At 41.2% G+C, this 106041-nt stretch overlaps 1 protein-coding gene across 1 annotated transcript; it reads right to left on the bottom strand.

The window, feature by feature from the left end:
- Positions 1-13192: 13192 nt before the first annotated feature.
- Positions 13193-105511, bottom strand: tyw1 (tRNA-yW synthesizing protein 1 homolog (S. cerevisiae)). The gene is made up of 16 exons (XM_034700880.1): positions 105365-105511; positions 104951-105078; positions 104648-104779; positions 102994-103095; positions 98783-98977; positions 98341-98628; positions 96068-96187; positions 81259-81391; positions 72320-72372; positions 72116-72234; positions 70358-70467; positions 62034-62211; positions 57117-57252; positions 47365-47475; positions 25130-25297; positions 13193-14681 (listed from the first exon to the last, which is right to left on the bottom strand). The coding sequence occupies exons 1-16, from the start codon at positions 105426-105428 to the stop codon at positions 14460-14462; spliced, it is 2259 nt and encodes a 752-aa protein (XP_034556771.1). The 5' UTR covers positions 105429-105511; the 3' UTR covers positions 13193-14459.
- Positions 105512-106041: the final 530 nt, after the last annotated feature.

The following is a 106041-nucleotide window of genomic DNA, read 5'->3' as shown; positions in this document are numbered from 1 at the left end:
ACCCAGCAGAAAGAAAGTAACATTTTTTTACACCATTCCTACCAACAGCAGCTTTAATTTAGGAAGCTGTGTACTTTGTCCACCACTGCTCAAAACGGAGGTAGTGCATGTTACAGAGTAGTCATTGCAGTGCTGTGATTCTACATGTCATCCAGTCCTGCAGGTTTCTCTCCAGAGACATGTGTGTGATAAAACTTCTCCAGGGTTCAGATCCAACCTGCATGCTGAAAGTGATGATTTCAAGAGGGTTGGTATTTTAAAGAAACAGATCACAGTGAAAGATTTAACCTTTGAAATGATCTGTTAATTTCATTTCCGCTTTATTTGACAAGTTATGAAACAGACTTTATGCCAACTACGCCTGAGGAAAGAATCATGCAGGACACACAGCAGGCAATTAGCACATCTCCCCTAATCGCTCTGCAGCCAAACGCATTTTAACACTCATTATTGAGACAGATTTTCTATGATTCATCGCATCGCTGTGCGATTTACCACCCGTCAGTTGTCAGGCGAGAATTCATTATGCCATTAGCATGCAAATCCTCCTTCGAAAATAAAGCATCAATATGCAAGACGATGCCTTCGTTAGACGGTCATTTGGTTAATTGAGTCACTTTGTTTGAAGAGGGGGATTAGCATGTGAGCTAATCAAGGTCGCTCCCCACAGCACCTGCCTCACACTGAGGGAGAAAACGATGCCGCACACGAGCAGTTTTGGGGCAAATGTCAGAACAGACGCAAATGAATTCTTTCAGCAGACTCTCCAGCGACAGAGGGAGGGAGGAAATTAATAGATTGAATGAACAATGAAGTGCCGCTGCACAGGAGGTCAGGTGTGTTTCTCTGTTGATGGAACATTTACATTTGTGGCTTGATTCAAAGCTGAGCTCCACTGATGCTGCTAATGACGAGAGGAAATGAACATGCAGGACTTACAGGCATCAGTACACAAACACACACCCACACACACCTACACAAACACACAAACTCTGCTGCAGAGGTGATTGCTTCAGTTACATAACATTTCTTTTTTTATCAAATTATTAAGGAGGAAATAAAATAACAGGGTTTAAGAAAATGTGAATTTGGGGAGGATTATAAACGCCTCTGTCGTAGTTGTAGTTTCCTTAAAACAACAGTGGATGCAGCAAAGACTTTTATGCATGCTATGATCCTTTCCCACATGTCATACTGTATCACATGCTGGGGTCAGGCTGGGGAGACGGTCATTAAACCACTTCACTCTCTGTATAAACAAACCTTAAAAATACTGATCTAGTGGATGATTTTTATTTTCCATGGAAAAGTGCTAGCGCTAGTTAGCATAGCTCCATGTCGTAGCTGTAGCTGTAGCTGGTAGCTGTAGCTGGTAGCTGTAGCTGGTAGCTGTAGCTGGTAGCTGTAGCTGGTAGCTGTAGCTGTAGCTGTAGCTGTGTACCAAGACACACGTCGACATACTGACAAATAAAACAACAAGTAACACAGAATCTGTGACCAAACGTTCAGAAAGGTCCTGCTGCCTTTCTGGCAGAGGTCAGTTTTACTCCCCACGTCTGCAGATTTGAAGATCTAGTGGATGATTTTTACTTATCATTGAAAAGTGCTAGCGCTAGTTAGCATAGCCACATAGCTACATGTTCGTAGCTGTGTACCAAGACACACGTCGACATGCTGACAAATAAAACAACAAGAAACACTAAATCTGTGACCAATCCTTCAGAAAGGTCCTGCTGCAGGCGCCTCTCCATCAGGATCAGATTCTGGATCAGATTCAGAGGGTTGAAGTCACGTGATCTCTGAGCAGCCGTGCTGGAGAGAGCCGAGGCACATCCACTTCCTGAGGGGGCGTGGTCAGAGGGAAAACAGAGTGTTCTGAGGAGGACTGAAGAAGAGGGTTTTTCAGGCATGCCAAAATCTGATTTCAAAGTGTTTTTTTGAGCATAAACTTTAAAGACATGTTTTGGGGACCTCTTAGACCAATATATATTGATGAAAAATGCGTGATATGTCACCTTTAAATGGCTTGGCCCCGCCTCCACTGCGTCAGTTCATCAACTTTCGCTCTGTGGACTCCATTAAATCCACAAGAATATCTTCGTTTAGAAATTGCAATGTACTCTTTCGCCGTACTGCCTTTGGGCAGTCAGCTTTTTCCCTGAAAGCCACAACTCAGTGGAACACCTTACTGGAGGATATTAAGAACTGTGAATCTCTCAGCAGCTTCAAAACCAAACTGAAAAGTCTGCTAAAGGACACTCAACACTGCAACCACTGATTTGATACTTTTAACTTGATATACAGCATTGTTTGTTTGATTGTTTGTGTGTGTGCGTGCGTGCGTGCGTGTGTGCGTGCATCCGTGCGAGTGAGCGAGCAAGTGAGCGTTTTAACAATGTGATGTTTTAATTGTGACCTGCCAAGGGACTGCAGATGTACATTAGCTTTAAGCTAACTCTGGTACAATGCATCAAATGGTGACATTTATGTTAAAAATTGTTCATGATAATGAACAGCGAGTGGGTGGTTATGCAAATTAGAATCCCATCAGGGTGAGCAGGACCTTGATGCAGAGCACACCCTGCCACATAACCACCTGTTCACTACATTACCCAACTTATTACCTGACTATCAACTGAAGGCAGACACAAGTTGACACAAAATATTGGTTTAAAGATTTCTTTGGTGACTATATCTGCAGCCAAACTAACCTGCAGATATCCTGCCATGTGTTTGTAGATAAAGGAGTGTATTGTGTTATTTTTTTTTAGCTATTGATGTTTTTAGTATCTTCATCTTCTGCAGGAGGCAGCTTCCCATTTGCCTCCTACAACTCTAAAAATCTGTAGGTTTGTCAGAGCGCCAGCAAGCTCAGCCTGCACGTCTGAATGCATCATGCAGTGAGAGATAGTGGCAGAGCTGCACACGTTCACTCAGGGATCAGAAGGTACAGAAACAGACTGTATTACTCCGGGGAGCGGGCAGTTCATCAGGTTTATAGGTCACACTTTTTAGGCATTTCAGCCCAGAGAGGGAATCACACACAGGCTTCTGAACACATGTGGAGGGGATGATTCACACAAGAGCACAGCACATCAAACCGCATGGACAAACATACAACACAACACAACATGCGTCTGTTCTTTCATGCTAGTCCTGTTGAGCACAAGCTGGTGCTGACATACAGCAGAGGGGTCAAAATTAATCACAACAACACTGAGTGAACAAACACCACAGAGGACAGTCCCATGATGCTGATTATTATCTTTAAAGCTCCACAGAGAAGTTTGGAGCTGAAAGACGACCCACAGGAGCTTTAATGAGCAAGACATCATCATGATGTCCCAGATAAATCCAAAGGTCAGTATTGTATGAGGCGCCGTTTGTAAAGTTGTGCACACTGAAAATAACATAATATAATAATATAATTCTCCACATTTAGATCCAAAGCATCATAAAATATAGAGTGAATTTTTAAGTCACTTTTTTAAAATCACATTTAGAGGAATAAATGTGATCTTCTTCACATTTAATTTTGTTGTGAAAAATATATAAAGTTAAAAACACTGTTAAATCCAAATGCTAAATATAAACATAAATGTTAAATGTTTAATCTAAATGTTAAATAAAAATGTTAAACTAAATGTTATATATATGAATATAAATGTTATATATATGAATATAAATGTTAAATGTTAAATATAAATGTTAAATATAAATCTAAATGTTAAACTAAATGTTAAATATAAATCCAAATGTTAAATGTTAAATATAAATCTAAATGTCAAATCTAAATGTTAAATATAAATATAAATGTTAAATATCAATGTTAAACATAAATGTTAAATATAAATGTTAAGTATAAATATAAATGTTAAATGTTGAATATAAATGTTAAATATAAATCTAAATGTTAAAGGTTTAATCAAAATGTTAAATATAAATCTAAATGTTAAATATAAATATAAATATAAATCTTAAACTAAATGTTATATATAAATCCAAATGTTAAATGTTTAATCGAAATGTTAAATCTAAATATACATTTTAAATCCAAATGTTAAATCGAAATGTTAAATGTTAAATCTAAATGTTGATTGTTAAATCGAAATGTTAAATCGAAATGTTAAATGTTACAGCGAAATGTTGATTGTTAAATCTAAATGTTAAATGTTAAATCTAAATGTTAAATGTTAAATCTAAATGTTTATTGTTAAATCTATATTTTAAATCCAAATGTTAAATGTTAAATCTAAATGTTAAATCTAAATGTTAAATCTAAATGTTAAATCTAAATGTTAAATCTAAATGTTAAATGTTAAATCTAAATGTTGATTGTTAAATCTAAATGTTAAATCTAAATGTTAAATGTTAAATCTAAATGTTAAATCTAAATGTTAAATCTAAATGTTAAATGTTAAATCTAAATGTTGATTGTTAAATCTATATGTTAAATCTAAATGTTAAATGTTAAATCTAAATGTTGATTGTTAAATCTAAATGTTAAATGTTAAATCTAAATGTTGATTGTTAAATATATATGTTAAATGTTAAATCTATATGTTAAATCTAAATATTAAATCTAAATGTTAAATGTTAACTCTAAATGTTAAATCTAAATGTTAAATTTTTCTCTGCGATCCTAAACATTTAGCTCATATGCAAATTCACACTGCAGCCTAACGGAAATACCAAAATAAAAGCTTCATATATTGATACAGACTTAATAATAGAAACTAGCTTGTCAATACCAGACCGGGTCAGTTCTGTACCTGAGGGTTGTGAAACCCCCTTTGTGGTCTCCAAAACTGCCTATCCAGCATTTTTATAGCGGGCAGTCCGGGTATAACTGCAGGAGTCAGTACTGACAGACTATGATTGGGATATCTGTATCACTTTATGAAGGTTTTATTCTGTTTCATTTTTAATGCAGTATCAGCTTATATCACCCAGCAGTGACCCCAGGCTTGGTTTACCTCACGCAGGAGCAGATCATGGAGACGACACCTCATGCTGCAGACATCCTGAGTTTGATGGATACGGACAGGATGAGCTGAAGGATGGACATCTGCAAGATGAAACCACATGCTCTAGAGATCAGCATCCAAATACACACTCAGTCTATGCACACAGTACATACAGTACACACACACACACACACACACACACACACACACACACACAGAGACGCTGAGGGAAGATGGAGCATTGAGTAATGGTTTGAGCTGGTGGTGTTATAGAGCACTCTGTGAACACACTCCACTGAGGCTATAGGCTTTTTCTCCCCTCATCTCTCACAGATTCTCACTCTGATAACATCCTCCAACACATTAACCAGCCATCTGCAAGATACATTATCACTTTCACGACGTCTGGAGTTTTCAGCAAATTATCAGGCTCTACAGAGACCCCTCCAGAAACTCCATGAAGGAGCCTGGAACATAGAACGGCTGCTCAACGACAACATCCTATGAGTCCAAAAAATCACATCAAACCTGAGATACAAGGTCTAATGAAACCCCTGATGAAGTCTATGTTGAGGGACTGTTTTTGAGATTGCAATGTCTCTTTGTCTCTTTTCTATAAGCATTAAAATATACATGAATATATAAAAGTCTGAGTCTCAATCATCCACAAGAACTTGGATCATGAAAACAGCTGTTTTTGCAATCTGGACGTCAAGCTTAGAATCGATCATGAGAGTTTACAAGAACTTTAATGCCAATAACTCAAGTTTAAGCTTAAATTAATCTCTAATACTCTTTTATTGCTCACATAAATGACCTGAATAATGTCCTGAGAGGAATTTTACTGATTTGATCTTCAAGTTGATTTAACTTCTGTCCTTCTGTGATGTTTGAAATGGAGCTGCTGTTCTACAAGAAGGACTGCAGATACATCATGGAGTCTGAGTGCTGCACAGACGCTGACAGGCAGCGTGACACATGGACATGCACGCCGACTGTTTACAGCCTGGCCATGACAGCCTGACTCTGAGCTTGTGCACGCCACCAGCAGCTCCGTAATGGATGAGAGAGCCTCAGGGACAAAAGCTGGGGCAAAGTCACAACCTCCAGTTATATTTTTTCTCCACAGTGACTGTTTGTTTGAGCTCAGTGGACACCCTGCTGCTTTAACAACAGCCGACCAGACTGACCTGTGCTCAGCAAACATATCACCAGGAGAGAGAGAGCTAGCTTACTTTGTTGGCACAACTTTTAATGGATATCCTGTCAATATGAAAAATGAGGGGTTTTTATTTCGCTTTCATTTCACAGGTCTCTGGAGAGTAGCGTTGGACTCCAGATTTAACTGGAAAAAGACTTCAAAATAAAAGCATTCCACTTTCCTGCCAAGAAGTTTCTCCTTTGTGTCGGGTCCTCGCTTTCAAAATGCACTTTACTAACCCGGCGGAGGAACAACAGTACAAAGCATTTGGATGAACCGAGGCCTTATAAGTGTCCATCTGCTAATGTCTGGGCACAGCCAAGTGTGTGTGTGTGTGTGTGTGTGTAATTCAGTTCACATACTGAGTGCTTGATAAGAGGGTTTGCGATCCAATCCTTGAGATGATGTCATTTAAAACAAACTTTTAAAGAATTAGTCTTTCCTAATGAGTGTTTGATACGGACTTGTTCACAGAAATCACTTCTCATTGATGTGATCCTCTCTCCCTCCTCCTCTAAAGCTCTCTCTCTCTCTTTCTGCTCAGAAACAGTCGAAAGCTCCTTTTTTCTGTTTACCCCGACTCCATTATTAATCACTGTCATCTTTGGTGTTGAGGGAGGAGCGCTGGAGGACGATTAAAACAAATTCCTTATTTAAAATTATCACTTCGTGGCGTGCATCGACCTGATTAAATATTTATCTTACATTTTCTGGGGACTGTGGTCTGCAACCAAAAATATGTTTGGATGATACAGACGCATTGTGTAACTGTGCTGTGTGACAATCAGAGGGAATAAAGACAGGCCATGAAAACCTTTCTGTTTAAGATGTCTTTCTCCTCACGCTCACGGTGTCTAATGTCCTGTTGGTCTAGTTCGGTGTTCTTGAATGCTTCTGCCTTTGAGGCTGCTAAAGGTCTGGGTGTCTGCTTGTGGATGGTTTACCTCCCATGCACTTGATTCTCTTGTCTCCATACAGACTTGTTTGTTATTATGGATAATGCTCTATATGCCATTAAACTCCTGTTTTTTTATTTTTATTATTAATTAATCTTTTATATATTTAATTTTATTCTATACATGTGTTTTTATTTACACATTTCTCATTTATTTAATTCTTCTTCTTCTTCTTCATTTATTTTTTTTATCTATATTTGTCATTTTCCTGTCTTCCTGGAGTTGGGTGGTTCAGGGGATTTTGGGGATGTACATGTATGTGTTTACGGTGGCCCTGAAGGCCAATAGTAATATATATTTCAGAGCATTTCAAGAATCACACTATATGGATGTCCCATGTTGAAGTATTGTGCTATTAACTCAAGCTCCTCTTCCATCCTGGTAAACACTTGAAATTTCACGCTGGCTCTGCTTTTACGGTATCCAGTGTAAACAGGAAATGATAAATAACTGATGCGAACAGACTTGGGTTTAGCCAATCACAAACAAGTACTGTTAGAGCCATAAGTGTGTCAATATTATGTGTGGACTGTTTGTGTGTTTGATGCACTTGTGTGGACACTAGGTGGCGGGTGTGTCAAACCAGGTGTTAGAAAGCATATAGGGAAGAAGACCCAATCAGTGGCAGGTGAGCTGCCTACCGGGTAGCAAACAGTTTTTGACCGTCTCAATCGTCTCGATCGTCTTGAACGTCTCGTTCCGTCTTGTTCCATCATTGTCATCGTATTGTCTACAATAGACGTAAGCCTGTAATTCTACAAGTTCGATTAGGTGCAAGTGTGGATTGATCGGCTGTGCGTATATTGTGTGTCTAATAAACCCGTTGATGTCAATGCAAGAGCGGACTTCATTCATTCATCCTGACGAGGAGGACGCGTCAACTGAGTCCCGGTAAAGCAGCCCCTCAGTGGCTTATAGGTGTTTGTTTCGTTTGGCGAAAGCAAGCCACTACAAGTACCATGGTCTGATGCTTTACGGTTTCTTGAAATGTATTTTGTGACTCTGAAATTTATTTTTGTGATATCTGAAATGTATTTTGTGCTTTTGAAATATGTATTACTATTGGCATTCAGGGCCACCGTTAGGGATGGGTACCTTTCACAATTGAACCGATACGGTACCGATACCCGGTACCTGGGAATCGGTACCGGTACTCAACGGTACCAATTTTCGGTACTTTTGTGTTTTTATGTAGTAATAAATATTAATTAAAAAAAAAAATCTCAAATTTGTTTAATTTAACATATTTATTCAATTTAACATGAAATGAACAGAAACAGGATTATATAGGTGATTAGATATATCAGCTCAATGAACACATATGAACGCCTGCGGACGGGAAAAAGTCAGTTCTCCGTCTCTTTATAATAACAGGACACACAACTTACTTGTTGGGCATTCACGCACACAGGAACGGTTCTAAACAGGGCAGGTAGTCGGAGCGAGAGGGTCAGTCTCAACCATAGACTGTATAAAATAAACGTAATCCTCCTGCTTATGGAGAGAATATTTTGTCTTTAATATGCAATCAAAAATTATGGATTTGAGAACAAAAAACAATTTTGCAAACAAAATTATGATTTGAAAAATATGAAATAATGCTATGAATAAAGGAAATATATTTGTGATTAAAAATGTATCTTTATAAATCCACTCTTTTTTTGTTACAAACAAAATTATTATTCTCACGAACCACAGATTCGTTTGCGTTTCCAGTTTTTGCGTTTGCGTTTCTACATAACTGTCATGGGCGGGACCTCCCCTGAGAGATGCAAGAAGCCTCCTGATTGGTCAGTCTCACTCAGAGAGACGGTGTGACAACTTCCACCCCAACAAGTTGTTGCCGCGAAGGGAGACATATCAACATCGAGAAACAGGTACGTTCTGCGTAACATACCTGTCTATTTTCTGTCTTATTGGTGCTATTAAGGTTAAGGAAACGTACCTGTTTCTCGATGTTGATATGTCTCCCTTCGCGGCAACAACTTGTTGGGGCGGAAGTTGTCACACCGTCTCTCTGAGTGAGACTGACCAATCAGGAGGCTTCTGGCATCTCTCAGGGGAGGTCCCGCCCATGACAGTTATGTAGAAACGCAAATGCAAAAACTGGAAACGCAAACGAATCTGTGGTTCGTGAATTTTGTTTGTAACAAAAAAAGAGTGGATTTATAAAGATACATTTTTAATCACAAATATATTTCCTTTATTCATAGCATTATTTCATATTTTTCAAATCATAATTTTGTTTGCAAAATTGTTTTTTGTTCTCAAATCCATTATTTTTGATTGCATATTAAAGACACAATATTCTCTCCATACCTGCTCTGCCTCGCGGTGAGTGCGCGCGCCCGTCAGCTGCAGGCTCCGTTTGGCGTGCTCCCGCGCAGATGCAGAGCAGAGAGCAAAGAGCAGAGACGTCCACCCGGTCAGTCTCTGACTTTATTACAGAGTGAAAGTATGGAAAATGACCTCCTCTTCCACTCCCTCACAGTCACAAGGATGCGTTCAGGTACCGAAACATGGTACCGTTTGATTTAACGTGATTCGGTACTCGGTAGTACCGACGGAATTCGGTCGGTACCTATAAAAGTACCGAATTCGGTACCCATCCCTATCCACCGTAGTATTTGTACCTGTACTTACCTGTTCAAAAATAAGTTATAAATAAAGTTATAATCTTTTATTTATTTTTTTAAGTCTTTCTCCTTTAGATTTTTCTTTTTATGTATTTCCTGCTTTCCAAACTTGGTCTTGATTACAATCTTTTGCAAGTGTATAACATTTAACCTTTAATTAGTTTTCAAGAGTTGTATTAGAATCGCATGAAACATTATAACATTCATGCCTCAAGACATAACACATGTACAAAAACAGACCCTCTCCAAACATCAACACACACACCTCACTCAAGTCCCCCCCTTTCCTCCACCAACCATGTCCCACTTTGTTTAACACATTTAATTATACTTCATAAACAGTCTTAAAGACATCGTTGTGTATTTAATCTTGTTATTGTCTTCATACAATGCTTTTGTTTTTATTTCCAGTGTCTCATAAATGAATAGAAATACATTCTTTGATTTCATTCTAAGCTTGGTTCACTTTCTAAACACAGAATGAATTATTTATCTCTACACTGTCTGTGCAATCAGAGGGATTATGTGCATGAGGTTTATAAAACTAAGTGTAATCACTAAAATATATCATAGGACCAAACATGATTGCTATATTATCAGTCATGTAGCTAACGCTGTCAGTGCAATGGTTAAGCTGACACTGCAAAGCATCAAATGCTGCAAAAGAGTGCAGATGTCAGAGTGTTGGCTCAGTGATGATTTCTAAATCTGGCACATTTTCTGTCGTTCCACTGAGAACAGGATAACACATTTTACAATTGCATCTCCCTCATGTCATCAACACATCCCCTCCCTCATTACAGGAACACTTTAAAGACACCACTGCAGACAGAGGCTCAGGCAGCAGTTCCCAAATCAGCTGTTGCGTGATGTGAGCTCTCTCTGAACGCAGTGTCTGAGATTAAACGGTGACATGACAGATGGGAGCGTTTATCTTCATGTGATTTAATTTCTAACACTAACTAAATTCACCCCATACCCCATAGTGCTGAGGAGAAAACTCACTCTTACCTTTAGCTTAATGTTGCAAATCACAGCCCCTCTCTGTCAGCAGAAGAACCTGACCTACAGGACAACAGGAATTCAACTTTGTGCTTGTTAAAGTCAGATAGGACAGGATGTGAGGTTGTTTCTGAACACACAACACACCCTTTCTCGGGGGCTGCTACACAACAGAATCTAACACCAGATCTTGTGTACTTGAAATTGGACCTCAAGAGTTAAGAAGCAAGACAATATGTCAAGAAAAAATGAGGCACAAGATGTTCTAGCACCTTTACAACCTGTTACCCAGGGTTCCCCGGGGCAGTGCAGTCATTCTCACCTTCCCATGGCGGGTTCTCTCTCCTGAGAAATGCGCCGTTCTGCCGTCATTTATCTCACCTCACAAGCCGGGACGCACTGAAACAAACAGCTGGAGAAACATGTGTGTGTAAACCAGCAGGGCACGTTCAGTGAATCTGCTTAACCTTTATTTATTCCAGGTGGGTTTGAGTTCTCTCTTCAACTTATTCAGCATCATTAAAACAGTTCAGATCAATGCTTTTCCTTTTGCATATTTATAGTTACCTCTTCATCTGCAGTCCAGATTTGTTATCGTGTATTCATTGCTTCTTGCTCCTTAGAGAGTACAACTTTTCTTTCTGCACCACTTTCTGTTTTTAAACACACACAAGGCCGAAATGAAGAGAGGAGTGTAAGGAAATCATCATTTTGCATTTAGAGCTGAAGGTTGAAAGTTTAACCGTCTTTGGAAATAATAACAATAATAATAATTGATCATATTCGTGATTTAAGAGAGTCAGAGTTGTGGTTGTGTGAAGGGAGAGAGTTCCAGAGAGTCGGGGCAGTGATTGCAGAAAGCTCTGTCCCCCCAAGGTGTGGTGCTTGGACTTGGTGATAGGTGACAAGAGATTGGCCTCTGAGGATCTGAGGTGGCGAGATGGAGAGTTGCGTTTGAGAAGGTGGGTCAGGTCATGAGGGGGCGAGGTTATATTGAGAGCTTGAGCATGATCTTGAAGTGGATTCGATGCTGTATGGGGAGCCAGTGGAGGTGCTGAAGGATGGGGTGTGATGTGGGCTCTGGAGCGGGAGTGGGAGAGTAATCGGGCAGCTGAGTCCTGGACATGTTGGAGTTTTTGGAGGTCAGTGGGGGGAAGGCCGGAGAGGATGCTGTTGCAGTAGTCCAGCCTGAAGGTTATGAAGGCGTGGATGAGGGTTTCGGCAGCAGAGGAGGAGAGAGAGGACCTGAGGGGTGCAAAGTTGAGGAGGTGGAAGAAGGATGCTTTGGTAACGTTTCTTCCGACAGCTGAAGAGAGACAGGAAATGTGGAGAGCAGAGAGGGGGGGGAAGACATGCATGACATGGTCGCAGCTGTGAGTCGAACTGGCGACCCCTGCGATGAGGATTATAGCCTCTGTATGTGGGGCACTTAGACCGCTAGGTGGTCGTTTCTAATGTGTGATTTGAAGGAGAGAGTGGGGTCGAGGATGATGCTGAGGTTACGGACTACTGTGGAGGGTGTGACTGTGTGGTTGTTGATGCTCAGTGAGAAGTTCTGGGTGGAGGGGATAATAAATATGTGTTGATATAAATAAATAAATGCATCAAGGGCTTGCAGAAACTTTTAGTAAAATCTAATGATGGCGAGTCAAATGAACAAATAACTTTAATTACCAGGTTAAACTTCGACTTGAGAACTCTCTGCCCTCATTAACGCCATGCTGCTTTGAGGAATAACCAGAAGAGTTCTGGACTTTAGGTTTTATACTTGCTTTAGTAGCTTTGAATTACTGATCCCTCCACATTTCTGCACCCTGCTGTGTGTGTAGCATCTGTATTCATGATGTGAAGACACTGGATCTTACAGGGAGGCATACAGAAAAGAAAAGATTCAGACCCGTCATACTGTTTTTCATCGCCGCAGGCAAATTGAATAAATGATGGTGATGGTATCACCCTGTAATGTTGTTTTATTCATGTATGGTGTTATTAACTTTGAGATAATAGAAGTAAGAGTGTGTGAAATATCATTCTGAGGGGTTTGTTGTTCTGCAGGAATAAAAACAAACTTGCATTAATCACTCTGAGTCGTCGCCTCCTGCTGTTTAACATATTTAAACGATCACATCAGAAGCAGAGACGTATAAAGGAATAGTGGGAGCTACTTTGCAGTTGCATCCCCTCCGTACTTCACCTCTGCCTTCTTCCTTGTTCAACAACAGCTCGTCTGCCGGCCTGGAAGAGCAGCACAGAAAGCTTTTTCCACAATTACTGTAGTCTTAAAATGTCAGCTCCCCACTTTGCTGCTGGGAGAAAAAACAACAAAAAAACACACAATACACCGTGTGCCTGTATTACACAAGAGCCTTAATGCACCAGAGTGTGTGTGTGTGTGTGTGTGTGCATATAAAATTCACCAACACCAAAGCGGAGTATCCCAAATACATTTATTATGTTGATGCATCCATACACCTGCTGTTTCCACCGACAGGGAGGCTCTGCAACAAAGGAGACTTACAAAACAATCAAAAAGGACTTAAAGGTTTACATCTGGATTTACATTCAAATAAAAACTTAACAAAGGACTCGATTTTTTTACATCTGAATTCAATAAAGTATCAGTAACAAAGGCTTTAAGCTGGGGTGCTGGAGAAGAGGAGGCAGCAGCAAGAGTTAGACATGAAGCTACATCACTACCCAGGGTGCCGTTCTGCAGAGTCATGTGCTCTCTTATCCTGTGTGAGGACTGGAGTCAGCTCAGAGGGCATGCATTGACATTAGCAGTGTTGTTTGTGCGCAGTAGTTTGTTTATGTATGTCAGAGCTGTCAGATGTATTCACATTTTGGTTTGTCTGAGAATCTGGGGACAAAAAGTTGGTGTTAAAGATTAATCTGCAAAACAGTAACAAATCTATTTCAGTGCTTTTATTCTGATGACTTCTCTTCAGAGACCGTCATCCATCAACAAATGCTGCAAAAGCTCTCACTATCAAGTGTCTGAAATGAGCCGCCTCGTGATGTTGATGCATTTTCTACCATCCAGACTCACCGAGTGCAGCAGACACTGCAGTGAATGTGCAACAGTGAAGACTTTGAACTAAAAAAAACCCCACAAAGAGAGCAATCAGAGGTTTGATTCTCTCAGTGGAGCTGAGCCTGGATGCTCCTCTCTCAGTAAATACACCTGCTGTCCTGATAAGTGGGAGGAGGAGGAGCAAAGGTGTCTGGAGGAGATTTGTAACTCTGCAGACTCCTCACATGCTAATCATGTCCTGAGCTGTGCAGCTGGTTTATAGGGAACGTTCAAAATGAGCCTGGAGTTGGAAGTCACTCTCAGGTCTAACGTCATGCTGCCAAATAGTGCAAAAAAACCAAAGCCGATGATATTTAAAATAATAACCCCTTCAAAAAATTAAGGAGAGCAAGTGTTACAGGTTGTAAATAAAGGAACGAAGCAAAAGCAGCACTTAAATGAAATGTGAAGGGGAATGTGTGGAAAGATCTGATTTGGATAAAAGCAGAAAGAGGGAGAAAAGGTTCGGATTAGAAAGAGGGCAGCTGTGAACCGTGAATTTGAAACTCAACAGAAGGGAATAAAATCATTAAACTCTCACTCCCTTCATTTTATTTCTGCTCTAGAGATCAGCACTCACTCAATTCCTCCTACCTCCCTCTACCTCTCTCTCTCTTTCATCTATCAGCATCCTGAAATATCTTTGGTTTTGTTGCGTCGCTGGAAGCGTGTGTCTACAGGGTCGAAACCTTGCTCGTTGGCTCCGAACAGAGCCCAGCTGGGGGTCTTGGCTGTGTAGTCCAAAGCAGAGAAGCTCTGCTGTCCTTGGCTCTCCTCGTGAGTCCGGACGAGCTCCTGGAAACGCTCGTAGTCGATCCACGTCCACCACTCGCCGTCCACTTTGAACTGAAAGAACAAACATAGAGTCAAGACTTCTTCAGATATCTGGGATAGCTTGAAATACATTAAAGGGATTTTTTCCACAGTGCTTACTATAATGACTGCTTGCAAACCTGTTCCAGTGTTGGCCATGGCAGAACTCAAATGTTCCTGAATCTATCACACTCTAAGAGCCAACATCTCGGCCTCGTCCCTCTGCATTTCATCTTGGCTTGATGTAACACTGCTGGATATTTGAGTCAGCTGAAACACTGTAAACGTTGTTCTCATCAAGATCTCTTGATGATGATGTCAATGTTCAAAGCATATTCTCATAAGTAGCAAACAGATAACTGACATGTTTTGGATCAACCAAACTAGAGTTGCAGATGACCGACGGGTGGATAGTTTGAAACACATATGAATGTATCCATGGATGAAAGTGTAATCTTGAACCTGTGCACTCAGGATGAAGTCTAGAAATCCATCCATCCATCCATCCATCCATCCATCCATCCATCTATCCATCCATCCATCCATCCATCCATCCATCCATCATCCATCCATCCATCCATCCATCCATCCATCCATCCATCCATCCATCATCTATCCAGTTTCTTCCACCTATCCAGGGTCAGGTCGCGGAGGTAGCGGTCCACTGAGGCGCCAAGGCGCTCAGCCGGGGGCTTGTGAGTATCCCCACACCCGCCCGGCGCCTCTCCCCCTGAGCAACCCCAGAATAGGAGAGTCCAGCCCCTCTCCAGGAGGATGGTTCCAGAGCTGGAGCAGTGCGTGGAGGCAAGCCCAACTATATCTAACTGGTTCCTTCCCCGCCAGCGAGGTGACATTCCACGTCCCAACAGCCTCTCTATGCCGGAGAGGATCAGCATGCCCAGGTCTTACACCCGGACCGCCACCCGGCCTCCTACGCACCCAACCTCCATGCCTACCCCTGCGAGTGTCTGGCCCACAGGGTGGCGGCTCCATGTTATTCTTTCGACCCCATGGAGGAGAGCCCGGCCACCAGACGCTCACCATCCAGCTCCCCACCCCTGAGTCTGGCTCCAGGGGGTTGCCCAGGTGTCCCTCTCCCGGGCGAGGTTGCTCTTGTCTCTTGTTGCCGTGTCATGAAGGTTCCACCTTGGGGACCAATATGCTATAGGAGACCCTACCAGGGGCTCATGCCCACGACAACATAGATCCTGGGTTCCCCGGTACACACAAACCCCTCCAAGGTGGCGATTCTTGGAGGAGAAAACCAAACATCCTAATGTCACACGGTGATCTGCAACAACATGATCATGGAATAAGATCTCTAAAACTGAAGATTAAGTGATTTAAGTTTGGAGGCAGCTCGAAGGACCGGACCATCGGTGAGTCTGGAGCTTCTTGCGCCACATCTGCCGCCTCCTGTTAGAGCGCCCTCTTCTTTAATGACTGTGGATGCACCGCTCCGACTCCTCCAATCTCCTCACATCTCTCTTTTTATCAATCACTGCCTCACACACCTTTGTGCAATTCACCTTCCATCTGGAGAGAGAAAATGAGGAGGGACGGGACGTGAGGAGCCGAGAGGAGCCGAGAGGAGTGTTGTGTTTACTGGTGAGGAGAGAAGTAACCACCAGAGAGAGAGAGAGAGAGAGAGAGAGAGAGAGAGAGAGAGAGAGAGAGAGAGAGAGGGAGCAGCTTCAGAGAGACAGCCTGTTATTTCTCTAATCCTGCTTGTTTTCCCAATCCAGCACAGGGGGGGGTGAAGAGCGTGACCTTTTACTTTCCCAGCATGCAACAGTGCACTCCAGTTTATACATGTACCGCCTGTTGTCTGTAAAGAGGCAGACTGTAAAATATAACATCACTTATCAGATGAAAGTTTGTTCTGTTTACGGGCACACGCAGAAAGTTTGATATTAAAAACAGACCCCGATGACTTCGGCTCGGTCGTGGAGGTTTCTGATAAGCTTTTTACTGGACGTTAAATTGTGCTTAGTCGTCACAGGGGACTCTCAGCACTTAGTGTTTATAAGCTCTTTCACATTTGGTGCAGCTTTGACCGGACCCAGGTGTGTGCAGCTTGAGTTTGATATTTTTCCACATTCCCAGAATCAGAATAAACAGCTTTACATCTATTAGTCTCACAAACAGAGAGTGAAAGTTTTTAAAATCGCTACGTCAAAGAGCAGCAGCTCAAAACGTTCTTGTAAAGGACTAACATTTATATGCAAAGTTAAAGACTTCCCTTCTGGATGCGTCGGCCCACTGAGGGAGCAGCAGCATTAAGCGCCCTGTGCCTGCCTCAGCCATTAGAGAGGAGCTGCCCACTGCATTGCTAATGAGGCCTGAGAAAAAGGGGAAAATATGAAAGAAGCGCCTATTGGGAGTTAATGTTTCTGGTAATGAGAAGGGGAGATATTTGTTCAGCCAGCATCTCTGCAAACAGTTTCAGTCTCTAAGCAACAAAGCGGAGCTGAGCTGTCTGCTGCAAGAACAAGACAGCCTGTTGTTTTTTTTCTAACCCCCGTCTCTGCCGAGGATCACTGCGGATGCTGAGGACAGCTTCGTCACAGAGCGCCACGGGAGCCGCAGCGTGTATGAGCACAGGCCAACGAGCTGAGCAGTCAGAGAAGTAGTGAGAGACCATCATTTATTTGAGAAACCAAGCTGCAACCTTACAGAGCAGAGATCCTCTTGCTTTCTCCAGGAAAAAACAATAAGGGCTGAAAGAGAGAGTAATAGATCAGCTGCATGACGAGCACTCAGTCAGGTGATGGTAAAAAAACGGACCAATGGAGCCTCATACCTGTCATGCTTTCCTTTTTGATAAAGCTTATAGTTAGAGCTGGATCAGGCTTGGACCAGCTCTTAGTTATGCTGATATAGGCTTAGACTGCTGGGGGAACTGGTGCACTGACACACTGGGATCCTATCTCACTCCCTTTCCCCCCAACCCCCTCATCACTTAATTTAACTCTGCCTGTCCCATTAAAGTTACTAACCATAGACCTTTCTGGAGTCCCTGAGCTCCCTTGTCTCGTAGGTTCCTCTGAGCTCCCGTAGACGTCCTCCTGCTGTGGACGTTCCAGACTCCAGCTCGTCTCATCACTATCACCGCTCCCTCTCTCTCTTATTCTCCTCTATCCCTCTTTCCAGACCCAACTCGGTCTCAGCAGTTGTCTGTCTAACATGAGTCTGGTCCTGCTGGAGGTTTCTGCCTGTTACAGGAAGTTTATCCTCACCGCTGTAACTAGCTAAATACTGTGAGGTGCAATGCTCATGGTGGATTAAGGTGGGGTCAGACTGAGTCTTACCCTGTCTTGGTGTTGGGTCTCTGTTCATAATTTGACATAGAGTGGTCTAGACCTGCTCTGTTTGTAAAAGCATCTTGAGATAACGTTTGTTGTGATTTGGTGCTATACAAATAAAGATTGATTGATTGATCATGCACTCAGGAGGCCACCGTCACTTCACCCATGGGAGGGGTGAGCAGAAGGTGAGCATCTGACCTCTAGATATCACTAAACATTACAATTTCTATGCCTGTCACAGGATGTTTCATTCTGCATAGAAACACATTCAGACAAAATATTGCAAACCAAATAATATTTTAAGCCCACATTCTTGTCTTATCTGTAAGCAGGGACACATATTTGACTTGTCTAATCAGCCTCCAAACAACCTGCCTGCTGCACGGATGAGCAACCAAGTGTGAAGAACCTTGTGTCACATGAGTCACGTGAGCGATGATGAGGAGATTTGGGAGTTTGTGGCAGCTACAGAATCTCCACATGATAAAAAAAAGACAGAACAGGTATGAAAAAATGAAAAATGTAGCGTATTGTGTCATAAACATAAAGTAAAAACATATTTATTCAATCTGGCCTTTATGTAGGGATTAACAATTTTATTACTTACTTATGACTATTTCTCATTTTATTAATTTCAACTGTTTATCTAATTTTCATTTATTGTTTTATTTATCTACTCACTTTTATTGATATTTTCAGCCTTAATTTTATTTTCAACTCTTATCCTTACCCCTTTTTTAATTAATTAATTAATTAATTTTAACTATCTATAAAAGGTGCTATATAAATAAACCTTGATTGAATGATTAATTGATTGATTAAGGCTCCTCGGTTACTGTAGACATCAGTTAAACCTGGAAAAATCAATGCCAGCACAATCAAATTCAAACAACTGAGAGGGAGTGATACAGAGTATCTGATTAAACCTCTTAACAAATGAAAACAGCTGATCTCTGTGTAAATATTTTGGTTTGATGTTCAAGCAGAGATCCTGATTTTAAAGATCTTAACATAAGGTTCATAGAGGTATAGAGGTTCATCTGTTATTTCTGATGTGACATTAACACAGCAGACATAATGAGTAGTTAGCAGACCTGTTCAAGTGTATTAACATCTTTATGATAAACTTTAGAGGTTGGTTTGTACTTAATGCTGAAGAATGATGTGAGATGGATGGAAGAGGATGGAGAATGAGAGAGGAGATAAAAGAGAGAGGGCTGGAAGAGAAAGTAGAATGAGGTGGGATGAGAAAAGGAGGGAAATGGCCACGAATGGGAAGATCCTTGAGAGAGAAGGAACTAATGATGTTGATGTGTCAAAGCAGGGAGGCTCTATCTCTACTCATGACACACACATGGATACATACATGCATACATACATACACAGCTTTAATGACTACATCAAAAAGTGACTTCATGCAAGTGGAAGCAGGAGATCTGAGGACTGCAGCAAGCATGCATCCACACACACACACACACACGTTTAAACTCTGCTGTTACGTAAGTTAGCATTAAAACTTGGAGGGCTTCACATCCTGGACTCTCCTCCTGCTGAGCTTCTGCAGCGTGGAGACATTCAGGACGCAGAGGACACTTAGCAGAGAAACATCAGACTCTCCGCTCACAGGAGAGGAACCCAAAAAAAGCCTCCAGTTCCCAAACGCTGCTCGATTATTGATGACTGCACAAAAACGAAGAGTAAGAAACTGGTAGATAAAAAGAGAACGTCATGAGAATCTGTGTCAGCCATACGAGTCAGGACGAAGCAGAGCAGGTAATCTGAGGGCAGCCTTTATGTTTGTGTTTTTCTGTCTGTCATATGATGAGTTTTTATCTCCCATGTTATCATTTATTCAATTTTTGCTCCAGTTTCAACTTTCCATAATCCCTTCTTGCTTCTTTGTCACTCACACTGGAGCAACTTCTGCAGAAAGCATGTGCATTGATATAAAGAGCTTAACAACACAGTGTGCAGAAACCATGATTAGAGATGCAGAGACTTTGCTGCGTTCTCTCTGAGTGCAGAACGTTGTTCCTTCTTCGCACATCGACTCAGTCAGAGCTATTAGTTAACATGCAGATAGATCCGTCTTAGAGCATCAAACACTAACACAGCAGTCTGCCTGAGTGAAAGCAGGAAGCAGAGAGAGGTGACAGGAGTGTGTGTGCGTTAAGACGTGCACTGACAGTCGAAAGCGGAGTGCTGCAAATTAATTAAGGTGTCTAAACCTGACGCTCAAATGGTCATCACTATATTAGAGCAGGAAACAGAGTGATGGATGAAAACAGACAGAGGAAGAAGGAGCAGAGAGAGAGGAGCATGAAGAGAGGGAGGTGAAAATCAATCTGGTGAAATATTGATGCGTCCTGATGTGCAAAAAGGGAAGGAGTGAAGAAACAGTTGGCTTTTTGCACCTTTGGAGTGTCGGGCAAATGTTTCTCATCACCAGGAACGCTGCTGCAGAGATGACGACCTTCAGACCTGTCTAAGTAACATCTATATACTTGTGATTTAGGATTAAAAATGATAAGACATGGGCCCATCATTTCTTTTTACCAGACAGCTGATCCAGCAGCTCTGTGAGAATGTGTTTTATTGGCTAACATTCCTGCAATAACAGTGTAAACATGAACCATTCGACTGCATCTTGAGACATTTCATTTAAAACCATAAATAAGAACGACATGACAGCAGGATTCATCATCTGGTGACTATAAATTCATCCGTATCCATCTGGACTCTGGACCAAAATAGTGGTCCAGCTGCCAGCAGGGTGTAAAAATGTGTTTGTGGTAAACAGAACATTCAAGTCTTAATCCTGTCATTATAAAAAACGAGCCACCACCGCTCTTTGCCACAGGCGCAGCGCCATGGACGCCATATTAAACTATTTATGTTATTGTCCTACTGTTCACATTCCCAGTTTGGACAGTTTTAGATACATTTTTAATTTATAACAAACAAGTTATAAGCACCTTTAGTAAAATAAAAGTTTAGATCCAGGTGTCATGGATAACTATATGGTCTCATATTTGGTTCAGCTCTCAGGGAGGTGTTTTAAAAGGTGACATATCACGCTTTTTTCATCAATATATATATTGGTCTAAGAGGTCCCCAAAACATGTCTTTAAAGTTTATGCTCAAAAAAACACTATGAAATCAGATTTTGGTCTGCCTGAAAAACCCTCTTCTTCAGTCCTCCTCAAAACACACTGTTTTCTCTCTGACCACGCCCCCTCAGGAAGTGGATGTGCCTCGGCTCTCCAGCACGTTGATCTAATGTTTACATGTTGGCTGAATATACACGGCTGCTCAGAGATCAGGTTACTTCAACCCTCTGAATCTGATCCAGAATCTGATCCTGACGGAGAGGCGCCTGCAGCAGGACCTTTCTGAAGGATTGGTCAAAGATTTAGTGTTTCTTGTTGTTTTATTTATCAGTATGTCGACGTGTGTCTTGGTACACAGCGACGAACATGTAGCTATGTGGCTATGCTAACAAGCGCTAGCACTTATCCATGATAAATAAAAATCATCCACTAGATCTTCAAATCTGCAGACGTGGGGAGTAAAACCGACCTCTACCAGAAAGGCAGCAGGACCTTTCTGAAGGATTGGTCACAGATTTAGTGTTTCTTGTTGTTTTATTTGTCAGTATGTCGATGTGTGTCTTGGTACACAGCTATGACATGTAGCTATGTAGCTATGCTAACTAGCGCTAGCACTTATCCATGATAAATAAAAATCATCCACTAGATCTTCAAATCTGCAGACGTGGGGAGTAAAACCGACCTCTGTGTTTATTAAGACAGCCTACAACTAGCATGCCTCCCTCCTAAGCTCCTTGTTAGCACACATTTGTGCAGGGAATGAAAAACGGAGGAGGGGTTGAGTTGTATTTTATACAGTCTATGGGCTGAACAAGCTCCGAGCTCTGACTTCGTGACAGACCGGATATTGTTGTTACGTAACAAAAACACGGAAGTCTGAAACGGCTCGTTTCACACACATTTACAGAAAGGTGTAGAAATCAGAACAGGGACAGAATGGATTCTTTTCATTCTCGGGGGGTTTGTAAACAGGGACACATATTTCAGGTAGAGAACCATTAAGAAGTCCATTTTGCATGATATGTCACCTTTAAGTTTAAAGCATGTTTTCATGTGAATCAGCTGTTAAAGGTGTTGCGCACAGCAGAGTCGCTCAGCTGGGGGCTGCGGCTGAGTGACAGGTCTCCACGAGCGCTTTTTTTTCTCCGCCACCGGACTGATTATGACCTGGTTTTGCTCCTGGCGGACACATGACCGCGATCACATGCTTATTTTTCTCAATAAGAACGAGTAGACAGAAAACTGGACACTGAGTCTGAAATCTGTTTCTGTTCAGTTCCCTTGTTGAAGTCTGAGCCTTCACTTTCATGACTGTTTATCCATGGAGCCTGCTCTACATGTTGATATTCAACGTGTTTAACATTTTGAACACCTCAATACGATCCCTAGCTATTCAATACTGTCAGTTATATCAGTCCCTCCAGGATTTCACGGGATATTTTGTGATTGTTGCAGCCCCAAAAAGCCTGATTTTGCGACAGCTTTTTGAAAAAATTGCAGTGAAAGTTGCGTTTTGTTTTTTTTTGTTTTTTTTTCCCCCCAATAACATCTCAGGGGGAAGTAAATACGCTAAATTACAGTTGCTTTTATAAAACATTATTGATGTGACCACTGTGACTGTGTTTTGATTCTCTTGATTCACAGAAAAATGCCATGAACGGGCTGTATTGCACATTTACGACGGTCCCTGAATGCACCTCGTAGTGACGGGCACTTGACAGGCAGTTCACGCACTCTGAAATTAATCTGCATCTTTGACTACAAGGAGTTGATCAAAACTTACTAAATGTGTCTGATGTTTCACCAAACTAGAATAAATCAAGCTGTGGACGCGGAGCTTTTTACGGTAATGGCGGCAACAACGTCAAACCTCAAATAGTAGCACCTTAAATAGTAAACAGACGCCCTGTGGATGTGTCTGTGTCTTTGTCACTCACACACACCGGGGGTAAAATCATCAATGAAGATGAGACAGATGCATGGAGGTGAGGAGAGCTGGTTCATGAAGCACACCTGCTGCAGGTAGAGACCAAGCGAACACTGAGCCCCTCAATCTATAAATAACAACGTTGTCATGGTCACTTGTCCCGCCTGCTGTCCCCTCTCTTCACCCGTTCTCTGTGCGTGTTTTGCTGTTGAAAAGTGCCGATCAAGTGAGGACTTACGTTTAAGGAAGTGAAATTGATGACAAAACCGATGACATACAGGGGCTGAGGTTAAGGTAATTGGTCAAATTTGGGGGAAAGTTGCGGTGATTGTATAAAATTGCAGGGCCGCGAAAAAACCGCGCTGATTGGTTGAATTTGCGTTGATAGTTGTGATCGCGAAATCGCAACTTCCTGGTGGGACTGTTATATACATTGTGTCGTGAAGGACAATTTGATTCAGGGGAAAAAGAACACATGTGGCATTGTTTTTGACATGGAAAACTGTTACGTTTCTTCAATAATTGATCGTTAACATTTCCAAAGATCCATCCATCCATTATCTTGACCGCTTATCCCGTTAGGGGTCACGGGGGGCTGGAGCCTATCCCAGCTGGCTTCGGGCGGAAGGCAGGGTACACTCTGGACAGGTCGCCAACCTATCACAGGGCTAACACAGAGAGACAGACAACCATTCATGCACACACTCACACCTACGGGCAATTTAGAGTGATCAATCAACCTGAGCATGTTTTTGGACTGTGGGAGGAAGCCGGAGAACCCGGAGAGAACCCACGAATGCACGGGGAGAACATGCAAACTCCACACAGAAAGGCACCCGCCTGGCCGGGGATTCGAACCAGGAACCTTCTAGCTGTGAGGCAACCATTTCCAAAGATCGATCAAGGAAAATACTTTTAATTTACATCCCTAGTTCCTGTATGTTATAAAAATGTCAATAAACACATTGTGAAAAAAAAGTAACTATTCTGCACATTTCACATTTCACATGATAAACATGTCAACAACATGTGCATTCCTCTCCTCTCCAGTTTTCCAGGTGTGCATTAAATGCAAGGACCAGTCTACAGGAAACACATCTGCTGCATCCACGTAAACAAAGCAGCAGTAAGTAAAAATAAAGTCAGACTGGGAGTCTGGGTGCTCAAATAAACTGTGATAGCACATCCAGCGTATGGGAGTGTGTGTGTGTGTGTGTGTGTGAGTGTGAGTGTAAGAGAAATGGAGCGATGCGGCTGCCAAGCTGGCTATCTTAAAATTTTGACTCTGTCAGAGCGAGCCGAGACAGTAATTAATCATCGTTCATTAATTATTGAGGGACATTTGGCTTTGCACAACCCACCACTGACTGATACTTTCTGGGGCGGGTGAAACAGAATAAACCACTCGGATGGTTCCTGCTCCGAACAGACGGCGGCAGACAGGAGACTACGTTTGATAAATTATAAAACAAGACTAAATTATAACACCAATTTCAGGAGAGGAAACTTGTCGTGAGTTTCTGGAGCTGGGTTGAGAGCTACTTTAGAAGAATGTGGAGGATAAAGGATGTGTTTGTGTCTGAGAGGACTTGTGCAGAGTAATGGGTGCATAAAGGATCAGCAGGTGCACATTACTCAGTGTTATGTGTGAAGGGATGCTAATGCAGTATCAGCTGTCTGGGTCCAGTGATGAAGCTAATAACTTTGAGTTTTAATGTGTAGAAACAGCAGCAGAGAATAGCCCTGCATGCTGCTGTACCTCATCAACATAACAATAAGCTAATGAGTGCACAGAATATCTTTGAAACTGAAACCTTTTATTGTCTTTTATTTAACTTTTTGATTCAGTGCTGTTGCAGAGTGCATTATTTATGCTCCTCTCTGAATCAGGAGGAACAATGAACCAACTATCTAAGCTGGCATAAAACAGTAGATTGATTTTCATCATTTCAGTGTCCTACTTTTTATGCTGTTGTAAAATGCAAGGCACCAAAAAACATCATGCAAATTTAATAATCTTGTGCTTGTTGCCAAGGAGCATTTTATCACTCCAGGAGGACTCATCACTCAAACGAGGGATGTTTAAACTCTATATTTAACATGTTGAGTCAGGATTAAATCTCTCCTCTTCCTTACCTTGGTGTGTGCGATCAGCAAACAGTTGGAGTGCTCGTGTTCACAGGCGATCTCGTACTGAGGCAACATGTCCGCCAGCTGCTGCACGAAGGCGACCACTTCCTGGTGCCAGGGGACGTTAGCCATGGTCAGACTGCTGGCAGAGCTTTCTCCACAGTACGTCACTCCCTGCACACAAAATAAAGCACACCATCAGGAAGGAGACAGGAATGAAGGAGGCTCTTCAGCTGAGTTTAATCACTTCACTTGAGGAGGAGAGATTACAATCATTTGGACTTCATCTTTGGACACCTGCCCTCTCAGATACTGACTCCAGAACACCTGGGATAATACAGCCACAGCCAATTATGGAAACATTCATTTCAGGTATTTAGATAAGGGGCTTGTTTACAACACCTGGATGGTATCAGGTATGATCACTGGACACCAGCTGATCCTGAGGTGTGACTTAACCCTGTGAAGCATGAACCATCAAATAACTTTCAGGAAAATTCTAATTCTTTGAAAATGGTGTGTTTATTGGACCTTCTGACAAATAGGAAAAAAATAAATTAAATTGCAATTTTCACATGAGTTTCAATTTGGCATTAATCAGGCATTTTGGTGCAAGTTTTTTGGCTCAAAGTTTCTTCTTTTTTATTTATTTCTTATAAGTAATGGTGTATTTATTGAATTTTCCATACGGATAGACAAATACAACAAAGACAATACATAAATAATAAAGAGAAAACCAGACAAAATTAAATACAACTGGCTTCCAGTCACAGGACAGCCAAGGCAAAAGCAAATTAAAGACAATAGCAATTAAAGGGAGAAATATATAAATAAATTACATTATAAAAAAAATTAAAAAGTGCACCAGATCACAGAGTTGGGGATTTTTCAGTTTCTTCTTTTTTAAACAAATTAAAACATATAAAAACAAAATTTTTAGCCTAAATTTCCTTCAAATTTTTCCCAAAATAATTTCAAACCTAGAAATGATTTTGTTCCATATTGCACAATAACGTCATACATATTTTTTAGCAAAAAAAAACTAATTTATTGTATATTTTTTCTCTGAATTGTTAGATTTTTAGTGGAAATCAATGAGCAAAACACAGTTATCTACTAGGGAGCCATGGAAAGATTCAACCAGTCATCAATCATCATGATTCAGCAGGTTGCATATATAAAAATACAATATACAATATAAATATTTCATTTTCTACTCTAAATATACTGAATTATGTCATTTAGACATGTTCTTAAATAATAGAAAAGACTGTATGTTGCTTTATGGAATGCATAATGTATGAAATTCAATAAATTATGATTGACAGGTCTGCAAATAAGTTACCTTATATACCTGCAGTATTCATTTTTATCATTTTCAACACGAATTGACTATGAGTCATGAAATATGAATTAGTTTCACATTGCATCAATCCAGTAACTATTCCTGCTGCAGGCGCCTCTCCGTCAGGATCAGATTCTGGATCAGATTCAGAGGGTTGAAGTAACGCGGGTCTGTGAGCAGCCGTGTATATTCAGCCAACATGTAAACTTTAGATCAACGTGCTGGAGAGCCGAGGCCACACCCACTTCCTGAGGGGGCGTGGTCAGAGAGAAAACAGACTGTTCTGAGGAGGACTGAAGAAGAGGGGTTTTCAGGCAGACCAAAATCTGATTTCAAAGTGTTTTTTTTAGCAGAAACTTTAAAGACATGTTTTGGGGACTTCTTAGACCAATATATATTGATGAAAAGAGCGTGATATGTCACCTTTAAACGGACCTCACCTCAGCACTTTATCCACATCAAACATCAAGCAGTAGAAACAGTCGACAGCTTTAAATACCTTGGGGTAACATTGGCCAATCAATTCACTTTCAACTTTTCAAAATTCCCATTAATCCCATGGAAAGTTTCCAACTTTAAAGGTTCCCCAAATTTTGCAACCCTAGTCTGGAGGGTATGAGTGACAAATAAAACCTTAACAGACACCACAGACTGATTAGCAGCGGTGAAACTTTAGAGCTGACATATAATTCCCCTTCCTGCTGGTGAGAGAAATGAAGTAGGAAGTGAAAAACACCGGCCTTGGCTTCAAAAATCAATCCAAAGAGCGGGCTGAGAAGCTGAGTGTTTTCTGATCAATAGTGGCAAATCTGTGCTGCGGTTACAAGAGAATGGAGGGGCAGTGGAAGGAGAGCAGCTCCCCGTGGTGCAGACAAACTATTGATGAGTTTGGGTGAGAGCAGAGAGATGTTGTGTGGTGATGAAAGGAGGGAGTCTTTTGTTCTCATTGTGTACAAACTGAAGAAATCTGCAATAGAACTCTCTCTCTCTTTCTCTCTTTCTCCCCCCCGTTTCAGAAATCAATCAATACTTCCTTTAAGCTGCAGAGCTTTAAACAGATTCAAGAGTGTTCTGATTTCAAGGTTTCAGATCCTGGGTGATCTTATGAGACTAAACATTGCTGTGGTTCCTTGTTCAGTGAGAGGTAGGACAAGCAGCAGGGAGGTATCTGAACGATGGTCCCTGAACCTTCTACACCAAAACATCGTTTTTATGAATCAGAGTAAAACCAAGAACGTCTGGTACTCCTGTGTGTGTCCAGTGTGTGTGTGTGCATGTGTGTTGGATGCAGTGCAGGCAGAATTACAGTTATTTTCACAGTACAGTCACAAGTGCTGTGTTTTGTTTCAGATGCTTAGTTACATCATGCCTCTACATCTCTGTGGTGGAAACATGCAGCGTTTAAATCAGTCAGAGTCACTCCACCACCTGTCTGTGGGGCTCGCAGCACGGTTACAGAGCGAATGCAGCAGCTGTTACTGCAATTCTCTCACCTGTTGGCCGGGAACCCTGTCTGATCCTAACCCAGGTAACTCCTGGGTGTGTGTGTGTGCGTGTGTGTGTGTGTGTTTGTGTTAGAAAATGAGATACTGTAAAGCTCCCAAAACAGTTGCAAACAAAGACCCTGTGCTTTGACTGCAAAGAGGGCTGCAGATTGTTGAAGCAGCCATTCATAACAGTCACTCCAGTCTAGCTTTACTCTTTACTTTCACTGTGATGACAAGCTAGTGTTAGAAAAGTATGTTTGGGGCACCGATCTGGCTTATTTGGGAGAGCGGGAGCCCCATGTGAAGCAGCTACAGTCCAGATCACCCTGGTCTGAGCATTGATTCCTGACAGTCCCAATAAGATCTAGTGAATGCCATCCACCACTCTCTCCATGCATTCCCTGTCTCTCTCCCAAACTAATACTTTAACAACTCAGTCTCAGCAGATGGCTGTCTAACATGAGTCTGGTTCTGCCTGAGGTTTCTGCCTGTTAAAGGAAGTTTTTCCTCGCCACTGTAACTAGCTAAATACTGTGATGTGCAATGCTCATGGTGGATTAAGGTGGGGTCAGACTGAGTCTGATCCTGTCTTGAAGTCGGGTCTCTGTTCATAATTTGACATAGAGTGGTCTAGACCTGCTCTGTTTGTAAAAGCATCTTGAGATAACGTTTGTTGGGATTTGGCGCCATACAAATAAAGATTGATTGATAAAGGTTGAACAAATAGTGTGTTTGCTTACGATCAGTCCAGTGAAATCAAAGATAACCTGAGGATAGAAACCCCCTTTAGATGTTTTGTCACCTGCAGTTTTTATTTGGAGGAAGGGGATTAGGTGGAGTGCATCCAAAGTCATGTCAGAGTCCACACTAAAATAGGTCAGTATTGGGGTTGCTGGTTTGGCAAATGGTGTCCAAAGTTCTGAGGCTGTAGTCCTTGACCGTGATGGCATGTCATTCCCTGCTCTGTCCTCTGTCCTCCATATGAAAGCATAAAACCCCCAAATAGACTTAAAGAAGGTTGATCTTGTGATTTAGACTTCATATTAATACACTACCAGTCAAAAGTTTGGACACACCTTCTCATTCAATGGTTTTTATTTATTCTAATTATTTCCAACATTGTAGATTAATACTGAAGACATCAAAACTATGAAATAATCTGGTTTTGCCATAATCTGGATTACAACAGTAGTCAAATAGGACTATCCATTGTGTGCTAACCCTACCTCTGAAGAACACAACTGATGATCTCAAACACATTAAGAAGGCAAGTCATTCTACAAATGAACTCTTGACAAGGCTCATGTTAATTTAAAACCATTCCAGGAGACCACTTCATGAAGCGGACTGAGAGAATACCAAGAGTGTGCAAAGCTGTCATGAAGGAAAAAGGGGGCTACTTTACAGAATCTAAAATATAAAACATATTCTGCTTTGTTTAAAGGTGACATATCATGCAAAATGGACTTTTTAATGGTTCTCTACCTGAAATATGTGTCCCTGTCTACAAACCCCCCCGAGAATGAAAAGAATCCATTCTGCCCCTGTTCTGATTTCTCCACCTTTCTGTAAATGTGTGTGAAACGAGCCGTTTCAGACTTCCGTGTTTTTGTTACGTAACAACAATATCCGGTCTGTCACGGAGTCAGAGCTCGGAGCTTGTTCAGCCCATAGACTGTATAAAATACAACTCAACCCCTCCTCCGTTTTTCATTACCTGCACAAATGTGTGCTAACAAGGAGCTTAGGAGGGAGGCATGCTAGTTTTAGGCTGTCTTAATAAACACAAAGGTCGGTTTTACTCCCCACGTCTGCAGATTTGAAGATCTAGTGGATGATTTTATTTTTCATGGATAAGTGCTAGCGCTAGTTAGCATAGCCACATAGCTACATGTCGTAGCTGTAGCTGTGTACCAAGACACATGTCGACATACTGACAAATAAAACAACAAGAAACACAGAATCTGTGACCAATGGTTCAGAAAGGTCCTGCTGCAGGCGCCTCTCCATCAGGATCAGATTCTGGATCAGATTCAGAGGGTTGAAGTAACGCGGGTCTGTGAGCAGCCGTGTATATTCAGCCAACATGTAAACATTAGATCAACATGCCGGAGAGCCGAGGCACATCCACTTCCTGAGGGGGCGTGGTCAGAGAGAAAACAGAGTGTTCTGAGGAGGACTGAAGAAGAGGGGTTTTCAGGCAGACCAAAATCTGATTTCAAAGTGTTTTTTTGAGCATAAACTTTAAAGACATGTTTTGGGGACCTCTTAGACCAATATATGTTGATGAAAAAAGCGTGATATGTCACCTTTAACACTTTTTTGTTCATTAAATAATTCCATATATGTTCTTTCATAGTTTTGATGTCTTCAGTATTAATCTACAGTGTTTACAATAATTAGAATAAATACAAACCCTTGAATGAGAAGGTGTTTCCATGCCAGTTCAGACTCACTGCAGATCTACAGAGCATTTTTCCATCTTTGAAAGTGTATCACTCAGAATAAATCTGAAACTATTTTTGAAGTATGATGTGTGCAGTGTTCAGCCCCTGCAGGACTCCTTGAGAAGTACTCAGAGTGAAACCGTCTCAAGGCTCGGAGCTCTGTAGAGCTAAACACTTCTGACCGGTGACAAAGTTTCATGCAGACCGAAGATAAAATAACACTTTTTGACATTTGACAGGAGCCTGACTTCAAACTCAAACCAATCTGAGGCAAACTTCCAAAACCAGAGAGCAGAACTTTTAATCATTCAGGAGCTGGTTTGTCTGAACAAACAGAAGTCTCACTTCTCTTTTTGAACTCACATGCTGCAAACACCACAAGACACACTCTCTGTGATTCTCTCTGCTGTTTCATGTAGACCATTCACATCTATCCACCCCGTCCACTCAGCAGCCGGAGGCCATCTCTGCCCACAGTTGTGAACTGCAGCTATTTCTTCTGTAATTTAACCACATACGTCTTGTACGGCTGCTTGTGATTCAGCGCACAAAGAAAACACAAACAGAAAGCATCTTCAGGGGTTGGGTTCGGAGAGAGAGAAGGGGTGCATTTGGGGGGCAAGGCATGGCAGGAGTGCTGGACAGAATTGATGAAGGACCTTGGTGTTATCAGCCTTGCCTGGAGGCCCGCTGAATAAAGATCAACTATCCAGGACTCGGTATAAATCACCAGGAACGGGCAGGGGAGAGCAGGAACGCGATAGGAGGAGATGGGAAAGATCTCTTGGATATAAACTGAGAGAATGAACGATCTAAATCATTGAGGAAGTGATGAAAGTGCAGGAGAGCCGGAGGACGAGTGAGAGCCCTCACAAATAATCCATGTCCTCTCTTTTTATGGAAATCATAACCGCTGATTCTCAAGGCCTCCCTGACTGTGAAACCATAAAACTGTGTGTGTTTGACTTAATGTATCTCTTTATGTTCCAACCAAAGACCAAATCCTCCTCCTCTCTTTTTTGGAGATCCATTCCCTTCCTGGGCGAGTGAGGGGTCAGTGGCAGGTAAGTGGTATTGATGCAGCACTGAGAGGATAGATCAAACACCGGACAGCAAACAGACACAACATGACGGATGGTGCAGGGAGAATGTGTTGCTCCAGATAAGATGATGGAGTATTAATTAAGGAGTCAATAGCAAAGATCACAGTCACACAGGGATGCATCATTTCTACGGATACACACTTCATCTTGATGTAATGTACGCAGAACAACCATGTGTCGATATGTTGTAGCTAGCTGGAGGGAAACTCTGCAACAAATATGGTTTGACTTCAGATACCTGGAGAAGCTTTCTGAGCAGACTTTCAAGATGACGGTAGAAGAAACTACAGAAATAACACAAAGTTTTTATCGTCCTGTCAGATGATAATTTCTCTTTCTTTCTTTGTGGTCACAAACACAGAGCTTGTTTTCACCTGCAGCTAAATGAGACAGCACAGAAGTTAGACTTAAATGCTCAATTTTTTTAAAAAAAGCACATTTTCTGATTAAAGGTAACATATCACGCTCTTTTCATCAATATATATTGGTCTAAGAGGTCCCCAAAACATGTCTTTAAAGTTTATGCTCAAAAAAACACTTTGAAATCAGATTTTGGTCTGCCTAAAAAAGCCCTCTTCTTCAGTCCTCCTCAGAACACTCTGTTTTCTCTCTGACCACGCCCCCTCAGGAAGTGGATGTGGTCTCGGCTGTCCGGCACGTTGATCTAATGTTTACATGTTGGCTGAATATACACGGCTGCTCAGAGATCACGTTACTTCAACCCTCTGAATCTGATCCAGAATCTGATCCTGACGGAGAGGCGCCTGTAGCAGGACCTTTCTGAAGGATTGGTCACAGATTTAGTGTTTCTTGTTGTTCTATTTGTCAGTAAGTCGACGTGTGTCTTGGTACACTGCTACGAACATGTAGCTATGTTGCTATGCTAACTAGCGCTAGCACTTTTCCATGATAAATAAATATCATCCACTAGATCTTCAAATCTGCAGACGTAGGGAGTAAAACCGACCTCTACCAGAAAGGCAGCAGGACCTTTCTGAAGGATTGGTCACAGATTCTGTGTTTCTTGTTGTTTTATTTGTCAGTATGTCGACGTGTGTCTTGGTACACAGCTACAGCTACGTAGCTAGCTATGTAGCTATGCTAACTAGCGCTAGCACTTTTCCATGATAAATAAAAATCATCCACTAGATCTTCAAATCTGCAGACGTGGGGAGTAAAACCGACCTTTGTGTTTATTAAGACAGCCTACAACTAGCATGCCTCCCTCCTAAGCTCCTCGTTAGCACACATGTGTGCAGGGAATGAAAAACGGAGGAGGGGTTGAGTTGTATTTTATACAGTCTATGGGCTGAACAAGCTCTGAGCTCTGACTCTGTGACAGACCGGATATTGTTGTTACGTAACAAAAACACGGAAGTCTGAAACGACTCGTTTCACACACATTTACAGAAAGGTGGAGAAATCAGAACAGGGGCAGAATGGATTTTTTTCATTCTCGGGGGGTTTGTAGACAGGGACACATATTTCAGGTAGAGAACCATTAAAAAATCCATTTTGCATGATATGTCACCTTTAAGACTTCTTCACTGGGAAATTCTTTGGATAGTTAGCCGGTTGTTCTGCAAAATTAAATCTGGACAGGGTGAGACACACAGATGTGCTGGAACTCCTCTTCACGGTCTGATTTGATATATGTGACGGGTGTGATCAGGTTGTTCCTGGTGTCACTTTTGCAGCTCAGAATTATCAACTGTTGTCGAGGGGTTTTGACCAATCAGAATCAAGTATCTAACATCAGTAATAAAGCTGGGAAATGAAGTCTTCTGTGCACATTTCTTACTTGCATGATTTGTTTTGTAAATAAACTGTAAATGTACTTAACAGTTGAGGCCAAAATTATTAGCCCCCCTTGAGAAATCAGATCAAACCCTTGATTTCTCCATGGAAATGAGTGTTTGTTTCCAAAATAACAAAGACAGAATGTTCACTAAGTTTGATTAGGATATCTTGTTGATGCAATGAATTGAAACAAGAAAAGGTAAAAATGACACGTCCAAAATTATTAGCCCCCTGGCCATAATTAGTCAATAGAGTATCCTTTCTGAGCCACAACTGACAGCAAACTCTTAATTCAATAAAACCTTGCAAAAAAATGTTTTTTCATTAGTTTTTTTTGCCTTTCTTTAGATGACCCCTAAGGTTAGGGTTAGGTTTAGTTTACAATTAATTAACAAAAGCATCAGGAGCAGCGGTTAATTCATAACAGCACAGGAAACACAGCCACATGTGCATGTAGGTGGCTGCTTTTCTGCAGACTAGCTAATTAAGTATGAAGCTACATTTAATCTCTGCAATTCTTTGGCACGATTTTGGGGGTCGTGGGCCGAAAAGTTTGGGAACCCCTGTTATAGACGACATTGGTTGAATCAGTAGCCTCAAAAAAATAACAAGAATCAGCCAAATCAGGTGATTTCTTAACGCCAAGCTCTCCCTGGTCGTAGATGTGACAGCATGTCTCGTTTCCATACTCTGCGTTCGTCTGATCATCACTTCAACAGCTTTCATCTTTAATCTCCACTCTTTGTGAATCCCTCTCAGGTTTAAGAGTGTCAGGTGTTTCAAGTGTGACCTTTAGTGGAGTGGAAATCACAGTCAAATCCTCTCCAGGTTCTGATGATGAATAATTAAATCAGCTTCACACACACAGAGGTTAAAGGTCACCGTCAGGATAAAACCGTCACGGTCTCTGGTGTGTGTCGTCTTCAAAGATCTCCTCTGTCTCTCTTTTATCGCTCCGCCCCTCATCACTCCTCTTCCTCCTGCCACTGAGCTGCTGTAGAACATCCCTCACTGAATAGATGATCCCCTCCGGCTGCTCAGCTTTGGGAAACTTATCGACTCCAGCATCATGAGCTGGGTAATTAGTGAGTCCCAGGGCGGGCTGGTGACCGTATCAAATCACCTGTTCTCAAATTAGCCTTCACTGCTGACTGATTGTTGACTGCAGTCAGTGCAGTGTTTGCAGCAGGAATGTGGACTTTTACTTCTATGTTTATATCTTAATACAGTAAACTGCAGGACACTTTACAGATGCAAAAACAACATAAAAGAGACACGATCAGATGCATTACTCAATCAGAGAAGGGGCTGTGATTAAAAAGAAACTCAGGGGGGTGCCGACTTGGAACCCTCTGGTCTATAAAATGTGTTCTTCCTGGAACATTCATCTCCTGCACAACAAAACAAAGACCCCAAGAATTGAAGGGTTCATCTCTCTTTGTGCTGAAAGAGCGACACTGTGCATGATAAACATGGAAGCTGTGATTGCAGCTAGATTTGATAAGTACCTCTGATAACCCGTCCGCCCCGATGCTCCCTGCTGTCTTGTTAGCGTTGTGCTCCCTCTGATTTACTGAAATGCCACGTGTCTCTGGATCAATACACACTCCTAAGAGAAATCTTAATAGAAAAGCCAGCCAGGCCTCAGGAGAACACTCAAAATCACAAGTGTATGTTTGACAGTCATTATCAGCACATCATAAACCTGATTATGAAGCCGACACTTGCATGTCGCCGGTTGTTGATTATCTAAGCAGCAATAAAACACAACACTTGAGTCGGCAGGATTAGCTTAATGTCAGCGAACAAGAGGAGAAGAAGACGGGATCCTTTAATTGTCTCGCTCAGTGGGTTAAATCAATTTTGCACAGTTGGCTAAAAATTGCTCTGACATTTACAGAGCATGACAAATATCAGTACCAGAGCAGATTTTAACAGAATGAAGAGATTTCAAAAGGATCATAAAGAGGGGGAAATAACCGAGGGATGGTGAAGGAGGAGAGTTTATAGGGAGCGAGGGCGTCTTCAGGACAGAGTGTGCAGACATCAGAGACAGGGACCAGGTACGATGAATTAAAGAGGAGCAGTGATTAATATGCAAAGAGAAAACAATTTCTGTGGAGAAGGAGGATGAAGACAACAAAGAGCAGCTCTGTTTGTGAAGCGTCCTGAGGTGACTTCAGTTTGATTTGAGCCCGTTTTTGATTCCAACTGTTTATTTTATTTTAAAGCATTAATTATTATTATTTTATTAATATATGTACTCAGTTTTATTTATATTTTTAGCCTTAATTTTATAAATATAAATATAAATATATATTTAAACTTTCTTTTTATTTCAATTTCAGGTTTACAAAAGGGAAAAAATAAATTAAATTAAAAATAAATGATAATAAAATAAAGGGAGGTTGTTCCAGGCCATTCAATAGTACAATACAATATATCATCTACACAGATGAAGGGTTACAAACTCTGCTGTATGAGTTCCATTTTTTCCAGTATTTCACAGTCATCAGCTCGTAGTCTTAAGAAGAAGGTGAGTTTTTTAATGAAATAAATTTTATTTATAATTGCAGTCCAGTCATCCTTTGTTGGTAGGTTTGTCTGCATCCACTTGCATGTGATCCTTACCCCTTTAATTGTATTTATTTTAATTATTTATATTCTAAATATTAGAAAGAACGTACTTTATTAATCCCTAGGGGAAATTCAAAATTTTTCACTCGTGTTGTTTTTCGGTCATGCTACACCAGGGGTGTCAAACATGCGGCCCGCGGGCCAAAACCGGCCCGCCAGAAGTTCCAATCCGGCCCGCGGAACAACTTTGCAAAGTGAAAAAACTACAGAGAAGACATAAACTGCATTTTTTCAATAAAAGTAACTACTATTTCAGATTTGTTTGCTGGGGGTCGCATAAAATCATAGCGCTGATGGAGCGCACCTGAACAGCCCTCCGGGACTTTTTTTCTCAAAGCACTATAAGATGATCCAATTAGCACTAAAGTTTATATATATGTAAACTTTATATCTAAACTTATTACAGCAGGAACGGTGGATCCACAATCTTCAAAAGGAGCCACAAATTATACGCGTGCATGCCTTACAGGTGCACTCAGTCACTACTAACACTCGCACTATCCCTTCATACAACACTGTCCAGCAAGCAGACTGTTCATGTTTGAGCTGAGGGGTCCAAAATAGTCAACTTTACCTTCTTTATTATTATAGTCTCTCTGTTCTTTTGCAGTAAACATTACACACTGTGTGTCAGTTGAATGGCTAACCTGTGTGTTTGGTGTGTCCGCAGCAAGTTTCAGGGCTTCAAGAGTAAAATATTTGGCCCCACTGTGAGACTCATCATGGCAAAAAATACAACAGCTGTTTCTGTAGAAAGATAGTTCATTAAATGTGAACACTTTCAGAATGTTCTTGTACTTTTTTTGCACTAAAACAAAGTGGAAAAATTTAGAGTTGTCATTACTTATAGGTTACTATGTTATGATTTTACTGGTCCGGCCCACTTCAGGTCAACTTGGGCTGTATGTGGCCCCTGAACTGAAATGAGTTTGACACCCCTGTGCTACAGGAACAGTTTTTGGTATACACATACATACGATGCACACACATGCAGTGGACATGCACTTAGGAAGAGATGTCAGAGTGATGGATGCTGCCATCAACCAAGCAGTTGGGGGTACGGTGCCTTGCTCAAGGGCACATCTTCAGTGCCAAGGCAAGTGAACCAGCACCTCTCCAACCACCAGTCCACTTGCCAAACTTCGCCCAAAAGTGGTTGACTTGGTAAGCCGGTCTACCAGAAGTGGGGTTCAAACCCACGAGGGCTTTTGCCCATTGGATCTTAAGTCCAATTTGATGCTTTAACTTATTTAAAGGCCCTGTGAGGAGTTTGGAACTGGCTGAGAAACAGACTGAAAATGATACTGATGCCTCTTTATGACCTTCAATAGCAAACAAGTCCATCAGCAGCAACACTGACACCTTCTCTGTTGTCATTTTTAAAGCCTGAAACCACCCTGAGGGGGAGGGGTCAGACCAGATGATGGACATCTCGCTTCAGAAACAGCCTTTATTTGACTGTTTTCATGGAGAATAATCACATTGCCTGATAAAGTTGACTGTTAAAAGACAACAGGATGAGGCTTTTGTTGAAAACACTACTTTTGCATGTATAGGACAAGAGATAAGAGGTATCACTTTGTCCACAAGGGGGCGCAGGAATCGATACAAAACAAAAGTTCCTCACAGCCCCTTTAAATTACAAATATTTAATTGTTGTTGTTGGTGTGCATTAGTCCCTGTTTTAGTCTCTATTTTCAAATCCATTTTTGTTTTTTTTTAATATGTTTAATTTTCTATTTTATTTCTGCTTCTTTCTTGTTTTCAATCGCTGTAAAGCACTTTGGGTTGCATTCGGCTTGTATGAAAGGTGCTATATTAAATAAAGCTTGATTAATTTAAATTATAAAATGATTGATTAAACTCACTGAAAGATCATTTCCTCCATCCTTTAGCTGTGTGGATAATACTTTACATAATCCTCTGTGTGTTTCTGAGAAATCGTACCTACTGTAAAATTTATAGACTTTGTATTTTAGTTTCCAGACAAGAGTGCAGACTGAGAAGCGGCTCATGCAGCTCAGTGACAGAAGATGAATTAGTCTGTCAGACTGGCAAACAACAAGGTTCCTGTGGCATCAGTGAGACCTTCTTAAAAACAAAGTAAGACCTTCTCCTCGCATCAAGTCGACTTGTCGCTTTTTAAATAAGCTGACACAACTGTGACCTCAACATATAAGAGATGTTTGAACAGTTCAGAGATTGTTATGTAAGGTCGGTTAGGTAAGACATCTGAACTGCTTGGTTAGAAAGATAATGAGGTTAGCTTCAATGCGGGGTGTCTGTGCACTCAGCAGGAAGCTTTAAGAGGATGGACTTGAGTTTGGTTAGATGTAATAAAGGAACACGCTGCAGGTTCCTTTAAAATCTTTCATTAAAAGGAAAAATAAAAACATCTTTTCACAGATTTCTCCTGCTGCCATCTCCTTGCTCTTTGGCTGCCCCTTCAGAAAGTTCTGCTTTCAAAACCACAAGCTCCGTTCCTCCGACTGCAGGAACCCCTCATTACAGCACAAGCTCCCTCTTCTCATTATTTCGAGCAGGAAACTGGAAACCGCTGCAGTTTTTCTGACAGCACTGAAAATTCAGCGCCGCTTTTGTAAGAGAAAATCCTGAGAATATTCCTGAGTGCACTGTGATCCACTGAGGTTGGGGTTTGTTTGTGTGCCTGGTGACAACTTGTGTCCTGAAATCAGCTGAAAGGAAGTGTGTTTGCAGAATACACACACACACACACACACACACTAACACATGGGGATTAGCAATCATTGGAGAAAGTTGTGTGATGTATGATTCAGGTACAAAAGTGCAAAAGCAATTAGCAGGAATTTACATCAAAGCCTGAGTGATCCTCAAACCACGTTCACTACACTTCATTAAAATGCTGTACTTCTCTGTGTGTGTGTGTGTGTGTGTGTGTGTGTGTGTGTGTGTGTGTGTGTGTGTGTGTGTGTGTGTGTGTGTGTGTGTGTGTGTGTGTGTGTGTGTGTGTGTGTGTGTGAGTGTGTGTGTGTGTTCCTTTACAGTGCTGCAGTGTTGGCTAACTGAATGTTGTTTCTCTATATTTTCTAGTCTGAACAGCTGAATCAATAATCTGCTCAAGGCTACAACATTACTACCTCCACTCACTGAAGTCTATTGCACCGCACATCTCCCGTTAAGTACGTTCAGTCAGCACAAATTCTGGTGTGTGGTCTTCTCTCTAATCCATGTTTGTAAAGTTTCACTTTTGCACCTTGAGTGCAGTGATGCAACACGACAGGGGAAGTACAGAGAGGGAAACACGAATGACCAGCAACAGTCTCCTCCTAATTAAAGGCATGTACTTGGTGAAACATGTGAAGCTAGATAGCTAGATAGCTCTGGATGGCTTTCTTCAACAGTGGTTCAGCCTGAGAAATGTCTGACTTAAAGGGACGTGGTGATAATTGTGGGCCAACAGCATGGATAATGTGTTTGCATGGTAGACGTCCCGGACCTGCGACGATAGCATCTCCTGTTTTCAAGTCACCACACTTTCGGATGTAATCATTACTCTCTCTCTGGACATCAGGACCACCGGCTTCACAGAGAGCAGATGCAAGACCGCCACCATGCTGAAGCCGGGTATTAGCAGCATTCACACCCTTCCACACAGACACCTGAACGCCTGCACGCAGCATAACAGCAAACCTCGGCTGGTCTTCAGCTGTTGGCTTTCCCTGATGGGTAATGCCAAAATCCTGATCAGAATCCACGCCCTCATTGTGTTGGGAAGGGAAATTTGATTATGGGGAAAAAATGCATTTGGCATTATTTTTGACATGGGAAACATTTACTTCTTTTTTTATGATTAATCGATAATTGATCGTAAACATTTACAAAGATCGATCATGGAAAATACTTGAAATTTGCATCCCTAGCATGAACGCAATCGGGGTTGATGGCATGCAACATGTATCAGCAGCTATGAATGATCAGGTGAATATTTCCCCTCATTCTTTGTTTTCTTGTTTGATGCATTCAGTTTGAGTATTCCAGATGTGGGCTGTCCTGAGGGGGCGTTTTCTCCAGCACTAAACTTGTCATAGCTCTCCTGTAATTTAGAAACAACACTCTTCCTAAGGTCTGCACTTCAGTTTATTTTACTTTCAGTACATGTCTGATCGAGGCCTATTCTTCTGCACAGATGGTTAATCAGGAAAAATGTGAAAATGCAAATGAGCGGAGAAACAGAAATGCAAATGCTTCTATACGTGGAACGAGGGGATAGTTTGACAAGTGTGAAACGATGAAATATGGACGTTCACACTCCACTCTTTTTCTTCATCTTGACGTGTTTTTCTTTAATTTGTCTCTGGGATAAGCTAATACTTGCTGATAACGAAGGCCACGCTGATGTATCATCAGGAGCCTGCTCTCTCCCTCATTACGCTCTGTAAAGGTGTTATTCAGTCAAGCACTTAACCCCCCTGCGCGCTCCGTCCTGGTGTTGCTTGATAAAGCTCGGCTCTGGTGTGCAGCTCCCGGGTGTGGTTTTGTGTCACTGAGGGCGGCCTGCTGAGACAGAACAGCCAGCTCAGAGAAGCTAGCCTGCCAAAATGAAGGTTAAAGGAAGTAATAGCTGCAATAGCTGCAGGCGGTGGGGACGGGGAGTGCAGCAATGAGATGTGTTCTGGATTATAAATGAGAGGAGAAGGGAAGGGGTTCCCATGAGGGCAGAGGTGCTTCATGAATTCTAACTTCATCAATGAAAGAACCCTTTACCTGCTCGTTTGCCTTGAAAACAGATATTGTGGAGGTGCTGCATGTAAGGAGACTCAAAGGAGGATGGATGAGGCGTGTCTGTAGTATGTGCTCATGTATGTGTGGGAGCAGAGCCCTGACAAATGAGCAGACCACCTGATCAAACCAATTAGCTCGCTCCCCTGCAGTGAAATGAAAACAGAATACAACTGAGTCTCAACTTCAAAGGTCAGCTTCTCTCTTATCTCTGCTATCTGAGGTGGAGACAATTAACTGTGCTGGCCTAATTTAACATCAAGCCGAGGCAAAGTTTAAAGGAAAGAAGGAAGTTCAAGAACTGTTTCCACTTTGAATGCAGAGCAAGAACTAGGAATGAAAGCTCTGACTTGGTGCAGGAGTTCAAAGTTAGAATTTAATGGAAACTAGAGAACGGACGTCACACCCTGAGTGAGCACAAATAAAGCTCATATATCAACAGGCTTTGCAACCAGACAATCCATCCATAAACTTCAACTGTCCTGCAGCACCTCCACTGGCTTCCCATCAAATACCGCATCATCTTTAAGATTCTGTTTCTCACCTTCAAGGCCATCAACTACCGAGCTCCTCAGGCCCTCATTGAGCTCCTCCATTCCAAAATACCTGACCCAAGTCACCCAACTCACCCTCCCACCTGTTCACTTGACCACCATGGAGTCGAGAGCCATGGCGTAAAATTAACACCCGCCAAGCGCCAATGGTGGGTAAATAAGTTAGTTTGGTGTGTAAAACAAAAACACACACCCGCCAGTGGCCGATGGAAAATGTTGCATTGCATGTGAGGTTTTATCAGGCACTGTACTTGCGTTCTGGAGTTTTATTCATTCCCTTTGCTTGAAGAAGCACGGCGGGAAGAGCGTTTCAAGGAAGATGTACTGGCGACACATTCCCGGCGTGAAGCCACCACAAACAAAAAGGATTAAACAAAGAGGCAGGAGACGATGAAGAAGAGGAACAGACAGCTAAACGGAGTAATGTCACTGTACGACGTTTCAAAGCAACAGGAAAATCGACAAGGCTGGCCAACCTCGGTCCTGGCTGACTTACGACCCGACAAACCACATCATGAGCTGCAGCCTTTGCTGCAAACACACGAAGGACAAACAGAAGCAAAACCTATTCATTGTTGGCAGAACGAACATGAAATTTGGCCGGTAAATCTTTGGAGGTCATTAGCCAATGGCTAGATGAGGTAAAAAGTTAAAGGTGACATATCATGCAAAATGGACTTTTTAATGGTTCTTTACCTGAAATATGTGTCCCTGTCTACAAACCCCCCGAGAATGAAAAGAATCCATTCTGCCCCTGTTCTGATTTCTCCACCTTTCTGTAAATGTGTGTGAAACGAGCCGTTTCAGACTTCCGTGTTTTTGTTACGTAACAACAATATCCGGTCTGTCACGGAGTCAGAGCTCGGAGCTTGTTCAGCCCATAGACTGTATAAAATAATACTGAATCCCCCCTACGTTTTTCATTACCTGCACACATGTGTGCTAACAAGGAGCTTAGGAGGGAGGCATGCTAGTTGTAGGCTGTCTTAATAAACACAAAGGTCGGTTTCACTCCCCAGGCCTGCAGATTTGAAGATCTAGTGGATGATTTTTATTTATCATGGATAAGTGCTAGCGCTAGTTAGCATAGCCACATAGCTACATGTTCGTAGCTGTGTACCAAGACACACGTCGACATACTGACAAATAAAACAACAAGAAACACTAAATCTGTGACCAATCCTTCAGAAAGGTCCTGCTACAGGCGCCTCTCCGTCAGGATCAGATTCAGAGGGTTGAAGTAACGCGATTTCTGAGCAGCCGTGTATATTCAGCCAACATGTAAACATTAGATCAACGTGCTGGAGAGCCGAGGCACATCCACTTCCTGAGGGGGCGTGGTCAGAAGGAAAACAGCCTGTTCTGATGAGGAATGAAGAAGAGGGTTTTTCAGGCAGACCAAAATCTGATTTCAAAGTGTTTTTTTGAGCATAAACTTTAAAGACATGTTTTGGGGACCTCTTAGACCAATATATATTGATGAAAAAAGTGTGATATGTCACCTTTAATTTTACGCCCTGGTCGGGAGCCTTCAGCTGCTCGGCCCCCCGCCTCTGGAACTCTCCCCCTCTCCCACCACCTTCAAATGCCGCCTCAAAACTTGCCTTTTCCGCCAAGCCTACTCGATTAAACTTCTCTTTATGGAACTGGAATGACTTCACTTTCGTTGTTCTAGTCTTGCATTGTTATTCTGTTGTATTTATGTATTTATTCACTGTTGAGTGTTATTTACTGTTCCTATGTTGTAAGGTGACCTTGAGTGTCCAGAAAGGCGCCTATAAATACAATGTATAATTATTATTATTAACTATAAACAAAGAAACTCTGTACTGAATCTCTCAGTGCTCACAGCTCATGTGGACAAGCTCACGTCCATAAATTAATATTCCCACAGCAGCATGATGAGGGCAGTGACATCGAACAGATAGAAACAATAAATCAAGACGCAGCAGTCCCACCAGGCGGAGAGGAAACAACACATTATGTTCAGATATGAAGCCACTGGACTGTACGCTGCTTAAATTAGATTTTGGAAGTTTGGAAAGTGAAGTCTTTTTTTTTTATAAGGGTATAAAGAGAGTAAATGTTGTCTCAAATGAAAGAACTGAGGTTATTTCAGTCCTAAATTGATGTTGTTCTTTAGGAGAACCGGATCAGACCACATCCTGACTTTAATACAGAGAGACTGAAAAGATGAAGATTAGACTGCATCATTTATATGCAGGCAGAGAGAGAGAGACTCTTCTGCTGCTGCAGCTGTTACTACTGTGACTTCTTCTGCCCCCTTTTCTTCTTACAGGAATCAAACTTTAAAGTAAGAACTGAATAATGAACACTGACTCAGGCAGGTTTGTCACCATGACAACCGCAGCTCAGACTGCCATCGGGTGCCCCCTTCCTTTACTATTATTATCATGCCCGCCAAATGACCTGGATATGGTTGACGTGGTGCACAGATTGCCGTTCTAGTGAAATATTACACAGATCTGTGTGGTGACATCCATATGGACACGACATACTCTGGCTGACATAAATCTGAGGCAGCGTTCAGACGGCAGCAGTGATGATGTTTGAGACTGAATGAATGTCAGGAACATGTTATTGTGATGACTGTATTTCAATCCAAAAAAAATCAAGCCTGGACTCATTTTAAAGGTGACATATCATGCAAAATTGACTTTTTAATGGTTCTTTACCTGAAATATGTGTCCCTGGCATGTCTACAAACCCCCCAAGAATGAAAAAAATCCATTCTGCCCCTGTTTTGATTTCTACACCTTTCTGTAAATGTGTGTGAAACGAGCCGTTTCAGACTTCCGTGTTTTTGTTACGTAACAACAATATCCGGTCTGTCACGGAGTCAGAGCTCGGAGCTTGTTCAGCCCATAGACTGTATAAAATAATACTGAATCCCTCCCCCGTTTTTCATTACCTGCACACATGTGTGCTAACAAGGAGCTTAGGAGGGAGGCATGCTAGTTGTAGGCTTTCTTAATAAACGCAAAGGTCGGTTTGACTCCCCACGTCTGCAGATTTGAAGATATAGTGGATGATTTTTATTTGTCATGGATAAGTGCTAGCGCTAATTAGCATAGCCACATAGCTATATGTTCATAGCTGTAGCTGTAGCTGTAGCTGTGTACCAAGACACACGTCGACATACTGACAAATAAAACAACAAGAAACACTAAATCTGTGACCAATCCTTCATAAAAGGTCCCGCTGCCTTTCTGGCAGAGGTCGGGTTTACTCCCCACGTCTGCAGATTTGAAGATCTAGTGGATGATTTATCATGGATAAGTGCTAGCGCTAGTTAGCATAGCCACATAGCTACATGCTCGTAGCTGTGTACCAAGACACACGTCTACATACTGATAAATAAAACAACAAGAAACACTAAATCTATGACCAATCCTTCAGAAAGGTCCTGCTACAGGCGCCTCTCCGTCAGGATCAGATTCAGAGGGTTGAAGTAACGCGATCTCTGAGCAGCCGTGTATATTCAGCCAACATGTAAACATTAGATCAACGTGCTGGAGAGCCGAGGCACATCCACTTCCGGAGGGGGCGTGGTCAGAGGGAAAACAGAGTGTTCTGATGAGGAATGAAGAAAAGGACTTTTCAGGCATGCCAAAATCTGATTTCAAAGTGTTTTTTTTGAGCATAAACTTTAAATACATGTTTTTGGGACCTCTTAGACCAATATATATTGATGAAAAAAGCATGATATGTCCCCTTTAAGAGTAAACGCAACCCACTTTGTGTAGATCCACGACCCAATTTTTCAAGATATGGCAGTCATGTTTTGATCTTATAAAGACACTTCAGATTCAAGAGATACCTCAGTGCAGCTGGTTGCAGATTTTGAGTTTTATCTTTTCCATTAGAGATTATTTTCTCCCCATCTTGGTTCTTTGAGGATTTAACATTCAAGGAAGACCATGTTCTGTTGTTGTCTATTACATGTGGTGTTTTTTTTTTCTGTACTTGTTTTTTTTTATTTTTCATATTTATTTATTTCTAATTTAAGTTACATTTTTGGGGCTTTTACACCTTTAATTATAGGGGAGAGGACAGTAGATAGTGTAGGAAAGAGGGAGAGAGTGGGGGAATGACATGCAGGAATGAGGCCGCAGGCTGGATTTGAACCAACTTAACCATTAGGTCAAATCCATGCCCTATTTATTTATTTATCTTTTTATTTATTAATTAATTTATTATTTTATTTTTTTATTCATTTATTTTACCTTATTTATTTTATGTTCATCATCATTATTATTTTATTATCATATCTATTTATATATTTCCTATTTTTCATCAATTAATTTATTCACTTATCTATCTATCTATCCATCCATCCATCCATCCATCTATCTATCTATCTATCTATCTATCTATCTATCTATCTATCTATCTATCTATCTATCTATCTATCTATCTATCTATCTATCTATCTATCTATCTATCTATCTATCTATCTATCTATCTATCTATCTATCTATCTATCTATCTATCTATCTATCTATCTATCTATCTATCTATCTATCTATCTATCTATCTATCTATCCATCCATCCATCCATCCATCCATCCATCCATCCATCCATCCATCCATCCATCCATCCATCCATCCATCCATCCATCCATCCATCCATCCATCCATCTATCTATCTATCTATCTATCTATCTATCTATCTATCTATCTATCTATCTATCTATCTATCTATCTATCTATCTATCTATCTATCCATCCATCCATCCATCCATCCATCCATCCATCTATCTATCTATCTATTAATTTATTTTTGTTTTAAAGACATTTGGCATATATGTCTGGGGTTGGAAGCCTTGTATAATAAACAAACAATGTGTATAATCTGTATACGCACTCTGCACTATCTTATGGATGATGTCAAGTGCCTTAATGTACATTTTCTCTTCTATCATCTTTTTACTCCCTGATATATTGATTTTATCTTTTTTTTAAAGATGTATCTTTTGGGCGTTTTCACCTGTATCGGACAGGACAGCTGAAGAGAGAGACAGGAGATGTGGGAAGTAGAGAGTGGGGGAGGACATGCAGTGGATGGTCGAGGCTGGAATCAAGCCTGCGATCTCTGCGACAAGGGGTATGGCCTCTGTATGTGGGGCGCGGGCTTAGACCGCTAGGCCAGCAGCGCCCCTTTTATGTTTCCTTTAAAAGAAAAACATCACCTGTCTGAATGTTGAAGGTGATCATCTGTACATAATGTGAACAAACTCAAATAAACAGAGTAAACGCCACAAAGACTTCAAATTACTTTGATCATAAATCACATTCAAACTACCTCAGTGACAAATTATTCAAATTAAATCCCTCTTAAATAAAGAGACCCAGCTCATTAACTAAGACAAACATTCACTTAACTGCAAACACACCCCGAAGTTTTCAGATAATGAAGCTTCAGATGACAAAAGGAGGATGTCCTCTCGGCTCTTTGTGGGAGTATTCATGATAGAAAACAGGATATGTTGAAACATTTAAAAAATGATATTAAACTAAACAGAAAAAGGCCAGAACTTGAAGAGAGTTAATCTCTGAGTGTGAGCATTAGGTTGTTTGTTCAGCATGCTCCCTTGATGTTTAAATTGGTGGACTGCCAGGAAGATTAACGAGGAAGATGCTGATGTTTTGCTTTCATCTGAAATATTTAGGGATGTCTCACGGCCTTGAAGTGGGATTTAAGGGAAATTTTGCCAATTAAATTTCCATTAAATTCAACTCCCAGCATGGACATACAGCAGGACTTTGTTTCTGAGATGTTTATGCTCATTTTTAAAGCTTTGACTGTGCAGACGTGAGGAGTCGCAGATGATGGGGGCGTGTGGTAGGTGATAACATGTGCTAAGACTTTAATTTCCTTATTTCTGTAATTAAACAGCCGGCTGGAAAATCATTAAAGAGGAGCAAATAAGACGGGGTCGCTCTCAGATGAATATCAAAGCTCAGTGAAGCAAAAAGGGACATTTACAGAGAAACACTGAATCAAGATGGTGCAATGATAGAGTAATAATTACAGATAATTTAAAAATTAACTGAGATGGAAACAAGCTGCTGCTTAACCTTACCTTGACCTCCACAAAGTCCGGCTGACCCATAGCTATGAGCTCAGAGTAGGCCTGCATCTCCTCCACGTTCCAGGCCTTCACCAGGGTCAGTCTGTACACCGTCCTCTGTCTCTGAAGGGAGACAAGGGAGACCAGGTTTTAGAAACAGGTTGAAAAGAGCAACAACATGATACTGATGAAGAATACTTTTGTTATATCTAGTATATTTGAGTTTAACCTCTTCTATATCTTGCTCTTGAACATCCTCTTTCAATGAAACATTTTAAAGGTGACATATCACGCTTTTTTCATCAATATATATTGGTCTAAGAGGTCCCCAAAACATGTCTTTAAAGTTTATGCTCAAAAAAACACTTTGAAATCAGATTTTGGTCTGCCTGAAAAGCCCTCTTCTTCAGTCCTCCTCAGAACACTCTGTTTTCTCTCTGACCACGCCCCCTCAGGAAGTGGATGTGCCTCGGCTCTCCAGCACGTTGATCTAATGTTTACATGTTGGCTGAATATACACGGCTGCTCACAGACCCGCGTTATTTCAACCCTCTGAATCTGATCCAGAATCTGATCCTGACGGAGAGGCGCCTGTAGCAGGACCTTTCTGAACCATTGGTCACAGATTTAGTGTTTCTTGTTGTTTTATTTATTAGTATGTCCACGTGTGTCTTGGTACACAGCTACAGCTATGAACATGTAGCTATGTGGCTATGCTAACTAGTGCAAGCACTTATCCATGATAAATAAAAATCATCCACTAGATCTTCAAATCTGCAGACGTGGGGAGTAAAACCGACCTCTACCAGAAAGGCAGCGGGACCTTTTCTGAAGGATTGGTCACAGATTTAGTGTTTCTTGTTGTTTTATTTGTCAGTATGTCGACGTGTGTCTTGGTACAGGGCTACAGCTACGAACATGTAGCTATGTAGCTATGCTAACTAGCGCTAGCACTTATCCGTGATGAATAAAAAATCATCCACTAGATGTTCAAATCTGCAGACGTGGGGAGTAAAACCGACCTTTGTGTTTATTAAGACAGCCTACAACTAGCATGCCTCCCTCCTAAGCTCCTTGTTGGCACATATTTGTGCAGGTAATGAAAAACGGAGGAGGGGATTCAGTATTATTTTATACAGTCTATGGGCTGAACAAGCTCCGAGCTCTGACTCCGTGACAGACCGGATATTGTTGTTACGTAACAAAAACACGGAAGTCTGAAACGGCTCGTTTCAGACACATTTACAGAAAGGTGGAGAAATCAGAACAGGGGCAGAATGGATTCTTTTCATTCTCGGGGGGTTTGTAGACAGGGACACATATTTCAGGTAGAGAACCATTAAAAAGTCTATTTTGCATGATATGTCACCTTTAAAGCAACACTTTTTGTTCTGAGAAATGTAGTACCTCTACCTCAGTAGAAAGCCACATTTTTATTACTTCATTCAAAGCATAGTAGGTACTCTATAAACTAGAATCAGAAGAGCCTCTATAAGTTGCGTGTTTGGATGATCTCAACCATGAAATTAAAAAAAGTGACTGTCCCTTCTTTGACAAAGATTCATGCTGTGTGTGTTATTTACCTAAGTCTGCTGTCACTGCTATTTTCTTGCACATTCATATAAAACCACTAGTTCTAGATAGGAGAGTTTTAGTGAGTGTTTTGAAAGTAGACAGGTTGGGGCACTTTTGAATGTTTCGTGGTAAGGTGTTCTAGAGGATGGGGGCGGCGACAGAGAAAGCTCTGTCCCCCCCAGGTTCGGTGCTTGGTGTCAGGTGGTAGGGAGAGGAGGTGGGCGTTGGAGGATCGGAGGTTACAGGAGGGTGTGTGATGGCGGAGCAGGTCGGTGAGGTAAGAGGGGGCCTGGTTATGGAGGAGGATCTCAAATGTATGCGCTGTTTGATAGGGAGCCAGGGGGGGTTTTGGAGGACAGGGGTGATGTGGTCTCAGGAGCGGGTGTGGGTGAGCAGGCGGGCGGGCGGCAGAGTTCTGGATATATCATAGTTTGTTGAGTTGTTTTGAGGGAAGGCCATAGAAGATATTGCAGTAATCGAGTCTGGGAGGGATAAAGGCGTGGATCAGGGTTTCGGCGGCGGAGAAGAAGAGGTATGTTATTATTCAACTCTCACATTCCAGTATTTCATCCTCAGGTATTTCTCATATTGACGTTCACTCCTGTTTGTTATCAGTAACATCTGTCCTCATCAGACAGCACAGCAGCTCACAGCTGTCCTGTCAACCACCTGCTTCCTGTCTGCTTTATGCATGCTTACAAACAGCCCAACAACTGCTGCAGCAGACCTGCATATGTTCAGGATTTGCCGAGCTGGAGTGAATGATGAGAGTCTGAGGCACAGCATATTTACTGAAACAGTGTCTGCTGTGTGACACTGTGTTTCAGATCACACACTTTGCTGTGTGAGCAAAAAAAAAGAAAAATGCTACAATCTGCATGTGCACCATGCCTCTGAAGGGGTTATATTGTTTGCATTTTGAAAGTATTTCTTCTTAAGTTGCAGAAACTCCCTTTGCATTTCATCTCACAATTAAAGAGGCAGTGCAAAATAATCTACACTTGCAGCCACTCTGGTTGACACAGGTCTTTACAATGTGGGCTTTATGTTTCCATGCACTTCATCTACTATAAATTTAATTTTCATGCAGGCTTTCTATGTGTTGTTTGTGCTTAAAATTAGATATATGACTGGACTATTTATGGCATATAACTAATAAACTGATGCAAGATCCATCTTTGGCTTTGGATTCAATCATACCCTAACTTTAATTAACTTTCCCTGCATATAGAGGAAGCAGTGCCCACAGCTCTGTGGTCTAAATTCAGGCTATTGTTGTTTCTAAAGAGAAGGTGGAGGAGGATTACTGAAGCTGTAGCTGGAAGGAACAAAGACAAGCGGATGAGATGAAAGAAGGTGAGTTGTGAGGACAGAACATAAAAAACGATAACATAAAGAAACAGGTAGATGACGATGGTAGTAGACAGAGCTCCCTCCCTATCTCACTGGGAGGTTATCTATAAACACAAGCTCCTTTCAGCCCAGCAGGGAAGGGGATAATTGGCCGGTGGGAAGTAGGAAGGTGAGGTATTTCAAGCTGTCTTCATTCCAAATCCGACACCAAGGCACAACTCTATCAATCCCCCCAGCACACTGACAGCGAGGCCAGGTGGAGGAGAGGAGGAGAGCTGTCACACGGAGAGCTAAGAGGAGAGGGGGGGGGGGGATAAGAGCTCAGGAAGGATGAAGATAGAGCCCACCGTGAAATGGAGACTTAGGAATCTGGAGCTGAGGCAGGGACACGGGGCAGAGAGGGAGTTTATTTTGGGAAACTGGGAAGCTGCGTAGAAAAAGCACATTATCAGACTGCAGAGCACATGGCCCACATGGATGCAGACTCGACACATTCTGGGGTGTGGAAGCAAATTAATTGACATTGCTTAATAACAACAAACGCTTTTATGGATGAATGTGGAGTAAAAGTGTGTTTTTAAAGTCATGAAAGTTAAATGACTGAAGAGTGGTTTGGAGAATTTAACTTTCAGATTAAATATTTAACTCATTTATAAAATATGCAATAAAACATCCCTGCTTGAATATGCCAAAGAGCAAACGATGTCCTGCTATGCCTTCTTCCATTTTATCTTCATTTAACAACCATTACCCACCATGCAAATCCATCAGAACCGGGTACTTTAGTGAAGTTACAGAAAAGAATAAGCAAAATATCAAGCCTTTGAATTTAGTCCGCTTCCACAATGAGCTTCAGTTTAAGTGACAGATCAAAAGACCGGAGCTGTGATTCAAATTATAACTCTTCAAACCCATCACGCTAACTCAAAGGAACCCGTATCGTCATGCCAGATATCAACTGGAATCAATTCAGGAGGAGAGAGGCTGCTAAGTGCGTCTATGTGGAATATAATTAAAATCTGTGCTGACATTTCCACAGAGCAGAGTTCAGAGAAGAGGTGTCATCGCTGCTTTGTTTAACGTGTGGAGTGGACATGAGACTGCTGAACGACTCTTCTTCCAGAGCAGTCATTCTTGTCTTCTGACCTCTTAAAGGACTTCACACTACGCTGTCACCTTCTCTCCTAAACACACACTCATGCAGTGTTTGCAGAGGCCGTGTCAGGCTGCTTATCAGGACCTTTTTAACTCAAACATTAGTGGCTGAACTTTCAGGACTGATTTGTGTGTTACAACCATGCGGCAACCTCAGGTCGTGAGAATTGAAGCCAATGCAGAAGTGTTAAAAACTGCAGTTCATTGCATGTCAGCCTCTTTACCGTGACAGAAGTTAGGTTGAGTTCAGCATATCCAATCATACACTCTATACAAAATGGATGTCATCTCGCTTGGCTTGAAGTGAGGCCGCCACAAAAACTGCTCCCCCTAGTGGCTGTCTGCAGTATAGGTCAAAAACTCTGTCTCCTCAATTTGGTCGCACTTTAAAAAATAAATACACGTTGTATGAATGTTTCTCACATGTGTATGCTGTGTTGATATGTAGTTAGTATTTGACTGTTTTGTGTTCAAGGACTCTTTTTTCTGAAAAGTTTCTCTTTCATTAGTTATTAGAGGTTAAAAAAACGTGGTTTTACATCCGGGTTTACTTTGATTGACAAAGTTTAGTTAATTTATTCACACACATCATCACAAAACATGCATGTATATATTTTCAGAAAACATTTTCACAATGGTTGGATGTGTGGAAAGGGGTGACCTCAAGGAAGCTGTTTAAAGCTTCTAATAGGGGGCCCAATATCCCACAAATAAAGTGGCAACAGATGAGATACAACAACAACATAATAATAAACAGATGGGTTTTGAGTTTGGATTTAAAATGTGGGAGTGAGTCAGTATTACAGAGGTCAGGTGGGAGAGAGTTCCAGAGCTGGGGAGCAGAGCGGCTGAAGGCTCTGCTCCCCATGGTAACAAGGCGAGCAGGGGGGGGACAGTGAGGTGGATGGAGGAGGAGGATCTGAGGGTGCGGACGGGTGTGGCAGTATGGAGGAGGTCAGAGAGATATGGAGGGGCGAGGTTGGTTGGATTTGAAGGTGAGGAGAAGTATTTTGTAGTTGATCCGGTGTGTGATGGGGAGCCAGTGGAGCTGTTGCAGGATGGGTGTGATGTGGTGGATGGAGGCGGTGCTTGTGATGATACGGGCGGCTGAATTTTGAACCAGTTGAAGTTTATGGAGGGTTTTGTGGGGGAGACCAAACAGAAGGGGGTTGCAATAGTCCAAACGGGAGGTGATAAGGCTGTGAATAAGAATGGCGGTGGAGTGGGGAGTGAGTGAAGGACGGAGACGGTTAATATTGCGGAGGTGAAAGTAGGCGGAGCGGGTGACGTGGTTGATATGGGAGGTGAAGGAGAGGGTGCTGTCGAGGATGACACCCAGACTCTTAACCTGAGGGGAGGGGAAGAGGGGCAAGTTGTCGATGGGAATAGAGAAATTATGGAGTTTGTTTAGTGGAGATTTTGTGCCAATTAGAAGAAGACATACTAACAGACAAATAACAAACACACAACAGACAATCCCAATATTGTGGTGACAAATAAAATAGTGGGTGCATTGATATGATCAGTAAATTAATCAGAAATTGTCAGAAGTTGCAATTTTAGCTTTTTCTTGAAGATGGAGATGGAATGTGACATTTTTAACCCATTGTCGATTTGAACCCCTTGTTTAACCCTACTGTGCAGACTCTGGCTGCAGAAAATTTACAAGATGGCAGCGTTCTGGAACGGGATATTTTGGCTTCAAAACCGTACAATGGGAAAAGGTGGAGCGACGCTGTCCATTATATTTACAGTCTATGTTTCCAATATGATTCTAGCCAATGATTGGCTTCAAAACAGCGCTTCAGAAACAGATGGGTGACGTCACGGATACTACGTCCATTATCTATACAGTCTATGGTTTCAACATGTAGGAAGCAGGAGCCAGGGATCAAGCTAATGCTAATCTTCAGATAAAGGGACAACCCGCTCTACCTCTGAGCCACTATCATCCCATGCATAGCTTGAAAAAGAAATGCTGCTTCTCCAACTCCTCTGATTGTGTTGAGGTACTCAAAATAACGAGATCCTTGGAGGTGTGCAGTGAAAGTGCCTGAGGGCCAAAGTGTCCGTCTGCAGGACTCTGTGATGATAACATGTTCTTGATTATCAGCAGCAAACATTAGATATGCATGATGTTGGCTTCTCATAAATGTTCAAGTAGAAAACATGGATACATCTGCATCTAATCAGGTTGTAGAAGGACTTCTGCAGCAGAGGGAGGTCTCTGAGATGTTTGAGTTCTTTGCTGTTATAAGCATCATGTATGGATGCAGTGAAGACTAACAGACTTTGCAAAGAGCAGACAGAAAAACAAGTTTGCAATGACAGTGTTTACTGTATGGGTATTGATCTGTCCCCTCATGCTGATCGTACTCATCGGCCTGTGGTGAAAACGGTGATCTAGAAGCAATAAGAGCGCAATGATCCATCGCCGGTGATTTGTCTCAGACTGTGCCGTTAAAGACACCTCACGCTGGGTGATAATGTATTTGTCCATCGCCTGCTAAAGCATTAAACAATAGGAAGAGGACCAATAACGGATGGGTGTAATCGAGGCTCTCTTTAAGAGGCTTCACAGCTTACATCTTTCTCAAGGTTGTTCCATAATAACACCTAAGCACTTTCTTTTTTCCTACACTTTGGCTTTTTAGGGAACACTAACCGAGGGAATCGATTTACACGAGAGGTCTGATGGCTCGATGCGGGCTGCGATAATGGACTTCCTCTGCTCTGGAATGATGAAAAGGCACACAAGGTTATTGGATGCACTTTTTTTAAAAACCGCTATAAGAGTAACACCTAATAGAAATGTACACCTCTGAAGGTAGACAGGGTGGCTTATCAACTCTGATAAGCTGCCGTTAAAAGTTCCAAGAATCAATAAAATTCTGCCCTTCTCAACTTAAGGGAAGTGTGGAGGGGTTTTCAAGGCTACCTGACATTTGCTGGCATCTTGCAGCCATTGCATTAGAAGTTGGCGAACACAGAGGACATCTCAATCTGTGGGCTGCACCGTGGTGAGGTAAGTGCTGTCACCTCACAGCGAGAAGGTTTCCTGTTCCAATCCTCCCTCCTGTGCCGGCGCAGGAGCAGCTTGCATGTTCCCCTCACGGTCCAAAAAAACATGCTCATGAGGTCAACTGGTGACTCTAAATTGCCCAAAGAAGTGAGAGTGTCTGGCTGTTTGCTTCGATATGTGAGCCCTAAGGTGTGCCCCACCTTTCGCCTAATAGCAGCTGGGATAGACTCCAGCCCCCCCGCAGGCTGGAAGGGATGAGCAGTGGATGATGGATCTCAATCTGTGCTCTCTGAGAGGAGCTAATCAGGCAGCAGCTTTTATCTGATCCACTCTAAACCTGAAAAGATGACTCTGCAGAAGATGGAAGAATGTGCCACCTCTGAAAGTCTGATCCTGAGTCAGAGATAAGAAATTGTTTTTATTAGAATTCACAAAAACTGTGAATTTATTCACAGTTTTCATAGAAGGGAACTTTTGTTGGTGAGATCTTCGGCTGTTTTGGAGCGTCAGTCTGTTTTCAGGACGGGGTGAGATTGAAGTGTACTGTGGAATGTGAAAGGGATAAAGTGTCTTTGTGATTTTAAATTTGATCCTAAATGTTTAACAGAATACTCTTCTGGTGAGCAGCATTTAAACATTTACAACATAATGCTTCAAACAAAGGGAGTGAAATTTTGCTCTGAGCATGCCAAAGCCAAAAAATCCACATAATGCTCTCCAGTTATTGTTGATAAGTGGAATCTCTTGTATTCATGTGTGGTCAACTCAAGCATTTCTCAGTTCTCCCAGAGAGTCCACTAACATGTCATCATGAGCTCTCCATCACACAGAGGATCAATGACTGTGCCTTGACATGACTCATATTTGGAGTCTGGCAGTCTATTCTGATTAAATGTGAACTTGGTGTTGAGTTAAGGCAAAGTGAAGGTAGACAGGATGAAGAATGAGAACATGGATATGACCTTAGGTGTGAAAACATGCAGCATATGCATTCCTGTCCTGCACCTTTCAGCACCAACGTTACATGAAGGGAAAACTCCCTGCTTGGACTTTGGCTGTGAAGGTCAATATGTTGCAAAATGCACAAGCTTGTAGATTTGATGTGAGAACCTGCAGAATATGATTTGAGAACTTGTGGATCAAAAATCTGAACTTGTATGTTTCATTTTTCACTTGTAAAAAAAATTCACACACCTGAGCTGAATTTGAAGTTACAGGAAAAAAAGTAACTACATGGGAGCTTGTGGAAAAAATATGAACTTGTATTTTGAAAATTTTCACTTGTAAAAAATATTCACACAACCGTGTTCTGAATGTGAAGTCACACAAAAAATATTCACACGTGTAGATTGATATTTACAACCACAACTCAGTGATTACAACCTCTCAAATCGGTCCCTATAACTTCACAAATGTGCTTTCTTGTATTTCAAAGTGAAGAATCTGCACGCTTGACTTTTGCAACATTTCTTGCGATAACGTGTTGCGAACATAGACTGTATAACATATGGACGTAGTATCGATGACGTCACCCATCTGTTCCTGAGAGCTGTTTTGAAGCAAATCGACGGCAGCAGCCATATTGGAAATGCGGAACTCAACCAGGCAGAGTGTGACGTAGTGTGAGTCTCTTAGCCAATGGCTGTGTGTTCCCGACCGGGAGTCACGTCAGTCATGTCCTTATTTGGGCAAAACTCATAATCTTAATATCTTCTTAACCGTCACGTTAGAAAAAAATTCACCCCCCGTACAGTGTGTGCCATTAGAGAGATTAGCTTTGTAGGGCCAAGCCGTTTTTTGAACCAGGCTGTAAACATGTTTATTAATGCTGCAAAGATCGTCTTTTTCCCATTCATATCAATGTGGTTTCCGGTGTTTCTGCAGCCAGCCTCAAGCGGATTTTCGATGTATTGCAGTTTATATCACTTCCGCATTGGCTTCATCGTTTGAGACCGGAGTTTGCCGCTTGGTTGCGAAACAAACTTGCACTTGGAGCCGTGGGGGGTGAGAGGTCAGGTGAGGGGTTAACCAATCAGAAATCAGAAGACGAAGCGCTGTTTTGCTCTGCTGTCCTCCTGCAGCTAGGCACCGCTTTATGACTCCACTATGGCTCACCAACCCAGGGTAAGTTTATAACAAAAGCTACGTTTTGGTAGATTAGCACTATGATTGAGCACTCAATAAACGGACGCCACCATAAATATCAATAATAATATTCAAAATGCAAGTTCACATTTTTTCCACATTCTCCCATGTAGTTATTTTTTTTCTGTAACTTCAAATTCAGTTCACATGTGTGTGGATTTTTTTAGGTGAAAAATGAAACATACAAGTTCATATTTTTGATCCACAAGTTTTCAAATCATATTCTTCAGGTTCCAACATCAAGTCTACAAGCTCGTGCATTTTGCAACATATTTACCTTCATATTTGGCACCTTAAAGCTTCTGACTCTGCAGAGCTGCTGCCAATAGTTTGCCTGAGTTACCCTATTCAAAGCAGAAGTTAACTACATTTTGAAAACTGTCCAAAATGTGCATTCACTGACAGCGATCATGCATAAAACATAGAGTATTAATCTGCAGAGAGAGGAGAGGAAGAGAGGAAATAATCATATGTTTTTTTAACAGCTCAAGTCTCAAACTACTGCTCAGCGTACCTTTTCTCCCAGCGCTCTGAGGCTGTCCAGGAAGCGAGGCCAGAAGTCTTTGAAAAGTGGTCTGTCAATCTTTTTCAGACTGTCTTTGGTGCTGGCATCCACGCTGACATAGAGCTGGGTAACTGGCACCAGGTTCCTGTTAAAGACAGAAGATACAGAGGAGAAAGGAGGAGAAGGATGATAAGGTCGTTCATGAGGGAGATGGTGTTGAACTTAGGAAGGCATTAAAGGAAACAGAACAGAATGATAAACTTTTCATGTCATCAAACCCTTAAATATCTTGAAGTAAACACATTCCTGTGTGTGTCAGCTCCCTGAAGCAGACTTGTTTCAGAGCTGAATACAGATCTGCACTCCGCTCTGCCTCCCCTCCTCTAGACTTTTACACATGCATGCAACAACATGAAATCAAACACTTTGTGTGATCGTGCCAAATGCAACAAATCAGTTGCTTGGGCTCGTGTTTGTTAATTGGGGGGGCGAGGGAGGAGAGGGGAAGGAGCCGTATAAAACTAGGAGTGCTTCTCATCAATATTAAACGAGGAGAGACATTAACGTATTTGCTAGAAGCTGCCCTCTGGCACAATCTGTAAGAGCAGGAGAATGCACCAGAATAGTAAACAGACACAAATACGTATAAAACATTCACACAACTAAAACAGGAATAGCATTACCCTTTTCTCTTTTATGTGTCTTTAATGGGAGATACATTTATTTGTTAGAAGAGAAGACATAGTGAAGAAGGCAGAAGTAACCAGTATTGTCTTCATGCAATAAGACAAGAGTTAGCTCCGTCTATTTCTGGTGACTGTACAGAATATTCACAGACAAGAGGCTCAAACTGCAGCAGCTCATCGTGAACCAGACAGGAGAAAATAGCTGACAGCTGCTGTCTTTGCCTTAAATCTGCATGATCATATTAAGTCAGACTGTCACACACAAGTTAGCTGACACACCGGCGATGTCAGACTCGGTGTGTCGAGCTGCAAAACTTCAAGATGGGGTGACGGCGCCAGATTTGAGGTTAAAGGGCATCGAGGGGGACAGAGGTAAACATCAGGATATGAAAATTTAATGTTAAAGCCAAATGTAGAGAGTAGGGATGTGAACAATTAATTGAGTATTGATTACCCAAACTAACTACGTACAACAAACATCTTTTTTTTTTACATAAAAAAACTCAATGATAATTGATTATTAAAGCTAGGGTTGGCAGTCTCGGAAAACCAGCATGAATTTGAATGTAGCTTTTCCTCATGACTCCGTCTAACCCCTCCCCTCCTCCCTCGGAGCTCCTCCAAAACGACGCCCCCCCGCTCACATGTACGAGCGCCGCTGATTCTCGACCATATGATGGTGACTGATTCAAAACCGGTCCTCACCAAAACATTATCATAGTGAAAGTTAAAAACACAAACAAACATGGCTGCTGTTAGTACTCACAACTATCATGCTAGCATTATCCAGTTGTACCAGTGACACGATATCAGGAGAAAAGTTATAACACATATATAATACTGTAACAGATCTACTGTTTGTTAAACGTGTTCAGTGTAGATGTTCTTAATTCCTACAGTGTTGACGGTCAGTGAAGGCATCAGGAGAGGTGTAGAGTGTGCGAGTGGGAGAGAGGAGAGAAGTTCTTCATTCATTCAAACATTGATTGTTGTTTTGTTGGTTGGCGTGATCACGGCCGACAGTGACCGGTTATTAAAGCTCAACGTGGAGGAGGGCAGAACGGCTGGACGGAATTTGATTGGTTTAAAATTTGGGGAGCCAAAAAACGGTGATTGGTTGGTGTTTTCCCAGGTTTACTCCGGCTGTAGATAGCAGCTTTTTTTCACTCTTTTTTAGGAACACATTATGTATTGATTACCATCAGGACATAAAGATCATTTTAACCAGTATGACAAAAAGTGGATCTAAATCTGATTACCAACCCCAGCTGTAACATTTCCAAAGATCGATCATAGAGAATACTTGAAATTTGCATCCCTGGTACAGATACAGAGCATCCTCTAGCCCTCACTTTGACCTCAGTGAGAAGGGCCCTCCTCCTACTCTCAAATTAAAAGCGGACAGAGAAGTATTCGCAAACCAAATAATTTGCAATATCTATTTCTTATTTCATTATTTTTTCCTGTTTCTAAAAAGTTATCTTTAATACGTTCAAAAGAAACCAGAAGTACCTCTAAATCAAGAATGACATGTATCATCACTTCTGTGCAAAACAGCTAAACTTCATCTGAAGCAGAAACACAAGCGTCGTTGTGGATCAACTGATGCACCATATGGTTTCCTCCTTACAGCAGAGCACGTTTGAAAAGCAGCCTGTCTCCTTGTGAGGACTCTAACTTTGAAGAAAACGACCTTGACATTCAGGTGTGGGTGTGTCCGTGAAAGCGTATTAGTCAGAAGTGATCCGAGAGCTCAGACGCTGCCAACACAGCTTCAGGAAATTAGGAAGGTAATCTCAGAAAATGAGTGTATGCATGACGGGGATGACATGCTTAAAATAGATTTAATTCTTACCAACCTGAGTTTCAAAATGAAGACTGACAAATGCTCTGATTTCTAGGAAGCAACATACCTGAATGCAGCTAAGAAAAATTTGCTATTTGAGTAAATCACAAATGCAAAAAGAGCCTTTCTGTGAACCAGCAGCATTAATAAGACGACGTGTCTCTGCTGCTTTGTTCAGAGCATGACAGTGTTGTTAAAAGCACTTTTTGAGGGTTCTTCTTAAACTTCACTCTGCGTCCCGAACATGTAATGGAAGAGGGCTCCTTCTTTTATCTCCTCACACAAAGAGATGTCAGAGAGGTGCAGTCAGCCACAGCTCAGAGCGCTGAGTGGAGGCTGTTGTGTTTGGAAAAATTGACACTCTGACGTCAGCTCAGTGTGTTTTTCTACCTCCGTCAGAAAACTTCACATGTTCATGCTCACAAATACTCCTGTGTTTTAAATACAAAGAAAGGAGTGTGTAAGAGAAGGAGAGCGAGAGAGAGAGAGAGAGAGAGAGAGAGAGAGAGAGAGAGAGAGAGAGCGAGAGAGAGAGAGTGTGAACGGTACAATCTGCTGCACACAAAGCCTTCTGAGGTCGTATCGTCTTTATGAATTTTTCATTGAGTTACTGTCGGTGCATCAGGTTTGGGACCGTGCCTGTGGGAACTGGTTCAATGAACTCCTCTGCCAAAGAGAAATGGTAACAAAAAGAGCGACCTGAACTCTTGTAGTAGAGCTTTGATTTTCAGCACAGCAATAAGTACAAGTCCCGCTGCATGGGGAACTCAAGATGAACTCACTGACAGCAGAAACACAGGTGTGACATTTTTCACAAATAATCACAATTTATCCCACAGATCAATAATGTGAAGGCATTGCATTATAGCAGACTAGTAGCTGCATTACCATACTTTCTGTTACTGTCTTCCTCTCTTGGTCCCTGCAGTGTTTACAGTCTTCATAAATAAAGTTTGATAAAGTCACTTTTTTTAAGTTCAGAGCACTGTGTGTGGAGGAGTTTTGTTGAATGAGGTATCAAAGCAATGCTTTTAAAACAGTGATAGGAGTAGTGTTTGTATTTATCTTATTATTTAATTTGTATTTGTATGGAGACAAGTATGAGGCAAGTTAACTGATGCTACACACTCCAGAAAAAGACAAGGCCTCACCTCATGGTTTAAGAGGTTGGAGCACATCTCTGCATGTGATTGTGTGTGTGATGTCAGAATGCGATGAATCTGAGTGTTCATTTTCTGAATGTGTGATTATATTTGTGATTGAATTTAACGTGTTATTTTGACAGCTCTATTGGTCACAGATATTTCTTCATCGCTTTGGTGCAGAAGTTGCTTTTGTTGAGAGCAGAGAGCGGTCGAACACGGGACCTCCACCTGATCCGTGTCCGGTCCGTCTCCGGTCAAGCTGGAGTCATGTGACCGAGGTTTTCCCGTGGCAATCCCTGAATCAAGGATTCTCCTCCTCCTCTCCTCATCCATGTTGTCTTTCTGGTCCTCTGAAAACCTCTGACCTGTTGACTCCAGGCCTGGCTCCGATCGTCATGACGGTTTGTTGTTGTAGTTAAGTGAAATACGATCTGGTGATAACACAGAGTGTTTTATTCTGAAAATTAACGGGATGTTTGCATTTTGTTTTGGTGAAACCTGACTTCCTGTCCCGCTCCATCTGCTCTGTGGTGATTGATGCGTCATCGTGCTCCTGCATCCAGCAAAAGTCTTGCATATCTGATCCGTTGCGTTCTGATCTGCGGATCAGAGACGCAGCCGGAACGCAACAGAGTGGATCCAGTGGAAGTTAACACATTGACTAGAATAGAAACCTATCAGAACGGGTGGAATTTGGCCGTGAGAGTCACGACATGTTTCAGCATAAAACCCCAGAATCAACAATCATCGGTTGATGCTAATAAAGTGACAGTGCAACCAAAAACAGAACATTTCACTAATCCTTAGCAGCACCCGGTCGTGCAAACAGTTCTTTAAAAAGTACGTCCATCTCTGAAGCTCCTGCAGCATCAACATTTCACTTAATAGCTTGCTTGTGATTTTCAAAGCGCTCATTAGGTTTTTGTTTTGCTGATTTTTTTGTTAAACATCGCTGTTAAACATTGTTTCCTCCTTCCTAAAGGGCACACAGCACTTAGAAGTGTGCAGGCTCAAACCTTTGATCCTTCCTGCTAGGAAACAAAGCAACAGCTCACACACACCAATGTGCCCTGCTTTCTAATTCATCCTCCCAGACGACAAAGAGAACAGCTTACTGAGGCAGGAAATAGAAATAAACAACAGAAGTACAGTAATAGGTCAAACAGATTGTCTGGAGAGGATATTTGGATTCAAGAAGTAAATAAAACACCTCAAAGAAAGAGTGAGTGTGTGATTGATTCGCCCTTACCTGATTTCCTGTGGGAACTGAGCGTTAGTGACCAGGAAACTGGAAATGTTGTGGGAGTGGAGGAGGCGGATGAAGGTGTTGATTTCCGGATACATGATTGGTTCGCCCACCAGGGAGAGGGCGCAGTGCTTAACTTTCAATCCCTCCTCATACCGCTCAGGCTTCACTCCTGGGACACCTGGAGGGGGAGATTTAGACTCAATCAATGTCCTGCAACATTCAAAGGAGGAGAGGAGAGGAGAGGAGAGGAGACCAGAGGAGAGGGTGGAGACCTGAGGAGAGGAGAGGAGAGGAGAGGAGACCAGAGGAGAGGAGAGGAGAAGGGGAGGAGAGGAGACTAGAGGACTAGAGGAGAAGAGGAGACCAGGGGAGGTGGGGAGGGGGTCTCGAGGAGAGGAGAGGAGAGGAGAGGAGAGGAGAGGAGAGGAGAGGAGAGGAGAGGAGAGGAGAGGAGAGGAGAGGAGAGGAGAGGAGAGGAGAGGAGAGGAGAGGAGAGGAGATAGAGGAGAGAGTGGAGACCTGAGGAGGAAAGGAGAGGAGACCAGAAGAGGAGAGGAGAGGAGATAGAGGAGACTAGAGGAGGAGAGGAGACCAGAAGAGGAGAGGAGGGGGTCTCGAGAGGAGGAGAGGAGAGGAGAGGAGATAAGATAGAGTTGATCAGAGGAGAAGAGGAATCTTGAGGAAAGGAGACTAGAGGAGGAGAGGAGAGGAGAGTAAATGAGATAGATAGGGTGAGGAGAGAGTGGCAAACTAAGGAGGAGAGGAGTGGAGAGGAATGGAATGGAAAGGAAAGGAGAGGACAGGAGAGAAAAGGAGATAGAGGAGACCAATGGAGAAAAGGAGAGGAGAGGAGAGGAGAGGAGAGGAGAGGAGAGGAGAGGAGAGGAGAGGAGAGGAGAGGAGAGGAGAGGAGAGGAGAGGAGATAGAGGAGACTAGAGGAGAGGGTGGAGACCTGAGGAGAGGAGAGGAGAGGAGACCAGGGGAGGTGGGGAGGGGGTCTCGAGGAGAGGAGAGGAGAGGAGAGGAGAGGAGAGGAGAGGAGAGGAGAGGAGAGGAGAGGAGAGGAGAGGAGAGGAGAGGAGAGGAGAGGAGAGGAGAGAAGATAGAGGAGAGGAGACTAGAGGAGGAGAGGAGAGGAGAGGAGAGAAGGAGAGGAAATAGAGGAGACTAGAGGAGGCGAGGAGAGGAGATAGAAGAGACTAGAGGAGAGGAGAATCTTCTGTGTCCACCAGCAGAGACCACAGGGGGCTGTAAAAGTGTGCTCAGCATAAGGTCCTGAGAATGAGGGGAAAATGTTATAAAATTTAATAGGTTGTTGCTATAAAAACTTTAAGATGACTAAATCAAACATGAGACAAAAACTCATTTAGATTAAAGGTTTAAATGCCGTGTTAAACTCCTGATGAAGCTCGGCCATAGGCATCAAATGTTGCTGTTAATTGGATTGATTCCCTGACCCGATGAAATAATGTAGGAGTGAGCAATCAAGGCTCACTTTCTATTAGTTATAGTTACACAAAAGGGAAATATTATCCTGCCGAGGACACATTTGGATCCCGGCCAGGGGCGATAGAATTAACAAACAGGTAATGTTGCACACACAAGGCGAGGGGAACTATCTATTTACACAGCCAACAAAGACTTAGAGGAGCTGATGCAGGGTTTATTTGTTTATGTAGACGTAATCAGCACTGATCGGATCATGGAGCTTTTTGGATTTGGAGACGTGAGGTAAAGGGAAATAAAGGTAGTCTGCTTCCTGCTGACAGTAGGATGCATTAAAAGCTGTGTGACAAGCCGAGACTGTGATCGAGGCAGGGAGTAAACAAACGGGAAAAGCTTAGAGGGAAAAGTTTCATACACTGTCATGGGGATTTAATGTAATATTGCTGTAGCTCAAGCAGATGCCATTTAATTTAAGAGTACGTGCGCTGAATGTTAACCAAATAAAACCTGGACTGTTGCCTCTAGATGCTTCAAAAAAACACTATGAATTATTTATAAGTTAGCGATGTATTTTTTTACAACAAAAAGGGTCACTGTGCTACCTGTCAAGGACGCATTACACCCCACAACAGCTGCAAAGTGTCCCACTGGAGAAACAGCACTTGACTCTGTTTAGAAGAACCAGCTGGGGAGGAGGAGGATGCTCGAGTGATAGGTCAAGTGTGTGCAACCTCATTAAAAGTATATCCATATGATATGGTTTAACTAATGTAAAATTCCATTACATCGTCCCTCCCTTGGGATCCTTTGAGGGGAGGACTCTCCTTCTGAAGAGGATCCCTCAGATAAAGAATGTATCCTCAAGGACATGAGGCTTTATTACAAGTTGAGGGATGGTGGACTCTGAATTAAGAGCTACAGAAAGAAGAACCATCAAAGACCGTCAATGTCCTCTAGATCTGACCTTCTTTATCTGTGGTTGAGCAAACATTAAGAGTCACAGGTCTCTAACTTACAGCCATTTAATCCTTACCTCAACTGAATATTCTAACTTCTCCTCATTTAATTCACTTTCCACGTGTGATTCTGTAAACACAGTGAACAATTCCAGTCTGGTGTCTCACTCCTGGTCAAATTAAAAAAGGACAAACTGCAGGTAAGTGTGCAGGGTCCAGATACAGTATGCATGACTAGACTGAGTCCTTCTGAAAAATTAAAAGTCCTGTGCTGTTGTTGCTCAAAGAATCACAGAACAGGATGTTTTATTCATGCAGCGACTTCGCAGCAAGAGTTAGAACATTACCAAATTTCTTCCTGATATGCAAATGTAAGATGGGACGGGATCTTATCCTGTCTTAATGTTGAGTCTTTGTTAGTAATATAACACAGAGTACGCTCTGTAAAAATGCTCTTTGTGATAAGATAATACTTTATCAATCCCCGGGGGAAATTCGGTTTTTGCAGCAACACAGACATAGTAGTGAGAGTAGAACAAGAATAATAGAGCAAGAAAGAGAGAAAATTAAATACAGTAAAAATTAAAAATATATAGATAAATAGATGAATGAATGAATAAATATAATATAATATAAATAGATAAATATTTATCAATCTATTTATTTATTTAGTAGTACAAAAATAGTAGAACACAATAGAGAGAAAATGTAATAAAGTAAAAAATAAACAAAATAGATAAATACATAGATTAATGAATAAATAAATAAATAAATAAACTTCAATAAAGTAAAAATAAAAACTAGATTAATAAATAGATGAATTAATTAATTAATTAATACATAAATAAATTGTATTTCTTTAGTAGTACAATAATAATAGAGCACAATAGAGAAAAATATAAAATAAAGTAAAAATAAAAAATAGATTAATAAATCGATGAATAAATTAATTAATAAATACATCTTATTTATTTATTTAGTAGTACAAGAATAATAGAGCACAATAGAGAAAAAAAATACAGTAAAAATAAAAACTAGATGAATAAATAAATAAATAAATGAATAAATAAATGAATAAATAAATAAATAGATGAATAAATAAATAAATAAATAAATAAATAAATGAATGAATGAATGAATGAATAAATGAATGAATGAATGAATGAATAAATGAATGAATGAATAAATAAATAAATGAATAAATAAATGAATAAATAAATGAATAAATAAATAAATAGATGAATAAATAAATAAATAAATAAATGAATGAATGAATGAATGAATAAATAAATAAATAAATGAATAAATAAGCATCTTGAGATTACATTAGTTGTGAATTGGCGCTCTATAAATAAAGATTGATAATGTTCTGTACAGTGAGGTAAAGTAGGATGAATCTCAGGTGAGTTAACTCTTTGTACTCCTTAAAGTGCAAACTCATGTAAGATCACCATTTGTCCTGAGAGAAGAACATCAACAGGACTTTATTCACAGTGAAGAGGAAACCATTAATGGGTCTTTAAGCAACATGGACCAAACAATCCACTGACTCCTCTGCATTGTGAGCCCAGCATTAATATCGTCCCTGTGCTGGATCCTCTGGTGTATATCAAGCCACAGCTAACAGTTCAATGACCTTATTTCAAACATTTAAAGGACCACTAATAACTTCTCATGATAAACTGTTAGAAGACGTTTAAACCTCTACGATGTGACCTTTAAGGTATCAGACCATGATGTAGCTGGCGTGTGTTGAATCACACTGTGGATTTAAAGAGGCTTTGTCTGCTTCCTTCATCGTGCCAGACGTTATAAATGTGCCACTGTCAGCTGTAAACGGACTTGAAGGCTGCCTGATGTGATTTAACGGCGCAACCGGGGAGAAAATTATGGATGGTAATGACAATGTGGGTTTGCACTTTGCTCTATTATGTCTCTAATTATAATTGCAAAGTTTAGCTTTGTTAAAGAATCTGAAAATGTGATTTTCTTTTGTTTGCTGAAGTAAATGTCATAACCATGATCTCTTCTGTGACAAGTATACATGTGAAGCCTGCAGTAAGTGAACAAAGACGCAGCTGAAAGTCAACACAGGCATGTGTGCGCTATTGTTACGTTCTAATCACACCAGGAAATTGCCTTTTCCATGATGACATGCATTATAATACAATCCTGAATGACTGCTTTGAGAATGGTATTAGCTCTGGAGTAGCCCTTTGAAGAGGATATGTCCCCAAAGCTCTTAGTATTTGGCATCTGTATCATTTCCTGAGTGTTATTGCTTCTCTGTTTTATAATGGGAACAGCAGGAGCTTTGAGGTTAGAGAGGCAGCCTTTTGACTGTGAGGTCTCAGGATCAAGCCACCACTTAGGAGCACTCTGACTGAATGCACAGACACACTTGCTGAAAAAGTAATCCCGAAAAGTAATCAATGTGTTGAATACTCCACGTGGGTTCTTAAATTTAAAGCAGGGCTTCATAGAGGACAGTTTAAAACTGGAACTGAGGGGTGCTGGTGGCCTAGCGGTCACAGCGCCCCACATAAAGAGGCTATAATCCTTGTCGCAGAGGTCGCCGGTTCGACTCCCGGCCGCGACAATGTCCTCCATGTCTTCCCCGCTCTCTGCTCCCCACATTTCCTGTCTCTCTTCAGCTGTCCTATCATAAAGGCACAAAGTCCCCCCAAAATAATACAACTTTAAAACTGGAACTGAAACCATAATCAACTCTTTTCTTTGGGATCTGAAGTCGTCACTGTCCGTTACCTTATAGAGTTGAATGCTAGGTGAGTGTGTGTGCATGTCTTTCAAGGATCTCATCAGAATGCACAGCCACAGTAACAAAAACTAAGAATGAACTCTGCTGAGAAATAATGAACACGATGCAGTTCAGACCAGAAAGGCAGGATGTTGTTGCTCAACTGAAAGGTGCATTATGTGTTATTTGTTAGGGATGCACCGATCCTACTTTTTTAAGTCCTGATACTGATATCGATACCTGGGCTTTGGTATCTGCCAATACCAATACAAGCCGATCCAATCCTGGTATTGATTTGACAATCTCTATTCCTTAAAGCTAGGGTTGGTAGTCTCGGAAAACCAGCATGAATTTGAATGTAGCTTTTCCTCATGACTCCGTCTAACCCCTCCCCTCCTCCCTCGGAGCTCCTCCAAAACGACGCCCCCCCCCGCTCACATGCACGAGCGCCGCTGATTCTCGACCATATGATCGTGACTGATTCAAAACCGGTCCTCACCAAAACATTATCATAGTGAAAGTTAAAAACTCAAACAAACATGGCTGCTGTTAGTACTCACAACTATCATGCTAGCATTATCCAGTTGTACCAGTGACACGATATCAGGAGTTAAGTTATAACACATATATAACACTGTAACAGCTCTACTGTTTGTTAAACCTGTTCAGTGTAGATGTTCTTAATTCCTACAGTGTTGACGGTCAGTGAAGGCATCAGGAGAGGTGTAGAGTGTGTGAGTGAGAGAGAGGAGAGGAGAAGTTGTTCATTCATTCAAACATTGATTGTTGTTTTGTTGGTTGGCGTGATCACGGCCGACAGTGACCGGTTATTAAAGATCAACGTGTTCACGAATCGGCTCATCATCCCTACAGCGTCCGGACGGACGCTACAATAAATATATATTTTCTGTAGGACTTACTGAACGTCATTAATTATTCTGCTTGTTGGTGAGAGCTTTTTAGACTCTGATCCGGACTACAGTCCTGAGCAAAGCACCTCATCAGGTCAGAGGGGACAGGCCCGAGGACGAGCGAGAGGGGCAGTAAATAGAGTCAGGGGAAGTAGAGGCAGGAGACGGGGACTCGGAGGAGTGCACGCCGGGGAAATGTACGCGCAGGAGGAGGGCAGAACGGCTGGACAGGATTTGATTGGTTTAAAATTTGGGGAGCCAAAAAACGGTGATTGGTTGGTGTTTTCCCAGGTTTACTCCGGCTGTAGATAGCAGCTTTTTTTCGCTCTTTTTTAGGAACACATGATGTATTGATTACCATCAGGACATAAAGATCATTTTAACCAGTATGACAAAAAGTGGATCTAAATCTGATTACCAACCCCAGCTTTAATGTGAGGATAGAATCATGTTTTGGCAACTTGAGGCTTTTCTGACTTTTAAACCAAAATAAAATGAACATTTTTAAACTGACAGTATCATTATTCAAGAGATTATAAATGTGTTCCAGCAGTCTGGTGAGTTAATCTTCATAACCAACAGATATTACAATTCAACCGTAAACCTCAGCAGTGGATAAGAGGAATTAAATATTCTGTATAAAAAAAATTGCTTCAAATGAGAAAATAAAAAATATGTCAATGTAGTGTTTCCCACTGAGATGAATAGATCTGCCATATGGATCGGCCTCTTGCCATTGATATCTGATCTAGCTTTTTGAGTCCGATCTAGCGGATATCCGATACCAGGATCAGATTGGTGCATCCCTACTATTTGTGTGTAATTATGTTATGGTTTTGTCCTGTAGAACAGGGGTTACCAAAGTGTGGGTTGGGACTCCCTTGGGGGTCGTGAGATGTCTTCCAGAATGTGTTTTTGTGTAATTATCTAAAGTAGTACATTTGACCCAAAATACAAAAATAGTAGCTAACCTTGAATAAATCCTTGAAAATAGAAAATGTAATGAGTTTTCTGCCTTTCTTTTTGCCAGGTGACTCCTAAGTTTAGAGTTAGTCAACAGTTAATTATCAAAAGCATCAGTAGCAGTAGATTAATTCATAACAGCACAGGAAACACAGACACATGCTCATATAGGTAGGCTAACTTTCTGCAGACCAGGTAAATGAAGCCACATTATATCACTTTGAGGGACAGTGGGGGGTCGCAAGTCTTTGGCGCCTATATTTTGGGGGTCACGGGCTGAAAAGTTTGGGAACTCCTGCTTTAGAATATGGGGCTAAAACCTAATTAACCCTTTATTATACAAGTCACAACTAATCCAAACATCCAAACATGGAAAATGTGAGTGAAAATAAAAGGTGCTGAGATGATTCTTTGATCGCCAATTACTGAATCAAATCTGAGGATCTGCTGTTTTTATATTGAAGATAAATCACCAGTACATCAAATGTTTCTTTCTCTGAACTGTGGGTCACTCATTAAAAACTTACAAACAGAACTACTCTCTAAAGCTTCTACTACTTTTTCTAATCCACTCTTTAAAGACAATCTGGTAAATGTGCCACCGCCATGTTCCGACATCATTTCTGAAAACCTCTCAAAGAAAAATCTGTTGAGTGAATACTCGCAGGATGATCACAAAGTTCTGTTCTGACTGAGCTTTGGGCATCTTATCGGCCGTCCTCAGCCAACGCTGGCCGCAGCCAGATAAAAAATAAGCCCTACAAGCCAACAGTGGTAATACAAGCTCTATAAATGGAGCTGAAAACTGTATGTGTGGAGATATTTCTGTATTACAAACTGTGATGTACTGCAATTTCAAGAGATTATTCTTTAAATACAGGCTTTGTTTTAAAGAAGATAAGAGTGAAGGTGACAGATGAGACATAAAGGAGGTGTCAGATAAGGTGCGTGCGTGCGTGCGTGCGTGCGTGCGTGCGTGCGTGCGTGCGTGCGTGCGTGCGTGCGTGCGTGCGTGCGTGCATAAATGATTGACAACGCAGATAAGAAAAGGTGTGACATTGTTACTGTGATCCTCAAAGCTTCGTTAAACATGAGGTCAGAGGATGAAGCAGTGAACAAATAGTGCATGTTAAAGTCATTGTGTTTACCTTTGTGTGTGTGTTTGAATGTGTGTGTGAGTGTGTATCTTCTACTGATGTGCAGATAACAGAGCTGTGATTAACAGCCTCGTGGACTGACAGAGAAACAAAGTGAAGACATTGAAGCTGATGTTTGAATCTGTCACCGACCTCTAAACTGCCGGATCATGCTCTCGTGCTTCTCCACGGCGTCCTGCAGGATTTTCTCAGCAGGGTCCATCTTCCAGCGCCACTCTGTGCCCACCGGGTTGGTGTGATGCCTGTAAGTGTTGCAGATTTGTTAGGAAAGGTGCTTTCACAGCTGACAGCCTGAGCAGCTCTAAGGTTAAATTCTGATGTGGACAGACTTGGACATGTGAGAGTAATCAACACATTTCACTCCATTCAGCAGGGCACATTCAAGGTGGCAAATATCTGCATTCACAGCCTAAACGATGAGAGCTTTTGTCATCTTATGCAAACACAAAGTGAAAGATGCATCCTACTATAAAAACTCACACCTCCTCTGGGTGTAAACAACACCCTCGGACTGTTTAAGTGTGATTTCTGAGTGCAACAACTCATCCTTCAGCATTGCAAAATTCAGACAGTCTGTTGCATGCATATGCACACACTCACACCACACACACACTCCCCCCTGCACATCCATTTAGAATCCACCTGTTGCTTCAAAGAAATGGATTGAGAGGGCGGCCCCACGACACGTCTGTGCCCTGAAGTTTCATACCACCTGTCAGCACACATAGCTGCCTGGAAGAGAGAGCGGCATATCTGTGATGACAGGGGAGCAGTTCACAGCAGCACACTCTGACAGCGACCTTTCAGCGCTCAACGCGGTCACCTTTTCAAACTGAGGACACAAGACTCGGTCTCTCACCGACATCATGATCAATCTGTGTTCACGGTTAGACCCTGCTCCCATCACGGTCATTGGTCTTCAATTGTAAATCGTTAAGTTGATGACAGGAAGTGGTCTTGACTTTGAGGTCAGGGAGGAAAGTTTGGAAAGAAGAAGAGTGGATTCAGTGGATGAATGGATGGATGGATTGATTGGTGGATGGGTGGGTGGGTGGGTGGATAGAGTGGGTGGGTGGGTGGATGGATGGATGGGTGGGTGGATAGGTGGGTGGATAGATGGGTGGATTGGTGGATGGGTGGGTGGATGGATGGATGGGTGGGTGGATTGGTGGATGGATGGATGGATGGATGGATGGATTGATGGATGGATGGATGGATGGATGGATGGATGGATGGATGGATGGATGGATGGATGGATGGATGGATGGATGGATGGATGGATGGATGGATGGATGGATGGATGGATGGATGGATGAACTAATTTTAGCTTCAGGTGATGTCACACCTCACATTAGTTTAGCTGTTTATTAAGATAAGAGGAGAAACAGAGTCAAATGGAAACCAATAAAGTGCTGCAGGTAAGTCCAGGCTCTCCCAAACCCTCCACTTGAACAGCAGCCGTCTCAGCAGCTCAAATAAACCAAGACATCTCAGTTTCTGCTTCAAACAGTGGCCCACAAATCAACTGGTGGTGTTACAGTGGCTGTGTCCAACTCTTACATACAGTCTGAGGTGTAAATCTTTGCTCCACTGTGAGACGTCCTTCTGACTGTTAAATCCATCCAGAAAAGGAGAGAGAAGGAAGGAAAAGGGAGGAAAACATTCTCTACTGCAGTCTCCAGACTTTAAGTTTGCGAGCCTTAATTAACCCAGAACCCAGAACTAATTTGTCTTACTTAAGGCTGCCAGGAGCCAGACGGGCTTTGTGCAAAGGAAAAGCCGTTGATGTCTGTTTCCTCGCTGCTTAGTTTAATATTGGCCGCTGTCAGAGTCAATATTTGTGAAGCTGGCCTCTGAAGTGCACTCGTGTTTCTTCCTTCAGGTACGTACCTCCAGCAGAAGACGCACTTGTTAGCACAGGCGAGGCTCGGGGTGGTCTCCATGCAGCGGTGTGACTCGATGCCGTAGAACGTGTGCTTGTAGCAGCCTCCTCTTCCTCGCAGCATAGACTGACAACAGAAAGAACGTTTAATATAATTCACAAGAAGTCATCAAGAAGCCTGATGCTTTATTAAAGAGGGTCGATTTCATTACCTTGGTCCATCGACAGAGTTTCACTCCTGAGTGACTTCCAATCAGTTTGTACCCTGCACACAGAGAGAGAACAACACATCTTTGACCCAGAACCACAGGAAAGAGGAGAGGACATTTCTTTAAGTATTACATAAACTAAGCATTCACAAAGTCATTCTCATTCACAGTCGTAAGCTTGGTGGCTGAGCATCTTCAATAAGGGGACGAGCGCCGGCTAAAGGGCAGGTCGACGGGGGGAAGGAGGGGATAGCGTTTCCAAATTCCCCTTCAGCACAAAAGAAGGATAAAGTGTTTCAAATTCACTTTCTTCACAAGCCTGCCTCTATCCTCTTACTTTACCACAGAGGAGGAATACCTCTGGCTACGAGCAGACAGGTCTGGATGAGTCCTTGCAAGTCTTTTTTTAACACATCCTCTCCTGTAATGGGAATCAAAGAGAATAATTCATCTGTACCGCTTCATCCGTACCAGGGTTTAATATTAGGATTGCTTCTGGAGGAATTAAGAAGGGCTCAGTTTTCAAATTCAAACTTCTAAACCGACTTTAAGCCTCAAAACAGCCTGCGTCAGAATTCTGGTGGTTGCTCTTTATTTTCAGTCGTTGTTTTTTCATCATGTCCTTGCAGATAAAACATCTAATTAAATCACAGGAGAGGATCTGTGTCAGGTTGTGTTTGAGCTCTCACTGCTTCAGAAGTTTGATGCAGGATGAGTCAAACACAAATGTTATTCATGGAGGCTGTTTAGGAATCATAGAAAGGAATGACTCTGCTTGTTTTTAGTGAGGGGGTTTCTGATGTGCAGGGAAACAACTGCAAAAACAAAAGAAGCAAACATGCACAGAATTCATTTATTTCTTTCCCTTTTCTCTTTAAAACCTGCTGACCAGCATGAAATAACTTTCCACCTGAAGATACCCTGAGAGCACATGTCCTTCTCTAACCTCGCTCCAAGCCACAACATGAAACACATAAAAATGTTAAAAACCCCCGGGCTAACCTCACCGGGGAGACCACAGGGCCCACCGGCACTTTATTTAACTATTAATGATCTTAATGTAAGCACGTTTCCCCTCTGCTGTTTGTTAGAGAGATCGATTTCCGATGCCTCGCGTCCTCTAAAGTGTCAGAGGAGAGCATCGAACCACAGTGAGGGGGAGGAGGGTGGAGGGAGGAGGCGAAAGGACTTTCTGTTTCCCTCCATCACTGAGAAAAGGCATCAGCTTAAAGAAGACCTTCTGCTGTGAGTAAATGGAGTTTGATGTGTGAGCCTGATTCAGATTCGGATTCAGACAACTTTACTGATCCCAAGGAGAGCAATTCATTTATACATTTACAACACATCCATCATATAGACATGCTACAAGTCAAGCACCGGATCTGTACCTGAGACCAGAGGGTCTGTGAGGGACAGCAATAATATATTATAGGGGTGACCCCAAATAGTCGAATATTCGACGATTCGTTCTAACGAGTCTTAGTCGACTGCCAATCTCATAGTCGAATATTTGCATATGAAACGTGGATCATTCCATTCAAACCATGGGGGTGCTCAATGTCTAATTTTACAATTTTTTCCTGTTTCCTGTAAAAATAGTGTCTCATTTATCCTGTTTTGATATAAATATAGACTTATTTAATGTAATTCTGAGAACAGCTCTTGAAGTGTTAAATCTCCTTAAAGTGGTAATTAAATCTCCCCTGGTAATTAAAGGTGGACTCTCCCATTTAGCTGGGACCTGTGGAGCAGACGTACCTCAGCTGGCCTTTAAATCTTTCTACGTTCATGGCAGCTCAAAATGTCAGGAAATAAAACTTCAGTTGATCCTAAAAACTAGTGATGAAGATGAGGAGCAGCTTCAAGAAGAGGACTGTGAGATCAAGGATTACCGGACCACACAAAAACTGTACGGGGCCAAAAGAACCAGGAGGGATACCCAAAGCTGTCTGAAGCCTCAAAAACAATCCACAGCATCCCATCCACCTCCACGCCATCAGAGAGGATATTCTCACAGACAGGATTTACAGTCAACAAAGACAGGAGCGCACTTCTGCCCGTACACACGATGGTTTTCCTCACGTACAATGTGAAAAGACTCAAGCGGACAAAGACGAGATGAAAGACTGTTTTAAAAGGTTCTGTTAAGAGATTTAAAAACCCTTTAGCTGCTTCAGGTTTGATTTTGAACATTATACAAATGTTAAGTCTTAAGTTGGACAAACTACCCTCTGCAGTGCTGCACTCTGCTGTGTGAACACTGTTTAAATATCTCCTGATTCCTTTCTCTATAGTGGAGCGTTGTTCCATGTTTAACAGATGGTGGTCTTATTTGAGTTTTCTCTCCTTCATCACCTCGTTGTTTTTGCAATATAGATTAAAAAAATCTAAGTTTTATGCTTCTAATATTCTGTTGTCCCTTTTACTTTAAGCTATGAGTCTCTTAATTGTAAAGGGTTATGTGTTCGACTAAGCAAATCCTTAGTCGGGCTCACCCCTAATATATTATTGTTACTTATTGCTCCTTCCTGATTGTCTTGCTCTGTGTATTTTATGTCCTTGGCCACTTTCTCAAAGACGGTCATGTCATCTCCTTATGTAGCTTTTAGTCATTTGTAATCGTATGGTGCTATTTGTACTTTTCTTTCTTTTTTTGTTGTTGTTTATGTTTTGGTTTCTACTCTCCCTTCTTATTTTCATTTTATTTTATTTTATTTTTTTGTTTAATCTTGATCTTTTTAGGGAGCTTTTTTAACATCTGGCAAGGGACTACGGATGTAAACTAGCCTTTTGGCTAATTCTAGCATATTTACAGACATGTTAATTAACATGCATGGTCCTTTTAAATGAAAAATTAAATAAATAAATGAAGTTTAATAAATAACAATAAGATAAGACAAAGATTAAAAGACAATAAGATCTACTTTGTCTTACCAATGTTATTTAAAATGACTAAAATGATTACCGACTGAGTTTAAAAGCCTGATAGCAGACGGGATAAAAGATATGGAGTAGAGATTAGTTCTCTGATGCTGAAGGCATCAGTACGACCTCGGTAGAAAGAACATGTAATGGCTGGCTGATAATGTTTTAAGAGGCAAATAATGAGACAAAGAGACAATGATGATAAGCTCTAAGACACTTATAAAATCAACATTCTTTTGCACATGAAAAGGTTTGAAATGATAGTTAACTGTATACATATTTATGTGATCTGTGACGTGAATGATGAGCAAAGATGAACTCCTTTAAGATAGACAAAACAAAAATCAAATCATGTATCAAACCCTGTTGAATGAGAAATCAGCTTAAAGCTGCTGTGAGGAACTTATGATTTATATCAATTTTGTGCCCCTTTGTGGACAAAGTGATACCTCTTATCTCTTGTTCTGTACATGTAAACGTAGTGTTTTCAACAAAAACCTCACACTGCTGTCTTTTAACAATCAACTTTATCAGGCAATGTGATTAATTGCCATGAAAACAGGCGAAAAAGGATGTTTCTAAAGCCAAATGTCAATCATGTGGTCTGACACCTACCCCCTCCGAGTGGTTTAAGGCGTTAAAAATGACAACAGAGAAGGTATCAGTGTTGTTGTTTATGGTTTTGTTTGCTTTTAAAGGTCATAAAGAGGCATCAGTGTTGGTTTCAGTCTGTTTCTCAGCTGGTGAAAAACTCCTCATAGTGCCTTTAAGATTTGGAACAAAACAATGAAGATTCAATGTATGTAATTTAATTTACACCCAGGAAGGAGCAGGCATAACTTTAGAAAGCCAGACTAGTCGTCATGTTTAAGGACATTTAAACTGGAAAAGTAACAGTAAAAAAAAAACACCACAACAGAGCGTCTTGTTTACAGGATGATTAATGGAAGTGTGTTGAGATGAGGAAGAGTAATCCGTGCTTTAGGTTGAGCCCTGTTTGAATACATTAAAGAGCTCTCCCCTCACCTACAGCAGGTGTCTCTCCTCAGCCCTGCAGGAGCTGAGTGACAGGAAATACACTACCAGTCAAAAGGTTGGACACACCTTCTCATTCAATGGTTTTTATGTATTTAATTACTTTCAACATTGTAGTTTAATACTGAAGACATCAAAACTATGAAATAATCTAGTTTTCATAATCTGGATTACAACAGTAGTCAAATAGAGCTATCAACTGTGTACTAACCCTACCTCTGAACAACACAACTGATGGTCTCACTCAAATACATTAAGAAGGCAAGTCATTCTACAAATGAACTCTTGACAAGGCTCATGTTCATTAGAAACCATTCCAGGAGACCACTTCATGAAGCAGACTGAGAGAATACCAAGCGTGTGCAAAGCTGTCATGAAGGAAAAAGGGGGCTACTTTATAGAATTTAAAATATAAAACATATTCTGCTTTGTTTAACACTTTTTTGTTCATTCAATAATTCCATATATGTTCATTCAATAATTCCATATATGTTCTTTCATAATTTTGATGTCTTTGGTATTAATCTACAGAATGAGAAGGTGTTTCCAAACTTTTGACTGGTAGTGTAGCTCTCAAATATTCGTCTCTGTAGGTCCAATATCCTGACTGACTAGACTTCTTTAAAGCCTTTGAATAAAAGTAGAGACACAGAGAAATGTAGATTGAATGACCGGGCATGACTTTCAGCCCTCTGCAGCCACTAAAAGAATAAGTGAGAAGAGATAAAACGCTGCATGGATCCTGATTACCCAAATCTCACTTTGTCAAAGCGCACACTGACACAGTTTTGGTGAAGTAAAGCCTCTGATAAGCTTGTCATGGAAAGGTCACTGGCTCCTGTGACTGATGACACAAACCTGGTGTGTACACAGACTGACTAACTCCAGCATCACCTGGACGGACGAGCAGCTGACAGAAAAACACACACAGCAGAGTCACTCTTAAAGAAACGTGAGTGAAGTCTGACTTTCATTTCCTCTCAGATAGACTTTAATGTCCGCTGCAGGCGGACAGGCTAACCTGGTTGTTAGATAAGTAGCTGGATAAAAATAAACACATAATTCAAAAGAATGTGAACAGATCGGTGCAGGGCTGCTAGTAACACACTGGTTTATCATCAGTGTTTAAAAAGAGTCCTTTATTGTACACCATAGATTCATCTGTCAGCAGTGATTCATAAATAGACTTCTGCAGGTCATTTGAAAACCGTCTGCTGCTCGACTTCAGTTGGTTAATCACTTCATTAAACTAAATCTGCTGTCACTATTTCTCACTGAAGGTCGAAGATTTGGAGCCATAACTTAGCAAATATGGAAATGACCACAATCTGTAAAGTTGAGCTTTATTAAAACACAGTAAAAGTGACGACACGGAGCAGACAGAGGGTGATCAGGCTGTGTGTAGCCTCAGCTGTCCATGTAATAGTTTCATAGTTTTGATGTCTTTGGAATTAATCTACAATTTTTAGAATAATTGAAATAAATAAAAACATTGAATGAGAAGGTGTTTCCAAACTTTTGACTGGTGAGAGTGGGGTGGACATGCATCAAAGGGCTGAACCTGCAGCAGATGTGTCAGGTTTGGGTTCTTTGCCTCTGCACTACTGACTGAGGTAAACCAGAACCTCAAAAAACACAGTTAAACACATCAATACATGTCATCAGTGAACATCTGCTCCTTTATAAACTCCACAGCAGGATCTTAAATGTGTGTTTAAAGGTGAGGCTCACAGACAGCCTGCTGATGTACGGAGCAGTCTGCACATGCATGTGTCTCCTCCCCTGCTTGCTTTATGTGTAGCTACCTCACGTGGAGCTGTTAGCTCATTGGTGGCACTTTAAAAGGTCAGGTGCAGCCAAAGTCAAAGTTGAAATCATTTGTTCTTTGTGTGCAGCGCTCGGTGGCAATAATGAGAGCTGTGCAGGGCCAAAGGTAGAGCCTTGTGTAGCACAGCAGGACTCTCCCCAGAGGAAAACAATTACACAGCCAGTGAGGAGGGTTTTACCTCCGTTAGTGTGTACGCAGCCTGAGGGGTTTCATCTGTAAAGCACAGAACCAACGCGGCCCCAGAGATTTGCTTCTGACATTATTTAAGATTCTGCAAACAATTCGTTCTTTGATCTGTGACACTTTCACGCAGAGACGCCTGAGGGGAATACGATGAGCAGCGACAGGATGTGTTTAATCAAGAGCTGGAGAATCAGCCTAATTTGTTTTGAAGAGACTTCAGATTCTTTTATCAGAATCTCACAGGGAATGGGAAAATATAGATTTTTCTTTTAATTATATTTGACGAGATAAATGAACCGTGACCTCCAAAAACTACCTATAGAAACGGATATGTGTCCATGAAGCTAACTCTTTGCCATCACAGATTAAAATTCAGAAGAATCAGATTTCAGAAACATGTAGAATCATTTGTCTCACAAGCTTTGGTGAGGACAAACAGATTTCTTCATGTGCAGCACAGTGAGTTTCTTCTTGTGTGACTTTAGCATCCACGTCATGCCAGAGTGTGCACCCTTCCAAGACTCGGTATGAATAAAACTTGTGCCAAAACTTTCATCCTTCATTCTTTTATTGCAAATAAAAGGACCCCGTCCTCCGAGACATCTCTTGCCAACTTTAACACCATGAAGTAGGTCAACAGTCAGGCAAATTAAGTGAAGCCTTACCCACAGAGTCCTTTTTTATGGAGCGATGTGGAGGCTGACAATAGGGGTCCCTGGCTGAAATGACTGGCTGCTGCTGCTGTAACAGATAATGGACTAAATAAAGAGGGGTAGTAAAATGTTTCAGAGAGAGCTAATGAGACAAAAAGCTGCTCTATGGAGGCTTTATGGAAGGCAAACACTAACAGAGAGGACATATGGATGCACTACATGTTGCATCATTAATAAAACAAAGGGTGCATATATTATGTAGCTATAATTAATGTTAAGAGTTATACCAGGCGACACAGGCGTTAATAAGAGCCAATAATGAGCAGCACTACCCTCCTGCTTCTCTTTACACTGAGAACTGTTACAGTGAGTGTAAGTCTCATCCTAAAGTCCACCAACGTCTTCTTATGTATGTTATGTTGAGTTACTAGGACTCTATAAACACTCCTCCAGCCGCTGGGACTTGTTTTGTTGATGGTTTTTGGTGTGGGAGGAGAGAGAAGTGAGACTCTTGGGACTGCACCCTGAGGACAGGAGGAGGCAGAGAGGGTAATTGGACTGCAATGCATCATTAGGAGCCATTAGACAACAAATATTCCCCCTGCTCCACACTCCCTCCTCGAGAAGCACCTCTGGCCAGCTTTAACCAAACAATTTCTCTGTCAGGATATTAGAAAACCGTCTGAAACAGGATGCAATTTTAGCAGCTGATTAGTTTTAAAACGGTCAAACAAACACCCCGAGTGTCTCACTGTTACTGCCTGAAATGCTGAGGTAACTGTTTGAAGGCAGGAAACGGATAACGGACAAATTCCAGAAGATCCGTGTCTGTCTCCGATCCGTCACGGCACCGGATATGATAGGTTTCTATACCAGTCAATGGCTGTTTTCAAAACCACTTACTAAACTAACAGTGCGTACTGATTTGGTGAAAATTCAGTATGTAGTATGTGAGAGTAAAATCTGCAGTATGCCAAAACTACCCGGGTGTACGGCTGAGTACGGATTTGGGAAAATTCACAGTATGCATCGGACCAGTCTGCCTCATGTACTGTTTCCCACAATGCACAGCGCTCGTTCCACTTTCTCTTTTCTCATCTTTTTTGACAGGGAGATCTCAGTTTGTATGTGCTATGAAAATTATTACATTCCATATAAACCACTTCCTAACTTTTTAAATCATCAGTGGATGCTAAAGAAGCAGTTTCTCTATCAGCTTGGCCATTGTTTACTTCTGCTTTCTGAAACTGGAAATCCAGTGACGTCTGGCCCAGCATACTGCAGACCAAACCCAACAGAGCAGTCAGACTACATACTGAATTCAAACGCAGTATGTAGTAGGCAGTATCTACTGAATACTGCATTCGTAGGTAGTATGTAGCAGGCTGTTTCAAAAACAGACAATGTGTTAACTTCCACTGGATCCACTCCGTTGCGTTCCAGTTGCGTCTTTGATCTGGCAGGTCAGAACGCAATGGATCAGATATGCAAAACTTCTATTTCTGCCAGATGTCGGAGCACGACGCATCAATCTCAACAGAGCAGATGGAGCGGGACAGGAAGTCAGGTACCAAAACAAAAACATCTGGTTGATTTTCAGAATAAAACACTGTGTTATTGTTAGATCGTTTTTAACTTGACTATGACAACAAAATGTCATGATGAGCGGAGCCAGGCCTGGAGTCAACCGGTCAGAGGTTTTCAGAGGACCAGGAAGACAACATGGATGAGGAGAGGAGGAGGAGAATCCTTGATTCAGTGATTACCATGGGGAAAACCTCGGTCACATGACTTCAGGTCCGGCGGACCTCCTCCTGATCGGAGACGGACCTGACACGGACCTGGTGGAAGTCCCGTGTTATGAATGAAATACAACACGCTGAAGAGTGTTAGATAAACCTCTCTCAGTGACTTCAGTAAGGAAAATAATCCAAACTGACTTCTCTTCCTTCAGTTTGTGTACGTTTGTTTAATCTACAGCTGATATTAAAAACTCATGACTCATGATTCATGTTTTCAAGTGTGTAACAACTTTCCTGCCCTTGCGATAAGACCAAGGTGAAGCATACGCTGACGAGCAGCTGGTGTGAGGTTTGTGATGTGATTTTTTTTTTACTGCAAAGCTGTGCAGTTAGATGATGGGAATATATTATCCACAGTCACCAGTGACATCCAGCAGATGTTCTCTGGGAAACAGCAACACATTATAAAATGAGTCAGATATTCAGAAAACCAGTAAAGCTGCGTCCAGTGTTCGGATGTTTATCTTTAATTCTCTTCTTCTTAGATGGAATGAAAACATCTTTTTTTCCCCTCACCTTGTTTCGTCAGTGCTTCTCTGAGAGCAGGCGTGATCATCTCTCTTCGTTCTCCTTCGTCTTCAACCTTCTTCACTCCGTTCAGCCTGGATAGTTTCACCATCTGGCCGTCTCCTTGACCCTCAGCTTGGCTCTGTGCCGGACACAAAACTTAGAGTCAGTGATTTTTTATAACCCAGCTCTGTCTTGCATTGTAATGACGAGCATTTGTCACAACTGCAGAGTCATAACTTTAAAGGTGACATATCACGCTTTTTTCATCAATATATATTGGTCTAAGAGGTCCCCAAAACATGTCTTTAAAGTTTATGCTCAAAAAAACACTTTGAAATCAGATTTTGGACTGCCTGAAAAACCCTCTTCTTCAGTCCTCCTCAGAACACTCTGTTTTCTCTCTGACCACGCCCCCTCAGGAAGTGGATGTGGCTTCGGCTCTCCAGCATGTTGATCTAATGTTTACATGTTGCATGCATAGACATGGCTGCTCACAGACCCTCTGAATTTGATCCAGAATCTGATCCTGACCGAGAGGCGCCTGCAGCAGGACCTTTCTGAAGGATTGGTCACAGATTTAGTGTTTCTTGTTGTTTTATTTGTCAGTATGTAGACGTGTGTCTTGGTTCACAGCGAGAAACATGTAGCTATGTAGCTATGCTAACTAGCGCTAGCACTTTTCCATGACAAATAAAAATCATCCACTAGATCTTCAAATCTGCAGACGTGGGGAGTAAAACCGACCTCTGTGTTTAGTAAGACAGCCTACAACTAGCATGCCTCCCTCCTAAGCTCCTTGTTAGCACACATATGTGCAGGGAATGAAAAACAGAGGAGGGGTTGAGTTGTAATTTATACAGTCTATGGGCTGAACAAGCTCTGATCTCTGACTTCCTGTTACAGACCGGATGGCGTTGTGACGTATGACAAAACACTGAAAACTGAAACGGCTGGTTTCAGCACACATTTACAGAAAGGTGGAGAAATCAGAACAGGGGCAGAATGGATTCTTTTCATTCTCAGGGGGTTTGTAGACATGCCAGGGAAACATATTTCAGGTAGAGAACCATTAAAAAGTCCATTTTGCATGATATGTCACCTTTAATGTTGAGAGAAGGATTCAGACTCACTTGGAGGAAACATTTAACATGCAAAACAAAATATGGATCATTTATGAAACAAATGAAATACCAATCAGACGCTGATAATTTATTTCACAGAGGTACTCTGGGACGAAGCCGAGCCTGCAGGAATTAAACTGAGAGGGTTCAAAGAGAGTTGAACAGAAAGACTGCTCGCACTGTGCGATGGGTTTTATCTCCACAACAGTGAGGAGGAAGTTCATCTAAAAAAAGCCAAAAAAGGCCGTTTGAAAATGTGTTCGCGACTTGATCATGATGATGCTCATCACTTTGGGGAACCAAGTTAAAAGCAAGACGAGCTTCTTCACAGTGTTTGATGTTTGACAGGCTGAAGATCAAGGGTTGTAATTCTGCAGTCCTTGCATGACAGAGTGTGACATAACCGTTAACCATTGCATAACGTGAACACTTTGAACAAAGAGGCATCATCCCGTCTGAACATTATAGGGGTAATCCTGGTCTAAGCCCCCTCAAGGCCCCGGCAACAAAAGCTACAAGTACCCGACTATTGTTGTGCTTTATACCACAGCAGCTGTCTCTTTTGATAGCAGAGCTGCTGGAGCCCATTTGTTTGTAAGATTTACAACTTCCTTCAGGGCAGGCTTACATAACTGCAGTGTACAGCATTTGTATGTAAATCTGAATATATTAGAGATGTGCTGCTAACAGATCTAACAGAAGATCGATTCACTCCTCAGCTTGATGCAACAAATGCTTTGATACCTGGGGATCAGATATCTGTATATATTCTATATTTTGGAGAGTCGTTTTGAGATCATGCATGTAAAGTGTCTGCTTGTCTTTGGGGTTCTATAAGTCATCTTCTGAGTACAGCGGTGCTCACAAAGGGGCTGATACTCCGTTTATAATTGACGGGGGATGTTTGTCGTTTGTGTTCCTGAAACCTTTAACAGTTCACTGGTTTCCCAGCAGCTCATCACAGGACAATAACCTCGGTCCACACAGGTCTGGATGCTTTTGACACGGTCTGGTGAGTCTTAAAAGGGGCTCCAAGAACACAAAATAGAGCCTGTGTGCTTCAGTCTGATCCCCACCTGATATTTATCACCCATACATTCTGTATTTACAGCTTTATTAAAACAATCTGCCCTTGTCCTAATTACTATTTATACAATTATTTATATTTATTGATTTTGTTTTTATTATTATCATGGATTTATTATTTTTGTGTTAATCATTACAATCTTAATATTATTATTATTTTGTATGTTTGTATTTGCTTATTTTTAATTTTGTACTATCTATTTATTTATTTATTTATCTTTACTTTCAGACTATGGACTAGATGTTTTCAAAAATATTGTTGTTTGTTTTTGCCTCTGAGTCTGATGGCTGCATTGTTGTTTTGTGATGTTGGCTGATAAAAATGTTCAAAAAATAATAATAATAATAATAATATGCCCTGGGTCTTAACTAGGCCATGCTTCTCTTACAAAGCTGTGAACACTTATAAAGCAGCACCTTTTAAATTAATTTGAGAACATCTTAAATGTGTATCTGGCCTCCTGCTCTATGCAAGTCCAATTTTCAGTGTATTTTTTGCTCTGTTTTTGGTCCCTACCAACCTCTTAAGGCTGATTTATACTTCTGCGTCTCCCCTACGCAGCAGGGGCTGACGCGGACATGAGCCCCACATACTTGTGCGTCGATGTGTCCGTGTCGCGCAGCAATTCTCCTCCGAAACGCTTGAGGGCAGTGTGTTCTCTCTGATAGCCGGCCGCCTGCTTCCGGTCCCGCTACGATCTCTGTTTACTTTTCCACATCGATTCAGAGCGTGTTATGTTAATCTACAGCTGATACATGTTGCTGTTTATCATACACACATGATTACATGAAGGATAGAGAGGAGGAGATGAAATACACGGCCGATGTGTGGCCGATGTCCGGGATCCCGGAAGTGCTGTGAATGCGGGAAAGACAAAGCCGTCGAGCGGACCAATCACAGAGCTTGCGGTCCGCGTCGGCTCTACGCGTAGTTACATTTTGGAGGAGGTGCACGTCAGCTCCGTGCGTAGGCCTCTGCGTAGGTACGGGAGCTACGCGGACCCCCGGCGTAGGGTACGCCGTTGATTCAACGCAGAAGTATAAATCAGCCTTTAGAGAACAACATTGCTCTAGATCAACTGAATGAATCACAGCCAGATTAAATGATTATAAAAAACAATATTAAACTGTCTTTTTGACATATTTTTCACCTGCTTTTGGAACCCAAAACCTTAAAAAGAAGAAACTGAGCAGTAACTTTGGGCAGCCTGATCCCTGCTGTTTTAGCGAGCCTGAGCAAAAGACCTCGCTGAATTATACAACCTTGTCTGAGTGTTGATGTCTTTGTGGACTGTTTGTTGAGCCTACAGTGTGTGTTCTTGTGTTTGTCTATGTCTGTGGAAATGCAGAAAGGTGCTGTGGAAAAGAATTTCCCCAAGGGGACAATAAAGTCTAAAGTCTAAAGGTCAGAGATGAAGCTCCGACTCCAGCGTTTAAGCTAACGCCCCATTTGTTGTGCATTTGAGTAAGAACATAATTCAAGCACATCATCTAACCTATGGACTCAGTCTGGTTTGTGCAGCTTAAGCCACATGTTCCCCCATTAACCAGCCTCATAAGCAGGTCCGATAAAGACACAGCTGTCATGGCTGACAGCAGCAGCCGTCCCTCAGAGAAGCAGCTCCTCTGTTAATGAGGGATACTCAGAGTAAGTAAGCCATCAGGTTGTGTCAGAATCCTCCCACATCAGATTTGGCGGAGTGCTGGATGACATTTTAACTTAGTTATCTGCAGATTAAATGGTTTCCTGTGGGTGGTTTAAAGGAAGCTGTAATCCTGTATTCTGCATCCTGCAATATTTAACCCCAGAATGTAATAAGACGACCAAATTGAGCGTCTACCTCTTCCTCCTGCATCCCTGACATGTAACACTCTGGCAGCAGATGCAACACGAGCCAACAGTGCAGCAATCTGTCCCTGCGGTGTTTGCGTGCAGCACCAGAGATTCTTCTGGCCCTAGTTTCTGGTCCCCGCTGCTCAGCTTTTACCCTTGCTTCAGAGCTCACAGACGTCCAGTCATGCCCGGACCCGTCTGGGCTAAGAGAAGTAGGACATGTCACAGCACTGTGCATCACTCTGGAGCCTTGACACGACGTGGGGCTGAGGCGGACGGAGAATGAAGAGATAACACACGGAGCGAACGTGTGATCAAGGGACTAATATGAAGGAAGTTGGAGAGGAACACCAAACCTTAAAGACCAAGACCTTAAAGTGTGGAATCAAAGAAAATCAGATGCTGCCTTAGTTTTCCCAAATCTGCACTATTAGTTATTGATTATATCTCATTTATTACAGTATCCATGGTGTTTGTTTACTCAACTATGTATATGCAAATGTATGGGTGGATGTAACACACTGATGAGGTTGGTTTTCTGTAGTTTCCCTGATTGTTATTACGTTTATGACAGTGTAGGGGCCCTAAAGTTGATTTTCTGTCTTATTCGTTAATCATGATTATTCCCTTTTTTATTCCTCACTTCATTTCCGGTTTTGGGTTCATGGGTGTGGTTAACCTTTTAAGTACCTGCTCAGTTGGTGGCGGGAGGTATACAACGAGGGTGAGTGGGGTTGAGTATTTTTTGTTGACCGCCACCGTCATTATCATTGTTTATTTAGATCTTTGTTGGTATTGATTTATTTTGAGTGTTTGTTAATAAATATAAAACTTACTTTCAACTTTGATTTTGATGTAATGGCAAGACGCGTCACAAGCACGACCCCATTTAGTCTCTGCGGCAACTTTCAATTTGAGCCGCTTCAGACAGCAACACAACACATCGTGTATTTTTAAGTCATGTATGTACCCTAACTGAAACCTCCTTTCATTAACACTTTGGTAAAACAAGGGCAACCAAATCATTGATGCTTATAATTTAAGTGTCTGTTTTTTTGTATTCAATGCTGCTCATACGTGCCTTAAATTGCCCCCAGGGGAAAAATAAAGTTTTTTGAATTGAATTGAATTGAAGAGATGCAAAGTAAATATTGTCCATGCCTGTGGAACACCCTACCTGAAGATCTGACGGCTGCACAGAGTATAATCAAGACATACCTTTTTAGTCTCGCTTTTAACTGAGTTTTATTCTTATAGCAGTTTTATTTCACCTAACTTTATTTATTCATTTATTATCTTGTTCAAATTTTAGTAAATTTGTATTTTATTTATTTATTTATTTATTTATTTATTTATTTATTTATTTATTTATTCATTTATTATCTTGTTCAAATTTTAGTACATTTGTATTTTATTTATTTATTTATTTATTTATTTATTTATTTATCATTTTTTTCAAATTTTAGTCACTTTTTATTTTATTTATTTATTTATTTATTCATTCATTTATTATCTTGTTCAAATTTTAGTACATTTGTATTTTATTTATTTATTCATTTATTTATTTATTTATCTATTTATTTATTATCTTTTTCAAATTTTAGTTACTTTTTATTTTATGTATTTATTTATTTATTCATTTATGTATTAATTAATTAATTCATTTATTCATTTATTATCTTGTTCAAATTTTAGTTACTTTTTATTTATTTTATGTATTCATTTATTTTTAGTATAGCATCTTATTTTCTTTTAATGGTTTAAAATTTTAGTGTTTTCTTATCTTAGAAATGTATCTTATTTTGGTGAGTTTAATTTCCTGTGTTGAGTTTTAACATCTTATTTTTCCTCCAGTGTTTCCTCAGTTTGTTCAGCAACTTCTTTTTTTATTTTTCATTTATTTTATTTTTATTTGTATTATTATTATTGTTATATATTGTGTTTTTAACCTGTGGGAAGGGTTTGGGGTTAGGATGGGGGTCTTTTTATTTTATTTTTATACATATCTCTCTTTTTTTATTTATTCCATTGTAAGTTGTTTTTATGTACAGCACTTTGTGTTACAATGTCATTGTATGAAAAGCGCTTTATAAATAAAGTCTGATTGATTATTAAAACCCAACTAATGGAATATCCAAGTCACAGAGGTGCAATCTTTTTAAGAAATGTAAACAAACAAGTACTAAAGTGAAGTTCTGTAGAGCTGTTCTCAAGTTTGTTTGGCTTCTCCCCCAACAAAACACAATCATCCTCACTAACTGTGGATTTCTTTTTTTAATGGCAACATGTGTCAAAACAGCAGCTCCTCAGATATAGCAGCCAAACTTCGGGGTACAACAAAAGCCCTTAAGTAGCTTCTTCATCTCTAATCCCTCCCTCTGCACACTGATCTAAAAACATCAGGTCCAAAGAGCTTTGTCTCTGCTTAGGTAAATGATCCGTTCCAGACTCACTCCTATCTGGCATCAGTCCCTGAGCATGAAACAGACCTCCGAGCAGCAGCAGAAACCTGCCAGGACGAGGCTGAGGTGCACGATATATGTGCAGAATCAATTAGAGACAAATGGAAATGAAGCTTTGCTGGCACTTTGAGAACATAAATAGGAGCACAGCCACAGATGGGTATGGACTGAGGCCGGGCAGTGTGACTACTCTACTGGCAGCCGATTGCAGCGTGATTGCCAATCTACCACTGAGTACATAAGAAGGAAACAGTTGTGGGGAATATATATCACCAGCAAACTCAGCTGTGATCCAGTCATTCTCAACCATGCATGGTTACAAACTGACCAACCATCTGTGCCATACATAGCTCATAGCCGTCTACTTTGTATGCATCAGTCTAAACATGTGAGGCTGAACTTAGCTGTCAAAGTGAGATGATGCACGAGGACGCAGACAGCTACTGACACTTTAATTCAGTCTGTGTACGATACGAACCCAGCAGAGAGACAGATGTCTGATTGTAATGGGTCTGACAGCATGAAATCAAGAAGTGTCACAACCAGGGAAACTCATCAGGGAGAGAAAACAGCAGTAATCACTGGACTGCCTGGTACCAAATAGACTGAGTGATCAATACCGGGCATGTTGTTGGAGATGGGTGTCCTCAGTCTGAGATAGAAACCGACTGAGTGAAGCTCAGAGTTCCTTCGCTCAATGACAATTTGATGATTGATGCAGCGAGCTCCCTCGTTCTCCTTTAGAATGAAGTTTTCAGGGAATATGTTTATTATCTGTTTGATGGAGTTCTATAAAAAGGAGACACTGCTGGACTCATGAAGAACAGTTTACCTTTTTAAAGGCTGGGGTTGGAAGTCAGATTTAGATACACTTTTTGTTATACTGGTTAAAATGATCTTTATGTCCCGATTAGGGATGTACATTTTAAGTATTTTCCGTGATCGATTTTTGGAAATGTTAACGATCAATTATCGATTAATTGATAAAAAAAAAACATTATTATTCTTATGTCAAAAACAATGCCAAATACGTTGTTTTCCCACTAAATTGTATTTTCTGCAGCAACAAAATGCAAATCACTGACGGGATTGAATACGGGCACATGTTTGACACGCAGAATATCAACGATCAGGCTCATTCAAATATTCACCGCGGACATAGTCTTATAAAGTGAAGGCTCATAATACTAACAGAAAAGTACTTCAGACCATAGACTGTAAAAAATATGGACGTAGTATCCGTGACGTCACCCATCTGTTCCTGAGAGCTGTTTTGAAGCAAATCGACGGCAGCAGCCATATTGGTAATGCGGAACTCAACTAGGCAGAGTGTGACGTAGTGTGAGTCCCTTAGCCAATGGCTGTGTGTTCCCGACCGGGATTCACGTCAGTCATGTCCTTATTTGGGCAAAACTCATAATATTAATATCTTCTTAACCGTCACGTTAGAAAAAAATTCACCCCCCGTACAGTGTATGCCATTAGAGAGATTAGCTTCATAGGGCCAAGCCGTTTTTTGAACCAGGCTGTAAACATGTTTATTAATGCTGCAAAGATCGTCTTTTTCCCATTCATATCTATGTGGTTTCCGGTGTTTCTGCAGCCAGCCTCAAGCGGATTTTCGATGTATTGCAGTTTATATCACTTCCACATTGGCTTCATCATTTGAGACCGGAGTTTGCCGCTTGCTTCAGACTCACAGTGTCCAGTTTTCTGTCTACTCGTTCTTATTGAGAAAAATAAACATGTGTATTCGGTCAGGTGTCAGCCGGGAGCGCAACCGGGTCATAATCAGTCCCGCTGCAGAAAAGCTCAGACGGCTCTGATGTTGCTGCTCTGTAAACATAGCGTACCTGAATTGCCCCCAGTCTGTTACCTTCGTATCCAAAGGTGGGAAATATCATGTTTAAAGCTGTCAACCTTTGCGTCCGTGTCGTTGTTGGCAGCAGTTTTGTATTGATCCTCTTTTAAAAAGCGCACGTGCAGATTTGACGCACAGCCGCAGCCGCCAGCTGAGCGCAACACCTTTAACAGCTGATTCACATCCAAACATGCTTTAAACTTAAAACACCTCCCTGATAGCTGAGTGTAATATGAGACCACATGATGTTTGTTCCACGTGACGGAAAATTGATAACAAAAATTCGTGTTTCGAGGAATTTCTTAACAATCAATTAATCGATAATCGATTAATTGTGGTCCTCCCTAGTCCCGATGGCAATCAATACATAATGTGTTCTTAAAAAGGAGTCCTGAGGAAATGCTACATTCAAATTCATGCTAGTTTTCCGTGATTTCCAACCCTAGCTTTAATCTGGTTTTTAACCTGGACCTCTCCCCCCAGGACGTACAAAATTCAACCTCTCCCTCCACCTTCAAATCCCGCCTCAAAACTTACCTTTTCCGCCAAGCCAACTCACTTTCATCTGTCTCTATGGGACCTGAGATACTGTTGTATTTTTTTTTTTAAAGTTATATTTTTTGGGCTTTTTGCCTTTATTTGATAGGATAGTGAAGAGAGACAGGAAATGTGGGGAGCAGAGAGGGGGGAAGACATGCAGGAAATGGTCGACCAGCCAGGAATCGAACCGGCAACCCCTGCGACGAGGACTATAGCCTCTATATGTGGGGCGCTTAGACCGCTAGGCCACCAGCACCCCGATACTGTTGTATTTATGTATTTATGTGTGTTGTAAGGTGACCTTGAGTGTCCAGAAAGGCGCCTATAAATAAAATATATTATTATTATTAATATCAGTAATTTATTTTTAGTCCTGGTCTGCATTATTACCACTATGACTATTGATTTAGCATCAGTTTAATTGATTTGATTTGATTCTATCTTATTCAATTATATATTATTTCTATATTATTTTATTTTTCTGGTATTTCTTTGAATTTTTTTATTCATTTGATTGTCATGATTTTATTTTTTAAGTATTTTATATCACTTTACTTTCTACTTTTACCTACTGCTGTTGTTTTCTGTCTCTCTGATCTTTTGTGAAGCACTTCAGGCTGGATGCTTGAATGTATGAAAGGTGCTATATGAATAAAAATGAGTTGAGTTGAATAGAGATGTGCTGATTTTTCTGAAAGAGCATGGTTTGTTGTGCGGTCCTGGTTTCTTAAACTACATCATTTACAGAAAATAAAAACACGAGGACACAAATGTGATGAAACCTTGCTATGATCAGTGACAAGCTTCACCACAATGACTTTAAAAATCTGAATGATTTAAGAGAAAGCATGTTAGAAACCTTTACTCGGTAGATAATCAACAGATATTCGGTTGACTATGTGACTTAATGTGATAAATGTCCATCAGGCTGATGTGCACATATGACAGAGCGGTGTAAGATGTCTCACTCAGAGATTTGAGAGTCTCTGTCATCACCTAGTGGTCAGACTCAGCCAGACTGAGCTTCACCTGCAGATATAATGACAGGCATCTCAAACAAAGAGAGTCTGGTGCAGGGTTACCTTCTCTGATCTCTAAACCTGCAACACTGAAAGAACCTCTTATTCAGCCTATTTAACCTGCTTAAAGTCTGAATGTAACCCTGGAGAAACACAGAGAGTCAGACAACAGATCAGAAACCTGTAGACCTCAGTTTGTTCTGGTTGTATGAGCAGATTGAGATATTCCAGTCAGGGGAATTTCCTTGTTCACACTTAGTTTGCAGCTTGGCTAAAGACTTGTTATCTCTTGGCAATTGCAAATGTTTAGTGTGCAAACTAATTACATCTTGCACTGCCTGCTCTGTGAGACCGAATTATGCAACAACAACAAAAAACATCCATTTGTTACAGCAGACACATGGAAACATCTTGAAATCCAAGGCTGATTATGTGAGTCATCAGAGCCATGATTATGACGAGTAACCAGATATTAATAGATTTAATTTGCAGCAGGTGAACACTGACTTGGTGTTCCCACATCACAAAGGGAAAAACTCAACCTTTGGTTTCTTCAGGAACACTGAAGGAGAACATCCTCATGAAAAAACAGGGTTTTTAATAAGTAGATGGAGACGGTTCATCTCTATCGCTCTCTATTAAATCAGGGAAGAAGTTGAAGGTGGAGTGTACAGCCCTAACAGGCTTTTCCGCCCCTCCTCTGTCTTCTTTCTTCCATCTTTTTCCTCACACTTTCTCTGTTCTCTCTCTCTTTTATGAAAATATGGGAGTAAGGGGAGGTAGAGCGTACATCCTGACCCTGCTGGGATGAGCTGAAGTTAAAAACAGGCTTCTCCTCTGCCAGCTCTGCCTTCCCTGTCCTTTTTCTACCACCTCTTGGCGGTGAAGGCTCACATGAAGGGATGTGATTCCAGGACGCCGGAGCTAACTGTGGAGTATCTTTATCGGACCGGCTTATGAGGCTGGTTAATGGGGGAACATGTGGCTTAAGCTGCACAAACCAGACTGAGTCCATAGGTTAGATGATGGGCTTAAAGGTGACATATCATGCAAAATGGACTTTTTAATGGTTCTCTACCTGAAATATGTGTCCCTGTCTACAAACCCCCCGAGAATGAAAAAAATCCATTCTGCCCCTGTTCTGATTTCTCCACCTTTCTGTAAATGTGTGTGAAACGAGCCGTTTCAGACTTCCGTGTTTTTGTTACGTAACAACAATATCCGGTCTGTCACAGAGTCAGAGCTCGGAGCTTGTTCAGCCCATAGACTGTATAAAATAATACTGAATCCCTCCTCTGTTTTTCATTCCCTGCACACGTGTGTGGTAACAAGGAGCTTAGGAGGGAGGCATGCTAGTTGTAGGCTGTCTTAATAAACACAGAGGTCGGTTTTACTCCCCACGTCTGCAGATTTGAAGATCTAGTGGATGATTTTTATTTATCATGTAGCCGTAGCTGTGTACCAAGACACACTTCAACATACTGACAAATAAAACAACAAGTAACACAGAATCTGTGACCAATCCTTCAGAAAAGGTCCTGCTGCCTTTCTGGCAGAGGTCGGTTTTACTCCCCACGTCTGCAGATTTGAAGATCTAGTGGATGATTTTTATTTGTCATGGATAAGTGCTAGCGCTAATTAGCATAGCCACATAGCTACATGTTCATAGCTGTAGCTGTAGCTGTGTACCAAGACACACGTCGACATACTGACAAATAAAACAACAAGAAACACTAAATCTGTGACCAATGGTTCAGAAAGGTCCTGCTGCAGGCGCCTCTCCGTCAGGATCAGATTCTGGATCAGATTCAGAGGGTTGAAGTAACGTGATCTCTGAGCAGCCTTGTATATTCAGCCAACATGTAAACATTAGATCAACGTGCTGGAGAGCCGAGGCCACATCCACTTCCTGAGGGGGCGTGGTCAGAGAGAAAACAGACTGTTCTGAGGAGGACTGAAGAAGAGGGTTTTTCAGGCAGACCAAAATCTGATTTCAAAGTGTTTTTTTGAGCATAAACTTTAAAGACATGTTTTGGGGACCTCTTAGACCAATATATATTGATGAAAAAAGCGTGATATGTCACCTTTAAATTATGTTCATACTCAAATGCACAACACATGGGGCGTTAGCTTGAATGCTGGAGTCCTAACTGGACCAAACACGGGTGACAGGAAGTGAGCACTTGATAACCCTGAGGGAAGTATTTGCTCTAGCTGCTCATTTATCTTCACGTCAGGGCTGTGGGAGGACATCAGAGGCCGTGTGGTAGGTTAGGTAACTTATCAGTAGAGCATAAATGGGCCTAATGAGCATGGGTTCCCTCACTTAAGAGTTTATCCTTTTCGTTAGAGCTCAAAAACCTTTTCAAATGTTTCAAATTAATTGTTTTACATTGTTTCAATAAGATTCAAACATTGTTCTCTCCTCTGCACAGTCATCACACCACACCTGCCTCGTATTAGATGAAGAGATCTGATTGGTCGCATCAGAATCCAGTCTGATAGAAACCTTCCTGAACAGCCAGCTCACCTGTCAGAGCAAACAACCCTGAGTTTGTAGATTTCCGTGCTTCCCGAGTCACACAAACACATTTCTGTCGTTTCTACAAACACAGCAGATCTGACACAAAATGCTGTAATATTTATATCACAGGAGGAGCAACAGTCTGTTGTTGAAGTCATGTTCCTTGTATAAATGAGACGTGAAACTTCTCCTGATATCCAGCACTGCCAGCTCGACACTAACTTTGTCACAAAGGCATTATGTTTTCATGAGAACAAAATGCATGAACCACAGCGGCTCCAGTCGCCCACTGAGCCTTCAGAATTTACTAAAGTTACTAAAAAATGTTTCTCCATGCAAACAGGAGGGAGGAGAACGAACACACTCGCTCCTTTAGAGCAAACATGAGGCTGAAGAGATGCAAAGCCTCCTCAAAAGTCTCGTTTCAGGTGAAGTCTGGAAGGTTATATTCACCCAGGGAGAAGTTCTCGTTTGGTTTCAGCCACAACACAACGTTGTTTTATGAGCGACTCGCTGTTATAATGATTCTCAGTTAAGGCAGGAGCTGAACAGAACGCAGGGAATCATCATCCAGGGATCAGCGCTGTAATGGGACGATCATTTACACATCAGGGACAAATAGATGTGGATTAGCTCAGCTTGTTGTTCAATCTTTTGCTACTACTGCGATCATACTGATCTATTTTACAGTAAAGCTTCTTATACTGAGGAGATTTACACTAACGCAGTCGTAGAAATGACCGTGTAATGTCACAAATGAGACGTTAAAATGAGGTGATCTCAGTCATTTGTTTTGAATCTTTCCTTCCTGCATGCCGCACACATCAGTCTGTAGAGGAGAGGAGGAGATGCTGCCTCTTCCTCCTCGTCCTCCTCTTCCTCCTCTCTGCTCTCTCTTGAGTGACTTGTTCATCTCAAGTCTGTGAGGTGGGCGTCCTCGCTCTTACACAAGCCTCTGCTTCTCGCCTGCCGGGGTCTGGTGTCTATCAACCCATCTGCCACTTCTCATTCAGTGACACCGCTTTCTCCTCCTTACTCCACACGCTCAGATTGGACTGAGGTGCTAAAAGCTTAAAACCCTGACGGTGCCCTGCTTAGGGACCTTAAAACCAAAACACTGGAAATAAACCTGCAGGGTGACGTCAAGTATGAAGCTGCGAAGCTTGAAGCCAAGGATTGGATTTACTACTATTTATAGGGACAGAGTTGATTTGAAACACTACTAGTTCCTCTTTAGGATGTTACCTGGATGGTAGGAGTTTACTGAAGGTAGGAAAAGGGGAAACATGTTAACTGATGTCATGTCAAGATCTACCTTATTAGTCTCGTTTTTAACTGAGTTGTATTCTTATAACAGTTTTATTTCACCTCATCTTATTAATTTATTTATCATCTAGTTCAGATTTTAGTCACTTTTTATTTATTGATTTATTCAGCTCAACTCAACTCAAACTTTATTTATAGAGCATTTTTAAAACAACCAGGGTTGACCAAAGTGCTGTGCAGAGCAAAAGCAGCACATATGACAAACATAACATATAATATAATACTGAAATACGTAAACACAGTGCAAATATATAACAAAATAAGATAGAATATAAATGCTTAATTAATTAATTAAGATTATGCCAGATGTCCACTCAAACTTAATTAAAAGATTTATTTATTTATTCAATTAATTTAATTTTTTTTATCTTTTTATTTTTTTTTTCATTTATTTATTTCTTTATTTTTTTATTCATTTATTTATTTCTTTTTTATTTTATTTATTTATTTATTTATTCATTTTTTTATTTTATTTTTTTTTCATTTTTTTTTTTTTTAATGTATTATCTAGTTCAATTTTTTGTCACTTTTTTTATCTTCTTTTATTGTAGTTATTTATTTAAAGTATAGCATCTTATTTTCTTTTAATTATTCAATATTTCAGTGTTTTATTATCTTAGAAATGTATTTTATTTTGGTGAGTTTCATTTCCTGTGTTGAGTTTTAACATCCTATCTTACCTCCAGTGTTTCCTCATTCAGATATCATGAGAGCGTTTCCTCAGTTCGTTCAGCAACTTCTTTTTTATTTTTCATTTATTTTATTTTTATTATTATTATTGTTGCATTTATTGAGTTCTTAACCTTAGGATTGTGGAGTGGGTTTGGAGTACATATAAATATATATATTTTATTCTATTTGAAGTTGTTTTTGTGTACAGAACTTTGTGTTACAGTGTCATTGTATGAAAAGCACTTTATAAATAAAGTCTGACTGATTGATTTTGGGTTGCTTCTGCACGACATCTCTGAATACTCACGTCGGGTACTGAACAGGCATGAATACATTACTAAAAGAGGAGTGCTGCTGAACAGAGTCTGACCTTTGCTTTCCTGGCACTGCTCATCATGTTGCCCAGATCCTCCATGTCGACCACTAAACCTGACCTTTTCTCTTGCAGGCCAGACTCGTCCTCATCGCTGCTGGACTCCAGTGGATCCTCCTGAAGCCAGACAGAAGGAAAAAAATAAGTGTACAAGAGAAGGGATTAAGTCAAAGACATGATGACCCTGCAACAAAACAAACATTAGAGGCATTCACGTATAGCTAATCAAAAACTTGTCCACATTTACATAAGAGAGGAGCCCATATGGAACACATTCACTGTGCGTTGTAATCTCCTCTCGCTCTGCGTGATTAAGTACGAGAGGCGTGAGCATGTTTACAGCGTTAAATGGGATTCATCACGTGGAGCCTCTGCACAGACGACCGGCTGCAGCATAAAAACAGGAGTAGTACAGTGGGCAGATAAATCAGCGGCACCGTGTTGGTTCCGCCTGAATGTCACCTCTGCTGAGTGCACTGAGTGCTGCAGACAGAGGGGACACAGTCTCAGCTAGAGTTGGCTCTAAAGGTGCCTGCTGCCATGACAACCAGTCATGTGTGTGTGCTGTGATGCATGTGAAAGCTGCTAGTGTGTGCGTGTGTGTGTCTTCTCGGCTTGTGTGAAATGTGTAATTCCGTTGCCTGGTGCTATTTTGGTGTTTTGACGTGACGGACAGCGCTGACAAGAGACGACAGAATCCACGTCAGCCTCTCGGGGACGTTTCTAACACGGCGCTCAGAGCGGACAGACACAAAATCAGTGCCACGAAAAAACAAAGCTCATGCACTGACAGCTACACTCCTCTTATTGATCCGATTTTAATCACACTGCTGAGGTTGTTTGGTCACTGCAGGGGAAGCTTTTATGGCATAAGTGCCCTTGTAATGTAAGAAAACATGATCATAAGCCAGAGGACGTTTTCCTAATTAAACATCAGCGGCACATCTTCTCAGCCTTTCACCTGCTCGTGTTTACTCATAATCTTTACGTGCTTACTTGGACTCAGGGTCAGGAGCGTGCACTGTGTGGAAACCAAGGATGCTGCTTGTTTATGAGGCTCTGAAGAAGACTGCTGCCTCGCCTAATCGTGCATGTTTAATGAACTTAGAAAGTTATGCTTCTCTAAGTCTGAAGAAGATCTGGGTCTTGTAGATCCTAGTTATATACACTACCAGTCAAAAGTTTGGACACACCTTCATATTCAATGGTTTTATTTATTTTAATTATTGTAAACACTGTAGATTAATACTGAAGGCATCAAAACTATGAAATAATCTGGTTTTCATAATCTGGATTACAACAGTAGTCAAATAGCTATCCATTGTGTACTAACCCTACCTCTGAACAACACAACTGATGGTCTCAAACACATTAAGAAGGCAAGTCATTCTACAAATGAACTCTTGACAAGGCTCATGTTAATTAGAAACCATTCCAGGAGACCACTTCATGAAGCGGACTGAGAGAATACCAAGAGTGTGTAAAGCTGTTATGAAGGAAAAAGGGGGCTACTTTACAGAATCTAAAATATAAAACAGATTCTGTTTTGTTTAACACTTTTTTGTTTATTAAATAATTCCATATATGTTCTTTCATAGTTTTGATGTCTTCAGTATTAATCTACAGTGTTTACAATAATTCAAATAAATACAAACCCTTGAATGAGAAGGTGTGTCCAAACTCTTGACTGGTAGTGTATAACATTACATTTCAGAGGCTAAAGACTCAAAGCGACCTTAGACAGAAGAGGAAGGTTCTTTATCTGAGGATAACACAGGCAGAATATTTAGGGATGAATGTTTCACCAAACTGGATTGAAACATTTTTGCGCCTTAATCAATAAAATCAGGACACATAGTCTAAAACGTATTGTTGTAGAAATCAGACGAATTCAGCGTTTTGCTCTCTGACCCTTCGGCAGGACGGCAGCTTCACTCAACGCTGAAGCCTGAACCACAGCCTTTAAACTTGAAGGAGTCAAACTGCTGCACCAGAGGCTAAGAGCTTTAACATCACTGTTTGTTCCCCATTAAACAAGGTCAGAAAGCAGGGCGCTGGTGGCCTAGCTGTATAAGCACCTCGCATTCAGAGGCTACAGTCCTCGTTGCAGAGGTTGCCAGTTTGACTCCCGGCCGTGACCACTTGCTGCATGTCTTCCCCCACTCTCTACTCCCCGCATTTTCTGTCTCTCTTCATCTGTCCTATCAATAAAAGGCAAAAGTCCAAAAATATAACTTAAAAAAAAAAAAAAAATGTCAGAAACGGTGTACCTCAGATCTGTTACTCTGCTCCTCCTCTTCATCCTCCTCCTCCTCCTGCTCCTCCTCTTCCATCTTCTTGTTCTTGCAGGTTCCTCCCGTCTTACAGTTTCCACTGCAGCTCTTCTTCTCCCCTTTGGCCAGAGCCTGCAGGCGGTTCATGAACTTCACCTTCCAAGCCAGGAAGTCTTCCTGGACGCTGCCATTACGGCTCTTCACCACGTTACAGTCGCCCTCGGCCCGGGTCAGGATCCGCACACCACTCAGCATCCACAGCCACTTGTCCACGTTTGTCCCCACCTAATGAGAAGAGTGAGGTAGAGGTAAGTTAAGTCCAGGGAGTGGACTAAGTTGACATTTTGATGAGCTGTGTGAACTCAGCAGGAAATTCTTTTAACAACAGATTCTAAACTATTTCCTCATGCAGTGTTTTTCTAATACAAATATTTCTTACTGTGTTGTAGTGGCCAACATAGACAGAGTTTCCCAGACCGAACACGGCGTATCTGAGGCCTTTGAGGTAAGTTTTCCCGTATCTGAAGTCAGTGGACGCCTCCTCCAGCCACTTACAGAACCACTCAGCGTTCTCTGTGGGCCGTCCATCCGTGTAGGTCGCCACAAGGAACACACAGACAGACTTGTTGTTGCACTGAAGGAAAAAGGAACAGAAATTAAACATTTCATTACACACAAAGGTAATCATCTGTAAAGGAGGGTGAGAGAGTTTTATTTATAGAGAACAATTCAAATAGAGAGTCAGTTTGAAATGATGTACCAAAGGGAAGTGAAATATTAGAATTATACAGAGGGTAAATCCCTCATCGCAGGTTCTATTCCAGCCTCGACCATTTACTGCATGTCCTCCCCCAATTTCTGCTCCCCACATTTCAAGATCAAGATTCAAGATTCAAAGGTTTTTATTGTCAATTGTCCCTATATATACGAAGACATACAGGAAAAATGTCCTGTCTCTCTTCAGCTGTCCTATCCATTAAAAGGTGAAAATGCACAAAAATATAACTTTAAAAAAGAAAATAAAGAATTAAATGTATAAACAATGATGGATAAATCTGGAATTACATCAATTAAAGGGGCCAACTTGAATAATAATGTCAGATATAATGATTTCATTCATTTTATCATCTTAGAAATATTGCAAAAGTCAGACCTTTTTTTAACGTTAACGTTGTTACAAGCCGCATCGATTGAATCGCTTTTAACCTTTTCAATGGTGTCTTGGTATGGGTCAACGAGTCTAAAAAACAAAAACAGACTGCAGGCCATAGTCAAGATATGCAGCAGGGTTGCGGGCACACCCCTGCCTGACATGTCAAGCCTCCACCGAGCCAGGACCCTCAGCAAGGCCTGGTCCATCGTGGCTGACCCATACCATCCCCTTTTTCTTGAATTTCGCCGGGTTCCCTCAGGCCGAAGATTCGCGATGCCGAATAGCAGGACGAATAGGAAGAGGAACTCTTTTGTACCGACAGCAGCTAGTCTGCTTAACAATGCCGCATAACTGTTGTTTCCAGTCGTTACTGTTGTTGTTGTTACCGTCTTGAATGTTTTGATGTTGGTGTTGTACTGTTTTGTTTGTTTGTGTCACCGCTGACTGAAAGACAAATTGCCCCCCGGGGATAATAAAGAAACCTTGAACCTTGAACCTTGATTACTGTAACTCCCTTTTTACGGGCCTGCCCAAAAAATCTCTCAGAAAGCTGCAGCTTGGGTTTTAACGAGGAGAAAGAAAACTGACCACATAACTCCTCTTTTAAAAACTCTGCACTGGCTCCCTGTTTCTTTTAGAATTGATTTTAAAGTCCTTTTACTTGTTTTTAAAGCTCTTCACAGCCTCGCTCCTCCATACATTACTGATCTCCTGTCATTTTATGTTCCAGCCCGATCACTGAGGTCCTCGAATGCTTCCCTTTTAAATGTTCCTCGTGTGTCTCACACAGTCACCGGCCAGAGGGCTTTCTGTTTTTATGCCCCTAGGCTGTGGAACTCTCTGCCTCTGGACATCAGAACAGCGAGCTCTCTGTGTGTTTTTAAAAGTAAACTTAAGACTTACCTTTTTAATGTAGCTTTTTAATTTGGAGTCATTTATTTTAGCCCTGGACTGCATTATCATTATTATTATTTTTATTATTATTTATTATTATTTTATTTCTTTTTTTTTTTTTTATAACTTTGTTTATTGGAGGCAGTTTCAGTTGTAACAAAGGAAAAGTACAATGCGGTACAGAGGACTTCCATTCTTCCCATTTTTCCCTCTTTTTTCCCTCCCACAAACCCATCCCACTTGTACTTCAAAGAAAAATATGTAAACAATACAGAATACATACAACAATTACACAAATAAGGAAAATAAGAAATCCAACCCAAATGTAAAAATTAAGAAATAAAAATAAAATAAAATGAAAGGGGGGGGGGGGCTCAGTCATCACAATCAGGCAGGGAAGTCAAAGATTCAATATGATTCAAGAGAGGGCTCCAAGTCTTATCGAATGTGCTTGAGGAACCATTAAGGGAAAACCTGAGCTTTTCAAGTCTAATAGACAGTAGCAACTCTTTCTACCATCTGTTATGAGACGGAGGTTGAGGGTGTTTCCATTTGAGAAGTATAAGTCGCCTGGCCAAGAGGGTAGTAAAGGCAAGAACAGTCTGCATGATTTTAGATGTAACAGGCTGCAGGGGGGCGCCAAACAAGGCCAGCAGAGGATCAGGAGTGATAGTTATAGAATATGCTGTGCTAAGCGTTTGAAATATTTCAGACCAGAATGTGGCAAGCCTGGGACAGAACCAAAACATATGAGAATGGTCGGCCGGGGATTGTTTGCACCTATTACATGAGTCAGTTACATTGGGATAAATCTTAGATAGTCTCAAATTAGTGTAGTGAGCTTTGTGTACAACTTTACACTGTAGGAGGCCGTGCCTTGCACAGATTGAGGAGGAGTGAACCAAACGTAAAACTTGTTGCCAATAAACATCAGGAAGCGTGGTTCCCAGCTCCTGCTCCCAAGAGTCCCTGGGGCAGGGCGCTGGGCTGTCATTGGTAACATTAATGAGGCTGTAGATACTTGAGATTAGCCGCTTTCGTTCAGGATCGAGAGCCAGTAGAGAGTCCATTAGAGTTTCCGGGGGACGACTGGGGAATTTGGGATTATTTTATTTCTTCTTATTATTATTATTATTTTTATCATTATTATCTAAAGCATTGTTTTAACATGTATTTATTTATCTTATTTATTTATTTATTGTGTTCATCTGTTCTCGTTAACTCTACCTTATTTCTACCTTTTATTTCCACTCTTAATTATTTTATTAATTTTACTGTGTTGAGTTTCTTTTCTTTTTTCAGTATTTCTTTCTTAATCATGCCTTCTATTATTTTACCATTGCTGTTTTTTTCTTACTGACTGTTACTCTGTGAAGCACTTTGGGCTGCATGTTTTTATGTATGAAAGGTGCTTTAGAAATAAAGTTGAGTTGAGAATTAAATACAAAACATTAGGTAAAAAAAATATATTTAAAAAAATCTCAGCAACATTGAGAGAAATAGAGAGCACTACATTTCACTAACAAAGACATGAATGCGCAACAAATGGACAAATAACCTGCAACTACAGTGTATTTCTAGTTTTATACACACTTCCTGTCACCATTCACACACACATTCTTACACTGACACAGGACAACACCCTCAACTAACAAAACCACACACTTGACTTTGCATTCAGAAGAAAATGAGGTTCAGGATCAGAGATGTGTGTGTTTAATTGAGTCAATAATAAGTTGGCACCAGAAGTAGTCGCTGGTTAAACGAGTTATTCAGATTTGTATTACTGTGGGCCTGAAGTCAGTCATATATTGTGTCTCATTATAACACCTTCATTCCCAGTGCTTCTGTATACAGCTAACTCAAACTATTCTGGGCTTCTTTAAATACTTTATTATTATTAATTGTATTCGTATTTATATCTTATTGTATTCCTTCTTTCTATTAATATTTTGACTTTTCATTCTGTGTATAAGAGCAACTGAATTTTGAAGAGTGCATCACTGTCTGTCTGAAAGAACAGCTCTTTCCTCTCTAAATCAAACATCCTCCCATTCCTCTCCCAACACACTACAAGGTGTCTGAGCTCACACATGAAAAGAGCACACTGATGAAAATAATCCATCTCTCTCTGGTGAGCTGGATTAGTGTAACACGTTTGTCGTCTGTGGCAGCTGTTTGAAGAAATGAAGGAAACGCTGAGCTGGAACAGAAAACATCTGCAGGCTGACTGTTCTGTTTGTCATCAGCGCTCAACAAGAAAAGAAAAAACTGTTATTAATTTCACTTGATTTATTCTGCTCTAATTAGGCCTTCCCTGTAAGTACGTGTTGCCAAGATTTATGTCCTTGAAGTAACATTTTAAAGATTTAATTAACACCCTGGAGCAACTTATTCATACAGTCTTTACAGCACGTTTTATCCTCTTCACAGAGAGGCAACAATTAATGAGTCACTTCAGTTATATGAAGTCAAAATGAAGGGTTACGTGCTGAGGAGCAGCTCTAATGCTGGCAGGGTTCTCTCGCGCTGACACCCTCCAGTCGAGGGCTTTACTCACATACTTCCTTTTCTACAACATCCTCTCTTTGGACTGGACTCACCTCTTCTGCAAGGTGATCGTCTGGATCGTAGTCCTTCATGTCGATCACCTCTGCTGGGATTCCCAAAGCCTGCACCTCCTCTGATAGCTCCTTTGCAAAGCCCTGCAGAAATGAAAAGATTAAGTTGATACTTATCAGACTACAGTATCATGTTTGAGCCTTGGCTGATTCATTGTGGCTAAACTAGGGTGTAGCATCTTCACAGACTCATGTGCAATATCCCCCCTGTCTGTTTATTAATGTGCAATAATAACTCATCCCTCTCTTCTTGCATGTGCAATACTTTTTTTCTACCCATCTTCTTGGTTCTGTACTTTGTTTTTATCCTATGTTACAAGTCTGTGCACATTTTTAACTGCATCACTGGTTTTGTAAATATTTGTAAATGTACATATATACGTTCGGGTGATGTGCTTATTTTACTTCTTTAATTTTAATTGCTAATAACTTTTTAATAATTACTATTTTATGCTCTTGTTTACTTTATACTGTTTTTCACTGTCTACCCTGCTGCTGTAACACTTTAAATTTCCCCGTTGTGGGACAAATAAAGGATGATCTTATCTTTTCTTATCTCTTATCTTCACAGGACAAAGAGCCGCTGAGAGGCTGAGGTTGGGTGTTGAACTGTCTGTTGCACTGAAGCAAAAAAATCACTGAATTCTGCAAAATATGTACAACTTTTAATGCATGAAAAAAAGATGATCAACTCGTGATAATGTGCACAAAACTGATAATTAAAGGGATCACAGTGGTCAAAGCAAAATAGCGGACAACAAAAAATACAGAGACCCAGATCCCCTCTTTCTCCTGCTCCAAACAAAAGGTGACAGGGGGCTTAAATGAACAGAATATCTCTGCCACTATATGACCACACATTTAACTATATCATAAACAAAAAACAAAAATAACACCACAAAATATGAAAACAATAACCTACCCTAAACCTCAGAAATAAATGCTGCACCTTTCAAATATTTCATGGCTCATACAGGGGGTGAATAGGGTTGCAAAATTCCAGGAATTTTCAAAGTTGGAAACTTTCCATGGGAATTAACCAGGAATATACTAAATTGAAAGTTGGCTCTTAATAGGGAACTTAAATATAGTTGTGGAAAATATATTTTAGTGTAATCCTGACTAAAACAACCAGATTTCATGCAAGTACAGTTGAATATCTATGCTATTCCTCAATCACATGCACATAGCACACTGCTTACTGCAGGGCTATTGAAACAGCGCCCCCTACATGCACTGTGCATATCTCCATCACATGCACACATGATTTCTAGAATCTTGCAGGGGATTTTTCATTTAACATTTTGAATTGGACTTTTTTGGGATTGCATTTTTGTTAATTTTTGAATGGGTTGGGTTGATAAAGTTCTACTAAGAAATAAATCTGGTTTAATTGTATTTATTTGGATGGATGTCTGCTTATAACAAACAAATATTTATGCTTGGATATGATACCTTTCCATTCAATTACCCTCAACTCCCAGTTAATTCCCATAAATTCCCATGAAAAGTTTCCAATTTGAAATATTTCCAAAATTCCCCAGCTTGACTTCCCATGGAAATTTACCAGAAATGTTCCACCCCTTTGCCCCCCTATGTGTAAGCAAGGATTTGGTTGTTTTTTTAATATCAGTACCTTTGCTGTTCCAGTTTGTGAGCCATAGAAGATCTTAACAGCAGACACATGAACCACAGTGTCTCTGCTGGAGCAATCATTCTTCTTCACTGCTTTGTACACCAACACTCCAACATCCTTGGAGAAGCTTTTCTGAAACAAAGAGGAAGAGGCATGCAGTGGATGAAATGACAGATTCAAAGACACATTTAGCTTCTTCCGTTTCCTTCTTTTCATGCAACTGCAAGATCCTTCATGCTTTCATTAAATATCACTCATACAAAAGGACGACTTGTGCACAGACACCCGGAAGAGACTACTCACCCTCTTCAGTGCAATCTTCACAGAGAACCAGATCCCAAAGATGAGAGCAGCAGCTGAATACAAGTACAGCCTGTTGTGCCATGTCCACATGAAGTAGCTCTCAGAGGGACTGTGGACATCCTGAGACACTGGAGGGACAAACACATCCCTGTGAGTCCTCTGTGTTCAGACAGGTGATGCACATAACAAAGACCTTCCTCTGAGGAGGATTATAAATGTGAAATCACACTGTTATTTATCTGACTGCAACAAGAAGCAGGTCATCATGTTTAATCATAACCTTGAGTCACCTGCAGCTCATTAAAGGCGGATTGTAAGCTAACCGGACATGCTAATTATTAACAATGCAATTTACGTTCGCAGTGAAAATGACGTGAAGTTAATATAATTCCGTTAAACTCTGAATAAGCTCACCTTTGGAATCCAGAGAGGACACAAAACCTGTGAAAGACAGAATACAAACCACGAAACTCAGCATTTTCTACATAAGAGAAATTAAAACACTCAGTCAACTGCAGCTGGGGATGTGCGCAACCATGTTGTTGTGCCGAAATGCATCATGGGAAGTGTAGTTCTTCGCTCGAGAGGAAATCCAATTTCTCTCTTGTCTTTTTTTCCCCTTTTATTCTTGTTTGTCTTTATTTCATTTCTTTATTATCATAAATATCATTATGTTTATATTTTATTTTATATTTCTGTAAGTGTTTTCGTCTCCAACAGTAGGCAACTCATTATTTATTATTAGATCTTTTTATTCTTAAACAAGCTATCTTATATTACATTATATTATTTTATATCATATTACATTGTTACATTGCATTACATCATGGTCATATCATATACCCATATTTATTTTTATTTATTGCTTAATCTGTCATTACCAACCATAATCACACCATGTCAACCTGTCACTACTGAAACATTTTAATACTGCCTGTAATTACTTCTATTTAATCTAAATTCCATTGTAACGTTGTATATATCTAAATTGTATTCTAGCTTTATTTATCTATTTTTATTTTTACTTATTTTATTTTATTTTATTTTATTTTACTTATTGAAACTTCTTCTTGATTGTACTTATGTCTGGG

Source organism: Notolabrus celidotus, chromosome 14 (assembly GCF_009762535.1).
Source record: "Notolabrus celidotus isolate fNotCel1 chromosome 14, fNotCel1.pri, whole genome shotgun sequence".
NCBI classification, from domain to species: Eukaryota; Metazoa; Chordata; class Actinopteri; order Labriformes; family Labridae; genus Notolabrus; species Notolabrus celidotus.
This window is presented reverse-complemented; position numbering and strand designations above follow the sequence as displayed.

Coding starts and splice junctions, on each gene's coding strand:
- tyw1 (XM_034700880.1), bottom strand. CDS start 105,428: ATGCTGAGTTTCGTGGTTTGTATTCTGTCTTTCACAGGTTTTGTGTCC. Junction 103,096..104,647: donor CACAAACTGGAACAGCAAAG/GTACTGATATTA, acceptor TCATTTCTGCAG/GGCTTTGCAAAGGAGCTATC. Junction 81,392..96,067: donor GCAGTGCCAGGAAAGCAAAG/GTCAGACTCTGT, acceptor TGTCCGGCACAG/AGCCAAGCTGAGGGTCAAGG.